Below are 134322 nucleotides of genomic sequence, written 5' to 3'. Positions count from 1 at the left end.
TGACACATTATGCATAATGTAAAATCTTAAATTGTCATACTCCAGTACACATTTTTGTATATAGTTAATAAATTGGATTATAATATCTGTATTTTAAATTCAGAAATCATCAAATAATTCTCTAACAAAATTTCAAGCACACTCAATCGTCAGGAAAATAAAACGTTAAAATCAACCTAACTCTTCTTAATATTTTAGAGAAATTTTAGTCTGTTTCCCAAATATATTTTTCTGGGTTCAAATAAGAAAAAAATTCCAATATAAGAAAACTGTTGCCCCAAGCTACCATAGAATTAATCTAATTTCATTTATGAATATCTACCTCAAGATTCTCTTCAACAATGATTCTGGAGTTCCCTGTTATACCAAGGCTTTCTATAGTTGAATCCTCTCTTACCAGTAGCTGACCACAATACACAAGCTTTGCCAAAACAACATCTGTACATGCCTCTACATACAGGTGAAGAGTCTGAAGAGTTGAGAAAATAAACTTATAAGTAATTCACAGACCCAGCAACAGCATTAAAGCATAAATTCATTATTTCAGATTTAGAAGTAAGGATTTAATACAATTTTTTTTCCATTTTTACGCTAGAACATATTGTGTAATTGTCAATCTTTTATCCTCTCTTTCTGATACGATGTAAAAATATGGTTGCTAATTATTTATGGCTTGAAGCCGTAATTTGCCGATTGTCACCTTATAGAGAACAATCAACAAAGAATCATGGATATAAAGCAGACGTATAACACGTACAATCAGATAAAAATTTATTGCGATCACCCAATTTTTACAAGAAGGGTCATGCTAAGGTTACTTGTCTTATTTTGCATGCCAAAAAATATGTCGGCAAAATGCTTCCTGGAAGCACGTAATTATAAAAAAAAATCTTCTAAATGTGGACAAATTAATTTAAAGCAATTTTTCTTCAGAAAATTTTATGTGTACATCAGTTTCAAAATGAAAACTATCCATTAAGTTATAAAAACATGTGCATATTTGTTTTTTAATTTGAAGTTTCATATGACTCTAAGGTCAATACTTATATCGTAATTTATGTCACTTGGTCTCTTGTAGAGAGTTGTCTCATTGGCAATCATACCACTTTTTTTATATTACTTATCATTAGCAACCCAATCATCAATACAATCAGAAACTAGTTTCATTTTAATAAGTACAATATTTTAAAACGTGTTTATGAACATTATTATCAATAACTTTAGAGAAATAAATGTTTACAGTAATTTATAACATTCATTAGAGAAAAAAAACTAATATTTAACCAACAACTTCTAGAAATTGGGAATTCATTAAATTTATTTAATCATACAGAACTGACAAAGTAATTGTAATGTAATCAATTATATTGAAGGTAATTGGACCCATCTCTGAATATATGTACTGTATCCCCAGAGTAAACAATAACTAAATAGTTACCTCAGAAGATGTTTTCTTAGAAACAGTCTTTTCTAAAACTGTCTGATCTGGTAACACAAATACTAGAGAGACGTGATCCTCAGCTAGAGATGTTATGAATAAGATGTGGAGATCTCCAACAGCCTTTATTTGTAGCTGAAAACAAAAGGAATATATTATGCTCCACCCTCGTAATATTACTAAGTGTCATTTCTTTCTTAAGCAAAAACATATGGATTTCACTGCTTATTTATGTAAAGCATGATATGCATGTCTCTTTTCAAAGGATAAAGTTCAATCAAGTCTCAATTTTATATCAGAAATTCATGAATAATAATTACAAGGGTATTATCTATAGGTATAAACTAGTGACCCAAGTTTTATGAAAAGCTTAAAGCTGGGAAATTTCCCCTTTTTATGAATTACATTGTCTTACTCAGAAAAATTAAATCTAAATATATAAAAATTTAAAGATAGAAAAAAAAAAGTTTTGGAAAATAAAACACAAAATTTGTACATAAAAACCTGAAAGGAACCTCATATATTCATAAATGTAAACAAATCACCTAAGTTTCAGGCAAATATGCTATTATATGTAAATGGTTTTTGATTTAGTGTACGACATTATGAAGACTGAGTGGCAGACAGACTGAGGTATAGACAGACGGACAGACATCAGTATTCCATAAATAGGCATATAAAAATATATTAGAGTAAATTGTCACCATTTCTTTATTGACAACTTTATTTTACTAGTGTATGTGGTATAGAAATTATGAAAAGTTCAGCCTATATAAAACAGCACAAACAATAATCAAATGAATATTCTGTATAACATGATATCTCTTCAATTACAGATTCTTTTATCCTGTGACCAAGCATAATACAGGTATCAAATGAGAATATTCTATTTCAAATACTAGTTGACGGCAAGAACATTGAAATGTTTTTAAAGCTGATAGTTTATGAATTTGTGCTGTTTCAAAGAGCTGTAACAATTTCTTGTATGATTCCTGAGTTTGAGCTGTTTATCAAACCAAAAAAAAATTTATTTTTTCTTCCCAATTTCTTAGTTTTTCAAAAGTTTTATCACATATATCCATTTTCTTGATTGTTTACCAGTAATATTTCTTTTTCTTTAAAATAAAAATTGTAATGTGATAATTACAAACCTGTTCTATTGCCTCTTTTCTTTGTTCTCTTTGCCTAGTCCTTTCGGTACGCTCCAATGTTCTGCGAGCTCTTGCTGCCTGTCTAGACTCCTCCTGTAATTCAGAAAACATTATTTATAAGCATGTAATATTGTAAAGAAAAGTTTCAATGTAAACGACTCTAAAACAAGATAATAAAAGAATATTCTCTAAAAAACATTCAAACTAGCTACAAACGTTTAACAGAATAAATCTGTATAAGAATGTCACTGTTTTCTTTTCCAAGTGTCCCAAAGTACAAATTGTGAATCTTAATAAACTTTAGTAAGATGTTTTCTTTCTTCAATAACATGACCTTTATATACTGTTTTTTACAAACTTTATGTTCATGTGTAGCACATATTTGTAAATGAGACGTAATTTTTTTTTTCTTAATTATTTGATAATTTTTGCAAATAGAAAACTACATATTATTCTAAATTTAATATGAAACTTTTAAACTAAAAATAAATAACTAAATTGAATAAAACACAACCTAGTGTGTCTTACAAAATCAATAATAAAACTTTTTGAATTCAACCTGATATATTGATCAGGATACATTAAAATATTTTTTTATACATAGCAAAGGAAATTATACATTTCTTCAGTTAGTACCTAACCCTGTGGCTAATATTTTGTTTTAGAATGAAATGTCAAATTGAAGAAACAACTATATGGAACTCAGATGAATTAAATGTCATATTTCCTTAATTTGAAATCAAATTTTTAATCTTGTATTACAAACCTTTTCCCTGTCTGCTGCTAGGGAACTTGCAAAGTCAATATCTTGTTCATTTACTAGGTGCTGCCTTGGATTGAAGGTCACCTGGAAAGAATGAACAAAAACTTAAGACTGATATAAAGACATTTTGTGAAAAAACAATTTTCAGAACTTATATAACCATAATAACTATAAGGGTAGAAATGCCCTTTAACAGTAATTTTCAGTTTAAGTTTTATTCAAATTGGTTTAAAGATGCTGTGATTCGTCCAAATAACCTTATCGTGAATCGTAAGAGGTCTAAAATAATTTTCGTTAAAAAAATTTATGGAAGAAATTAGAAGTTATAGGTAAAAAATAGTCATTTGTTAAGAATTTTCACCGTTGTTTGCCATAAAGGTATCCCTTTTGCAACCCTCATGACTATATTCAACAAAAATATTTGGTTGCTCCTTAAATAAGCTTGTTTAGAGATTAGGTGTCAACCTATAAACTATTTTGTCTGGAAAATTGGTTCTAAACAAGACCTGTAGTAATATGTTACAAAAATCTTTATATTTTTTCAATGGAATTGATATTTAAGAAAATGTATTCCTATATTTAACTAAAAATCATATCAATGCCTTTTAAATCAGAATTAACTAGAACTCTTGTAGTCATTATGGAAACGTTTTGTACAAGCCAATCAATTTAAAAAATAATAATAATAAATTACCACTGGAGTTCCCGATGAGATCCAGGTCTGATGATTAGGTGTAGCTTGAGTAAGTTCATGTTCTGTAGTAGTAGGAGAAGGTGCTAGTACTGGTGTGGCTGGAGTAGATACGGGTACTGGCCTGGCTGGAGTAGATACTGGTACTGGCCTGGCTGGAGTAGATACAGGTACTGGCCTGGCTGGAGTAGATACTGGTACTGGCCTGGCTGGAGTAGATACTGGTACTGGCCTGGCTGGAGTAGATATGGGTACAGGTCTGGCTGGAGTAGATACTGATACTGGCCTGGAAGTTGAAGGCTGGGTCGATGTTGCAAGTGCTGCAGTTGAAGTAGGAACTGTTAAGCTGTTTGTAGGATTCTAAAATAAAATTTCATTATTTTTTAAATTTTACCAAAAATAAGGAATATTTATATATTAATGAATGGCTTAAAAATGCCATTTAAATTTTCATTGTATCTGTCATATTATGTTTCAAAAGCAAATAAATGCATTTGACCCATATGTTCCATTTAAGTCATTGTGTCTAAAAAAATTATTTCTTGACGTATATAGAAATAAAATACAAAATTAGGTCCAGTAAGGGTAAGGTTCATCTGATGAAAGATTTGACATTTTTTTATCACTTATGTGTCTATTTCAGTTGATTCATTTAGTCTAGGTGAAAGATTTTACTGATTTACTCATTCAAAATGCTCCTATTCAAGCTTAGGGAGCTACCATTTGATTTTTCTGGGGGGGCTAGGATGAAATTTGAAAAAAATAGGCAGGACAAGAGTTTTGAGTAAAAGAAAAAGGCAGGATGAGACACTTGCAAAAAAAAAAAGTCAGGACGACAATTTAGGTAAAAAAAAGTCAGGATAAACTTTTAAAAAAAAGGCAGGACCGAACAGAGTGAAAAATAAAAAGGCAAGACAGAGATTACATCAAAAAAAAAATGCAGGACAAAATTTTTCATCCTAGCCCCCCCCATAAAAATCAAATGGTAGCTCCCTTAAATATGAAAAATCTATCAATCATGCCAAAAAATGTCACTTTACAGATGTTTTTTTGACAAAAATGAAAATGGCTGCAGCGTCTTCATCCTCAACCTTCATATATGGTTGTATAATCATCAAATACAACTTTTATTTCAATATAAAGATTGAACGCAAATGCAGCCACTTTTATTTGAGACGGAATCAGTTTCTAAAATTTAACTAAAATGCTAAAATTGTGAAGATTTCAGTTAATTAGCATGTCTTAATGATACTAGTACCTGATATATGTGCATTCTATTGTTAAAAACAGCCCAATTTAAGTAACAGAAGCATATTTCTTTCCAATAATTAAATTAAACTTTACGTTTTAACAATTTTGTAAAACTGCTAAATTTTGGGGCCAAAAATGGGTCTTACTGCACCTACTCCTTTATACTAGATTCATTTGACAAGATTTTAAAATTAAAAAACATAAACAACTTGTGTAAAATTGTCCTTAAATGGCAATAACCCCTTAAGGGATCAATTGACATTTAGGTCATATAACTTTTTTTTTGTAGATCTTACTTTGCTGAACATTTCTGCTGTTTATATAGTTTATCTTTACCTTATATAATATTCAAGATAATACCAAAACTGCAACAAAATTTGCAAAATTAACCAGTTTAGTGGCAGCAACCCAACATTGGGTATTTTGGTGTTTTTTTTTAAATTTCAGAGCTGATAGAAATTAACCTATTGATAATTTTATCCTACGTCAGACTTGCGCTAAAAGCTTTAATTTTTTATATGTAACCAAAAACTGCTTTTTACCCCTTATGTTCTATTTTGAGCAATGGCTGCCATGTTTGTCAATGGATAAAAAGTTTGGAAACAATTTATAACCTTGATATCTTAAGGAACATTTATTTAAAGTTTGATGGTATTTGGCCCAGTAGTTTCAGAGGTGAAGATTTTTTAAATAGTTTACGACAACAACAGACACCAAGTGATGGCAAGTGATTACTGAAAGACAGACCAACAGACATTATAAAATAGTGATGAGGGGTTGTAATAAGTATACTATAAATAGTAACTTACCACTAAATTTCCTGTAGCATCCTGAAAAAGAAAGAAAAAATTAAGATTGTGTGATTTTGTGTGAAATTGAAACATTATATACACTACCTAGTAATATTTAAGTGGTAATATATTTCTCACTATTAGTTTGATTCTATTCTAATTATTTTCCTACTGGATGTAGAAATCAACGTTTTAGAATAAAACTATGACAGAAATTGTTCTATACAACTTTGTCATGTCTTTAAGTCAACTTAAAACATTTCTTATCTTGTAGCAAATATGACCCTTATCGACTTTACTCCTGCATTTTTCAAAAGATTGTGATGGAAATCTTTGGAAGGAGGATAAAAAGATGGTAAAACCGACATACAAGCAGATGCATGATTAGCCCCACCCCTACAGTGAGGGCATAACATGTGCCATAATTTATAACCAGAAACTATTACTTTTTTCAATTAAATGCTAATACTAACAATGACCACTGCCCTTTCCTCGGTCTTGATATCTATATCACTAACGGAAATCTTAATACTAAAATTTATGATAAACGAGATGATTTTTCATTTCCTTTCGTTAATTATCCATTTTTAGATGGTGGCGTTCCCTTGATTTGATTTTATTATGACTTGTCATCCTGCCTTTTCTTTTACTCAAGACTTATGTCATGTTTCCCCCCATAAAACTCAAATAGTAAGCTCCCTCAGTAAAAAGTTATAAAAAAATGAATCTAAAATAAAGTACATACTTGGATTTTTATTATGACAACTCCTTGGTACTTCAGGTCCTTGAAGTGTTGAGGGTGAAATGGTGCCTCAGTCAACTTTCTTCTTTGATTCTGGGTGTAAAGGTTGAATGTCTTGTTCATTAGCTTTGGGAAAAGGCTTTGCAACATTTCTTTTAATTCATCTTCACTTAGGTGGAGTGCCACAGGATGGTTTTTACCCTTGAAATTGCTGTAATACATCACTGGAAATCCTATGAAAAAAAAAACACACTATTTAACAATAATTTAACCCTAGACCTGAACTAATATAATACCAATTTAAAGAACAATTGCTTACAAATTAAATCAAGGTTTACCATGAACCAATCACATTAAATCACTGTATATATTAATTTCCACGAAAATCAAAAAAATTAACCTTTAACCTCAGTCTTTAAACCTTGAGCATCTCCATTTAAAAATCCATTAGGAAGGTGTCCTTAAAAACCCACAGAAGATTTAAAAATTGATTTTTTGTTTAAATAAGAATTTGTTAACTATACCCCTAATGCAATAAAAATTTCAAATTTTCATAATAGAATTTGAATCAGAAAAAAAAAGATGTTCCTTCATGCTACACATACATGATTTAAACATTGCACTTATACAAACTCACAAGTACAAAAAATCTAAAAAACCTATATAAAAAAAACCTTTGCATTATAAATTAATTTCATTTAAAGGGGCACGTACTAGCTGTCAAATTCATGTTCACCGATTATTATCAAATTCTCAAATTGGATCTATAATAATGTTAAACATTTATTCAAAACAGTTAACAGGACATAGCCATGAAAATATGTAGCTTTGTTTCGTGTATTTCAGTCTAGATGCCATCAAATAATTACTCAGTTGACCTCTAAAGTCATCTGATGACCATATAAGCGATGTTAACATAAATATAGATATAAATAGATTTCTCTAATTCTTCGTCAATTTATCCCTTTCTGAACCCATTGTATAAAAAAAATTAATCAACGTGTAGTTCGTTTGATATCAGTTCTTCATTGGTTAAAATCCGATTATGACGTCGAATTTTCTTGATTGTTTCTGAATTTCTTATTGTGATGGCGCGAAAAAAGGCAACCATGCCTGATGACGTCACATAGAAAGAACACATCTTTTTGCAGATCAGTCGTAAAGAAGGTAAAAGTTTGCCTGTTTAGTTTAGTCATTAACAGTTTATCATTGTTATTCTCACTTTTAGGGTACCAGCTCAAGCAAGAAAAATCTTATTTTTTTAGATGTCTAAAGATAATCCATAATAATATAAGGTTAATATACAAGACTTTTTGTACCAGCAAAATATCATATCTCTCATGAAGTCATTTTTTATATGTTAACAATTCATCGATAATTACATGAATTATTCAAGGGACATTCTGAACAATATTGATAAAAAATTAAAGAGGCAATGTGTCCCTAAGGACACACGATGATGCCTGATCTATAGTAAATACCTTAAGTGATGCTACAAAAATTTGAACTAAACCTGACTTTTGTGGTAATGAGCATTATATACACATTTCATAACGTTTAATTACAGACTTAATAAATTAAGACAATGGAAACAAACAATAAAAAGGGGCATAACCCTAGAATGGTGAAATGACAACCAAAAGTCATACTTGACGGGTGTTTTGTGGTGATGGACATTATCTTATTGATAGATTCTTTTATATATTTTGGAGTTTGGTATTATGTCTGTTATCATTGAACTGGTGTACATTTTAGGGCTAGCTGAAGCACATCTCCAGTGTGTGGTTTTCTCCCATTGTGACCTTTGGCTGTTTTCTTCTCTTTAGTTGGGTTTTGTCTCTTTGACACATTCCCCATTTTCATTCTAAATTTTATTGTGTAAAAGTTTCATAACATTTAGTAGATTTAGTAGAAGCAAAATAAGTACATGTAAGAAAACAGGAACGGAAAACTCAGCACTTTTTCCTTTTGGTAAAGGGGCATAACTCTTTAACCGTAAAAGTGACACCAACAAAATTCAAACTTAATCCATGTTGTGTGGTAAAGACATTGTGTATAAATTTCATATCATTTGGTTAAGACAAACTTAATTAATTAGCTGAGAATGGAAATGAAAAAAATCAATTTGTCAATATGTAAAGGGCATAACTATAAAATGGTATAAGTGACCCCATCAAAAATCAAACCCAACCTGTGTTCTGTGGTAATAAGCATTGTGTATAAGTTTCATAACATTTGGTTGAAAGAACTTAACCAGGTTTGGACAAACAGATGTATGTAAAGACTGACAAGGGTGAAACTTAAACGATAATGCCCCCTCCACTACGACAGGGGCATAAAAAAATGTAGCTCAGACAATATCAATTACTCTGGTATTATGATGTATAGAATTTTTTTTAAATATTTAGTTGATGCTTTACATACCATATCCTAAATTTTGATGCCTCTCAATAAGTGGGTCTGGTTTTGTGAACTTGGGAAGGTCACTGCCATCTGGAAGCAGATAAAATCTTAACCGGACTACTTTTGCTTTTGGACCTGGTTTCTGTTTGGCTGTCCTTGACCTCTTTGCTGGTCTAGAGTAATTTCTGAGTAAACCAATATCTGCAATTGCTGATTCAAGGCGTTCCTCATAGGTCTGGTTGGGTTGGAAATCATCATCAGAGTTGTGATCTGTAATTGTAAAAAACAAATGACAAATTAATGGTTGTAGGAACAATTAATTGAAAGATTAAAGGTCTTTCAACAATATCACATGGTATTCATGATAATAGGAAGTGCAAGAGTTTTGTGAGAAAACATTAACTCTTTGCATATTAGCACTGGATCATACAAAATTCAGAAAGTTCTAGTCATTGACATTAATTTGTGTTCAAGCCAAAGAAAGTTAAATATTTGAGTTCAAGGTCCCCCCTTTAAAAGTGAAAAAATAATCGTTGATTATATAGGAAATCACTGAAGCAGGATTGGAAAGGGCCCCCTCTTAGAGCAGTCAGACTAGGTGCTTCAAATAGACAACTACTTGGCATGAGTTAGAGTATATGTTTTATCCTGTTCTGTTTTATAGACAAATTTTACACAACATTTCATACCATATTTTAAGAAAGTAAATTTCCACCCTTAGCCTTCTTGTGTCTAGTGTACAAGCTTTAGTAACCATGTTATGTCAAGTTTCAAATATATTCTATAGAAACATATAAAAAAGAATTGTTTTACTGCTATGAAATATAGGGTTAATTTCTGTTCAACCTTTTTTTTTAACTCATTAATATATATGCACCTGGAGGTGACATATTAATATGTTTAAGAGGCATAATGCCTTTTCATGGAACTAAAACTGTATTTGGTTTATATATATTAGTTCAAATCCTAGCAAGAGAAGAAAAAAAAACAGATGCTCCGCAGGGCGCAGCTTTATACGACCGCAGAGGACAAACCCTGAACAGTTGGGACAAATATGGACACAACATTTAAGCTTGATACAGCTCTGAATTTGGATTGTGATTAAATAGTTGACACGACAGAGGTTTCTGACACAGAATGAATGTGGTCTAAGAACTTAAACTTAATTAAAAACTTAAAATTTTTAAATCAGACATAATAAAAGACATTTACTATTATGGTCCAATATCCTAAATCTAAATACATGGTTCGATTCAGCATATCATAGAACCCAAATTTTTAATGAAATCAAATTATGTTCAATTTTAGACCCTTTAGACCTCAATGTAGACCAGTTTGGTAACCTGGCCCAAATATTGAAGACATGGTTAGATTCAGCATATTGAAGAACCCCATATATTCAATTTTTGTTGAATACAAAGAAAGTTTAGTTTTGACCCTTTGGGCCTTAATGTAGACCAATTGGAAAACGGGACAATAATGTGCAATTGAATATTTCTTGCTATTTCGCAAAACTATGCAATTGAAAATTTCTTGATATTGCGAAATATTGTGAAATTGAAGATTTCTTGCTATTGCACAATACTGTGCAATTGAAAATTTCTTGCTATTGCACAATACTGTGCAATTGAAAATTTTTTGCTAATGCACAATACTTAATATAATAATTTTGGACCCTGATTTGGACCAACTTGAAAACTTAGACCATAATCAAAAATCTAAGTACATGTTTAGATTCAGCATATCAAAGAACCCTAAGAATTCAATTTTTGTTGAAAACCAGCTAGTTTAATTTTGGACCCTTTGGACCTTAATGTAGACTAATTTGAAAACAGGACCAAAAATTAAGAATCTGAATACACAGTGAGATTTGGCATATCAAAGAACCCCAATAATTAATTTTTTGATGAAATCAAACAAGTTTAATTCTGACCCCTAATTCGTTGGGACCAAAACTCCCAAAATCATTCCAAACCTTCCTTTTGTGGGCATAAGCCTTGTGTTAAAATTTCATAGATTTCTATTACCTTATACTAAAGTAATTGTGCGAAAACCAAGAAAAATGCTTATTTGGGTCCTTTTTGGCCCCTAATTCCTAAACTGTTGGGACCAAAACACCCAAAATCAATCCCAACCTTTCTTTTATGGTAATAAACCTTGTGTTTAAATTTCATATATTTCTATTTACTTTTACTAGAGTGCAAAAACCGAAGTCTTCAGACAATGACGACGAAGTGATACCAATATACAACAAAAAAAAATTCAATTTTTGCGGTCGTATAAAAATTGTGAAAGCAAAGGAGTAAGTTGGTAAGGGCCATATTTGGCCCCAATTATAAAGTTCATAATTCTAAAACGTTGAATTTTACATCCAAAAAGGTCAAGATAAGGGATTTTGGTGAAATTTGACAAAATCTGCTAGATTCCAACCAAATAAAGGACCAAGAAACATACAGCGCAGGCGTCGACAAGCTTAAGATTCAAATAAGACATGTGAAATGTCTTCACAAACATTATTTTAAAAGATCTTTGTTGTTGACGTATGCGCTCTATGTTTCCTGTCCAACAATCTATGGAAATTTACCCATTTTCATTGATTTTTTCGTGAAAATCAATATGAGTACATCTTGTGACGTCATAATGAAATAAATAAATTTGGTGAATTTACTGTCTTCTGATTGGTTAAAATAATTAGCTTTATTTTCAATGTTATCAATTTTTATGGCGACACGCCCACTCTAACATTGTGTATTCATACGCAAAAATCTGTGTACGTTGTTATTCGTATTAATATATATCTTTGAGCCTTATTTTTGATAGAAATTTATTTATAATGAATGGCAATAATTTATTTTGAATTTATTGAACCATAAAATTAATTTTTGACTCTTCACATTTAACATAATCCGCTTTGCGGATTATTCAATGTGAAGAGTCAAAAAATAATTTTATGGTTCAATAAATTCAGAATAAATAACAGCCATTCATTAAACGCAGAATTGTAAAATTTTCAACAAAATGGTTTTTATCCTAGCTAGTCAATGTGTTAGCTATAATTTATCGTCATATTGGTCGATAAATCCGAATTTGAAATTTATGCTATAAAAGGGGGCCATTTTAGGATCTTATCGAACATACTCCTTTATAGGATAACATTGTTGGGCTTATGTTTAGAGGAGTTATATATATAAATCTATATCAGTCTGTAATTGCCAACTGTTTGAGGGTTTGTCTTACTGAAAAAGAACTCTTTATGTTCCACTAAAAAGAATAAATTTTCTGTCTGACATACATTTGGTCGGTCAGACACAGTTTGGGAAACACATATTACAGTAAATAGGTGAAATTAGGATTTATTAAACAATTCAGTATTTACTTATTTTTTGGTCATTTTTACAGCTATTTACTAACTTGATATTTTGTTTCAAATTTGAGACATAATTGAAGACACCAAAAAAGAAAGTAAGATTGTAGGGATTACTTTAAGATAACTGAGGACTGTATAAATTTTTGTTCGATAGATTTCGTTTTATGAATTGAAAGTGGAACATGGTTGTTTTATTATTTTTGGAACTCGCTAAAAATCATTGAAATTGCAAGACAATGATATAATCAACATAATTAACAGGCTATTATTTGAACTTTGAATTATTTTGAATTATGGAATTTGCATAATTTCTTGTGTTTAAATTTTTTTAATAAATTCCATGTTTATTTGGTATTATGATCTTTTGAGCAGTTAATAACACTTTCCATACAATGTATTTTGGTTAGATAGTGTTGTGCGCGGCACAGTACATTCTATTGAAAATATACTATTTTCTTTGTAATAGAAAGTGTTGTGCGCAGCACAGAACTTTTCAGTACAGAATAAACGTTGAATTTATAAAAAAATTCAAAAACAAGAAATCAAGCAAATTCCATAATTAAAAATAATTCCAAGTTCAAATAATAGCCTGTTATATGAGAAATACATTTGTGAGAAGTTAATAGACAACTTTGCCAGTTTTTTTTGTTGGTAGACAATTTATTATGCCAAATTCGGTTAAAAGATCTTGATAATTCATAATGAAAAATTAAAATATGTATTATGCATACTTTGCCGATCAATCACACCAACTGTATATATGAAATGATAAAATTCCTCTGAAAAATTAGGTTTAACTAATTAAAGAGGTCATATAGCTGTTACCCCCACCTTTTTTGTAGCAAAACTGAATACCAATTCATAATTAAAATACATGAATACGTTTATCGATGTTGAGTGGCTATTGACATTCAATTTGTTAGTGTCACATGAGAAGCCCTAATACAGCCCTGAATTTGGTTTGTGATTAAATATCTGACGCAGAATCGGTCTCTGACACAGAATAAATGTGGTCTTAGAACTTTTTTTATTTTTACCTCTTATGGTCCAATAAAAAAAAATGGTTACATTCAGTATATCAAAGAATCCCAAGAATTCAATTTTTGATGAAATCAAATAACCTTTAATCTTTTACCATTCAGACCTCAGTGTGAACTCATTTAATAATGGAGTCCAAAAATCAAAATACATGGTTAGCTTCAGCATATCAAAGAACCCCAAGAATTCTATTTTTTTTCGACAAAAATGTGGACCAATTGATAAAGGGGGTCCAAAAATCAAAATACATGGTTTGATTCAATATATATCGGAGAACCCCTCATAGTCAATTTTTGTTGAAATCAAACGAACTTTTATTTTGGACCAACTTAAAAACTGGGCGCAAAATCAAAATTCTAAATACATGTTTTAGATTCAGCATATCAAAGCCCCCCCCCCCCCCCCAACTGATTCAAGTCTGGTAAAAAATAAAATTAACCTTAATTTAGACCTATTTGAAAACAAGACCAAAATAAAAAATCAAGGTTATAGATTCTGCATATTATGAAGTATTCCCAGGTGACCCTGTTAAGGGTTTCATCATCCTCTGTGGATGGAATCTCCTATATATTCAACATGGCCCCATCTTTTTGTTTTTAATATTATCATGACCTTCTTAAGACAATAGTTACATATTATCATGATGTACAACCATATAAGTTCACGAGGATGCAAAGGATTTCACCATCACTTTTGAGAGTTATATCCCCTTGAAGCATTTTTTTTTATTTGGATTTTTCTTAACAAGTAATAGAGATGGAATCGATTTGAAACCAGCAACATTTACAAGAACTGATGGCAATATTTATAAATATATACACTTAGTTTGTTATCAATCCTTATAATGAGTTATTTTCCTTAAAACAGAAACATTTGGATTTCTAGAACTGGAAGTTGTAGAGACTAGGCACCTCCACCAAAATCTTACATTCATGCGATCTTCAATAAGCACTCAAAGTCAAAGGTCTTTAGCAAAAAAAAATGACGCTGCTATTTCAAGCTTGTTTATTAAAAAATGATAAAAATACACACAGTCTGTCAAAGATCCATTCCTCCCTAAGAACCTCAACATTAACATATTAAGCCCAAAACTCTCCGTTCAAAAGTTACAACAAGATCATTCTAAAAAGTATATTTTTTAGTATTTCTTTGAAAAGGTAACAGATATGAACCTACTATCAATTGCAAAATTAATCAGTATACTAATACCTGCAATTTGAGGTCAACGTCAACTCAGGATCAAATTTACCCTAATCTTCAAAGTGTACTATAACCTTGACCTTGTGACATGTGAAAGCTCAAGTAGTCATGATTTAAACCGTGGTTGTCCAATGTCTCTATAACTTCCAGTTCTCAAGTTTGATATTGCATCATGTATTTTAATCATTGTGACCTTGATGAACCTTAAAATTATTTCCCCTAAAATGTTGTCCTTTCACAGTAAATTATCATGATCATTTTTCTATTAACAGATTTGAGAAATCTATTGTTGTTTTTAATGAGATAGTGCAGTTTGAAATTTTGCGAGTGGAGGCATGTTTTTCTAAATCATCAACAGTTTACCACCTAAACTTTTTAGAAATTGAAAAGTTTTACATGGATATAAGTTTGACCAAATGCCAAAAACATTCTATGAAAAATACCCCGAAAAATCAATTTGAAATTTTTATGTTTTGCATCGACTTTGTAAGTTTCATAAGTTCTATGTATATAATTGATATTGCATCATTTTTGGCACTTTGATATATCAAATTAATGTCGTAATGAGCTTATATTCATAAATGAAAATTTTAAACTCCTTTTTTTCCAGTGGAAATGGTTAGGATATTAAGTGCAAAATATTCAAACTTGTATTTTGTCATTGTGTATACAATTCAAATATGAAATTCCTCTCCTAAAAAATGAGCAAGATGGGATCATCAAATGCAAAACATTAAACCTTTCAGATCTTGTTTTTGCATAGCAAATGAAAGATCATAAAGTCTTAATGTCAAATATCGTAATAACATTTGGAAATTGGTTGGAGTCATTAAGTGTAAACAATTCTGATCAAAGCGACCCAGTCCAGAAACTTCAAATGAGAGTTATTTCCCCTTCTGCATTAAAATTATTGGTAAACCATAACAGATATCTATCTAGGGTCTTTTGGTATTAGATCATTGTTCAAAAAATATAAATGCTCAAGTTGAAGGGTAAAGGTCATTTTTAAATTTGAATTTAGGATTATTTTAAATTCTGTCCAAACAGTAACTAGTACAGACCTCAATTTAACTAATTGAAAGATTATATCTTCATCGAATGAATATCAAGCACAATCCCTCTTGTTAAAGGCTTAGTATTATACCATCATAAAAATATCCTAAAACACCATATTTTATTAGATAAGGCATGCATGTAAGGACAGCATATTTACACTTAATTGTTATTTGCTAAAATTTAAGAATATGCTAATTAGAGTTTCCTCTCCTCTTTTTAAGAATACATGTATGGTGATAAAACTCACTAACCAAATTTAATTAAATTAGGGTGATTTGATTTGAGATCCCTGACGTTCTAGATTTCGACCTTGGATTTTACCTCGTATATATATATACATAATACAGCCTTGGGATTTTTTGCATTAGATTGCAAGCCATTTAAGGGGGATCGCGGGTATAAATCTTGGTTGGTTGACCGTTACCAGACACATTTTTAAAACTTACTAGATACCCTAATGATGATGGTGTTTGGTTTAATTTGGGCCAGTAGTTTCAGAGGAGAAGATTTTAGTAAAAGTTTACAGACGACGGAAGAAGGACACCAAGTGATGAGAAAAGCTCACTTGGTCTTTTGGGCCAGGTGAGCTAAAAAGGGAACCATTAAAGGTAATTATCTATAAATAAAGTATAGTTTTGATGTAAAATGAATAATTTCAACCTACTTCATGTACTTTGAATAAACTATTACAGTATTACAATCTGGAAATCTGTACAATAAAACAGGTTAGACTAACCTCATACATGTCATAGCTGAGACACTTGTATAATTGTCAAATTTTTAAACAAGTATTTTTTTCTAAAGGTTAAGATTGATAAAGAATTTAATATTGGTATATCTTTAAGTTTCAAAGAGTGAAAAAAGGCAAGAGCTGAAAAGCAACAGGGGCCAAAGCTAGTATGTACAATATTTCATTATTCAAATATTGCATATTGGATTTATTCTACAGATTTGTAATCATCATGATCATGGTAATGTTGATACTTTTGTATGGATTTGAAGTCTGTAAATTTGGTTTAAAGCTTTTGAAATGAAAACTTGTGACACTAATCTCTGATACTAAAACCCAACTTCTTGATATATATATATATGTGAAACTTGGTCAAAATACACTTGTATATTTCAACAAATAAAAAATATTAATTTTTGGCAAAGTTGTTACCAGAAATGAAATTCAACTCCCTGTTATTTTATTTAGAATGTAGGACAGACAAACAGAAAGTCACAGGACAAAAGCCACAATTCAGTTTATAGATTATTTTTTTTTGGACAAGAAAAAAATAATTATGGAAATATAGCTTTACTGTTTTCTTGAACTATTATATATAAAGCAACTTTGTATTTAAAATTTATTCAATAAATATCAATAATGATTGAAAAATTGTTATGAAAACAAAATGTCAATGTAGCTTGGTACTTAAATGGCTTCATGGTGCTAAGAAATATAACCTTTGCATGATTTAAATTTAATAAATGTTCCTTTTATCAAAGCTTAAGATAAAAATGAATGTATGTTATAAAATGAAAATATTTCAAGATCTTTCTCTTATTTGTTCAAACGATTGTCAATAAATTATTTGTGACTTCTTGTCCTGTGACTTTTTGTACTATCAAATTTGTGACTTCTTTATGTCCTGTGCATATTTGTCCTGTGACTTAATTTCAGTCCGTTTACCATTTTATCTAATATATATTAATACAAGATAAAGGTTGGATTACATTGGTTAAATCAGTGTTTGATATATCACGTTGAATAATGGTTATACGTTTGTTTATAAATATGTAAATGTAGTATTGTGCTTATGTTTCAGAAATAAAGATATATATTTATGTAATCTATAATAAAAGTTTACTGATTGCTTAAAAGGTGCATATAACCTTAAAGAAAGGAAGGAGGATACATTACTAAAATAAGAGACTGGGAATGATTTAAACAGACTTTTCCTCATCATGCTCACTAATATGAATAGTGGTATAAACAAGAGAAATTCATATTAGATTCTATGAGAAAGAAATCCATAATTCTTAGTGTATCTTGGTTATTAGCCAAACATAATAATAATATAAGGTACACATTCTTCTTTCTTGCAAGTGAGGTGAGTGCTCAGAGTCAAGACCTTGGACCAAAATTTAAAATCATGAGTTTTTGCAACTTAAACTTAAAGTATCTCCAAGAAAACAGTTAAAATGGAAAGCATACCTGTACTTGTATCAGACTATAAAAATATAGTGTTAAATAAATTTGAACAAGGAATCTATATACACATTCAAATGGTAAAGAAATTTTTAAAAAACTCACCACTATTCATCTTGCTTTTTTCTGTTTAATGATTGTATGGAATAACAGGGATTTTATATAGGTAATGAAGCCATACACCTGTAATGACTTGTTTATTGGCCTTTTGACTCAAAATAACCAGTGTCAATTAAAACAATGGAAGAGGATGTTCAAAGGTGCTATAATTGCCAATTAGTATCCTTAATGACAATATTATCAAGTCGGCAGAGGACCCTTTACAATGCCCTTTACAATAAATTAATTAATGACAGGTGCATAGGTACACACAATATTATTAACTGTGTGTGTTTTTTTTGTGTTTGAAATTGAATAATAGAATATGCAATCATTTCATTAATCAATTGTCAACTGTTTTGACAAGGACTTGTCACCTGCAATCCCTGTTAATCCATATAATAATTTATTTATGAAATTGTTACATCTTTTATTAAATAAAAAATGATTCTTACCTTTTCTATCGTACAATCATAAACAGTGTTGTCGGTTTCAAAACGAAAGTAAAACGTCGAAAAATTGCCGTCCAATTAAAACAGTTGTTACATCGTCCTTTGGTATATTTAGAATCCGAAATAAACATAGATTATCTGGGAAATGAGATAATGAATTATCTGAAATTCAGATAATTAATTATCTGGAGATAAATTAGGATTATCTGAAAATCAGTCAAATAAACCTAGATTTTCTTAATATTTTTAAATAAACCGGGATTTTCTCCAGATAATGAATTTTCTGTATTATCTGAGATAAACTAGGATTTTCTCGAATTTGAATTAAGCTGAGATAATCTTAGTTTATCTGAGATAAACCGGGTTTATCTGAGATAATCCTAGTTTATCTGAGATAATCTAAGATTAATTAATAAAAGTGGTTCAGGCGTGCCATAGCTATACCTGAAACTGAGATTTATGTACAGAGATATATTGTTTTCTGAGACAAGTTCGTGAGTGTATGATGAAAAAAATGGCCTTATCAAATATATAAACATATACCAGAGACATATATGTGTATATATGTCTCTGCATATACTGATATAATCATCAAAATTAAAATGCTATAGTATTTTCATAAGACCTACTTTATTACATGACCCGAAACTATTGACATCTATCTATAAGTCCTAGCATACATTATTTATTATAATATGTATATGTTTCTTGTTTTAATAATCACATATGATGATATGTAAGAGTCACCATTTATCAGAACAGGAATTGGGTCTACGTAGTAAAAAAATAGACAAGGGGCGGGACCAAACCTATAGATAACATAATAAAGAAATGGTAAAATATACAGAATAAAAATTAAGTTGATTGAATATTGATTGCCTTATGTTCAGTGGCAAATATGTCACGCATGTTTAGGACAAATATAACAGAGATCAAAGGATAAAGAATAGAGTGAAATGGTGAAAACTAAAAGATATAGAAGTATAGAAACGATCTTTGATCTGAAACACTCCCCTCACACACATACCCATAACCATTACTGACAATACTCGCATATATACATCTCTATACAAATATCTAAATTTGAACCCCCCCCCCCCCCCCCCCCCACCCTCTAGACACCGAGGTTTTTTGTCCGCCCCTGTTATATGTGTCTAATTATATACATGCATACTTACCTAAGCAATGACATATAGTAATTATTGAACTACTGTGGGGCTTGAATAAAATCTATTTAAGGGATTTGGAGATGAGAACAGTAAAAAAAAGCTCAGCAACGAATGTATTTTTTTCTTTCAATGTGTAGACTGTAGGGGATTTTTTTAAGAAAGGGTTTTTATTGGAGGTGTTTGCAATGCACGCAGGCATCTGTTTCTATCCATGAACAAGTTGTGTGTCAAATTAATTATTATAACTTGTCACTCGCATTTTTTGCTCGACCTGGCATTAATAGCCAGTGCACGACCTCGCACGAACGCCAAATTTATTTAGTGGGGACATTAGGGGACCAAGTTTATTGATGTGGAGTAAAATTTACTTGTGCAACAGGATCTGCGTACCTATGTCGAGGATAATAGAGACAATCACATTACGCGGGATTCATACATGTACTTATACGCGTTACCGCTCTCTATATGTAACGTCATGGTTGCTATGTATTAACGTCATTGTATTCCAGCATTAAATCATCCATTTGTATAGACGTCTTTTTTCTCTATTCAAAACACAACGCAAACTACAATTATACGATCACGAGATTGGTGCCGTGACCAGGATAAAAGATGGATTCGTCGAGAATCAAGTCTATTCGAGCTGGAAATAGAGCCGCTGTCACGAAATTCTTCAAGAAACTAGATGAGCTGAACACCGATTCGGAGATGGATATAGACATTGCAGGTCCAATTATTGACGCTATAGTGAAAAAACAAAGTGTAATTCTTAAACTGGATGAACAGATTTTGGAAAATACATCGGATGAAGATATAGAAGTTGAAATCACAGATGCAGATGAGTATAATTTAGATCTTGAAACACATTTACGCCGTTATAAGAAATTAGCACAAACAGTTACACGTACATGTACAGAATTATCTCACGAAAGTATTCCAAACACACGCCCCGTCATGAACATGCATGAAGTCAATTCCGAAACCCGTCCTGTAATGAACACAGAATTCATCCCAAGATTTTCTTCACAAACTAGTTCCCTGTCTAGTCAAAATCACCGCTTGCCGAAGCTAACCCTACCTACTTTTTCTGGAGATATTCTTGAGTGGCAATACTTTTGGGAGTCGTTTGAAAACACAATTCACAGCAATCATACACTTACTGATGTCCAGAAATTCACGTACCTTCAGTCACTTCTTGATGCAGACGCTATGAATGTCATAAATGGTTTAAACTTGTCCAGCGCAAACTATCACAAAGCCGTGGAGTTATTAGTAAATCGCTTTGGGAAAACACACAAAATTGTGAACGCTTATATGAAAGCTCTTTTAGATTTGCCACCACCCTCATACACATTAGATAGTATCCGTAATTTTTCGGATAAGTCAGAGGTTTATATCCGTGGACTAGAATCTTTAGGACAGTGCCAAGATACATATGGTTCCCTGTTAATCCCAGTTATGCTTGGTAAGCTCCCTGTTACCGTAAAAAGTAATATAACAAGAGAAAACGGAAACGACGACTGGACCCTTGGAAATCTAAGAAAGGCAATACAACGGGAAATATCTATTCAAGAAGCCAGCACTAATGGGAGTGAGTCTTATGATATACCTACCGCAAGTTTCCATGCCGGAATTGGTAAGAAAAATGGGAATTACGTAAATAAATCAAAATCTAAAAGCTATTCTCAAGGTAAAACGTGCATTTATTGCAATGATCAACATTTCCCTGCAGACTGTAAAAAATTCACCGACAGCAAATCAAGAATGGAGATTGTTAAGAAGAGAAACCTATGTTTCAATTGTTTGGGAAACCATAAAATATCAGAATGTAGGTCGAAAAACACATGCCGTAAATGTCAACGTAAGCATCACACAAGTTTATGCCATGAATCTACAATTCAAAAATCACAGAGTCAGAATATTACAAGTAATACAGAAAATGGCACGCCAATCATGCATACATCTGCTAAACAGGAAAATTCAACCGTCTTCTTGAAAACGGCAATCGCTCCAATATGGTCACATAATCAGTGCGCCGACGCTCAAATCCTTTTCGACGAAGGAGCGCAACGATCATTTATGACGCAGGAAATAGCCGACAAGTTGAACGTCAAGCCAGACGGAAAGGAAACCCTCAATATCTCCGCCTTCGGAAATTCTGACAAGAATGTTCGTCACATGAATAAAGCCACCGTGTATTTAGAAGCAGACTCAGGAGAGAAAATACCTTTACAGGTATTGATTGTACCTACCATAGCAGCGCCGATTCAGAATAATCGCAGGTACATTTCGCAGCAACTACATTATTTGAAAGGACTAAAACTAGCCCACCCGTTATCAGAAGATAATAGCTTTGAAATTTCTTTACTCATTGGAGCAGACCACTACTGGGATGTAATCAAGGATGATATCGTTCGAGGCAACGGACCGACAGCGATGAGCTCCAAAATAGGATATTTGTTATCTGGACCACTTACATGTACAAGAGGACAACGCAATTCACATATGATGCACATATTATCTAGTCACACAAAAGAGGACTATGATATTGAGAGATTTTGGAAATTGGAGTCCCTTAGTATACAAGAAAACGACAAACTTAACACGGAAAAACAGAACATCAAAGAATTTTCATCAACACCGATAACATATGAGGATGGAAAGTACGTTGCAAAACTTCCATGGATTGAAGAATGTCCTGAATTACCGACCATCGAGATGATTGCAAGAGCAAGGACCCATAGAGTCGTTAACCGCTTAAACCAGGAACCAAACTTATTCAAAATATATGGCGACATAATTAAAGAACAGGAAAAACGTGGTTTCATCGAAAAGATAAAGGAGAATGAGGACGAGCCACAGCGCATACACTACATACCGCATCACCCCGTCAAGAAAGATTCTACAACTACTCCGATTAGAATTGTGTATGATTGCAGTTGTAAAGAGAACGCAAAAAGTCCGAGTTTGAATGACTGTCTTCATTCATATCCGCCAATTTCAAATGACATAACAGAGCTACTGACCAGATTTCGTACTCAGAAGTTTGCAGTGACAACAGATATCGAAAAGGCATTTCTGCAAGTTGGACTTCATAAATCTGACCGTGATGTAACTCGCTTTTTTTTGGTTAAGTGACCCAACAGATTCAACCAGTCCGTTTACAACATATCGTTTCAAGTCAGTCTTATTCGGAGCTACATGCTCACCATTTATACTGAATGCAACTTTATTAAAACACTTTGAAGAGAATCCTAGTCCAACAGCTTCAAGAATTACACAAGACTTGTATGTAGATAATGTTTTAACTAGTTTTACTGCCGAAGACGACTTAATGCAATTTTACCGTGATTCCAGGTGTTTATTACAGAAAGGAGGCTTTAACCTCAGATCATGGAACTCTAATTCTAACAGACTACGAGAACTTGCTGAAACAGAAAACGTACTAGATTCCAGTAACGAGGTCAACATACTTGGAATGCGCTGGAATGTTGCGGACGACAAACTTTTATTTGCCGAAGTAGACATAGATTCAACCATGGTAGATGTAACCAAAAGAGACATAATACGACAGTCGTCTAAAATCTTTGATCCGCTTGGCATACTTAGTCCCGTGACAGTGAAAGCAAAGATACTAATGCAGTCACTATGGAAACGTAATTTTGGGTGGGACGAACGCTTACCTGAAGATGTAACTACGCAATGGACTACTTTATCTACAGATCTTAAAGATACAAAATCAGTTGAACTTTCCAGACTACTTAACAACGATGGATTATCGCCACAAACAACAAGATTTACTACAACACTTTCGGACGAGATGGAAGAAGGAGTACCTTACATCACTACGGGAATTCCACAGAGCCAGTGGCAATAATCTACAGAGGATAAAGACCGGGGACATAATACAGATTCATGATGACTCGCCTAGAACTGTATGGAACATTGGTATCATCGAGGACCTTGTGCGTGGTGGAGATGGTTTGGTGAGATCAGCCTTAGTGCGTACAAAATTTGGACTTACGAATAGACCAATCGTCAAACTCTACCCACTAGAGATAAATTCAAATGACAATGATGAATCAGAAATACTTAGAAGAAGTGTTTGTTTACAAAACCGCAATCAGAGACTGTAATTATAATTGAGAAAATTTTTCAATCGCAACATTGATTCAGAGATAGTTTTAAATGTGATTTATAGACTTTAAAGTTTCAAATATTTCATTTCTTTTCATTTTATAGATAAATTTCGTAATTTAGATAAATTGCTCATTGAGACTTTAATTGCACAACTCGCGGCCCCGAGTATGTCGAGGATAATAGAGACAATCACATTACGCGGGATTCATACATGTACTTATACGCGTTACCGCTCTCTATATGTAACGTCATGGTTGCTATGTATTAACGTCATTGTATTCCAGCATTAAATCATCCATTTGTATAGACGTCTTTTTTCTCTATTCAAAACACAACGCAAACTACAATTATACGATCACGAGACCCTTCTGGAGTACCCGAAACCCATCCCCGATTTATGTGGGTTCGTTTTTCTCAGTCTTTGCTGTGTTTTGCATACTTAAATTTTTCTTTGGTTTGTGTTTTTTTACCATAGAACTGAGACTACTATAACACAAGTGTTATAGTAGTCTCAGCATAGAATTGTCAGTTTTTTTTGTCGATTTATGAGTATTGTTATCCCAGGAACATATTATTAGTTACACAGTGTGTTAGAGCGAGCTCGAACCCCATATGGAATTTACTGGCCCCATATATATCGTTTTAGGTCACTAGCACACTATGTAACGAATTTATCTTACCGACTATCTTCATTTGTTGAATTAAGACGAGTTGTCTCATTTGCAATCATACCACATTTTCTTTTATTTTTATTAATGTGTTCAAGTGTTCAATTTTAAGAACCTACTTCCATTGGTCTGCACAAAAAGACTAATGTCAATAATAACAATTTAATATCAACAACAATGAATGACCATGAATGTTAAACAGAACTCTCCATGAATAATCAAATAGTGCCAAAGTGGTTTCTTCACTACTAACTGTGTATTGAAATAAGCCCCGCCTGCCTACTGATCGAATATACATGGTCTCCACGCGGACGCTTTTAACCAATCATATTCCTAGAAATGTATAGGAGGTAAGATAGATAATCATATCTAATATCTTCCGCCTCTCCTTTTCTGTTAGGGGGACGTTTTGGAAAAACATCATTACATGATGGTTAATCGAGTTTAGGCTTGGAATGAAAATTATACAGATGGGAGATATGGGAAAACGGTTTTTGAGGATAGCGATGATGATTTTTTTTTCGATTTTACCTAGCTTGTTTAGCACGGAACTTGTACAGATAGAAAATATAGGAAAACAGAAGGAGCCTTGCGATTTTGGGATCAATGTCAAAGGTCAAGGTGACTTACTGAACATAAATTTTTAATTAGGGGTCAATGTCACAAAATAGATTGTCATGAGTGGAGAAAATTAGTTTTACTAGAATTTTCCTTGCTTGTTTGAAATGAAAGTAATATCAATGGCAGATACTGGAAAGGTGAAAAAGAATAATTTTTGGGTCAACAGGTCAATGTCACTGCTATGGTTTTGGAATGGTATTCCACAATTAATTATAACATTTAATACAGATAATAATAGCAATAACAGTACACTACATGTTTTTTTTCTCTCTCCAATTATTTTTGTATTGTTAAGTTGTTAACCCATCAAAAATTAAAATTTTCTCCCTTAATAAATGTGCAGTTCCATAAACCTCAGTTGGAAGTGCCAGCTTTTCACTTCTTGAAATCTGCTATAAACAATAACAGTATCAATTTGAAGGCACAAAAAGTGCATTTCAACAATTGACATCTCTTCAGCATTTATACAGGCTAAAATATTTCAACACCCAAAACTGAATAATATACGTTTAAAGTAAAACCCCATAAGGACAAAAAGCAGAACAAAATGCCCAAAATGTTGGTATAAATTTTGATATGCCAATTTGACTTTTATAAAATCTAAAATGCTATGGTTCTTTTTCTGTTATAAGTTTCTTTCAATTAATTTATAATTGCCACTGTATTTCTTAGTCATTTGTAATGACAAAGTATTGCTGTTCTTGTGCTTATTGTCCATCACTCTAGGTAAACTTTGACTTTGTATTGCATAGCATCGTATATCTAGCTATGTGATTTTTTGGGGCTTTTAAAATACATATGAGACAATATCTGAAAAAGTCTAATTTTTGGAAATAAGAAAAAACAAATTTTTTTTTTTTAGACCCAGTATTTTAATAGCACAAATCGAAGAACACACATTGGGGATCTAGGAACTGTTGTCAGTAATTCGAAAAATTGTTTAATAAGGAAACAATGGCAATTTTAAAAATGGTACAAAAAAAATCCAGTTCTTTCCTGTTACCAAAGTGAATCAATTTTAAAAAGTTTATAATGGGAATAAGGAATAAGTTTAAGACACTATTTGTGGTTTACTAGTATATCCTGCAATAGTTTATCAAATGCCAATTATTGATTTTAGCATTTCCAATACAAAAGGTTTAGAAATATACTTAAATATAGTCAGATATGTCGGTAACATGAAAGAATCTTGAGTAACAGCACAACGGTAACAGGACAGAGTTTGTAACAGAAAGGATTTCTCTGCTTTATTTTAAAGCTTAAGAAAAATACATCATTTTAAATTGATCACAATTGGAAGATAACAGCAAACAATGTCATTTATCCTTTGAAACTGTATTTGCAAGATGAAAAATCTGCCTAGGTAATGAAAAATTCTAAAATAAATTCCTTTGTTACTATCTACTATACTAGAATTGCACAATGTTCTCTGCTGTTTTCAAAAGCAAAAAACCTATTTTGTTATTCAATATACTGTATATCATTTTGAAATTTATTTGATATGGTGGTGATAACTTATATTAAACGAAATGGTTTGCATATAGTAGATTAACTTTTCGATTTATCAGTGCAATTGTCTTTAACATCCTTCCTGTTACTGATGATGGTTATGCTGTTACTTTTTATCAGGTAACATGACAGAACGTAACAGAAAGGAATTACGCGATAGTTTTTGTACTTTTTATCACATTAAATGTAAGTGTATTTCCTGTGACATATAACTTTTAAAAAGATGATATAAAAACACACTTAATGCTGTGGTGCACACTTAAAAATATTTTCAGAAAGTGTAAGAAAAGGCTGTAACAGGATAGAACACCAATAAGTATTTTTCTATAAATTCTAACCTTGGATGGGCTTGAATTTTCAAACCTGGCTGCCTTTCCAACTATTTCTTTGTACTAATGCATTCAGGAAATGATGCTCTTCACAATACATAATGGGAAAATAACTCTTGGTCTTGTTAACGTTTCCACAGGTAAAAAAAAAAACAGTGGTAACAGGAGGGAAATCACCCCTGGGGACACATTTTTTTTCTCTTAAAATTTGCAAAATTTTATTACATGCTATAGTTATAATATAAAAAGACAAATTAGGGGCAAGTTTATTATATAATTTATCATATATGTGAGAATCGGACGCCTGTTAATTAATTTGGATATTATTTGAATGATTTAGTTTTCAAAAAAACACAGGGGACAACATGATTTTAGGGGGGGGGGGTTGAACATTAAAATTACAATGTTTTATTGGAAGAAATATAAGAATGAGTGTTTAATTGACAGGCCATGGTGCATTATATAATTTAGTTTATACTGAAACTTAAAATTTTCAAAAAAGATGGTTGAATAAAAAAATAATTGCTGGTGAAGTGCGGGACATGGAAATTAGACTTTTTCAGATATTGTCTCATATAATTGAACTAATTTCTTTAATGTAGCCAGTCATTGACTTGTTTTACTGTTCTCCCAGCTAAAAGGGTTGACTAGGGTATAAAAAAAAACATGTTGTCCAACAGTTAAACCCATGCTGAATGGGTGACCTAGTGTCTGTGTGGGAAATATAAAATCTCAGTCACACTTTATTCATGGCTTGTTCAGGGAGAACTTCTTGCTCATGGCCTATTAACCTTTGCTACAGCAAATGGTATTCTTAATTTGCATTTTCACTTAGCAAAATGTCCTCTCCTATTGAACATATCTTTCTTTTGCAATGTCAATTCAAGATTCAATCTTTTTATCATAGTTTACCCATTTAGCAGAGTATACTAATTAAATTGATTTTTAATTTGTTCTACTCCTGAACATGCATGAAATATTACAGTTTTAACCAAGCAAAATGTGTTAGCCATTTCCAATTCAGAAATACTGTCACTGGTTGTCAAAGTGCATATGTTGACATTTCTCTTTCATTTCTAGCTTTGATAGATTGCTGTCTCACAGATGTTCACCCTACACCATGAGTATAAAAAAAAACATTGATTAAATCACATAATAAATAACATGTATTATCTATCTCAGAAATAAACCTTTTTATATAGACTAGACCGTTGGTTTTCCTGTCTGAATGGCTTTACACTAGTAAGTTTTGGAGCCCTTTATAGCTTGCTGTTCAGTGTGAGCCAAGGCTCTGTGTTGAAGGCCATCCATACCTTGACCTATAATGGTTTACTTTTATAAATTGTTATTTGGATGGAGAGTTGTCTCATTGGCACTCATACCACATCTTCCTATATCTATCTTCAATATGATTTTTAAAAGTAAAAACAAAATAAAGATCTGAATTTTATTTTGGACTTTTCCCATTGCACACAAACAGGTTTGTTGAATGACAAAACATAAATTAACATATGGAACAATATAATACATAATAAGTTTGTGTGCCAAGTTCATCAGAAAGTCTAGATTATATCTAATTCTTGTTCATACATTTCAAACGTGTACAATTCCTCCAATTAAATACACAATGAAAGTATGAAACTTACGTGTACAAAATTCGATTTTGACTTTACATTCAATCACTCAGCTTTTAGAAAAGATAGTTTATTTTTATCTAACATCTTTTTTTTCGTTGATTCCTATTTTAAAATTAGGTCTTTCTTTTCTGCTGTATTATTTCATCAAGTAGAATAATACATCCTGTTTGTTGCATTTTGTTCAGGCAATGAGTTGATGAACAATGATAAGTGTCCACATATATTAGTTTCTGAAACTAAGTGATCGAGTTGAATGGCCACATATATTAGTTTCTGAAACTAAGTGGTTGAGTTGTTTATGTTCCTGAACGTAAAAATCTTCCCTTAAAAGATCCACAAGTTTTATGACAATGGTATCTCATCAAATGCTTTCTTTGAGCTAATTTATGTTAAAAGCAATCATAATGGAAAAAAATATAAACAATAATAACATCATAAATTCCTTTTAATACATTCATTCATGTCAATTAATTTTCAAGTTAATATATTTTTCTTTCATAAGTTTAGAATATCTTTTCAATTGCCCTCAATTCACCACCGATCACATTGTGTGTAGTAGATGCAGGACACACATGTAGTCTATCAAATGACTCACTGCGAGTACAGCACAAAACAACTTTATTTTTTTTTTGTTTTGTTTAAAAGAAGCATGTGTAATTTTTTTTTTTATTGTTTTTGAAGCTTTAAGAGAACAAAAGGAAGCACACATAAATATGCAAATTATAGATGAAGACATATAGCACTATACCTTATTCATCTAGGCATACAAATATTTTTTGAAGAATTCTTTAACAGTGTTTTACAGTAGGAATATCATGGTATATGATAACCAATAGTCATTAACAATCAATGATTAACTATCAGAGAGTTGGGAAATTTTCAGTTCTGCAAGAAAATAATCCATTAAATTAAGTAATATCCAAAAGCCTGTAATTATTAACATTTTTGGCAAGTATTAAGTTCAGGGAGATTTTCTATTTTGTTTGAGGAATGTTGGAAGTTGAGAGTCCTGGTGTGTTGAGAGAAATATTTACCATGTCCATATATTTCATCAAAAGAATCTTGGAATATAAGCTTTTCCAATCTCTCTTCACTGTTGTGAACAGTGCTATCAGCAAGGTATATAATTTGCATTAAGGTGGTACCTAACACTACAGTGAGATAATTCTGTATAATCAACTGAACGTATAATGGAATATTAAGCTTCTCAGTGATCAAAATAAGTGTTTGTGAAACTGCTATATAACCAGTGTATTTTTTCTGATAAAACGGTTGGTTCAAAATTTTTGAAATTTTTATATTTTTGTTAAAGGATCAAAGTAAATACTTTGACAAAACTTTAAGAAAATTAAACGAGCCAAATTAATTTTAGCGAAAGTGTTGGGTACCACCTTAAATAATATTTTTTTTAGTCTAATTTAGTTTTTCAGAAAATGCAAATATAAATGAATTTCAATAAGGATCTGTTCTGTTTATGCATGATAAATGTACACATTTTGACTATCAACATTTTCACATAATATTTACATGTTATACAGGGTGGGTTAATGATCACAGCCTCGTAAAGATCAAACGTCTTAAACATATTGCCTATGTTATAATAAGGCAAATAGACCTTATAACTAAACTACGCTGGGCTGGCAGTGGCAGTAAACTTTTTAAAGAAACTTCAAATGAGTAAATTAAGAATGTTATCAGTATAGAACCAGCTCATTGTTTTCTTTCTCTCTCGATGTTGACTGATGAAATAAAATAATATTTCATTAAGAAGAATCAGAACATTATAAAATATCCTGGTACCAATGTTGCACGTAACCTTCAATCAGTTTTCATCACAAACAATTTTGTTGAATTAAACATAAAACTGTATACAAATATTTACATTCAGCAATTTTTATGGTTTCACGTTGATGTGAAATAAGTTTATATGTTTGTAATTTTTTTTACAATTTTATGGTACATCACATGGTATATGTAATTTTATTTGCACCAAAAGAAAAAGCACTAATAAATAATGGTGGCTGATTGTTATCAGTGATGATGTCGACCTTGAACTTGAGATTTTAGAAATTCTTCATAAGCTGCCTCCATTTCATCATCCATACCTGAATAGCCATCATCATAATGTTCTATCCTATAATAAAGAAAATAACAACTTTATAAGAATTAGAAAGTACCTGTTTAGCCATTGTAATAATGTTCTATCCTATATAAATAAAGAAATTACAAATAAAAATATGAATGTTAAAATGACAAAACCATGATCTAGTTACCACATATACCCTAACTTGCAGAAAAAACTCTTTAACTTAATGCCAAAACCAAACTTTAAATTTGATGTGACCTGTTTTTCATAATTTTATTATCAACTAGAAACAAAAATAATTTCTAAAATAATTTGTTTAAGGTAGGTAAGGGGCATAACTCTTGAATGGTAAATGTCATAACTATCAATATCAAACTTGACCTGTATGTTATGGTCCATGACAGTGTGTGTAAATTTCAAGATTTGGTCTAAAGGTATTAATAATTGAATTGATGAGTTTAACTTCCACTATTTTATTAATTTCATTCAAGGGAATAGTCCACATGAAAAGTAAGCAGTAGATGACTAAAATTGTGTTTCGGCAAAACATTGACACATTTATGGGTTTTATAATATGCCTTTAATTCAAATTTCTATCCTATTTTAGAAAAAATTTGTAAGGGTTCCGCGGAACCCAGTGTCTCGCCTATTTTTGCTGTAAATTGCAGACTCAACAACAATGAGGGAAAAAATCAATAAAAATATTCCTCTTGTTACATGTACTATTTTATGATTGCAAGAAAATCTAAGTCCATTTAAAAGTAAATTACAGAAAAAACTGAGTAATCTTTTTACAAACTTTACTTCTGGATACAATATTATGATCATAAATAAGCTTCTGTCCAAGTTTGGTACAAACCCAGGATAGTTTAAGAAAGTTATTAAAATTTTTAAAACTTTAACCACAGAGTGAATGTAATGGTTCCCTGGAGAAAAACTAAGTCCATTTAAAAGTAAAATATGGAAAAAATGGATTTATTTATTTACAAAATTTACTTCTGGATACTATCTTATGATCATAAACAAGCTTCTGTCCAAATTTGGTACAAACCCAGGATAGTTTAAGAAAGTTCTAAAAACTTTAACCACAGAGTGAATGTAATGTTTCTCCGCAGAAAAAACTAAGTCCATTTATAAGTAAAATATGGAAAAAATGGAATTTTATTTTTTCAAAATTTACTTCTAGATATTATCTTATGATCATAAACAAGCTTCTGTGCAAGTTTAGTACAAACCCAGGATAGTTTGAGAAAGTTATTAAAATTCTAAAAACTTTAACTACAGAGTGAATGTTTTGTTTCCTCGCAGAAAAAACTAAGTCCATTTATAGTAAAATACGGAAAAAATGGAATTTTATTTTTACAAAATTTACTTTTGGATACTACCTTATGATCATAAACAAGCTTCTGTCAAAGTTTGGTAGAAATCCAGTATAGTTTAAGAAAGTTATTAAAATTTCAAAAACTTTAACCACAGAGTGAATATTTGTTGACGCCGCCGACGACGCCGCCGACGACGGAATGTAGGATCGCTTAGTCTCGCTTTTTCGACTAAAGTCGAAGGCTCGACAACCAGAGAAATAAAATAAAGACAGCATTGAGTGGCTTACAGCAAAATTATTTGATTGTGTAGGTAAAGGTTATATCTTTGGTATGCTTGCTTGCTAGCTGATTCATGGAAGTCATCATTAAGTTTGATATACTGTCCCCTTTCAGAGTAGACTAGTTTGAGAGATAACCAATATATCTATATGTAGAACTAGACTACTCCGAAAGGAGGGTAGTATATTGATTCATGGAAGTCATCATTAAGTTTGGTATACTGTCCCCTTTAAGAGTAGACTAGTTTGACAGATAACCAATCTATCTGTATGTAGAACTAGACTACTCCGAAAGGAGGGTAGTATACCTTACATAATAATGATGTCACGGTTCAGCTAGCAAGCAAGCTAACCAAAGATATTACCTTTATCTACAGACTCAAGTTGTTTTGCTGTTAACCAAAGCATTCATCCCACAATTAACTTACTGTTGATAATCATAATTTTCAGGATATGCTGACCAGGATGGATAAAATTGACCATCATCTAATTCTCCGGCCTCCCATCTGGCGTACTCTTCAGCTGCCTCTTCCTCTGCCATCAGATAACTGTTATAGTCATTAAAACCTGCCTCTTCTCTTGTGATGGGCTGACCTTTACTGTTATAAAATATTGGCTCATTCTACAAAAATATGTCATTAAAGATTGTTATGATATTGTAATTATTATGTTTATTTATGTTGGCCTAATTTGTGTTGTATGGCCTGATAGTTGTTTACCAAATAATCTTATAACTGCAGTTGAGGAATGATTGGAACTTTCTAGAATGATCCTTATAAAAGATGCGTAATTTAAACTTCTACGTTATTCCAGAAACTTCCGTTGTAACTTTCCAGGATTTTCCACAATGTTCCATTATAGAGTGTTCTAGAATTTTCCATGACAACACTATATATACAGACACTAAAGTTAAACTCTCATAATTAAACTTGGACATAGACATTGATAGACATTAGTATTCACAGCATTTGGATTGACACTTTTATTCTACAAACAACATCATACTGGATTGTGACCTTAGTAGTGAACATAATATTCAGATTGGATTCCGAAAGATTTCCGGATACAGATAAAGATAAAAGAGTGGACTCATATTTTGACAGTTAAGTTATCAGTAATATTTGTAAAATACTTCTTGTAAACTTTTGTATAATAAATATTGTTAAATTTTAGTATTGATTTGTGTCTTTTGTTGGCTACAATTTAAAGGCGATTTCTGGCCGTAACAAGATCAATTCTATATTATTACTTAAATATTATAAAACACAGAGATATGTTTATCTGATTTAAATTTTTCTTTGAGATATTTTTTTTAAACCTATAATATTTACTTGTCCACTATGCTTTTTTGTTATGTATATATAAAATTTAGTTAATAATATTGAGGTTTCTTATATAGTTTTACCCCCATTTTTTTCTATTATCCCAAATAAGACAATATCTAAGTTAAGTGGTAATTCAATTTGGATATATCCATCTATCAAGTTCTTCCCAAACATCAAATACTTTTTGCCCTGTGATTTCAAACAAGTGCATAGTATAAAACTAAAGACTAATCAACATTAACCCCACCATGGGGGTTATTCATGTGCTCTAGAACTTACCAGATCATATTCCTGTTGGTTCTGAAAAGACATGTTTGGCTGAGAGGATGCTGAATCTCTTCGACCCCAGTTACTGGACTTCAGACTTAAAACTGATGCTATCAAACATTGACTTGTCCTAAAAGTCAAAATATCCTTCATTAACAACCAAGTATCAGTTCCATTTTATACCAGATGCAAAATATAATCAAAGCATTGTAGATGTTATAAGCCAAAAAATCTGACTTAATCATAAAGCAGCATTATGAGAAAAGGTAAACTTAATTATTACATTTCAACATTTCTTAGCAAATGTTTTATTTTAAGATATTGTTCTGAACATGCATGAAAATATTTGACATTAAGCAAACAACAATCAATCACTCATTTTTTCAAAGCACTTGTTTTCTAGCATATCAAAGAACCACAAAAAATTAGTGTTTTGATGAAATCAAAAAAAGTTTAATTATGAATTCTATGTGGACTAATTTCAAAACCCGGCTCGAAATCTGAATACAGTTAGGTACAGCATATCATAAAACCCCATATTATCATTTTTTGTTGAAATTAAACAAAGTTAAATAGAACACCACTGTGGACCAATTAAAAGACAGGGCCCATAAAAAACAACATATTAAAGTATCATGTAACCATATACTATTTTATTTTTATATTTTATATTTATATATTTTATATTATGTGTATTGGTATATACTATATTTTTATGCTTTTACATTTTTCTCACTGATACACATAGTTAATATGGCTTCTACTAACGAAAGCTCCATGGAGCTAATGTGTTTAGAGACTACTTATGTCAGTACACCTTTCCTATATTGCCTATTGATTTTTCACTGGCATAGGAGCTCTAAGCGTAAGCCTAGCGATTACCTGAAATTGATGTATATATGTAATACCTACATTACAAACTTAAGGTGTTGAAAACTTTTTAACACTGAGGATTAATATTCATCTACCTTTGATCTTGAAAGGAGTACTAAAGGCTGCTTAAATGAAGCATTCTCAATAAGAACCCCCCCCCCCCCCTAAACCAAATTTTGTTTGGTTAGGGGGGGGTAATAGTTTTGACTTGATGTTTTGGTGTATCACAAGCTAAAACGTCAAGACTGCATGACTACCATGAAATACTATTATTAGACTTGATATTTAGGTGTATCATAAGCCAAAGATCAAGACTGCATGACTACCATGAATTACTATTTCAAGACTTGATATACAGGTGTATCATAAGCCTGAGGTCAAGACTGCATGACTACTAGGAAGTACTATTTCAAGACTTGATATTTAGGTGTATCATAAGCCAAATATTAAGATCACATAACTACCATGAAATACTATTCCAAGACTTGATATTTAGGTGGATCATAAGCCAAAGATCAAGACTAAATGATTACTATGTACTTCTTAAATTATTAAAACACCCTTTATCCAATGCTAAAGCCCAAATATGGTTATATCATCAGATCACATGTTTACCATATAGTGTAAAAATGTTTACCGTAACATGTCAAAAAGTTTACTGTAACATGAACATTAGCTAAATATAGATAATTGTAACCATGGCAAATCCCACTGGGATTTTTCACCGGTTAACTCAACCGCCGGTAAACTCAACCGCCGGTTAACTCAACCGCCGCCTAACTCAACCGCCGGTTAACTCAACCGCCGGTCAACTCAACCGCCGGTTGACTCAACTGCCGGTTAACTCAACCGCCGGTTAACCCAACCGCCGGTTAACTCAACCGCTGGTTAACTCAACCGCCGGTTACCATATCTATATAAATAGGGTGCAAACATTAATCCACCATTCTGCCTCTGATGAAGGTCCTTTATGGACCGAAACCGGTCAGGCTATCAAACATCACCAGGCGCTGTTAATTATGTGTATTGGTATATACTATATTTTTATGCTTTTACATTTTTCTCACTGATACACATAGTTAATATGGCTTCTACTAACGAAAGCTCCATGGAGCTAATGTGTTTAGAGACTACTTATGTCAGTACACCTTTCCTATATTGCCTATTTTATTTTTACTTACTTATTTAAATGCTGATTTGACTGTAACTGACCAAGACGTGCAAATATTTCACTATAGTTGCCTTCTTCAGGTTTATTTAAATGTCCTGTATCCTCAATTGCAGCTCCTGCCATCTATGAAAATTTAAATTAATTTGAAAACAATAATTCAGAGATATTAAAAACACCAAAATTATTAGTACTCATACCATGAGTAATTATTAATGGAACTTTACACTAACACTCCTTTGGCATTTTGTTTATTCACCTTTTTCAATATGATCAGTATAGGTTGAAAATAAATAATGCCACTTTCATACACTAAGCTTTAAAGATTATTCTGTAAACATTTAATTTTCACCCCTTTTTTCTCTAATCTTCAAAAAATTAGACCACACATTTCTCTAATCTTCATTTTTTTGGCTTGTTATTCTCTAATCTTCATTTTTTAAGGGCATTATTCTTTAATCATTTAACCCCATCCAAACCCTAACAACTGCATACCATATATAATTGACTTTATCATACATGGTTCCCTTTAAACGGACACAATCACAAACTATACATGTATATCCAAAGTTTTTGAAGTCAATAAACCAGGACTCGGAAAGCAGGGTCAAATAATCTCCTTAGAAATCAAATGTGCCAATACTATTGCAACAGCATAACAAGTATCTTTGACCTATCTTTTTTCACATGATAACAGTTGAAATATAGTTATAATCATTCCTAAGAGAAAACATCCAATATTATTCTCAATAGTATGTTACTTACTTTTAATAATTGTGTGGCAGATTTGACTGTTTGTTACCTACTTTTTATAATTGTGTGGCAGATTTGACTGTTTCTACTTTTAATAATTGTGTGGCAGATTTGACTGTTTGTTACCTACTTTTAATAATTGTGTGGCAGATTTGACTGTTTCTACCTACTTTTAATAATTGTAAAGCAGATTGACTGTTTGTTACTTACTTTTAATAATTGTGTGCCAGATTTGACTGTTTCTACCTACTTTTAATAATTGTGTGGCAGATTTGACTGTTTGTTACTTACTTTTAATAATTGTGTGGCAGATTTTACTGTTTGTTACCTACTTTTTATAATTGTGTGGCAGATTTGACTGTTTCTACTTTTAATAATTGTGTGGCAGATTTGACTGTTTCTACCTACTTTTAATAATTGTGTGGCAGATTTGACTGTTTGTTACCTACTTTTGTGGCAGACTTGACTGTTTCTACTTACTTTTAATAATTGTGTGGCAGATTTGACTGTTTGTTACTTACTTTTAATAATTGTGTGGCAGTGGCAGATTTGACTGTTTGTTACTTACTTTTAATAGTTGTGTGGCAGATTTGACTGTTTCATCTGTTGAATGTTCCAGTAATACCAGCAGTAAGTCTCTAATAACAAATCTAATTACAGATATCTTTTGTTTAACACCTTGTGGATTTTCTACCTACAATACATCAGTCAAATGTAAGTTATTTATATATATATTTTAAACAAGTTAAAGTCATATAAAACAAGTGGCTGGTAAAAAATAATGTCAATCCAATTCTTGAACCAATGCATGCATAAATTTTGTTCATTTTTGTACATATCCATATCATATTATCATTTTTTTTTCTTGCTTGACCAGTAATTTTGTGATCAAAGTTTACTGATTTTCATCTCTGTAAAAATGAATATTCAGGTAAGCACATGTGTGACATGTATACAGTTTATTCGGATGATTATGATTGCTGAATCTCTCTGACAATTTGGGTTTCCCTTCGCACTTGCGCATGCTCTCCAGATTTTTACGAGGTAGGTCAGGATTATACAGAGAAGTTACAATCGTTTATCTCTGGAACAAGTCTAGCAATATAATGTTAGACAAGTGTGAAAAGTGATAAGCCTTTTAAAAGAAAATCTAGGTTTCTCATGCATCCTTGACAGATGCTGGCCTAACTAGATGTGCACCACTAGATCACCACTCTAGCTCTTTCAATATTAACCCTTAAACATGCTTTTCATCAATATTTGCAATGGAAATAGACAAGTTGATATTGGCTCTTAACTTTTTTAATTTGAGCCCCACTGGTGATACTTATTTAGATGAAATATGTTTCTGTTGCATTGAATTAAACACTCCTATCATCGATGAGTTTTTAAATAAACATGGCTTGGAATAGATTTCTTACTTCTACATTCAAAAATAGTTCTCCCATAAACATTGTAAATCTTACTTCTACATTAAAAAATAGTTCTCCCATAAACATTGTAAATCTTACTTCTACATTCAAAAATAGTTCTCCAATAAACATTGTAAAACTTACTTCTACATTCAAAAATAGTTCTCCCATAAACATTGTAAATCCACATAACCTGGAAACTGATTCTGGATGTGATATTAATTCTTCCTTTTTTAAATATTCTTCTTTGCATCTGTAAAAACAAACACTTTTTTTTATTTTTCAAAGTAGATTGTATTTACCTAAATATAAGACATTTTCCTTGTTGCCATATCCCCCCATGTATACAATTAGTCTACTAACTAACTATAACTGTTCATAAAGATGAAAACATGAAATGCAGATCACAGTCAGCTACTTTTAGAGTAAAACTATCATTCTCCAGAATGCATCTGCATAACCATTTTTATGTAGGATATTGGAATGCAATAATGAAAATTACTAAAACTTTAGTTTTTAAATATTGCTGAACAAGAATGTGTCCATAGTACACTGATGCCCCACTCGCACTATAATTTTCCATGTTCAGTGAACTGGGACAACATCCCTAATGCGCCTTGAAATGAGGAACTCAAAAGTCACGTGTAAACAAAAATTCTCTGTGTAGTGATATTTGACATTTTTCTATGATAAACAAGTGACTGAGCTTAACCATTTGAGTTAATTTAGAAAGTAGGAGAACACAGAATAAATGTGTAAAATATATGGAGCTATTAAATGTGTTCAAAGTATTAAATTTTCAAAGAACTTATTGTGTTAAAAATGGGATTATTTACCATGAGGAGTCGCATCACAAAAGGATACTCGCGGTTTGCTAATTTACGGAAAAAGTAATCTCACTTCGTACCCCGAAAATTTAACCACATATGTCAAAATGTATCAGCTTCGAAACGAGCCATCACACATATCCAAGTTAACGATATGGACTGAGCAACAGAAGAAAACGTTACCATTACCCAGAGATGGGTCCGATTACTTTCAATGTAATTGATTAAATTACAATTACTTCGTCATTTGTACGATTAAATTAAATTAATGATTACATCATTTCTGAAAGTATCTGATTAAATTAATGATTACATTAGCAAAGTAATCATGATTACATCTGATTACAATGAATTTAAAAACAAAACATTTTGAATGATGTGAATGAATAAACGTTCAATATAACTATAGCATTTTTGAGGAAGTATTTCATTTGGTTCAATTATAAAATGATAACTTCAAATTAAACTTTATCTATTTAAATAAACACCAAATTTCACTACATATATATATATATATATATATATACATTACAATTTATCACCAATGATCTCTGAATTATTTTGAATTAAATTTAATAAAGATATATCATAATCAAGAGTTTTTTTGTTTGTCTTCTGACCTCTTTCATAATTTATATGTATTCCAAGTTGCAGTTTATGGAAGTTTAAATATGGATTAAATAAAGTTACCAGTTAAAACTATGTTAAATTTTAATAGAAATGTTTAATTAAATTGTAAACACTATGTTAGTACTAAACATGCTAAAAATCATTACATTTTACATGACCAGGCCAAATACAAAAAAATTTAAACAACATATTTGTCCAACTTTTAATTTAGTTTGTGCTAATTAGATAAATTTTCATGTCTGATTTATCTTTTATCATATATATTTCCCTACAGCTATACTCAGTTGGTAATTGCAATAAAAACAAACCTTAATTAGTCTCCTACCTGTCAATTCAAAGTTGACAAAAATCACAAAAATTAACAAAAGATTATAATTCAGGGTTAAAGAAAAGTATTACTTGAATATATAACAGTTATTATCAAATATTAATATGAAGATCATTATAAAACAATGAATATACCTGTATGTACAATATCTCTTACCAAGATTGAAGGGAAATAATTGTATTATATGTCTCTGCTAAGGCTAATGGTGACTTTTCAATACTGTAACAGTTTATTTTTTTACTGAAGTAGACATGTTTAAAGTAACCAAACCATTTTTATCATGTTTAAAATTTATCAAATATGAATAACAAAGAGGTTCATTTATAAATGACAAAAAACACAATTTTAGATTTTTTTCATTGTAATCAGAATGTAATAAAAAAGTAATCATGATTACAGGGTATTTTGAAAAGTAATTGATTAAATTAAATTACATGTAATCAGATTTTTGGCTGATTAATGATTACACTGATTACTTGAAAAATTGTAATCAATTACAGCTGATTAACGATTACAATTACAATTACCCCAAGTCTGCCATTACCGCCTATGGAGAAACTAATTTGCATCTATACCCAACTGTGAAATTAGGGTCAAAACTTTAATTTGGAAAGTTAGAAAGATAATAACATAGGGAAGGGAACATGTGTACTAAGTTTCAAGTTGATGTGACTTTAACTTCATCTAAAACTACCCTGACCAAAAACTTTAACCTGAACTTCACACTATCATTTTCTATGTTCAGTGGACCCTGAAATTGGGGTCAAAACTTTAATTTGGAAATAAAATTAGAAAGATCATATCATAGGGATCATGTGTACTAAGTTTCAAGTTGATGTGACTTTAACTTCATCAAAAACTACCTGGACCAAAAACTTTAACCAAAACTTTAACCTGAACTTTGCATTATCATTTTCTATGTTCAGTGGACCATGAAATAGGGGTCAAAACTATAATTTGGCATTAAAATTAAAAAGATCATATCATGGGGAACATGTGTACTAAGTTTCAAGTTGATTTGACTTCAACTTCATCAAAAACTACCTTGACCAAAAACTTTAACCTAAAGTAGGACGGACGGACGAACAAACGAAAGGAGGCACAGACCAGAAAACATAATGCCCCTCTACTATCGTAGGTAGGCATAAAAAAAGTAATAATAATTGATTTACATATTAACTGATTTAATAGTTCAGGCAAATATCAACAAAAACAAAACACAACGGATTAACTTACCGTGTAAGGAAAAGGTTTCTAAAGTTGGAAAAGGCTGCATTTCCTTTTAGTTGATTAGATAAATACTGTACTACCTTCGCACCAGTATATCGAAAATTTGGTTCTATTATACTCTGAAAACATAATCAAAATTGAAAAACAAATCTAGAGTAGTTAAACCTACATTTAGTTGATTTCATAATTCTTAGTTTTCTCCACTATAATTTATAGAATGTTACTCAGTATGTAAGGCCATAGTTTCACTAGTATTATGAAGAATGTTATGGAAATATACTTTGATTACATTATTTTAAACAATGCTTTTTTTTTCAATACTCACATCGAACACCAACAAAGGAGATTTTTCCTGTGTGTTTGCCTACTTTTATACTTTATCACATAACTGTTCAAAATTAACAAGCAATATATACATTTTTTACTAAAGCAGTTTCATATAAGCCTGAATCTGAACATTGTGTAAATGTGTGTGTTATATGCAAATGTAATCTGCTGAATTTTGAATCTCAGATTCATGAATCTGTACTTTTAAAGAATTCTAACATTCATTGATTTACTATATGGTTTGTCAATTAGGAGACCTAATTGAATAATGAAGTCCAATCCAAAGTACAAATGCATACTATATATGCAATTCTATTTTTAAATAAATATATATATATGTTGAATGTTTTAATCTACTTAATCGTTGAAATATTCTTAATAGTAGTGTATGTTTTGTCTTGAAGTAATGATCTTAATGTAATTATTATGCTCTCATGAGGACACTTTGATAAGTCAATATTTTTTTTATTATCATTTGCAAATCAGGCCATTTCTTTGGCCCTTGAAATTTAAAAGCAAATTGTCCATGTCAATCAAGGTTATAGTTAAATATAAACAGACATATTACATAGTATAGCCAAATACTTGAAGAGGTTGTTAGTTAATTACCAGTGTTATCCTGTGTCTCAAATAGCATTAGATGGACAATGTATAACTTTCATATAAAATTATAAAGGGACATAACTAGAGAACCGTATAAGTTCAATTTTGATCTGTGTTTTAGGATAATAAGCATTGAGTATAAGTTTCATAGCATTTGATTGAGGCAAACTTAAGTTAGAGAACAGCAACTTTTTTTGGGATGAATGTACTGAAAAACAAGGGAACACTTAATTAATGCCCTCTCAGCTGCAGCTAGGACATAAAAAAAGTACCTGTTCAAACAAGCTTTCTACAATACCATTAATAGCTTGGTCGTCAGAGCAGTTCTGCAGCAAATCTACAAAAGGTTTTAATGAATCTTCAACACTACCAGGTTGTATTGTCATTTCATATAGAATACTTTGAAAGGCATCAATGATGTTTTCTACTGATGGAGAGGGTCCAGACTGATTGATATCCTGTGGACCAATATTCACTAAGCGTTGAAAATCTTCAAATAAATTATTCTGAAAATTATAAGCAAAATACAAATATTATTAAGAGTAACACTATACTATGAAATATTAGAATAATTAAATAACACATTACACAAGATCATACATTCTATTGTTGGTGTGTATAACATTATATATGGTACCAAATTTTCTGCACTAAATGCACATTTTGACAATCAATTTCTCTTCTTCAATGTTCTTGTGTATCTGTCAATTGGCTTACTTATCATCTCAAAACAAAACAGAAATGTATTAGTTAAAATGTACATTTTACCTAGTAAGCATTTTCATTTTAAATGATAAATCAGAACGTTTGTTTAAGAAGTAGCAACATGTTTAAGCAAATTCAAAGCCTATTAGGTTATACATAACAAGAATGTGTCCAAAGTACACGGATGCCCCACTCAATCATTTTCCATGTTCCATGGACCGTGAAATAGGGTAAAAATCTAATTTGGCATTAAAATTAGAAAGATCATATCATAGGGCACATGTATACTAAGTTTCAAGTTGATTTGACTTCAACTTCATCAAAAACTACCTTGACCAAAAACTTCAACCTGAAGCCAAAAACTTTAACCTGAAATTTGCACTATCATTTTCAATGTTCAGTGAACCGTAAAATTGGGGTCAAAACTCTAATTTGGCATTTAAATTAGAAAGATCATATCATAGGGCACATGTATACTAAGTTTCAAGTTGATTGGACTTCAACTTCATCAAAAACTACCTTGATCAAAAACTTTAACCTGAAGCCAAAAACTTTAACCTGAAATTTGCACTATCATTTTCTATGTTCAGTGAACCGTAAAATTGGGGTCAAAACTCTAATTTGGCATTTAAATTAGAAAGATCATATCATAGGGCACATGTATACTAAGTTTCAAGTTGATTGGACTTCAACTTCATCAAAAACTACCTTGACCAAAAACTTTAACCTGAAGCCAAAAACTTTAACCTGAAATTTGCACTATCATTTTCTATGTTCAGTGAACCGTAAAATTGGGGTCAAAACTCTAATTTGGCATTTAAATTAGAAAGATCATATCATAGGGCACATGTATACTAAGTTTCAAGATGATTGGACTTCAACTTCATCAAAAACTACCTTGACCAAAAACTTTAACCTGAAGCGGGACAGACGGACGAACGGACGAACGAACGGACGGACGAACGGACGCACAGACCAGAAAACATAATGCCCCTCTACTATCGTAGGTGGGGCATAAAAACATATATGTGCAAGGGTTTGTTTAAACACACTATGCTTTATACTGTCACAAGTGTAACATTATGCTGTTATTACCTCTCGTTGTACGATAATTAGGACAATCACTTACGGAAGATATTGTTGTCACTACAAAGTTACAAACATTCATTTATCTTTGCACAGAAAAACACTACTTTACGTTCCTGCAGGCAAACATTTATTTCCATAGAGAATGGATGCAAACGGATGAGATTAAAAATAACTAAAACTAGTCCTTAGCCCTTGGAGCTAGGTGTGGTTATTACAGTACTAGTATATAATAAAAAGTGTATGTGCTACCTGATTAGCATAAGCTGGAAATGGTGACTGTCTGGGTACAAACTCAGCAGCAGCTACAGAAAGATTGGAAGCCTAGAATAGAAAGCATTAAAAGTAAAGAAAGAACTCTAAGCTTTTACTGTTAGAAAGGTAAATGGATGCAATTCTAAGAAGGAAAGACCTTACCGGTAAGCGTGTTAAGTTTAGTCACTTAAATTAAATTTGGTTATGATCATTATTGCCTATTGGGATTCAAGAGAAGATTTATTGTTCCCAAAAAATCTCTTCAATATTCATATTATCCATTTCAAAACACTATTTAAAATATTTCTGAAATATGTATACATGTATGTAGTACTATTTTTGCACTGACATAAAATTAGGGTAGGAAGGAAAATTTTGAGCAATTTTGTTCATAGAATTTTTCTGTTAAGACCATGTTCAATTGAGGAACCAATATTGAATTTCAAATCATGATCAATGAAATGAGAAAAAGACCATTTTATTAGTACAAATGCACTCTGGTGTACATCTAATGGCAATTAGCCTTGATTCTGTCACATGTAACAGCCATGTTCAATGTTAAACTATGGATGTAATTAAGATTTTTTAATTGACATATCAAGTTATGATTTATACATCCCTTAGAAATTGTTATTACTACTTATCTTCATTTTATTTTGATAGAATAAAACAAAAGTTGAAATTAGAATGCAAAATTTTGGCATGGTATCTTATCCATCACAACTTTCAAAGTGGCCTTTCGGCAGTTTTACTCTTTGGTTGGGTTGTTGTCTCTTTGGCACATTCCTCATTTCCTTTCTTTATTTTATCTCAAAGTCAATGAATTCTAACCATACTTGAGTTTAGTATGACGTCCATTATCACTGAACTAGTATACATATTTTTAAGGGGTAAGCTGAAGGACGCCTCTGGGTGCGGGAGTTTCTCGCTACATTGAAGACCCATTTGTGGCCTTCTGCTGTTGTCTGCTTTATGGTCGAGTTGTTGTCGCTTTGACACATTCCCCATTTCCTTTCTCAATTTTATTGAGAGGGTGGGTATACGTACAATTAATTATAATGGAAATGAGATTTACAAATGCTTATACAATTGCATAACAAATATCTACAGTCTAAATATCTTTGACTTAATCAGTAGTTCCCCTAAAACTGACTTAGTGACAAACTTCTGCATACATATAAAACAGATACTAATTATTAGTAATCTTGCTTTTCTTGTACCAGATTTATCAGTAATAAGCATTCACAAAAGCATTATGTAATATCATATATATATATAAATGATGGGATGTGCATGGCAAGTCATTTTACTATTCATTTTAACTTTAAGATTTAATGTATAAAATATCTCATATTTATTTTATATATCATATATAATCTATCTTATATAATTTATCATATCTAATATATATAATATATAAGATATCTTATATAATCTATTTTTTGTATCTAAATGTTATAAGATATCTTACAAGTTAATTAGATATGTCAACGTATATTTGTTCCACCAAACAGAAGATCCACTGGAAATATCTTATAAATATCTTGAATTTAGAATAACTGGTAAAATGACATCGGTTCAGTATGCCTATGATAGCCAATGAGAAAACTATCGGTGTATGCATTAAATGTCAAATGAAGTGGATGTAAGCAATAAAGGCATTATATGTACAATTCTACAGTCTAAAAGTCGGTCTTCAGTACAAATTTGTACTTACTGCTTTAGGTACAAATTCTTTAGCTGTTGCTGATAAGGTTGTCTTCTTTGCAGGACTTAATGATGCATCTCTGGAACCTAAAATGTCAGATATAAACAAATTTACAAATGGAGGATTTCTTAAGAAACACAGAGAACAGAACAAATAATTTAACTCTTAATTTGGAAGTTACAGGATTAAAATCTCATGTATATAATATGCATATATGTAATCCCTTTTTAAACAGGTCTTAAGTTAACTGTAACATTCTAAATTATAATACAAGTTGGTATCCACTTTTCTAATCTTGTCTGTGTGAATAATTTACATTTTGTAGCTCTATCTAACAAGCACATTAGCTAGATGTGAGTTACAAGATATAAAAGCCAATTACCAAAGAAACAGCAATCCAACAACACAAACTCACCACAAAAAATACCTAAGGGTCACACCGTCACAATACATTCTTGCAAAAGAAAATCTGAAATTTCTTCTTAATATTATAATACATTTGTACTTGAATCTAGTTTCACATATACTGTATATTCAGTAAGCTCCTGAAGTTTATTTTCACAATTTGAAGATAGACGGAGTCTAACAAGATTTCGCATATATCTGCTCACCAATTACTTATAGAGAAAGGTAGATATAGTAATACTCCCTGACACAATAGAATATGTAAGAGATGTTGTAGAACTCACATTCAAAAATCCCTAGCAAGACCCTGTTTGGATTATATAGAGTTCTTATCAAATTTTTAATTTCAGTCTGTTTATTTTAAACTAGATATATACATTTTAGAAGAGTGTTGCATCATCGACACATGCAGGAAACAATTGGCAAAAATACTTTAATTTAAAGTATCCATTATATTAATATTTTATAATCATTGACAGGGTTAGTTTGAATTTGAATGGATTCACTTGGACAAGTACCACTGTAATACTGATACTGATATATATTTTAAGGAAACTGAAACATGTGTCCAAACTTAATTCTGCATCAACCAGAAGAAAGAATGAACTCCTGCGTCACATAAACATATACTTCTATGAAATGAAACCTCATAGAGACAATAGCAGTAAAGACAGTATAGAAACACAACAAACCTGGACCATATGATAACCTTGCTTGTGTTGATTCGTGTGGTTTTCTCAATTCTTTCTTGGGGCTCGTTCGATTATCTGAAGAACGATCGGGATTAGACATAATGTTCATATCACCGTTAATGTTGTTAGACATGTCTTTTCTGTGTCTATCTAAAATATAGGGATGTTACACTCTAATCTAAGGTGAGTTTTACGAAATCATTGCGAAACTTCATGTAAACAGATGCTCGAAATCATAATTAGGTGCGGGATTAACTAGCTGATGTTTCCAGTATAAACAAAAATTCTGTTTTGATAATTTAAAGTTTATATACTACTATATATTTTTTTATCAATCAGTATGTTCATAAATCAATATTTGTTATTCAGATATATTATTTATTAAACAAACAAACAAACATTATACGGATACATCATAAATTAAAAGCTTATATTTGATATTTTGAAGATAAAGTTATATTTATCGAATTAATTATTGTCAAAATATATAAAATAATGTTTAATTAAAGGAAATGGATCACTTAATAATAAATTATTAACATATTTTAAAAAATATTAGAGCACTGTTACGGAGCAAATCACAAATGTAAACATGGCGAAGAAAAAGCGAACACGTGCTGATGTTGAAAAGGAAGAAAAGGCTTCTCAAAAAGAAAATGATGTGCACTTACCCACCACAATATCTTCAGACGAGCCGCTGAAAAAAATTGTAATTTATTAGAAATTTAAAGTGTATTTGTCTTGATTACAAAAACATGATAGACAATATTTTGAAACCATGAAAATAGTATTTACGACTTCATGAGGGACAACCATTCAAATCAAGATTGTCCAATTCTGTATCTGTATTTCCCACTTCTAATTATTAGGATGGGTACATCAGATATTTCTTTTGGCTATTGTGTGACGGGTTCAAGTGGTTTGCGTACAAGTTAGTAGCGCTTACTGGGGACTTCTGATTTAAACACATCAGTTTTAGTGATGTACATGTACACTATTGAGTCTGAATCTTCGTCCATTTGCGCCCATTCAAGTTGGCTCCCATTCATGTTCGACCCCTTTCACTGTCACACTACACCTTTTATTGGTTTGTGTTTAAAAATTTGTAATGGTTTTGGTAAGTGTATTGCTAGATATATATTAGGTACGGAAAGTGATTTTTTTTAAATCAACTGATGTAAGAAAACTTTACCTCATTTTAAAGGCATTGTGAAGACATTTTCAAAACAGTTTCACTTTTATCAATACACATAATAACGAAGAAATAGCAAATTTTCAAAATGGTATTTTTTTACTATTCTGGAAAAACTGTTTCCTCTCTCTAAAAAATAATGAAATATTTTTTATTAATCATTTGGGTTATAGTTTTGTTTATATTGCTTCTTTTACATCTTGTTAGTCAATTTCAATCCTCCATATTAAGTTTTTTGGTCAAAATAGAAGCATAAACATGATAAAGCATGAAAATGTCAACCACCCTCATGACATTCTATCGTCCAAAGTCACATAACATGACAATACCTTTATATATTCCTTTTTTTCAGAGCATCAGTTGGTATATTGAAAATGTAAAGTAAAACTTTATAAACATTTGAATGTAAAGAAACAAAATATAAATATGAATATTACTCTTTATATACAAATGTATATATGTTTGTGTATAAAAAAGAATATGAGGTATGATTGCCAATGAGACAACTCTCCACAAGAGACCAAATGACACAGAAATTAACAACTATAGGTCACCGTAAGGCCTTCAGCAATGAGCAAAGCCCATACCGCATAGTCAGCTATAAAAGGCCCCAAAATGACAAATGTAAAACAATTCAAACGAGAACACTAACGGCCTAATTTATGTACAAAAAATGAATGAGAAACAAATATTTAACACATCAACAAACGACAACCCCTAAATTACAGGCTCCTGACTTTGGACAGGCACGTACATACAGAATGTGGCTGGGTTAAACATGTTAGCGGGTGCCCAATCCTCCCCCTGACCTGTGACAGTACAACATAAGAACAAACTATAAAAATCAGTTGTACCTTGAGAGACAAGAAAAGTTTTGAAAAATGTCATCTGTCTTTGTATGGTGATGATAGTTTTAGAATTTTCCCTTTTCATTAACATTCTATTTAATGAAATATTCTTATTCTTATATAAAATTGAGAATGGAAATGGGGAATGTGTCAAAGAGACAACAACCCGACCAAATAAAAAACAACAGCAGAGGGTCACCAACAGGTCTTCAATGTAGCGAGAAATTCCCGCACCCGGAGGCGTCCTTCAGCTGGCCCCTAAACAAATATATACATGTACTAGTCCAGTGATAATGAACGCCATACTAATTTCCAAATTGTACACAAGAAACTAAAATTAAAATAATACAAGACTAACAAAGGCCAGAGGCTCCTGACTTGGGACAGGCGCAAAAATGCGGCGGGGTTAAACATGTTTGTGAGATTTCAACCCTCCCCCTATACCTCTAACCAATGTAGTAAAGTAAAAGCATAACAATACGCACATTAAAATTCATGTAGCATGTACAATGTATAGTGAATGCTTATAAATAAAAATAAACAACAACCTTCTAACAATTATTCTACAGGACTAAAATACCTGTTGCACTGAAAAACATTTCAAATAATACAACATTATATTTATTCGAGAAATTTCAAACAAAATAATAATGTCAGATCACTGTAAATACTTGTATACATGTATAAATGTAAGGCTTAAATTAATATATTGTTTGTTTGCAGTTTACCGACCGACCCTTGAAAATCCTCCCGACTGTGAAAATTTTATTGCTTTAAATTTGAAGAAATTTTTTTTAATACTTCTATTGACGCGATCCGGAACTTTGGGTCCTTTCTGGAAATGATTTAAAGTCTGGGTCAATTACGCATTTCAAGTTCGGTTTTTCTTAGCTTCCTGTCAAGCGTTCATGTGACCATTTAATGATAAAGCACATGGAAATTGTTTACAGGCATCCATGAAGTCACGGAGGAGTACTTTACGCTGTCGTCTCGTGTCAATTTTAAGACAAATAACAAGCAAAAAAGTTTATTAGTAAACTGTTAATACAGATTCAGGCACATGTAATGATGTGTGATGATATCATTGACGATGATGCAGCGGATATTCATAACTGACACGATAACCATTCTGTCTCAAACAAATCGGGTACAGAATCTGTGGAGCCTGACTTTATGGAACCAATTTCAGTGGTTAAATAATTCGACAGCAGCTTGAAGTATGGCATATTTTCTACAAATCGTTGTGAAGACGACAAAGATGAAACCACTCCTCTGTGACTTAAATCTTCATGGATATCTGTAAACACGCCTGTACGGAGGAAGGGCTCATTTGAAATGTTAGATCATGCCAAATCAATAAGAAGCAACCCTAACTACACAAAGATGTAGAGAAAATGAATGGTTAGCTTGAAACATAAATATAATCTCTCTATATTAAATCTATCTTCGATTGCAATGAGTATGCTCCTTTAGGATAAGGGGGGCTGCCCCACTCATTGCAATTATTCTCTTTCTTACAATATTAAATATACCCAAACTGTGTGGCCTGTGTAAATTCAATTAAAAAATGTCCTAGGAGCTATTCTGCCAATTTTTTTTATGCATTTAAAACATTTCAGTACAGACCATTTACTTTAATGGGGTGCTATGGATTTCACCCCAAACTTTAGATTTCTTTGGTTTTCATTAAAGCCTGGCAAAAATATAACCTTATCACATATAATTAAATATTGTTAGAAATATGAAAACAGTCGAATGTATATCCTTTTTTTTTCAAGTTGCCTTTTTTTCAATTGAGGAAGATTTCAATGATTATTTTTTTTTTATTAAAAATACACTCTTTAATACATTGTCTTATAAATCTTCAATATCTACATTTTTCTGATGAAAATACTCTACTCATGAAAACATTCTAGTCAAGAAGCATACATGTCTGAATATATTTCTTTAAAACAGTTCTAGTCATAATGACATTCCTTGTTTATAAGTATTCCAGTATTTAATAATTATACCATATTTTATGTCATAAATTGGATAATGACACTAAGTTTCAGTTTTGGTTAAAAAGTTTTTTTATCTGAAAATGCCTGTTCATTTGATGTTGGTTTTCAGCATGTCCAGTGTTTGTTGTTTTAAAATGTGTTTTTTTTTCTTCACAAGAAACTTGGTTTAGTGTAACTGCTTGTTTAAACTGTATTTTGGCTGATAAAATAGAATATTTTTCCTACCTTCCGACCCTTCAGTCTGAAGGTACAGTTGGAAAACTGCAAACAAACATATTTTTAAGGTTGGCCTAAAGTTTTTTTATCTGAAATATCTGTATATCAGTTACAATATTTATACAGTGAAATCTGTAAACCAATCGATCTCATTCAGGACTGAAGTTCAAAATGCATTGAATGTGAATAGCATTCTAAATGAACTGCTGCTACTGCATGGATTCCTATGTATGTTTTTAGTTGAACTTGTTGAAAATACATATATTGATTGTTGTTAAACCACATTATGCAGTAACCTTACTATCTGGTGTGCAATGGCAAGTGGTTGAACTATCTTTAAATCGCAATAAACTGGCTGTATAATGCAAAAAAAACTATCACCGCTGATTTCCAATCAAAACTAAACCAAAAGTTGTCCATGCAAGGGAAATAACTCTGTATACACAAAAAGGAGGGTTATTTATAAAAAATAATTTTGATATGAAATAGATTTATGTATTGGACCTAATTATTTAATTAATATATTAAACTTAATAAAAAAGTACATTTTATGGCTGTATAACATTCCCTTGTATTTTTTTTTAAATGAATGTAACTTTCAAACCCTTGTTTGTACCTCAAATATTTCATTGTATTCCCAAAAATTATAATATACAGAATCATGAATATTCATATAATATCTATCAAAAGCAATTAGAACCTTCTGAGACTTAACAAGTTAATAGAAGACCGTAATTGGAGGTCACCCAAAGATTTTATTTTTACACACATCTGGGAACAATTATTTAGGGTAATTTGGAGTTATCTCCCATTGGTTTGCCATACCTATATATATTTTTGTCATGGTTTCTAAATAAAGTGAGATTCTGACAAGTTTTTTTGGGGGTCATTGTAAGTGTATTGCTATAAACATTTTTGGTATATAGATTTAAAAAATATCATATAATTCAACTGAAATTTGAATAAAAATTTGGTGTGAATGTGTACAAATGGTTTAGGGTGCTAACAGACTTCGGGGGAGAACATGTAGGGTGCAAACGTGTAGGGTGCATAAGTGTGTTGGGCGTGTACAAACCTGATACTATTGAGTCCTCCAGATTTTTCCAATCTGCTGCAATTCACAGAAAAATAGAGTTTTTGAACTGATCGGTGTTAGAACTATGAATGCTAAAAAAAAAAATATTCTGAGATGTTTCTGGACATTGAGTATCCAAAAAACAATCAATCAATCATAGACATTACACTGATATGTCACTTAAGATTAGTAAATATAAAAATATGAAGATGTGGCATGATTTCCAATGAGATAACTCTGATTTACCTTCAAGCAGTTTAAATAAATCTATCTCTTTATACACTAGTTTTGAAATTCATGTCAATTTTATCAACATGAAGGTGTTTTTTTTTTATAATAGCCATGATAACAGAATCACCATATTCTGGAGCTGACAATTGCAGATTTCTGTTTTTTTTCTTGTTCAGTTTCAGAAAACCATAAACATACTGATGTTTACTTTACCTCAACATTTAACAATCATTTAAGTCTGAAACAATAATGTTACCATATCAGAACAAAATATCTATATTGACCCTTTGACAATTAGTAGATTACAACTTTTCGTTTTTTGTAGAAAAAATGGATCAACAAAGAGAGGGTTCTTGTATTTTCTTCTAGAGGTGTATCTTACAGAGCAAGACATTTGATGAAGGATTTGAGAACTTTAATGCCACACTCAAAAGCAGGTATTATACACTTGTCTGTTATATTAATACCTTTATCATTGATGAACTTCTTATGCTATACTGTTTTGTTCTGTATCCATCTATCCTGAACATGTTGTGCTCTAACATGTCTAACACATTTTGTGAGCTTTGCTCGCAGTACCTTTAGATTTGAAGAATTTTGAAAAAATTTATTATTTTGGGTGACCAGCAAATCACCATTTTAGGTTTCCATTCATAGAGAATGTACAACATGTACAGATTATATATCATTGATCATGTGATATTTTTCTTAATTTAACATTTTTAAAGGAAAGAATACAAATACACAAACTAGTATTTGCCATTTCACAGCACCCAGAGTAAACGTAATACATTTTCAATTACAATCATTGTTTTCAAACATAAAATGAAAAGAAGTAAAAAATTGTTGAAATCAAGTATAAAATGATTTAATAATTCACATTTGATATTGAAGTCAATGAAATATGATGATGATATTAAGAATATATGTTATGACCCATTGTGTATTACTAACTGGACATGCAGATCTTCTGGACACTGTTTGCACAAAATACCTATCAAGAGTTAAGACCACATTGCAGCCTATTGCTTTGTAATTTGTATTATAATTTACATTTGTTTACTTTGTAGAAAGTAAAATGGACAAGAAAGACCAGTTGTTTGTTGTGAATGAGGTTTGTTTATTTAATTGAAATAATGTCCCCTGTGTAATAAGGTCCACTTTTCTAGTCTTTACAGACAGTCCACCACCACATTTGCATTAGCTGCAATCTTTTGAAATCCGCAAATCTCCGATGCAATAGTATTATAACTTTTATATATTATACGGTTAAACTGTCTATTTGAGTGTCTTTGACTATTGAATTTATCTGGGGTTGCAAGCTAAATCTTATTTTCTAGTTAGAACTGGGAGTTATAAAAATATAAGGGTTGGTGAGATGCAGGATATAATGAAATGCAGTGGTCTCATTGGCACTCATACCATATCTTCTTATGTCTATCTTTATCTGGTAAACCATTTTGAATCAAGAATTCTTGTAAAGCTTTGGTAACATGTGTTTTATACGTTTGTTAGATTCTGAATATAAAGAAAATTCATGGAAATTTTTTAATTTATTGATCTGACAAAGAAAAGAATTTTCCGAAACATTTAGATATGAAAATAAGTTGTGAAATTTTGATCTATAGAGATAAATGTCAGTTTTGTCAATTCCTACAAGAATTTGACACATTAACTGTCCCTTGTGTTGGACCAATGCACAAGCAATAAATTACCTCTTTTTCTGCCAATATAAAAGATGGGAAAAAATTCCTCTCATTATTTTTTTTCAGATCTGTGAAATGAAAAACTGCAATAAATGTATATTCTTTGAAGCAAAGAAAAGGAAAGATTTGTATATGTGGTATGTGTTTTATTGATAGTTTGACATTTTGTTCAGTTTTATAATATACTTTCAGAGTGAGTCCAATCAAATCAATTTGATTGCTGTATAATGGTTATGGTAAAAAAATAAAATCAGAATTGCCTTTAAAATGCACCCGTTGCAATAATTAAATAAGTAGGCACAATGAATCCCATCTTTTGCTTTTGTACAGTTATAAGTTATCATACTTGATCTTAAATTTTCCCTGAAATGATTAAGATAAAGAAAATCAGAAAATAAAAACAAATTTTGCCTTCAACAAGATACCATTACAGTAAACTATTATGAAGTTAGAATAACTTAATTTTCTTGGTTTCCTTTTTGAGTATAGTTTGGATTGAAAAGTATGCCCACATCAAAAAACCAAATTTATATCTAAGATATCAGAGGAGTGAAAATGCAGGATTTATTTCACATATGAAATTGTGGGGTTTTTTTTGCCAAAAAAAAATCAGGATATATATTGCAAAAAATGTAATATCTGCCAAATCTTCATATGAATGACTTTCAAATCTTTAAAGTTGCATAAAACTGTCATTTTTTATATAAATTGAGTTTTTACCATATCTGTATTTATCAAGTTGATTCCCTGATCAAAATATATTTTAGTATCGAAATTCAAGCTTAGATCATATTTTCTCCAATGTCTCTATTCCAGGATAGCCAATGCTCCCAGAGGACCCTCTGTAAAATTTTTAGTAGAAAATGGTTTGTATATATATCAAAATTTAATTGGAAATGTTACATTTTGTTGTTTTTGTTTTTTGAATATTAACAATAAGAAACATATATAATGGGTTTTCACAATAAGAATAAGTATATTTATTGTTCCAATTATTAACTACTATATAATTTGACACAGGAAATACATTCAAAAAGACTTTTCTTTGTAAGAATGTTTTTAGGGTTGTTTAAATAATTTATTTAAACATTGTTTTCTGCAGAATACTTTGTTTGGATAATTTCATGCAATTTAATATTCATGAATGAGACGAGACAAGACAAGACAATTTATTACAACTTAGGCACACGCATGGTGCTACAAGAGGATAACAATTATACATTAACAATTACATATATACTTATACATTTACAAGCAAGACACACAATAAATAGATAAGTGATATCATACAATAAAACTGAAATATATTTGGTTGATTTGTTTGCAAAATTCTTAATTACAACGTGGTTAGAAGTTATTGTAACATGCTATGAATTATGAAAATATTTGTTCAATATGTCTTAGAAACATGCACACTTTTGTTAGCACTGGCACGTTACAGTGTGATAATAGCCCAATAAATTTCAATTGGGAAGGATTTTTTGTGTTATATGTAGGTATATACCTTTCTCTTAAAGACATGCATTCAAAAAAGGTGCAAATGATTTTTTTTTTTGAATATTTCATGGGTCACAACACAGTGTGGTTATAGATGCTTATTTCTTCTAGGTAATTTAAATCGACTATTGATGTTTTAAGATTCTTATATTTGTATTACTTTGCCTGTTTGTGAGATTAAACTAGACTTTTTCTTTTACAGTACACACTATGTTAGAACTGAAAATGACTGGTAATTGTCTTAAAGGATCCAGACCACTTTTGTCCTTTGATAAGGTAAGAGATAATAACATTTGATTTAGGTTTAATCTGATGTTTTGTCTAGTCATATCATTTTATTTTTTAAATTGAGTGTTAGTCAGATTTGTGGGACTTATCACATGAAATTCAAGTTTTATAAAAAGGAAAAGCTTTCTTATCATATTTTTGATAGGATAGCCGAACGGAAAAACCAATACATCAATCAATCAATCATATTTTTGATTATTTCAAAAAAGTTACTTTTTAAGTAATTGAAAGTTAACAATGAAAATAAGTAGTACAGTTGTCTCATTTAAATGCAACTTTTTATTTACATTGCTACACATAAGATTTTTAGCAAGCCTACTTTCTTTTTAAGAAATGCTATGTTTTTGTTTAAAACAAATTATAAATTGTTTGAAATAAATCTGTGTTTTATCTTTTCAGACTTTTGATTCAGAACCACACTGGACTTTAATGAAAGAATTATTTACACAGGTATTATACATACAAATAAGCTATTCATTTCCAAGATTTTAAGGAATGAACTAAATGTCTCTCTCACTTTTCACCCTATACATAATAAGTTCTCTCCCATAGGGATCTATTTAAGTTATCTTTTGACTGTTATTCATGGGGGAAATGCACTTCTATTTTATTGACAGCTAGTGAAGTCTTTTGCCGACTAAATTTTCTTATGCAGTGTCTTGTCAGTTTTCAAGTGACGTCAGAATATGTTTATAGTGAAAATTGCATTATTGCAAAAGAAATGAAAGTTTTACACAGAATCATTTGCAGTTTACCTGTAAATTAAAACAAAAAAATCAGTTCCCTTGTCCCATTGAATCAATAGCTATTGTTCTCTGTCTAGTTTATTCATATTGACCTGTAAATTTCTTTTAAGAGAAATCCATCACCCATTGATTAATTTACCTGAAGAAAAAACTCATCTTCTAAATTAATCAAAATGCATGTATCATCTCACAAAACTGATTGTGACATTGTATTTATTCAATACCAATAATATATTTCCAATCTGTTCAATATAAACACTGATTTAAACACTACCTAAAATTTCATTTCTGACAAAATCTTTTGCATTGTTGCTATTGCAATTTGTTTTTCTGTGTCTAATATGTTCTCCTGTTTGTTTGTGTTGTGGTCCTGTGGTGTTGTGTTGTCGTTTCGGTGTTGTATTTAACTTTGCCATTAAAGTGCGAGGTTTGGCATGCCTTAAAACCAGGTTCAACCCACCACTTTTATTCCCCTTTAAAAGTGTCCTGTACCAAGTCAGGAAGATGGTCATTGTTATAATATTGTTCGTTTCTCTTTGTGTTGCATTTTAACGTTGAGTCGTTTGTGTTTTCTCTTATTTTTGAGATATTGAGATAAGATGTGGCACGGTACTTGTCTATCCCAAATTCATGTATTTGGTTTTCATGTTACATTTGTTATTCTCGTGGTGTTTTGTCTGATGATTGGTCTGTTTCTGTGTGTGTTGCGTTTCGGTGTTGTGTCGTTGTTCTCCTCTTATATTTAATGCGTTTCGCTCGGTTTTGGTTTGTTACCCCGATTTTGTTTTTTGTCCATGGATTTATGAGTTTTGAACAGCGGTATACTACTGTTGCCTTTATTTGACAAATAAAACTGGAAAATGACAAAGTTTAAATTTAGGCCTTTTTAACTGAATTCTATAACTAGACATACATAAGAAAAAAAGCAATCTGTCCTTGACCACATTTCCATGGTTCATTGGTTAATGTTTAATAAGTAGAGGTTGTGAGTTCAAACCACAGATGTACAGATGCACTCGACTCTAATCTTAATTGACTAGAATTGTCAGTTTCCCTACCGAAGGTCGCTAGATTTTTTCAGGCACTCCAGCTGCCTCCACCATTAAAAACTGGTCGCCAAGATATAGCCCAAAAGTGGCGCTTCAAACGTGAACAATCGATAAATGTTTAGTTTTTAACCGGATTTTTGTGACAAAAATGTCGGTTATTGATTTGGGGATGTATGGTGGGTGGCCGGGTGGTCGGGCGGGTGGCAACCAAATGTTGTCCATGCATTTACTCATGAACCGTTCAACCAAAGCTTTTCAAATTTTAATATGTTGTTACAGCCAACAAAATGAAGGTCAAGTTCAATAATGACGATTTTGACTTTTACCGTTCAGGAGTTATGGTTCTTGAAAGATTGAAAAATGGCATTTCAAGTTGTGTCCATGCATTTACGCATGAACTGTTCAACCAAAGCTTCCCAAATTTTAATATGTTGTTACTGATGACAAAATGGAGGTCAAGTTCAACAATGACGATTTTGACTTTTACTGTTCAGGAGTAATGGTTCTTGAAAGATTAAAAAATGGCATTTCCAGTCGTGTCCGTGCATTTACGCATGAACTGTTCAACCAAAGCTTCCTAAATTTTAATATGTTGTTACTGATGACAAAATGGAGGTCAAGTTCAATAATGACGATTTTGACTTTTACCGTTCAGGAGTTTAATGGTTCTTGAAAGATTGAAAAATAGCTTTTCCGGTCGTGTCCGTGCATTTACTCATGAACCATTCAACCTAAGCTTTTCAAATTGTAATATGTTGATACTAATGACAAAATGGAGGTCAAATTTGATATTGACGATTTTTACTTTCACTGTTCATCAGTTATGGTTCTTGTGATATTGGCAGGACACAAATAAATGTTAATAAATCCGGTTTGCTGTCGTTGTGACAGCCTCTTGTTGTGTTTTGGTCTGTTTTTCAATTACAATAGGTCAACTATGTTTGGTGTATGGAGTTCTTGTAAGGTGTACATGTGTGTCTGACAGGATTTATCTGACCTTGACATCATTGTCATGGATCATTATGTTAAGTTCATGTGAAACTTATAGTAGAACAAAAGTTTAAAGGGTTTTGTAAGAAATTATGCATTCTTGAAAATAATTACTTTCAATGATAAACTATGCTAGCTATGATGTGATTTTAAAGTGTCAAACTCTGAACTCAAGAAAAGGAATAGAAGTGCAAATCTTTATTTAGAATTTGTTTATTGTCTCTTAAAAAAACTCAATAGAAAAATTCAATGAAAATTTTCTTTCAGATCTTTTCAACGCCAAACTATCATCCTAAGAGTCAGCCATTTTATGACAATGTTTATACATTCTCCATACATGATAACAGGATATGGTTCAGAAACTATCAAATTTTAGAGGAAGATGGATCTTTGGCAGAAATAGGTAAGAAAATATTTTACTGTACATATCTGAATGACATTTTTTATCTCTCAGGATAATTGATAATGGCATTCAAAATCCATAATTTTTCTCCTTTTAAACTATATTTTAGTTTTAAGTGGTTCAGATATTGGTGTACCTGTTGATATTACCATATGAAAGTTATGTTATACAGAATTTTATTTTAAATCCTCTTTTATTCTACATGATCATTACTAAGTATTATCAGAGCTAAACACGGTTAATCATATTTTTCTGTAACTTTTTCTGTTTACCTATTCATCTAATAAAAAAAATAATAATGTACCTTAAAAATAATTATGTTTGATTTTCACACTTATTTTCAAATTTCAGGGCCTAGATTTGTTTTGAACCCCATAAGAATGTTTAGTGGAAGTTTTGGTGGTCCAACTCTGTATCAGAATCCTACATTTGTATCACCAAATGAGGTTTGTATATTTATTATATTATTTCCCCTCAATGAGGTGTGGGTATTTAGTGAGCCACATGTATTTGCATCTGTTTATATCACTGTTTCCATGTAATTTTAAATTGTGTACCCCTTTACCAACTATACATTGTTACCTAATATCATTTGTTTTAGAATCTTAACCTTGTACTGATTTTGAATGCTTCTATGAAATTCATGCATTCAACCACATCTTTGTAATAGAAGAGAAATTTGCACTACCATTCATAGTTCATATCATTGGGGGGATAAATGTTTTTTTGTAATGAAAAAACAGCATACATACAACACTAAAAAAAAACCACCATGTTGTTAAATTTACCTAGTATTTTTATGGCCCTGTAACTCCATATCCAGGCAGTAATTTGATTTATATAAATATATATTGGAACTTGTTCGCAAGATGTATTACTATATTATTACTATTTCTTTTTACAGTATAGAAGATCTTTGAAGCAGAAAGTTGCTATGAAATATATTGACAAACTGCATTCCAAACAAGCAAGAAAAGATAGATATTTACCCGACTCATATAAAATGGACCCTACTGATGAAGTGTTTGTAACAATAAGACCAGAGGATGCAAAAGGAGCAGACAAAAATACATTTTATAGGGTCACTTGAATAAAAATTCTCAAATGATTACATTGTTTTTGTGTCTGAACATTGAACTAAAGCACAATTGCCATGACTTTTGTAACTTTTTATCATCAAAGATGTGCATCTTCTTTGTAATTTAAGCTGAGGATAACAAGATATGTCTTGTATGTTATCTAAATAGGAATAAATCTGTCCAATTTTCAAACAGAATTATATCATATGAAAAAAAAATAAAAACAACAAACAATTTTGCTAGTTTTCAATCCAGATCCCTGGAACTTCACAAAATATTACTCACAAGTTAGAGCTGTGCACCTGGTACAATAGAGTTTGAGGAATTTAGGGAATTTAGTCATTTTTTATCAAAGTAAAACAAGAGTGTGTCCCCTGTACACAGATGCCCCACTCGCACTATCATTTTCTATGTTCAGTGGACCGTGAAATTGGGGTTTAACTCTAATTTGGCATTAAAATTAGAAAGATCATATTATAAGGAACATGTGTAATAAGTTTCAAGTTGATTGGACTTCAACTTCATCAAAAACTACCTTGACAAAAACTTTAACCTGAAACGGGACAGAGATGGACGAACAAACGGACGGATGAACAGATGCACAGACCAGAAAACATAAACAGTATGTCAACTTTAAAAACATGTCAGGTCCACTGGAAGACTACTTGAAATGTTTATGGTGATACACAGATTGAGTTCTTGTTTCTCAAACTCTTTTTATGTACTGATGCATTATGTTCAGAAAGGAGGAATTTACTAAGAGAAGAATAAGAAATCTAATGATTAAACTCATTTCAAGATTGTTATATTTCTTTATGTTTTTTGAGTGGTGCAAGTTTGGTAAAATGATGCAAATTATAATAATTAGTGAGTATTTGAGTGGTGAGATTTTGAAGTCGAGTTGTTATAAATGCAAGACAAATTGAATACAAAACCATTTCTGCCTGCCTTCAAAACTTAAGACGGTAAGGAACCAGCTACAAAACTTTATTTTTGGATTATTTTATTAAATTACAATTTGATAGTAATTTAATAGTATTGATATGCAGGCCAACTGTATTTGGTTAATTGAATGAACTACATGTAGTGTTCATCTGACCTTATTTCCATGATTCATTGGTTAACTTTTAAGTTTATTTGGCAACACCCTTTTCTCAGATATTTGATGCAAGAGATCAACTAATTGATGAATTAGGGTGTACAGATCTATTAAGCAGGGTTCATATAACATTTACCTTATTTTTGCAACCGTTTAAGTCTTTGATTCATTTTGTTATCAGCAAACAAGACAAACTTTGGAAATATGATGTTCTATAGCACCTTCATAATTAGTCATGCCAACAAAACAAAGTTTCATGATAAACAACAGTACACATGTTTAAATGTCTAGCCTACTTCACGGTATTGATTTTATGTTGACAGTTCTAATATGAATATAAAGCTTCATTACAAGTATCAAATTAACGTTGAAAATCCAGGAAATACATGTGAACCTTATAATCATTCCATACACCAAATATAGTTGACCTTTTGCTATTAGTCTCTTATAAACAAACTTAACCAAGAAAACTTGCCATAAACCTCATGAAAATGAGGTCAAGGTCAGATGAACCATGCCAGATATACATGTACACCATACAATCAATCTATGCAATAAATAGTTGACCTCTAGCTTAGAGTATGTAATTAACAAACTTAACCTTTACCAATAAAAAATGAAAATGAGGTCAAGGTCATATGATACCTGCATGACGCATATACACCTTATAATCATTCCATACACCAAATATAGTTGCCCTATTGCATAAAAGTGTGAGAAAAACATACCAAAACATTAGATTTATCACTGAGCCATGAAGAGTGAAAATGAGGTCAAGGCCAAATATAACTTGCCAGACTGACATGTACATGATAAAATATTTTCCTACACCAAATATAGATGACCTTTTGCATATAGTGTAAGAAATAAAGACCAAAACACAAAAGCTGAACTCTTAACCACCACTTTCCAACTCAGCTGTCTCATTCCGTATTTTTCCCCCAAGCATGTTTAGCATGGATAAACGTCATGTCCTTTTTTCACTTCTTTGGATGATGCCGTTGTCTCAAAAACGCCCTATATAGAAGCCTTTTCAAAAATAAAATTTCATAATTTCATGTCTTTGGCATTTCCGGTAAAATTGTTACCCGATTGTGTAACATTATAATTAACTGACAATGGGATAAATATTAAATACCTTGCCTTTGGCAGTTTTATCACCTCTGCCCATGTGTACTCAGTGTTGTTTGTATATGATTAATTGTAAATGTCTTTGCTTTGTTATATACTCTCCAATAGGGGCAAATAAATTATATATTCCATACACCAAATATAGTAGACCTATTGCTTATAGAATCTGAGATATGGAATTGACCACAAAAAACTTAACCTTGTTCACTGATCCATGAAATGAGGTCAAGGTCAGATTAAAACTGTCTGACAGACATGAGGATCTTAAAGGTTACACACATACTGAATATAGTTATCCTATTACTCATAATAAAAGAGAAATTATCATTACGAAATATCTTAACTTTTTTCCAAGTAGTCATTGAACCCCATGAAAATGAGTTCAAGGCCAATGACCATATGACAGACTGAAACTTTATAACATGAGGCATCTATATACAAAGAATGCAGCATTAAGGTCTTCCATTAGCATAAAAATCAGACACTAAAAGTCAAATATTTGGTTTTCATTTTAATTGCACAAAAGACATGGTAACACATACTAAATATGGCATAATGAACAATGGCATGCCATTGAAGTCTGATTAATGACAAATGTAAATAATTGTTTTATAGAGATTTTCTATAGAGATGGCATACATGTATTTAAATCTTAAATGCTAAATGTCTGTTATTTCAAAAATTTCTAACATTTGAAACTTTTCTTACAAAAAAATCAATAACATATTGTGATGAATCTATGGACTATATGTGAACCAATAACATAGGTACTATATCTAATTATACAAGTGAGATTACAGGTGACAAGAGAATTTGTCACTGAAAGGGGGAAGACCTAGTTTAAGGGAGATAACTCTATAATTTAGCAATAGGTCTGCAAGCATTCAAGTACAACAAAATTATAAATTATTGATGGTTCTTCAAACAAGATGGAGCTTCACAGCTACAATCTCACCGAAGAAAGAGCCTTGCAGTGAAACATCCTGGAGACCATTGATAATCTGTTATCACTATTTTGGTAGGCACTTTCAATGATGTAGGCATCTGACATTCAACATTCTCTTTCTATTGACTGAGAAGAAAATATATCAATCAAGAAGCTTGATATAAAAAAGTATCACAAAAAATTCTAAAGAGTTATATCCCTTATCCTAGGTCTACCTTCCTCAATATAAAGTTGGAACTATATTTTGATAAAAGTACTAACACATATATACAATAAACCAATCAAATGTTCAATAGGCAAAAAAAGTAGTTCAATTCATTCTTAATGTAAGTTTTACACATCACAAACTACTAAATTAAGGCCAAGAGAATTTACCTACAATGTGAATAGAGAGACTACAGTAAGAAAATATTTATACTAATAAGAATACAAAATGAAACAACAGTTGATGATAACAAACGTAACAGTTTTATTTCTTCACTTCTTCTTGCCACTTGTTCCGGGAGAATTCCTCGGTGAAGTCTTGGAGGTCTGGAGTGGTTGATCATCATCACTACTATCAGAGTCCTAGGTACAATGTACAATTAGTCATAATACTGAAAATATACCATGCATATACCATCATTAGTATCGTGCATATAAGCCAAGCAGATAAATAATAGCACTCTAAAATTTTGTTATTATGGGTACTCAGTACTACTGTAATAAATATAATGATTATAATGGTGCATGTATAAAGCAGTATTATATATAACCCTTCCACAGATACCTCGTCCATTTATGTAGAAGTCATTCCTTGGCATACTATGTTCATATATACAGAATGGATAACACCGCTTAGGTATTGTATTAGAAGCGGTAACAATAAACAATATTACTACTTGAACTTCTACATAGCATTGTTAACAAGTCAGGATTCATGTTTTCTTGAAAATGAGATAAATAGCATTCCAAATATCAAAGATCTTTTATTAAAAAGAATATCTGAACAAAATAAAAATTCCAGTCACTGATGGATCGCAGAAGGGACAACCCTACTATACTGGTTGAAGTTGTACAGATACTGATAACAAATGTAAACACTACTCTAAAGGGGCTCAATCCTCCATGAACAAATTTCTCAAAGGTTCCCCGGAACCCAGTGTCTTGCCTACACCTGCTGTTAATTGCAGTCTCAACAAAAAGGAGGGGAAAAAAATATTCCTTCCGATACTATCTTTTGATTGTAAGAAGCTTATTTAAATCTGTCCATTTATAAGTTAAATAAGAAAAAATTAATCATTTTTTTTTACAAATTTACATCTGGATACTATTTTATGATCATAAACAAGCTTCTGTCAAAGTTTGGTACAAATCCAGGATAGTTTAAGAAAGTTATTAAATTTCTAAAAACATGACAGAGTGAATATAATGTTTCCTGGCAGAAAAACTAAGTCCATTTATAAGTAAAATAAGAAAAAAATAATATGATTTTTTTAAAATTTACTATTGGATACAATCTTAGGATCATAAACAAGCTTCTGTCCAAGTTTGGTACAAATCAAGGATAGTTTAAGAAAGTTTTTAAAATTTAAAAAACTTTAACCACAGAGTGAATATTTGTGGACGCCTCGCCTCCGCTGCCGTCGGAATATAGGATCACTATGTCTCGCTTTTTTCGACAAAAGTCAAAGGCTTGACAATAAAACTAATGAAAAAAATAATTTATATGTAAAACTTTAAACTAAAAGTGAAACAGGTCCTCGAACTAATATGGCATATATTTTGGTTAAGTATAATACAGTTACACCCTATAGTTTATCTTGTTAATTCAAGTCATGTTCTTTTTTTTTTTAATTATAAATTTCTAGCATTCATCACCAATCCAAGGAGTACTTTTAAAATCTTTATTGTTTGTGACTAGTGAACATTATATGTTTAACATTTCATGCACATTGAAAGCAGAAAACATTTTTAAAGAAACTAAACAATTCATAAGAACGAAAAATAAAATCGGTTAGTATTGTACATGTAATGTATGTAAGTAAAATGTGTGCTTTCATGCTTGACTAGCTTTATATATACTAATATGCCAGTGTTAATATATTTGTTAATGCATAAATTTTTATAAACTGGCCATTTTATATTCAGAACTTGACATATCTGATATTGCTGTTATCTAGTTTTTATCAGATACTTCAGAATACGAAAAGATAATAAAATGTTCCACACATGTTTTAAATGTCCAAGGGCAATAACTCCACTTTTTTAGGGGGGGGGGGGGGGGGGTATTTTTTTCATACAACAAGTGTGGTTGTGAGGTTGCTTCATAGCCATTTCTATAACATTTTGATTTGCTGTGCATCACTTGTGTAAAATAGTTGATTAGTGTAGATAATTGAACTCTTCCAAGATCTTGTCATTAACCAAGTGGATATAACTTTCATAAAAACTGACTTAAAATGCTGGCATTTCATTTCAAAAGGACATAATTTACATCAAATAGTTGATCAATGATTGTATAAATTATCCTCATCATAGAAAGAACATTAAACAAAATAACTAATGTTTATACCTCCTCTTCTTCGTCATCATCATCACTTATCATTGGTTTCTGAATCCTCGTTTTCCTTTTCCTTGTACTTGTACGTTCTTTTTCTGGGGCCTACAATAACATTCACCTTTTTATTTAGACATAATGAACACAAGAATATTTTTAGAGGAAAATCAGATGTTTTTTTTATAATTTAACTATATTTTTTTCTCAACAAATGCATAAAATTGTATATAATTCTTTCGTAGTATTTGTTAGAGTAAACATCAGTTAAAGAAGTCATTCATACATAAAATTAATCAGTGACTTCATCAAAGTTGTATAATTAACTTAATATCATAAATTTAAAATTATTGAGATGTTTTATTACTGCAAAAAAATACAACAGTATAATGTTTGCAATAATAAAAACTTGTATTTATAATTTCAATGGGAATGTTTCTTCATAAAAATTTTGAAATCCCACGAGTTAAGATATCCCAATGAGGTTAAGGATTTCAGTTCACTATAATACATACATTAATTTCTGACTGTACAATATTAGACATAATCAGCTGTTGAATAGGAATACTAACATAATCAAAATGTTGTAACTATCACCACAGCAGACAACTAAACAGCTGCGTCATGAGCGCCAGTCGTCTTGTGTGTAAGTTTTATGCAATAATCATCAATAGTTTCAGAGATACAGCGTGACATGTGAAAAATGTGAAAAAAACTCAATAACTCTAAAATAAAATTTTGAATCAAAACCAAACAGTATACAGATCTTTAGATTAATATAACAAAGAAGTGTGTAAAGTTTTTAGCAATAATCATAAATCGTTTTTGAGATACAGCGCGACATGTGAAAGTCCCATAATTCAAAAAGTTTTAATTTTATTTTCACCAAAAAGTATACAGATTGTTTGATCATCATAAGAAACAACTATGTTAAGTTTCATGAATTTTGGATAAGACGTTCTCAAGTTACGGTGCGACATGTTTACGCCGGACAGACACCGGATATTTGTATACCATAATACGTCCCGTCAAAATTTTACCTGTCAAAACCTTACCTTTTTACTTGGTGTTTTTGATTTTGAGGCTGTAATTAAAAAAAAACACATAAAATAAATATATAAATATATATTTTTGTTATACTTTGTATTTCAATATTGTAATAATGACTTTATAAAGGTTTTACTTACTATTCACTGTAAGAATTATAATTTATTGTAAATACAAAATCATGTTTCTTTTCTTAACAAGATTAGTTATTCTCTTTCTTACAACACTTAAAACTAGCTCAAATGATTATTGACCCTGTTTTGTACTAAGATAGACATGCTGAGCCAGATTTTAAACATAATAGTTCATAAGTCCGGGAGAAGAGATGTCACCCTACCAGAACATATTTTTCAGCAGACTCTGAGCAGACCAATGGCTATTTGTCTCATTGGCACTCATAGATGGATATTATCTCATTGGCACTCATAGATGGCTATTTGTCTCATTAACACTCATAGATGGATGTTTGTTTCATACCACATCTTCTTTATTTAAAAACACAATTTTGTACCTTTATCTTCATCATCTTCTTCCTCTCCATCTTCATTCTCTGTTTCTTCATCACTACTACTACCATCTGAGTCTCCTAATCCATTACCCATCTCTTTCTCTACTCTCTGTCGTGCATTAGTAAACACAGACTGTAGTACTATAGAATCTTCATGGATCTACAAGTTATACACAAATATATGTAAAATACTTTAAATATATGCATCAACCAAAAAATACAATCAATGCTTGGAGATGAACAATAATTTATATATGTCAGACCATAAACAACCTGTATACATAATATGTCTTTCCTAGCTCTTGCACCAATAGAAATGGTTCCTGTATACATAATATGTCTTTCCTAGCCCTTGCACCAATAGAAATGGTTCCTGTGTACATAATATGTCTATCCTAGCCCTTGCACCAATAGAAATGGTTCCTGTGTACATAATATGTCTTTCCTAGCCCTTGCACCAATAGAAATGGTTCCTGTAGACATAATATGTCTTTCCTAGCCCTTGCACCAATAGAAATGGTTCCTGTGTACATAATATGTCTTTCCTAGCTCTTGCACAAATTGAAATGGTTCCTGTATACATAATATGTCTTTCCTAGCTCTTGCACCAATAGAAGTGGTACCGTTATAAAATAGTAAACACTGTCACATAATCATTACCTATGAATACCTTGTATCCTATTCTACAACATTCTTCAGGGGCAAGACATATTGATTTTTTTTTTGTTTAAAAATCTTCAAAAAAATAAAATAAGCAAACATTTGAAATATGGTCCCAGTTGATACTTAGCTGGATGCTCATTAACCAATCAAATGGTCTTAAATACTATGAAATTTAAACTTAAGACAACACAATCAGTTTTGATGACTTACTGCAGATCCTTCAATATTGTAAGACTGGGCATTCTCACACAGTAACATTACATCTTCCTCTAGGGCCTCTAGACTCCTGTATTTATGGTCTTTAATCTTGTTCTACAAAATAAAATAAACATAATAATACATTGATGGAGTAACTTCTTTTTATTTAAAACACACAAATGCACATTTTTTCTTCAACTTTGCATTACACAAGTTGAATACCGTAAATGATTTTAAGGAGAAGTCGGGTGTGTGTAAATGAGACAGCAACCCAATATCACACAAAGATTGCTTCAGAGTAGTCAGTTCTCTGCTACTATACTTTTTAAATTGTTTTTCCATTGTTTTGCACTTCATGTATACCATGTCACAGACCACAGATATAATATCAATGATTAGTTTACATCAGTACATGTATACCATGTCACAGACCACAGATATAATATCAATGATTAGTTTACATCAGTACATGTATACCATGTCACAGACCACAGATATAATATCAATTATTAGTTTACATCAGCACATGTATACCATGTCACAGACCACAGATATAATATCAATTATTAGTTTACATCAGTACATGTATACCATGTCACAGACCACAGATATAATATCAATTATTAGTTTACATCAGCACATGTATACCATGTCACAGACCACAGATACAATATCAATGATTAGTTTACATCAGCACATGTATACCATGTCACAGACCACAGATATAATATCAATTATTAGTTTACATCAGCACATGTATACCATGTCACAGACCACAGATATAATATCAATTATTAGTTTACATCAGCACATGTATACCATGTCACAGACCACAGATACAATATCAATGATTAGTTTACATCAGCACATGTATACCATGTCACAGACCACAGATATAATATCAATGATTAGTTTACATCAGCACATGTATACCATGTCACAGACCACAGATATAATATCACTTACTAGTCTACATCAGCACACATTAGAATCTATTAACACTTTTCATAGTATTTATAATATTTAGTTTTTACTGACAATTGTAACAATTCCTTACCTTGACCTTTTTAAAATCAATTGGTCTGTCAATCAACTCATAATACTCTGGATAAAGTTTCTTGGAAGGTACATTTATAAACTCTGTACTTAGAACTCTGTTGTCACTGTTTAAAAAAAAACATAATAATAAGAAATATTGAAAAACTTCTCGAAACCGCCGAGCCTTTGGACCACATAAAACGGCCGGTTACTGTAAAGTTCTTCTGTTATGTTAAAATATGAAGAATACTTCAATAACTTGTTTCCCAATCCATTATAAATAAATATGTTTCAACTAAAACTTCATTTATGGTCATTATTTCAAATTTCAGGAAGCTCTGATTTGTATTTCCCTGACAAAATGTTGTTGAAATTTCATGGGAATGAAAAACAGACATGGGTAAACAGTTTATCCCCCTTTCACAGCAGAAGTATAATAAATATGATTAAAAGATAAAATTTACCTGTCATTATAACTAAGGACAATAGACATGATTTTCTTCATGATTTTAGTAAGTTTAGGTGGGTTTGTTTACCTGTCTTTATATCTAAGGACAATAGACATGATTTTCTTCATGATTTTAGTAAGTTTAGGTGGGTTTGGTGGCTGTTTCTCTACAGGAGGTCTTCCTCTACGTTTCTTTGGTTTGTCTGAACCACCCTTTGGTTCTTTCTCCTTGTGTTCTTTCTCTGCCTTCCTCTTCTTTGGGGGTTTCTTAATCACCTTTTGTTGTTCTTCAACTTCATCCAAATTACCATCCTCAATGGCCTAAATTTAAAATTAAAACTTTTATAACAGTAAGGAGAGATGCTATAATGGAAATGTAGTTATGATTATCTAATGCAAGTAATTTCATCTGACAGTAAACATACTCAGGGATGGTTTTGTTAATATTTAATGAAAATCATGCATTTTTTTCTGAAAACAATTTCACCACCTTTCAAAAATGTTATTTTCTACCATCTTACACTCATTCTCACTACTTATGAAGAAAAAAATAAAGAAAAATAACTGAAATCATCTAAAAACTGATAAAACTCCTTATAATGAAAAAAATAAATTTGAATGCATAAATTGAGTTAGAATTAGATTTATAAATGTACCTTTATCAACTGTTTTTCTGTGAGAGAATTAGATTTATAAATGTACCTTTATCCACTGTTTTTCTGTGAGAGAATTAGATTTATAAATGTACCTTTATCCACTGTTTTTCTGTGAGAGAATCTGTATAATCGACTTCCTTCCTCTGTCTGGATCCTTTACCATAAATCTCATTCTCATCCTCAAATGTTAGTCTGTCAACCTATAATACACAAACATACATAAATATTCTTCTCTCTCTAATAATTAACATATACAAATATACAGGTTTAATCATTATTATGTTCATTCATATGTCTTCAAGTTTGCAATAGGTTTTATATTTTCAAGATATTACTATTTAGGCCTCGAGCATCACTGAAGAAACAATATTTGTCGAAATGTGCACCAGGTGCTGAAAATTTGTACCGTCAATGCTATCATCTGAAATACACCTCAATAAAATTTCAAAAAGAAGCATTCAATTCTTCAATGAAAACCAAAAATGATGCTTCTGATTCATAAACTAGAGGCTCTAAAGAGCCTGTGTCGCTCACCTTGGTCAACAAAGGACACAGATGGATTCATGACAAAATTGTGTTTTGGTAATAGTGATGTGTTTTTAGAATTTACTTTACTTAACATTCTTGCTGCTTACAATTATCTCTATCTATAATGAACTTGGCCCAGTAGTTTCAGTGGAAAATGTTAGTGAAAAGATACAAATTTTATGAAAATTGTTAAAAATTGACTATGAAGAGCAATAACTCCTTAGGGGGGTCAATTGACCATTTTGGTCGTGTTGACTTATTTTTAGGTCTTACTTTGCTGAACATTATTGCTGTTTACAGTTTATCTCAATCTATTATAGTATTCAAGGTAATAACCAAAAACAGCAAAATTTCAGGGCTGATCGATTTTGACCTGATAAACAATTTAAACCATGTCAGATTTGATCTAAATGCTTTGGTTTTTGAGTTATAAGCCAAAAACTGCATTGTACCCCTATGTTCTATTTTTAGCCATGGCGGCCATCTTGGTTGGTTTGCCGGGTCACCGGACACATTTTTTTAACTAGATACCCCAATGATGATTGTAGCAAAGTTTGGTAATATTCGGCCTAGTAGTTTTGGAGGAGAAGATTTTTGTAAAAGTTAACGACGACGACGGACGCCAAGTAATGAGAAAAGCTCACTTGGCCCTTTGGTCAGGTGAGCTAAAAAAAAGTTTAATGAATACCTCATTTTCATCTTTCAGAATCCAGTCTGGAAGTTCGTCGTCCTCCATTAGCCTTGGTTTCCTGTTAGGATTCTTTGCTTCCTCTCTCCTTCGGTCTATATCCATTTGCTAAAACAAAAAACAATTGAACCCTCTTAGGATTTTTCCACATCATTAAATACATTCATATTTCATATGGTCTAAATTTCAATGAATGTGTATATTTGTCTCCACCTTTTTAATTTTAGTATCAAATATTTTTGAAATGATCATGTTCGACCAATATTATTTTTAAAATTGTATTTTTTTTAAGAATATTTTTTATATAACTTCTAGCCACCATTTAAGTTTATATATTTCATTCACTTGTACATATCTTCTTTATCATTCATATCTATTATGAAAACTTTATTTTTATTCACTTCTAGCTTTCATATACAGTGTAACCTGTTTAATCAGACATCTGAGTATTCCAACATCCTGCTTTAACCGACACATTTTCATGATCCTAAAATATGCCTATCCTTGCAGAAAAAACCTGTGTATTCCGACATTTTTTCTGGTCCGCCAGTGTGTCGGATTACAAAGGTTACACTGTAAATGTACTCACTTGAAACATCTCAAATTCCTCTTCACTTCTGGCCATCATCTGGTTGACTGTTTCATCATCAGGAACTTCATCCTCTTCCTGTAAAACAGTTGGTAAATTGTACATTTATCTAAATATCTCTCAAAACTGTGAATTCATTATTAATCATTTGATACCAATATCAGTAGCTTTTGTAGATACAGGCGAAAAATGAAATAAAATGTTGGACGAATAACAAATTTTCAATAGGCTGGTATGCAGACTTCTACTAATCCACGAACATGAAGGTTTTCCTAAATCCATGAAAATTAGTTCACACAAAAATAAATTGATCCACAGTATATTCTAAAGTTTAATTGGTCTGGGTTGAAAGGGAGTTGATTACACAAAATTGGTAGTTCTGTTTTTGTAAATTTTTGCTGACTATGTTTATAAGTTAAGAAAATAGGGAAGAAATTCCTCAAACAATTCCATAATAGCAGGTGCTCAATTTTAATATGTTATGTTAGTCTAAAGTTTCAGGGATTTTGGATTGAAACTGTAGGAGAAGAAGCTATTTACACAAAACTGGTACCATAATCTGAACATTTTATGAAAAAATTACTTACTCCAAGGTCAGGAAAAACTTCCTCAATCAATTTTATAATAGCACCTGCACATATTTTACATATGTTCAACCATTCAGTAAAAATTCAAGGACTGGTTGAAAACTGTAAGAGGAGTAAATCACACAAAGTAGGTACCCACTGTTCCCAACTCACTGGCCCCACATTTCGCCACAAGTTGGTTTTGGACTTGTGTAAATCTCACTAAGTAATTTTAGTGTGTAGTTTTTACATATAGAAAGCCTACCTCTCCATCTTCTTGATCTTGTAACAGTAGCTGTTGTAACATCTGTCTTCTCTCTATCCCTGTAGATTTCTGATCAAACATACCAGCCTGGATAACTTTCTCATCCACGTTCAGTTTGTATCTAGCAGCAGCCAGAATCTTCTCCTCAACACTGTTTACGGTCATTAACCTTAAAACTCTTACTTCATTCCTCTGTCCTATTCTATGAGCTCTGTCCTGAGCTTGCAAGTCCTATAAATAGTCAAATATGATACACTGTATAAAACCTATAAATAGTCAAATATGATACACAAGTCATATAAATAGTCAAATATGATACACAAGTCCTATAAATAGTCAAAAAGGATACACAAGTCCTATAAATAGTCAAATATGATACACTGTATAAAACTTTTAGTTATGCCCTGAGCTTGCAAGTCCTATAAAAAGTCAAATATGATACACTGTATAAAACTTTTACTTGTGTACACAATTAAGTATGATATGGGAAAATGTAAATTCTTTCTTTGGGTAACAATACTGGAACTGAAGTACAATTAAAAAAGAATGTGTCCATAGTACACGGATGTCCAATTCGCACTATCATTTTCTAAGTTCAGTGGAACGTGAAATTGGAGTCAAAATCTAATTTGGCATTTAAATTAGAAAGATCATATCATAGGGAACATGTGTCCTAAGATTTAATTTGATTGGACTTCAACTTCATCAAAAATTACCTTGACCAAAAACTTTAACCTGAAGCAGGACAGACGCACGGACGAACGAACCGACAAACAAAGGGACACACAGACTAGAAAACATAATTCCCCTCTACTATTGTAAGTGGGCATAAAAAGTTAGATAAACCTGGTTAATTAGTATTACTTCAGTTACCATACAAATTTTAAAGCATGTATTTCTCAGTAATGATATGAATTGATAGATTGAATAACAGCACGTTACCTGATGAGGATTCCAGTCAGAATCAAATATAACAACAGTATCAGCAGCCTGGAGATTGAGACCTAGACCACCAGCTCTGGTACTCAATAAGAAGACAAAGTAAGGCGATTCAGGATCGTTAAACAAAGCTAATAGTTGTCCTCTGTCTTCACATTTAGTTGTTCCATCTAACCTCAAGTATCTGTAACCTGCATAAAAAAGGTATATATTGCTCAAGTTCTTCAGCCTTTTAATTCAATCATGTTCAATCTTTTACATAAAAGTGACAATGTTCCAATGCTGCACAGAAGAGAAAATATATGCCCTGTTGTTAAAATAGTAGTGGTGACTTCAATGATTTTCAACTACATTCTTGGCGTTCATAGATTTTCAGTCTTTTGAGAAATCCTGATGAAGGTGTGCTCAAAGAAAGCATTTCTAATGCATCATATTTGTTAAATGTTTTTCTTTTCTTTTATATGTAGTACTGTAAATTCAGAAATTATTGCATGCATTTATTATGTCACTTTAGACTAAAATACAATTTTAATTTGCGACATTGAGAAAAATCATGTTTAATTCATATAAAAAATTTCAAAATGAGAGTTATTGCTAATATAACCCTGTCACATTTTTTGGCAATAATAAAAACATCACAATAATTTCTGTATTTACAGAATCTATATGGAATTGCCTGACATGTCTGACTCTCCCTGTTTATTGCTTACCTCTGTAGACAAAGTAATCCTCCATTACACTCATCAATGTTGTCATCTGACAAAACAATAAAACTCTGTGATTTGTAATCTTTAGTTTGGGTAGTATTCTGTCCAGCAATTCAAACTTTCCTCCTGCTCTGTACAAATCTGGGCTGCAAAAACATAATAAATATATAACAAGTACTAATGTTTGATCAATGAGATTAAAATACTCACAACATCTGCTACTCAGAAATTAACAAAAATTTTGCTTTGAAGTCACATTGTTGGACTGACATGGTACTCTTCTTTTCATTGTCAAATAACAATCAAGGCATATTGAAAGAATTTCCAGTATAAAATTTAGCTTCAATATGGAAACTTGATAGACTCCTCTGTACTTCCCTATAAAAATTTCTAGCACAAGCCAAGAACTTACCCAGTAACTTCGGTTTTACCAAGTCCTTGGTGTTCAGCAAAAGCTTGCTCTAAATGTGGGAAGATAAATGGATGATTGCAAATCTTTCTAAGCTGCATTATGGTATTCATCATAGCTCTAGCTCCACCTTTACCACCCTGTAAAACAACAGATATATAAATTCATACAGAGAAAGCATATTATACCTATATATCAGTTTCCAATGTTGTGACCTTTAAACAATAAGCCCCCCCCCCCCCCCCCCCTATTCCACAATGCGAATCATTTAGTAATAGATTTGTAAACCTATAGTTTTTGTTGCAAACTTGCATAAAAAGAAAATAATCACAGTTATTGATTAGTTTGTCCAAATTTCACACAAACCCTTGTATAGGTTTTAACATTTCAACACTACTCAAAAATATTATGCAGTGATTTTGCTAGCGCTCGTGACTTTCGTAATTTCGTATTGATTTTTGCATTGACGAAAGTATTTCAAAACAATTTCTTCACTTAAATTTTGAAAAGTGTAAAAATAATTTTGCATTACAATACTGTAAATTTAGCGGTCTTTATGTTTTTGACAAGTTTATGATCCTCCAGGTAATTAACATTTGCAACAGGTGTTACAAGTTGTGATTACAACTTATCCGCTCATCGCCATCCGATGGGTCACTAATCCGTTAATTATTAATAAACCTCATAATTGACCATCATAATTATTTTCCCCAGGAAATCAGTCAGTCTGCATTTTAACATCCAGGAGTATAGTTTCGTCATTTGTCTTGATCAAAATTGTTTCCCCTCGGACAGTTCGCATTTGAATTTGAATATTGAATCACAAATTGAAGTTCGTTTATCATAGATTCGTCATTCGAACGCTTTTCATCATATTTGATATAAATTTTCATCAAACACTTTTGACATTTTCCATTTAAGATCATTTAAAATATAGAACTTTATTCATAACGTTCAATGTTTTCACGAGTCAAACAGGTGCTTCTTGTACTGTATGCTACACATGCATGAAAATATTCCTATGACTATTTATAGACACCAAAAACGATAAATATGAAATCATTCAGTATCAATTAAACCAAAGAGACAAATAAATACCTCTTACAAAAGGAATTTAAATTGGAAAAATTATACTTTCCTGATGAATGCGGACTTGTTTTGAATTTATTATCCATGTGTCATTTCCCGTTTTCAATTTATTTTAAAACCAAAAGTAGAAAACGTATTTTATTGACTATTCTTGATTTGTTTACAACCTCCATAAAGTCATTAAAATCGTTCCAAAAGGGAATTTATACAGTTCCAACTTCATAGAAATGTTATCCAAATATCGACTTAGACGTTTAACAAGGATAATGATTATGCAGTGAGATAATCATTGCAAGTTAATTTCTGCTGTGATTCCTTGTTTAAAAACTAGAGGCTCTAAAGAGCCTGTGTCACTCACCTTGGTCTATGTGAATATTAAACAAATGACACAGATGGATTCATGACAAAATTGTGTTTTGGTGATGGTGATGTGTTTGTAGATCTAACTTTACTAAACATTCTTGCTGCTTACAATTATCTCTATCTATAATGAACTTGGCCCAGTAGTTTCAGTGGAAAATGTTAGTGAAAAGATACAAATTTTATGAAAATTGTTAAAAATTGACTATGAAGGGCAATAACTCCTTAGGGTGTCAATTGACCATTTTGGTCTTGTTGACTTATTTTTAGGTCTTTACTTTGCTGTACATTATTGCTGTTTACAGTTTATCTCTATCTATAATAATATTCAAGATAATAACAAAAAAACAGCTAAATTTCCTTAAAATTACCAATTCAGGGCAGCAACCTAACAACCTGTTATCTGATTCATCTGAAAATTCCAGGGCAGATACATCTTCACCTGATCAACAATTTCACTTCCTGTCAGATTTGCTCTAAATGCTCTGGTTTTTGAGTTATAAGCCAAAAACTGTATTTTACCCCTATGTTCTATTTTTAGCCATGCATGATGGCGGCCTTCTTGGTTGGTTGGCCGGGTCACTGGACACATTTTTTAAACTAGATACCCCAATGATGATTGTGGCCAAGTTTGGTTAAATTTGGCCCAGTAATTTCAGAGGAGAAGATTTTTGTAAAAGTTAACGACAACAGACGATGACAGACGACGACGGACAACGGACGCCAAGTGATGAGAAAAGCTCACTTGGCCCTTCGAGCCAGGTGAGCTAAAAATGGAATCCAACTTTGTTGATCCGGAATGTCCCCTCGAACAAACTGAAGAGAAATTGTGACATAAATTTCCAGATCCCATGTCAGAATCTTTCATAATAAGGGCCAATACAATCAAATCATACAATAACTGCCAATCATGCCTAAGTACAAAGTCAAAGATGAAGCTAGTAATATACATCCTTGGTCCCTAGCTGTCACACAAAAATAGATTGAATTAAATAGCGCGCAAAAGTGAGTAAAGCCCACAAAATCCTAGCTTAAATATAAAAAAGAAGATGTGGTATGATTGCCAATGAGACAACTATCCACAAAAGACCAAAATGACACAGACATTAACAACTATAGGTCACCGTACGGTCTTCAACAATGAGCAAAGCCCATACCGCATAGTCAGCTATAAAAGGCCCCGATAAGACAATGTAAAACAATTCAAACGAGAAAACTAACGGCCTTATTTATGTAAAAAAATGAACGAAAAACAAATATGTAACACATAAACAAACGACAACCACTGAATACACAGGCTCCTGACTTGGGACAGGCACATACATAAATAATGTGGCGGGGTTAAACATGTTAGCGGGATCCCAACCCTCCCCCTAACCTGGGACAGTGGTATAACAGTACAACATAAGAACGAACTATAAAAATCAGTTGAAAAAGGCTTAACTCATCAGATGGACAAAAATATAAGTGGACGTGGCCGGGTACTTATACATCCCGACACAAAAAGACACAATGAACAGACCTGAGAGTACTCAAAGTTATCTGACAGCTAGTTCAAAGCCACTAACAACTAATAAAAAAATCATGCATCTAAGACTAAACTATCAATCCGTACACATCCAACATTCAATGGATTTAGTGTAAAGACATCATAAACAGCCAGAGAAAAACATGACCTTGTGCAATGCCAAGTTACAGGTATCGACAGATTGTAGATCCATGAATATGTATATATATATAACATACTAGTAAAATTTAGTTAGCTTTTAATCTACTGTTATGGATATCAGTTAAGGTAATGTTGACTTAACATACACTAGTATGACTGATTATTATCTTGGACCTCCAACATATCAATAGAGGTTTAATCAAACTGTTCATCTTAGCTCTAACTTCACCTTTACCACCCTGCAGGAAAAACCCAGACAGGTTGAAAATATAAAGTGAAAGTAGAAAACATTGTTGAAATATTCATACCTTTCTATCACTTCCATCAGTAAGCATCACACCCTTAGACTTCATGTGACGATAAACATATCTCTGCAAGGCTGACATTTCACACTTGACAACATATTCAACCTAAAAATACGATTTCACAAACTAAAAAAACAGAAAAATAATATTCCATCAGAACTACATGTTCTGCATGTATGGTTCATACATTTGTATCTTTGACCAATGATTAAAGTGCAAAAACTTTATTCTACTCAATAAATTGATATGACAACTTCCTTATGTACTTTATTATGCATTATTCATTAAAATTTCTTATAGTATTTTGTTGAAGCATTAAATGTTAAAGATCATATACATTAAGTCAAAAAATTGCACTGCACTATCAAAATAAGATCATTTATTACCCCAAAACAATATGACAATATATGAAATATTGAGTAAGCAAATCATTGAAATTATAGGTGCAAAATAATTTTGTTTTTATTTTTGTTCAAATATTCACTGAAAAAAAAATGCTTTCCCGAAACTTTAGGAACACACATTTGCATGTTATGAATAGGCATTTCTACAAGATAGAACCTACCTTGTCTGGTTACTGAGATAATGGCTACAAGATAGAACCTACCTTGTCTGGTTACTGAGATAATGGTTACAAGATAGAACATACCTTGTCTGGTAACTGAGATAATGGCTTCAAGATAGAACATACCTTGTCTGGTAACTGAGATAATGGTTACAAGATAGAACATACCTTGTCTGGTTACTGAGATAATGGTTACAAGATAGAACATACCTTGTCTGGTTACTGAGATAATGGCTACAAGATAGAACATACCTTGTCTGGTTACTGAGATAATGGCTACAAGATAGAACATACCTTGTCTGGTAACTGAGATAATGGTTACAAGATAGAACATACCTTGTCTGGTAACTGAGATAATGGCTACAAGATAGAACCTACCTTGTCTGGTTACTGAGATAATGGCTACAAGATAGAACATACCTTGTCTGGTTACTGAGATAATGGCTACAAGATAGAACCTACCTTGTCTGGTAACTGAGATAATGGCTACAAGATAGAACATACCTTGTCTGGTAACTGAGATTCTACTTCTTTCTTCAGTCTTCTCAACAAGAATGGACGTAGTACTTTGTGAAGACGTCTGATGATCAATAACGTTTCTTCAGAGTTCAATTCAACCTAAAAAAATAATAATATTATGCTCATACTGGTAACTTCTGTACTAACATCCTAACCTTTCTAAAATTGTTCATCTATAGCTTTACAAATCATTAGCCTTATAAGATTTTACTCCCTAAATTTGACTGGTGGATTTTTTGCTTTTATTCTTATGTCCTCTTTTGTCATGCAACCCTTTGACTGTTTCGGTTTTTAAACATCCACAGCTTTCAAATATTAGGATTTGAGCAGTATGATGAAGGTAAATTAATAATAGCACTTTAAATGCATGAAACTTATAAAGTGTTGTTTTAAATTTTTTTTTTAAACAAAACAAAATTTCACAACACATAAAGGTCAAATTATACATTTGACATGTCTATTATTTTATGATTTATTTATTTACCTTTTCTCCTGTCATGGCAAATGGTGCATTGAACCACTGTTCAAATGTAGCACAGCATTTGAAAATGCTTGGCAACAAGAAATTCAACAAAGCCCATAACTCTGGCAATTTATTCTGAAATTATATTTTATTAAAATTAATTTGAAAATCAACACATGTATGTATTAAAACAATTATTTACTTTTTTGTAAATTTTGGCTTGATTCCCAATGAATTCTTCACAATACATTTAGTTTTGATATAACCAAGCACAATGATTTTTTTAAATGCTCTTTTTCATCCATTTCAAAAGTAGTGGCAGACCAATAATTTTCGAAACTGTGAATCATGAATAACATATTATACCTGTATATCAATCAAATATTTTTAAAATTTGTGATTTCTTAACAAAAACTACATTTTACCAATTGTTTATACAGGGAATTAAGATTGAACCATATTTTAAACCTAAATACCTATATATCAATATTTATGAAATTCAGCACATACAAAAAAGTAATTGTTTGAGGCTTTATATAGAAGTGGACCCCTCAACAGGGCACTAACAATAAAACAAATATAACTTTGTTGTCAATAAAATACTAACCTGTAATGGTGTTCCTGTTAATAACAATCTGTGTGGAGCTAAGTAATGTGTATTTAACACTTGGGTCAATTTACAATGATGATTCTTCATTCTATGTCCTTCATCAATTATCATATACTTCCAGCGTATCTATAAGTTTAAAATTAATTTTAACAATTACATCATTGATATATATTCCTCTTTTTCTATTTGTAAAGGAGTATAACTCTAGAACAGTTGAAGTGACACCACCAAAATTCAAACTTGATCTGTATTTTGTGGTTATAAGCAGCGTATAAGTTTCATAACATTTGGTCGAGGCAAAGTAAAGTTAGAGAATGAAAACTAACTTTGGGATGTATGGACGTACGTTCAGACAGACAACGGTAAAGCCTCTTTAATAATAAATAAAAAAGCTAGTGTTGAAACAAATATTGATTTATTAGAAAAGAAAAAAAAATAGATGTGTCAAAGCGAAACGAATGGCCCCGTCTCAAAAAGTTGAAAAATCTGCAATTTCAATAACACACGTGGACACAAACATGATGGTAGTCTCACATATCAAAAATCAGCTCAAAATCTGGAGGGGTATAGAAAAAAAATCCACATAACTATGATTTTCAATAATTTATCAAAGTCCAAAGCCTGTAATTTCAGCAAAAATTAGCGAAGCGGAACAAAACTTATACTTAATCTGTAACTCATCATGGTTAACTCACATATCAAAAATCAGCCCAATATCTGAAGGCGTTAAGAAAAAAAGTCTGTATAACTGTGCTTTTCAACAATTTCTCAAAGTCCAGTCTGTAATTTCGGCAAAAATTAGTGGTGCGGAACGAACTTTAAAACTTGATCTGTAACTCATCATGGTTAACTCACATACCAAAAATCAGCCCAATATCTGAAGGCGTTTAGAAAAAAGCTCCGTTTATTGGTTTGTTGCGGAATGACAGAATTAAGGAATTTCAGAATTTTGGACAAGGGTAAAACTATATGGCACCGACAACTTCGTTGCGGGGCAATAAAAATTCTTTAATAGTCCTTTACTCTTTCTTAATTTTGAATCAATGTGTGCAAAGATGATACATTTAGTAGTTCCTTTTTGCTCTTGAACATTTCATCATCGCTGATGAATTTAGTTGTGTAAATATGTGTGTTAAATAATTTATTTTGAACCATAACTTTTATTTGAGTGTTTTGTTTTTTTAATGAAATGCAAGTTTTAACAGTTCTGAAGTGTAACAGAAAATCAACATTTGTTTTTGAATGCCAATAGAAATTTAATCTAAATGGTAAAAGGGTAAAACTGAATGCCCCTTCTGCTACGGCGGGGGCATAAAAATTTTAACATATATAATCATTATTACTCTTTGTTCAAATTCTTAGAAATAAATATCTAATAAAATACAAATTTTTAACAGTTTTATTAACCCATGATAAATGAACGATCTAAGGAAGATATAATTTAAAAACATTCTGTAAATTTTTGTTATCAGCATTTTCCCATATAGAATTGCTTAACCAGTATCTGGTACAAGAGTACTTTACAGTTTGCCTATTTTCAGTTTTTATATAATTTGTCAGTTATCTTATATAATCATACAATATCTAGCATGTTACTTCCCTTTCATTTGATTGGAATCAGATACACAATTGTATACATGTATTAATTAACATAATTCAAATATCATGTGATTCTATGAACAGTATATATTCAAAAATGCAATATACAAATGAACCTGGTTATACCTTGCACAAGGCAGCTTTGTCTTTGATGATATACTCATATGTGGTAAGAAGTACATTAAATTTGGCAGCTTTCAGGATAGGTAACAACAGCCTCCTTGAATTAGGAGAACCTTTGTAGGCAATTATTACAACAGATGGTGCCCACTTCTCAAACTCAATCACCCAGTTAGATAATGTACTGTAATAGAGATAATAGTTATATAGTCAATTAATTTTAACTGAGTTTCATTTACTGCAAACCAATTTTTTTTCACAAGAAATTTATATTTGTGATTTCCGCGAAAAGAAAAATAACACAAATATAAATTGTCGCTAATATGAAAATAAGTTATCTTCTCTTATATAAATGCATCAAGAAAATCAGAAATCATGAAAACACAACGCTACAAAGTCAGCTAGAAAGGACTAATATAAAATAAAATAACAACAAAAATAAGTTAGATAACAGTTACATGTATTTAAATGGTCTTTTATACTAGATACTGATGTGAGATCGAATTTCACATTAATACTTGTCTTCTAACTTTAAATTGCAATCTTATTTTTTTAGATTGATTTCAGTCCTCTGGTAACAGCAACTATGAAAATTCATATTTTTTAATATGAGTCCTCAAAAGGCAAAATTCAATAGCCATACTTTGACTTAGCAGGTTGTTAATAAGGATAACTTTAAGTAACACTGTTGTACATGATTCTTTTTTTGCTGCTTATTATTTATTCAATATTAAAATACAGTCGAACCTCGTTGTGTCGAACTCGGTTGTGTCGAAAACTCGGATGAGTCGAAGTAATTTCTTGGTCCCGGCATAATTCCCGTTTGATCAATGTTTTTTAACCTCTGATTAGTCAAACTCGGATGATTCAAATTCTCGGTTAAGTCGAGGTAATTCTTAAGTCCCGTCGATGTAAAATTGATGTAAATTGACCCCGATGTCTTGAAGTTCAAAATTTAAAAGAAAATCGAAAGAAATAAAAACTTTAAAAATAAAATTCATAACGGATGTTTTTCTTGTTTAACCTATTCATTTCCATAAGTGATTAAAACTGTGTAAATTCCATAAGTGATTAAAGCTGTGTAAACATACTTGTTTGTAAAACAGTTAAAATGACATGTTTATGATGACCGCTAATCAACACCTTTGTTGATTGTCCAAGCAGAACTTGAATGTGCTGAACCTATTTCACTTGGTATAAAAACGAAACAAATTTTAATGACCTAAGCTGAGATTAAATTAACCATTAGAATAAGAACACTAATTAAAAGGATTAAAATATTTTATTAATTATTATGAGTCAGTCTTTTTAATCTATGAACACTGTTCACATTCTTCAAAGATTAGTTATGAAAATATTTTCGCGAGTGATTCCATAATTTATAGTGACTGACCTTTGTAAATATTTGTGTATTGATTTTATTTGTGAATGTTGTGTGCTGAATCTTAAAAAATACGGAACATAAATACACAATAATATATTATCATATCGAAAAAAGCACAATGATCAATAAACATGCATCTAGTTTACAGAAATCATATATTGGTATTTCATAAATTTCAAATATATGACGTCACACTTGACCTCGGATGAGTCGAACCTCAGATGAGTCGAATACTTTCGTCTGGTTCCTTCGACTTCGACACAACGAGGTTCGACTGTAAATGAAAATCTAAAAGTGTTTACCCACTAATTATTACCTCATAAAGTTTATCTGATGTTTATCAATTCATTTTACTTTATAAGATTGAAATTGAGAATGGAAATGTGTCAAAGAGACAACAACCCGACCATAGAGCAGACAACAGCACCAGGCCACCATGGGTCTTCAATGCAGAGAGAAACTTGCGCACCTAGCATGTTTCAGCTGGCCCCTAAACAAACATTGCATGGTTGTTTTAGTATTAAACATATCAAGTATACTTACGACAATGGAACAATGATAAGGAATGGACCATTCACTCTCTTCCTCTCTATTAGATATGTGATCAGTCCAATGGTCTGTATAGTTTTACCTAGACCCATTTCATCAGCCAAGATTCCATTCAGGTTATTATTGTACAATGATACAAGCCATTCCAATCCATTCAGCTGTTAAATCAATATAAAACCATGTTAGTACTACTGTGGATCACACTATACAAATGAGGAGCAATGGTAGAGGTCATTATTTGGCCACGGAAAGTTAAGTATATCAATATCCTTTTGAGGAAAACAAGTCTGTTTAAATCAACATGGCAGTATATATCATACCCCTCCTTCTAAATAAACAGAATAGTTTTGTTGTGCTGATGATTTAACTTAATACATGAAGCAGTAGTGAACAAAAATATTTTCCAACGAAAATTGTCATGGGGGGTCAAAGATTTCTCTATACAAGGATTATTAACAATTTTTAAGTCTGGCCATTATTCAGTACATTTCCTTTGTTACAATTAAACAAGATATCCCAATGTTTATAACTTCTTTACCTGATATTCTTTTAATAATCCATTGACCATCATAGAAGCTTGTTCCACTTCTTCCTTGACAGTATGTGCCAAGCTATAGTAATTCTGGGCTTCTTTAACCTTTAAGTTCTCATACTCATCATCCTCGTGTGTCGCACTACTGCAAACAACAAGAACATATTTATAGGTAACTATCAAACTATAAGATTGCATCAACTGTATGTAAGAATCAAATTTTTTAAATGAGTATGACACAAATGCCTTTCATCTTCACAAAACTGATCAATGGCATTCTTTGTGATATATAGTTCAGCTCCTTCTCCGCATTGTTTTTTTCTTCCTTGAGGATTACATTTTTGTTCATAAATGTTTTATAAAACAAATGCATTTCAACTGACTTTGGATTTTACATGTAAAACAACAACAACAAGAATGTGTCCATAGTACATGGATGCCCCACTCGCATTATCATTTTCTATGTTCAGTAGACCGTTAAAAATTGGGGTAAAAACTCTAATTTGGCAATTAAATTAGAAAGATCATATCATAGGGAACATGTGTACTAAGTTTGAAGTTGATTGGACTTCAACTTCATCAAAAACTACCTTGACCAAAAACTTTAACCTGAACGAACGGACGGAAGGACGGACGGACGCACAGACCAGAAAACATAATGCCCCTCTACTATTGTAGGTGGGGCATAAAAACCTCATCAAAGATACCTGGCTGACAAATTTGTACTACAGACAGGAGTTTCTTCTACAAACTAGATGTGTCAAAGCAACACGAATGGCCCGTCTCAAAAAGTTGAAAAATCTGCAATTTCAATAACACATGTGGACACAAATATGGTGGTAGTGTCACATATCAAAAATCAGCTCAAAAACTGGAGGCGTATAGGAAAACAGTCCATATAACTGTGATTTTCAACAATTTTCAAAGTTGTAAACCCTTAATTTTGGCACAAGTTAGCGGAGCGGAACAAAACTTAAACTTGATCTGTATCTCTTCATGGTTAGCTCACATACCAAAAATCAGCCCCATATCTGAAAGCATTTAGAAAAAAGATCTGTATAACTGTGATTTCCAAAATTTATCAAAGTCCAAAGCCTGTAATTTCTGCAAAAATCAGCCGAGCGGAACGAAACTTAAACTTGATCTGTAACTCATCATGGTGAACTCACACACCAAAAATCAGCCCAATATCTGAAGGCGTTTAGAAAAAAACTCTGTATAATGGTTTGTTGCAGAATGATGGAATGATGGAATTACAGAATTACGAAACTATGGACAAGGGTTAAACTATATGGCTCCGACAACTTCGTTGCAGGGCCATAAAAACTCATCACTGATGCTTTTATCAAAAGAAAAAACAGGCCAAATGAAGTACAGAACTGAAGAGCAAGTTAAACATAAAAATAAATACAAAACTATGTATATAACTGATCAATATGCTGCTTACCTGAGAATTTTCTTAGCTTCCTCCTCATCGAGATCGTCTGATGACTTGATGATCTGAAAATGATTTTCATGCTTAAATAAGTATGTCAGATCAAAATAATTTCACATAATACTAGTAAGCAGCAAATCTATTATATAAGGGGAAAAAAACATTGCAATAAGAGATCAATTATCATTCTTTAAGGTATAAGTGAAATAAATCTGAATGTATGAAAATTATTCTGCTTCACGAAATTTTCAACTCACAAAGAGGGATTCATATGTTAAGTGAAGTAAAATCAATTCAATATAATACTTTAACTTCTGATCTATTTTCCTTTGACATATTTGATAAGAACATTTATTTAATATCATCACAGCAGTGATACCGATGATTAAAATGACTAACCTTCTTTGGTGTCACCTCTTGTATAAATACCAATGATTAAAATGACTAACCTTCTTTGGTGTCACCTCTTGTATAAATACCAATGATTAAAATGACTAACCTTCTTTGGTGTCACCTCTTGTATAAATACCAATGATTAAAATGACTAACCTTCTTTGGTATCACCTCTTGTATAAATACCAATGATTAAAATGACTAACCTTCTTTGGTATCACCTCTTGTATAAACACCGATGATTAAAATGACTAACCTTCTTTGGTGTCACCTCTTGTATAAATACCAATGATTAAAATGACTAACCTTCTTTGGCGTCACCTCTTGTATAAATACCAATGATTAAAATGACTAACCTTCTTTGGTGTCACCTCTTGTATAAACACCGATGATTAAAATGACTAACCTTCTTTGGTGTCACCTCTTGTATAAATACCAATGATTAAAATGACTAACCTTCTTTGGCGTCACCTCTTGTATAAATACCAATGATTAAAATGACTAACCTTCTTTGGCGTCACCTCTTGTATAACTGGTACTGGAATCTCCTCATGTTTCTCCTGTAATAACAAGCATTTGACCATTTTGTCTTTCTTTTATTCCCCAAATTGGGTCCAGGACCCTTTAAGAGGTTATTAGTTAAATGGAACCTAAAGTGTACTTAAAGTAAAAAATTTGAAATAAAAAAAAAATGAAACTTTTGACAAATGAAACTTCATCTTAATGTTACTTATATGGTGATTTGCTGATTCCCCATCTTAATGAGATATATCTATATAAAGGATAGAGCTGATTTGGCAAAAAAATAGAACCCACTTGGCTAAAAAATAAAACTGGCTAAAAAAAAAAACTGACTTTCCTAAGAAATAGATCTTTATTTGCATATCCTATCTTAAGAGGAAAATTTGATACGTTTTGTGAATATAAAGTATAAAGAAGAATGAATTGATTGGGATTACCTCCTCTTCCTCTCCACTTTCCTCGTCCTCCTCACCATCAACTCTTGGTGCTACCTCATATCTGAAATATCAACATGATATGTCAATTGGCTTTTCATATTCATATATTTAATTCACTATCCAGACAAAAAGGAAAATTATTTTTCATCTTGATTCAATTCTAACTGAGTATATAATTGACTGGCTATACTTGAAGGGAAATAAGATTTTACTCACCCTGGATTTAATTCTAACCATGTATCTAATTGACTAGCTAAAGGAGCCGCTTCACCAGACAGAATCTTTCGTGTTGCTGTCTCTACTACAGAAACTCTCATATCACTGGCATTAGAGCTTTCATCCAATACCTAAAGTCAATAACAAAACTAAATACAATATCACTTTTCAATCATTTATTACAGAAATATTTTGGCCTTGACCTAAGATTAAATGAAGTTTTAAAGTGGTTGTATATGTCATAAATGGTTTTGTAGTTGTCTTGTTTCTAAAATCTAAACTATAATGATGCAACTGATGTAAACAATGTTACGTATCAAGCCTATTCTGTCGGAGAGTAGTCTCATAGGCAATCGTACCACATCTACATATTTATATATTTACAATTCTATTACAAATTGATTTACATGGTGAGTTGAAATATACATAAAGAGTTGGTTTTAGGTCTGAAAAAAATAGAGAACAAGTGAAACTGCGAGCTACTGCTCACTGATGATACCCCCGCCGCAAGTGGATAATATTAATAGTGTAAAAATATGCAAGTGTTCGGTAAACAGGAAGTTGTCGAGTGATGAATCTGAAAACGCATCACACAGTATAGCTGACTTAAAAAAATCCTGAAACCAAATTTCAGAAATCCTTGTATTGTAGTTCCTGAGAAAAATGTGACGAAAATTTTTAAATTGGTTATCATGTGTAAAATCATACAAGTGTTCGGGAAACAGGAAGTTGTCGAGTGATGAATCTGAAAACGCATCACACGGTATAGCTGACTTATATAAATCCTGAAACCAAATTTCAGAAATCCTTGTATTGTAGTTCCTGAGAAAAATGTGACGAAAATTTTCAACTTGGCTATCATGTGTAAAATCAGACAAGTGTTCGGTAAACAGGAAGTTGTCGAGTGATGAATCTGAAAACGCATCACGGTATAGCTGACTTATATAAATCCTGAAACCAAATTTCAGAAATCCTTGTATTAACTTGGCTATCATGTGTAAAATCATACAAGTGTTCGGTAAACAGGAAGTTGTCGAGTGATGAATCTGAAAACGCATCACACGGTATAGCTGACTTATATAAATCCTGAAACCAAATTTCAGAAATCCTTGTATTGTAGTTCCTGAGAAAAATGTGACGAAAATTTTCAACTTGGCTATCATGTGTAAAATCAGACAAGTGTTCGGTAAACAGGAAGTTGTCAAGTGATGAATCTGAAAACGCATCACACGGTATGGCTGACATATATAAATGTTGATACCAAATTACAGAAAGGGTGGATGTGTAGTTCCTGAGAAAAATGTGACGAAAGTTTCATGGGACGGACTGACTGACGGACTGATGGACGGACGGACTGATGGACGGACTGACGGACAGACAGAGGTAAAACAGTATACCTCCCTTTTTTAAAGCGGGGGTATAATTACAGGGCAAGGAAAACACAAAATTACCTCTGGGTTAACTGCTTCAACCCCCTTCTTCTTTTTCTTTCTTTCCATTTTCTTCTTTCTTATGTCTTCTTTATGCTCTGCTAAGAGGGACATCATATTTGTAATGTACTCATCTGTCTGAGATAGAAGGTAGGCCAGACGTTTGTCCTTCTTCTGATCAATCAACTTTCTATAACCTTCTTCATCTTCAGCCTACAAATATAAACGATCAAATATAGGAAATAAAACATACTAGACACTATGTTGTAGAGACCATGAAGAATTCAAAACTGATTTTGTTCAAGTTTTCTGAGACAATTAACGTTTTTGATTGTTTAAGAAGGAACTAAATGAATGATGAACATATCCCACTTCTAGCAGTGAGAGTGTATAGACTATAGATCATTGATGATGTGTGAATTTTACTGTCTTTAACTGATCTATTATTAATAGGTTATAAATTAAACTGAAAAAGAGTGAGCAAAGTTGAAATTTAGCTTTAGAGAGAGTTAATACCTAAATAAACACATAGCTATGTATCACTTTTATGATCTGATCACCAACTTTAACAAATGTTGATGCCCTCAAAAGCCAGAAACATCACTCCTTAGCCTGACACTTGCTATTTCAATGTCAAGTACACACAATAATCTTACCATAAGTCTCCTCATTCTTTCTTTCTCTAGTCTCTCTTGTTCTTTCTTTTGTTCTCTTTCTGTGTTAGCATGGTGCATCATGATGGCCTTGTTAATCTTGTTGACCTTAGTCTGTATAATACGGTGATAATCTCTGAAGTCCTTGGCATGTTGTAGAACAGCATTCAGATACTCCTACAAATCAGTTATAATTGAACAATGATTATATGTTAAGCAAGTCCAATATCATTTATAGAAATAAAAGTAAATCATGACCACATTGATTTAAATATCCTTTCCAGGTAATTCTAGACCTGTTTAATTCAGTGTACTTGGATAGGGTTTCATATTTATCAGTTTTTTTCGAAAAAATTGACAGTGCAACCTTTGTCTAGAATTATAAAAAGATAGACTGTTAAACATAAAGTACCTGGTGTTTTTGTCTTTTCTTCCTTTCTTGGTCCATTTTTTGTTGTTTTTCCAGTTTCTCAGTAACTCTTGCCTCTCTGAGAGTTTGTCTTTTATTACGTTTATATGCCTTGGTGTTAAGTGCTGTCTCCAATGTTGTATCTTTTCTCATACAAGCAACTACTTCAGTTCTCAGCTATAAACATAATAAATACAATAAAGTAGGATTTATGTTAATCACATTAAAAGTAGAATAGGTCCTAAACAAATCTCTAGTGTATACTAAATAACTTTGTCAGAGTTAAATTTATTTTCACATGAGCAACACATCATTTTACAAAATCCTCAACTTTAAAAAGGACAAGATGACAGTGGTTTTTATCAATTTAATCAATATGTTTTCTCTTACCTGTCTTTGAAAATTGAGTAATCTGAGGGCCCTTAATTCTATCATAGCTTTACATTTCATGTCCTCAGGCATTACAGCAGGTAGATTATGTAATTCCTTGATTCTGTGACCAATTCTGGCTGCAATTCTGTAACATACATTTTATTACTATTAACAAGATACATACAAAGCCATAACCTGCATCATATCTCATTAATTGGGTTCTAATGTTGTTCCAATAATCTATAGTTATTAAGACCCAAAACAAAGCTCATGTCCATCCTAAAAGCATTTAAATGTGGTTGAAAATTGTACACTACCTACATTTTCTTCTATCTTGGAAACAGAACTGATACAGGATTTGTATTTATTTAAGGAAAAACTAATGGGAATACAAATATTACAATGTCAGTTTCAGTGTTTAAGAAATGTCAGCTTACTCTTTATTACTTTTAACTTGAATAATCTATGTTGTAATATTTCATAAAAAGTTTTAAAAAAAAAGAAAAAAGAGAAGAACTGTGTTTGATTTATGCCATTGAACATGTTGAATAAGAAACTTTTGAGTGAGTGATGCTAAATTAAAACAAGAATGTGTCCAAAGTACACGGATGCCCCACTCAATCATTTTCCATGTTCCATGGACCGTGAAATAGGGTAAAAATCTAATTTGGCATTAAAATTAGAAAGATCATATCATAGGGCACATGTATACTAAGTTTCAAGTTGATTGGACTTCAACTTCATCAAAAACTACCTTGACCAAAAACTTTAACCTGAAGCCAAAAACTTTAACCTGAAATTTGCACTATCATTTTCTATGTTCAGTGAACCGTAAAATTGGGGTCAAAACTCTAATTTGGCATTTAAATTAGAAAGATCATATCATAGGGCACATGTATACTAAGTTTCAAGTTGATTGGACTTCAACTTCATCAAAAACTACCTTGACCAAAAACTTTAACCTGAAGCCAAAAACTTTAACCTGAAATTTGCACTATCATTTTCTATGTTCAGTGAACCGTAAAATTGGGGTCAAAACTCTAATTTGGCATTTAAATTAGAAAGATCATATCATAGGGCACATGTATACTAAGTTTCAAGTTGATTGGACTTCAACTTCATCAAAAACTACCTTGACCAAAAACTTTAACCTGAAGCCAAAAACTTTAACCTGAAATTTGCACTATCATTTTCTATGTTCAGTGAACCGTAAAATTGGGGTCAAAACTCTAATTTGGCATTTAAATTAGAAAGATCATATCATAGGGCACATGTATACTAAGTTTCAAGTTGATTGGACTTCAACTTCATCAAAAACTACCTTGACCAAAAACTTTAACCTGAAGCCAAAAACTTTAACCTGAAATTTGCACTATCATTTTCTATGTTCAGTGAACCGTAAAATTGGGGTCAAAACTCTAATTTGGCATTTAAATTAGAAAGATCATATCATAGGGCACATGTATACTAAGTTTCAAGTTGATTGGACTTCAACTTTATCAAAAACTACCTTGACCAAAAACTTTAACCTGAAGCCAAAAACTTTAACCTGAAATTTGCACTATCATTTTCTATGTTCAGTGAACCGTAAAATTGGGGTCAAAACTCTAATTTGGCATTTAAATTAGAAAGATCATATCATAGGGCACATGTATACTAAGTTTCAAGTTGATTGGACTTCAACTTCATCAAAAACTACCTTGACCAAAAACTTTAACCTGAAGCGGGACAGACGGACGAACGAACGAACGAACAGACGGACGGACGAACGAACGAACGGACGCACAGACCAGAAAACATAATGCCCCTCTACTATCGTAGGTGGGGCATAAAAAATCCATATCATTTAACTAGAAAATGAAATTCTATAAATAACTATAATCATTAAAACCATTTTGAAAGCAATGGCGTCTTGTCAAGATCAATTATTTATCAAGCTTTTGTCTAACATTTTGAGTGTGAGTAAACAGAAAAGTGAAGGTTTTGTTAGTCTGAACTCTATTTTTACTAAATACCTATTTTCCCTCTCATTAAGAATATCAATCGGATTAAGTCCTTGAGGTTTCTGAACTGGTGCTATTTTACTTTGTTTCTGCATGGTCATCATAGCCTGTAAAGAGGAAGGAGGAGGGGTCTGTTGATTGGGTTTTGGTTGTTGTTGTTGTTGTTGAGTTGGTGGCACTCCTGGTGTGGCTCCACTTTGAAAGTTTGGCTGTGGACCTTGTTGAGGCTGGGACTGACTTTGAGGTGGAATTCTTTGTGGCTGATTTGGATGAGAATCTGAAATTTTTAAGTTAAAACATGGATGAAGATATAGATATTGTAAGTACCCGTACAAAAAGAGGCATCTGTTCTCATCTAAAGATTAGCATGGTTTCTGATTTGTATAGGCTGGATTATATAAAGATTAGCATGGTTTCTGATTTGTATCAAGTTTCTTTGCTCATTGTTGAAGGCCGTACGGTGACCTATAGTTGTTAATGTCTGTGTCATTTTGGTATTTTGTGGATAGTTGTCTCATTGGCAATCATACCACATCTTCTTTTTTATATTGTATAGGCTGAATTATATAAAAGCAGATTCTTTTTACCATTTCTAGTTTGAATGACTTCAAAATTATTTTCCTAAGACTTGTAATAGATTATTTAAAGGTCAAAATGGAATTGTTACATCTTTTACAACAAGTGAAACTGCGAGCTACTGCTCACTGATGATACCCCCGCTGCAAGTGGATAATAATAAATTGTGTAAAAATATGCAAGTGTTCGGTAAACAGGAAGTTGTCGAGTGATGAATCTGAAAACGCATCACACGGTATAGCTGACTTATATTAACCCTTAAACCAAATTTCAGAAATCCTTGCATTGTAGTTCCTGAGAAAAATGTGACAAAAAATTTTCAACTTGGCTATCATGTGTAAAATCAAACAAGTGTTCGGTAAACAGGAAGTTGTTGAGTGATGAATCTGAAAACGCATCACACGGTATAGCTGACATATATCAAGCCTGAAACCAAATTTCAGAAATCCTGGTAGTGTAGTTCCTGAGAAAAATGTGACGAAAAATATTCATGGGACGGACGGACTGTCAGACTGACGGAAGGACAGACAGAGGTAAAACAGTATACCCCCTTTTTTTCAAAGCGGGGGTATAATAAACAAATTTAATTAATTTCAAATGTTCAACATTATTTATGATTTATTTGATCTTCCATGTATAATACTCCCCTATTAGGACGAAATATACATGTACATGTAAATTATAAAATTAGATGTATTTGAGAGAATCACTTGAAGTCTATCATCACTCCTATAGATATATAAGTATCAATCTCAAACCTTGAGGTCTTGGTATTCCAGTAAAAGGTGGTCTCTTGCCTTCCACAGCTGCCCTTAGATTTTCAGGTATGGACTGGTTTCTAGCAAGGAATTTATAAGCCATTATTTGTGCACGGAGTTGTGATAGCTGAGGTTGATTGAAGGCAGTCATCTTATTTCCAGGCTGCTGCATTCCTTGGTGACCTGCAATAATGGAAACAATACAAATATTTTTTTTGTTATAAACTAAATAGTACATGCCCACTTGTAATTCTTGTAGTTGTATGCAATGCTTTAAAATGAGGATAAGACAAGTTCAACTTATCATGTGGTTGAGCAGAACTTAAGACCAATAGTTGTTAATTTCTGTCATTTTGGTCTCTTGTGGAGAGTTGTCTCATTGGCAATCATTCCACATCTTCTTTTTTTATATATAGGAGCATATGTAGAGTCACTTATTAAATATCTGAAAGCTTCAACAAAACAAGTATCGTGCTTGATGTATTGAGCAAAATATCCAGGAAAAGCATTAAGTATATTTCAAGACATTCATATAATATATTACCTTGTTGAGGTTGATCCCCTTCCATCCCTGGATTTGTAGGTGCCATATTTGGTTGAGATGCACCTCTATTCATCATTGGGTTCATCCCTGGCTGTGGTCCTGGGTGCCCCATTCCACTCTGACCACTAGGGTGTCCTGGCATCACATTACCACCTCCACCAGCAATGTTTGGATTCATTGGTCCAGACCCAGTAGGGTTGGGTACATTCTGGACATTCATGGAATAACCAGGACCACCACTGGAAACATTAGGCATATTAGGTGGACCAGACATATTTGGAGCTCCCATACTTTGTACAGGTCCAGGCATTCCACTTGGGGTATTAGGCATACCTTGATGCATACTGCCCATTCTGTGTGGTGTTCCCATTCCTTGGTTTGTAGGGATACCCTGTTGTTGGACACCATGCATACCTTGAGGAGTACCAGGAGGCATTCCCTGGGGCCCACTTTGCATTGGGTGTTGTCCACTAGGCATGCCCTGTGGACCCATGCCACCAGGCCCCATTCTATTATATGGATTCTGCATACCATGGTGTTGTGGTGGCATGCCTTGTGGTCCACCACTACCTTGCATTCCTTGTGGATGCATGCCACCAGATCTTGCACGTTCAGCCATAGCCATGAGTTGAGCATACCTTGGATCTCCTTGCATACCTTTGTCTTCCATTTGACTAATTGCCTTAAAAATATAAATATTTAAAATTAATATAGGTTAAAAGATGGGTAATATTGAAACAAAATCTTGTGAGGAAAAAATTGGTCAGCAAAGAATTCAATTAACTTTTGACACATTAAAGATTCTTTCATTTTTCTAATAATTACCATATTTTTTGTAAGAGTAATTTTAAGAACAAATATCAAGCAGAAGAACATTCAGAGAATAACACTTTTCATACACATACATGTATTATAAAAGTTTCTCAACAATATTTTTAAGACGCAAGCAATTACTGTTGCTCAGCGTGGTGATCCATTGTATGTAAATATTTAAGTATCGATATTCATTCATGAATTAATACATGAAATATGAACTGTTTAATTAGAACAATCTTCATGACAACGTTTATTACCTTCTGTATCATCTGAACATTGTCTTGAGGTTGCTGCTGCTGGTAAGAAGGGTTCATTGGTGGACCAGCCATCGGAGGACCAGCCATCATGTTGCCTTCTTCTCCAGTAGCCATTATGGCTAGGAGATTTAAAGCTCAATATATCACTTCTGAAAGAAAAAATATATACTTGAACATAACATAAATACAACATCACATGCTGCTTTTTGAGTTGAAACATGTTTTCATCTATTCAAAAGATAATTTTTTGCTCAGGTAAATTAATCAAAGAATGACAGATTTCTCTTACAAGAAATTAAATGAATAAACTACACAGAGAGTAAGTTACGCAATACATATAAAATAATAATAATAATAAATTATTTTATTAAAGTGCCACATACAGACATATTGATTTATAGGTGAACAGTATACGTAGGGCACAGGACATTTGTGTTTTTTCACCTGTAACATGCATACGATAGGACATTTGTGCTTCAAACACTGGACATTTGCGCTTTAAATTTTGATATTATACCCGTCTTAAATTGATCTGACATTTGCACTTTTTCTCTAGATTTATTATCTCAGTCTGTAACCTAAGATATAAATATTTCTTTGAAATACATGCAAAATACCAGTCAGGACAGATAACAACAGAAATTTGTTTAATCCATGAGCTTCATATATTAAGTTAAAACTGATCTGTGGTGACTATACATGTCTGTATATCTTCAGAATGTTTTCTATTAGCTATACAGGCCTAGGACAAGTACATACCAAAACTTACTTGGGCGAATAAAATTGTAACTTGTCCAAAACAAATGATCTTCATAATAACCTTGTTTGCATTTTAAATTCATTCAAGGAACAAAATGAATTAAAACAATAGAAAAGAATTTGATTTATATTTTTTGAAATCTTTTTCAAAAATATGAGTTGAGAAGACAACAAATGAATCTAGTCATGTCACAGGACTATGGTTCGAGTTTTCATCAAAGCTAAAGTCTCGTCAGACTCTGCACATGAGGCAACGTCTGATCGGCCTGTCAATGTACACTCATCGAATTAGCATCCTGTTTTTTTTTAAGTTGAAAAAAGTTTATCCAAATCATGCAATCAATAAAAAAAACTAGAGGCTCTAAAGAGCCTGTGTCTTTCACCTTGGTCTATGTGACTATTAAACAAAGAAAGCAGATGGATTCATGACAAAATTGTATTTTGGTGATGGTGATGTGTTTGTACATCTTACTTTACTGAACATCCTTGCTGCTTACAATTATCTCTATCTATAATGAACTTGGCCCAGTAGTTTCAGTGGAAAATGTTAGTAAAAATTTACAAATTTTATAAAAATTGTTGAAAATTTACTATAAAGGACAATAACTCCTTAGGGGGTCAATTGACCATTTCGGTCATGTTGACTTATTTGTAAATCTTACTTTGCTGAACATTATTGCTGTTTACAGTTTATCTCTATCTATAATAATATTCAAGATAATAACCCAAATCTGCAAAATTTCCTTAAAATTACTAATTTGGGGGCAGCAACCCAACAACAGGTTGTCTGATTTGTCTGAAAATTTCAGGTCAGATAGATCTTGACCTGATAAACAATTAGTCAGATTTGCTCTAAATGCTTTGGTGTCAGAGATATAAGCCAAAATCTACATTTCCCCTCTATGTTCTATTTTTAGCCATGGCAGCCATCTTGGTTGGTTGGACGGGTCACGCCACACAATTTTTAAACTAAATACCCCAATATTGATTGTGGCCAAGTTTGGTTAAATTTGGCCCAGGAGTTTCAGAGGAGAAGATTTTTGTAAAAGATTACAAAAATTTACGAAAAATTGGTCAAAATGGACTATAAAGGGCAATACCTCCTTAAGGGGTCAACTGATAATTTTGGTCATGTTGACTTATTTGTAGATCTTACTTTGCTGAACATTATTGCTGTTTACAGCTTATCTCTTTCTATAATAATATTCAAGATAATAACCAAAATCTGCAAAATTTCCTTCAAATTACTTTTTTCGGGGCAGCAACCCAATAACCGGTTGTCCTATTCATTTGAAAGTTTCAGGGCTGATAGATTTTCACTTGATGAACAATTTTACCCCATGTCAGATTTGCTCTAAATGCTTTGGTTTCAGAGTTATAAGCCAAAATCTACATTTCACCCCTATGTTCTATTTTTAGCCATGGCAGCCATCTTGGTTGGTTGGCCAGGTCACACCACACATTTTTTAAACTAGATACCCCAAAGATAATTGTGGCCAAGTTTGGATTAATTTGGCCATGTAGTTTCAGAGGAGAAGATTTTTGTAATAGATTACTAAGATTTACAAAATGGTTAAAAATTGACTATAAAGGGCAATAACTCCTAAAGGGGTCAACTGACCATTTCGGTCATGTTGACTTATTTGTAAATCTTACTTTGCTGAACATTATTGCTGCTTACAGTTTATCTCTTTCTATAATAATATTCAAGATAATAACCAAAATCTGCAAAATTTCCTTCAAATTACTTTTTCGGGGCAGCAACCCAATAACCGGTTGTCCTATTCATTTGAAAGTTTCAGGGCTGATAGATTTTCACTCGATGAACAATTTTACCCCATGTCAGATTTGCTCTAAATGCTTTGGTTTCAGAGTTATAAGCCAAAATCTACATTTCACCCCTATGTTCTATTTTTAGCCATGGCAGCCATCTTGGTTGGTTGGCCAGGTCACACCACACATTTTTTAAACTAGATACTCCAAAGATAATTGTGGCCAAGTTTGGATTAATTTGGCCATGTAGTTTCAGAGGAGAAGATTTTTGTAATAGATTACTAAGATTTACGAAAAATGGTTAAAAATTGACTATAAAGGGCAATAACTCCTAAAGGGGTCAACTGACCATTTCGGTCATGTTGACTTATTTGTAAATCTTACTTTGCTGAACATTATTGCTGTTTACAGCTTATCTTTATCTATAATAATATTCAAGATAATAACCAAAAACAGCAAAATTTCCTTCAAATTACTTTTTTCGGGGCAGCAACCCAATAACCGGTTGTCCTATTCATTTGAAAGTTTCAGGGCTGATAGATTTTCAATTGATGAACAATTATACCCCATGTCAGATTTGCTCTAAATGCTTTGGTTTCAGAGTTATAAGCCAAAATCTACATTTCACCCCTATGTTCGATTTTTAGCCATGGCAGCCATCTTGGTTGGTTGGCCAGGTCACACCACACATTTTTTAAACTAGATACCCCAAAGATAATTGTGGCCAAGTTTGGATTAATTTGGCCATGTAGTTTCAGAGGAGAAGATTTTTGTAATAGATTACTAAGATTTACGAAAAATGGTTAAAAATTGACTATAAAGGGCAATAACTCCTAAAGGGGTCAACTGACCATTTCGGTCATGTTGACTTATTTGTAAATCTTACTTTGCTGAACATTATTGCTGTTTACAGTTTATCTTTATCTATAATAATATTCAAGATAATAACCAAAAACAGCAAAATTTCCTTAAAATTACATATTCAGGGGCAGCAACCCAACAACGAGTTGTCTGATTCATCTGAAAATTTCAGGGCAGATAGATCTTGACCTGATAAACAATTTTACCCATGTCAGATTTGCTCTAAATGCTTTGGTTTTTGAGTTATAAGCCAAAAACTGCATTTTACCCCTATGTTCTATTTTTAGCCATAGCGGTCATCTTGGTTCGTTGGCGGGGTCACGCCACACATTTTTTAAACTATATACCCCAATGATGATTGTGGCCAAGTTTGGTTTAATTTGGCCCAGCAGTTTCAGAGGGGAAGATTTTTGTAAAAGTTAACGACGACGGACGACGGCAGACGCAAAGTGATGGGAAAAGCTCAGCCAGGTGAGCTAAAAATAAGATGAGGTATGATTGCCCAATGAGACAACTCTCTGCAAGAGACCAAATGACACAGAAATTAACAACTATAATAGGTTACTGTATTGCAAGTATTTTTTTTTTAACATATGATTTAAAATGATTTTATGAATTTTATGGTGAATATTTTCTTTATTTTCTCTAAAAAATATTTTTTTTTAAAAACAGTACCGGTATTGTATGGTATTTATTCTAAAACAACAGACATGACAGAATAAGGTAGGAAAAGGAGGTAATGATTTGTATTGGTCCCACAATGTCTCATGGGTTGCCAAACTGTCTATTAATCATGTCTATCAAATGTGCCAAACTGTCTATTAAACTTTGAGCGGAATGTTTCCATCTGGTGACAACTGCCTTGTAAACTTCATTTATCTACAAATGACTGGTTTTCGAGAAAAGTATGCCTTTTACCAGTAAAAAAGTACCTGACAATGAATCAGTTTTAAATTATCGATGGCAAATACATGGGTCTTGAGAAATAAAAAGTTTCAGTTTCAAGTAAACAAGTCAAATTATTAACTTGTTTTTATCTTCTTTTCTTGGTTTTTCTTTATAATAACTTTGCTCATCAAAGTTGGATTAATTTTACTTTCTGCAGAATAGTTATACTTGTCCAATCGGACAAGCTTGATATAGCTTTTACTTGTCTGACTTTTTTTTCCTCTGGTACCGGACAATCTGACAAGCGTTAATGTTGAGCCTTGCTATAATAACTATATTTATGTGCTATGAAATTACTTTTAAACACGCATGCTCTATGAAATGACTTTCAACCATAATGAAAAAACTCTGCCAGGTCAAAACAGCTGATCCAAAGACCAGATAAAATAGTAGGGAAGACATGAGAAGTAAATATTGTAAAAACTCTATCTATGAATTGAAGCACAAATGTCCATTTAAACCAGATGCTCCACAGGGTGCAGCTTTATACGACTGCAGAGCTCAAACCCTGAATGCTTGGGGCTAGTATGGACACAATATTCAAACTGGATACAGCTCTGAATTTGGATTGTGATTAAATAGTTGACACAGCATAGGTTTCTGACACAGAATGAATGCGATCTAAAGAACTTAAATTTTTTTTTTGCTTTTGAGCAATTCACTATCATGACTATGCTGTTGAATATAAAACCTCTCCAAAAAAAATATTTGAAGAAATTTTCTTTTTATTTTCTGAAATGAGAAAAATTGACCCCCTCCCTAATTTTTTTTTTTACCTCCCCCTTTCCCTTATTCCAAAAGTGATCTCAATTCAAATTTCTAATGGAGTTTGCAACAATAACTACTCATTTTATTTATATTTATATATAAAATATTAAAATATAAAATGTCATAGTCATGGTTAAAATTAATATTAATTAAGGGGGCTTGCGGGTCTAAATCATTTTTTTTTTATCTAATATAGGATTTCGCTATATTTTTCAATAAATGAACTTTATCTTATACCTAATAGAAAAATGAAATAAAAAAGGGGTCACCGTTCATTTACACTCACAATCTGTCTTCGAAAGAAGCATACATTTTTGTTAATGTCCTTTTTTCTTGTTGAATTAATAGGAGAAATAGCGGCAATATCGAAATAAAAAAAAAAGAATTAAATTACAGAAATTGCTTAAATTTTACAATTATTTAGTTTATGTACAGCTTATTCGAAAACAACAATAAAAGATATAGGTCACCCATGAGTTAAAAAAAGATATTTCAATTTAAATGCCAAAAAATGGCATTTTTGCACCAAGGAGAGATAATTTGGAGCTTTTTCAATGATATCTACATTTGAAAAGTCACCTGGGGCAAACACGTATTGATTTTTTTGGAACAATTTTTGTACCATATGATAAAGTAACAACTACTTAAGGTAATTAATAAAATTTGTAATGAAAAATAAATGTTCAATTTTTTTCTGAAAATCTTATACCCGCGAGCCAAATAAAAAATGGGGAATGTGTCCAAAGGGACACAGATGATGCCCCCGCTAGCATATAACGATATAAAGGGACATAACTCAAGAACTGTTAAAGTGAAGCTGCTAAAAATTGAACTTAAACTGAGTTTAGAGGTAATAAGCATTTCATGAAATTAAGTTGAGACAAACTTAAGTTATGAACGGAAACGAAAAAATTCTTCAATTTTTCCACTTGTAAAGGGGCATTACCTTGGAATAGTAATCAAAATACTTGTAATCACTGTATGGTAAAGATTGCTTTAATTTATCAGTTGGTAGTAAAAGTGAATATTGCATTGTATATACAGCATTGATTTAAGTTGATTCAACTGCTATTCTGGACAAAGAAAGATAACTCAAATTTTCAAAGAAGATTTCATGAGGCATTGGTTTAAGGTGATTCAACAACCATTCTGGACAAAGAAAGATAACTCCAATTTATTGTCTGTAAACTAGAAAAATGCTTCTTTTTAGCCCTTAATTCCTAGACTGTTTGCCCAATAACCCTTAAAATAAATCCCAACCTTCTACTTATGGTATTAAACATTGTGGTACAATATCAGAACAATTGAAAAACTAACTTCTTGTCCTGAAACTAGATAAATGCAGTTTTTGGCCCCTTTGGACCTCTAATTCCTAAACCTTTGGGACCATAACCCCCAAAATCAATCCCAAGCTTCCTTTTGTGGTTATAAACATTGTGTTAAAATTTTATTGATTTCTTTTTACTTATACAAAAGTTAGTATCAGGAAACAATCCGTCTTCGGAAGACGCTGACTATGACACCAATATACAACCAACAAATTTTTTTTAATTTTTGCGGTCGTATAAATAAAGCTAGCAAAATTGACCACGACATCATACCAATATACGACCTCAAAAATTTTTGCGGACGTATCAAAATGCAAACGTATGTAAAAGCACAAACATCCTGCGTCGTATACTCAGTGGTCATACATGTACATGTCATATTTGGGTTGGGGCATTACAAATGTATATTTTACCTTTGATCCTTCAAATCTTAAATTGCTTAATTGTTTTTTGTATGGATCACATTTGTTTTTTAACAGTTATACATTTCAGTTGAGAATAAGTGTAAAGGTGAACAAGGTTAACTAAAAATTTTCCGCTTGACAAATTTACTGCGTTACTGCAATAAAGTTTATTGACAGGTACTAGGAATTACTGTGGGCATCAACTGTGTCCCTTTAATAGCAAGCATGTTCCTGAACTGTTATGAATCACAGTTTCCTGCTGAACTTAGGCCTAAAATAAAATTTCATTTGTTTGGCATTGCCGCCCGACCCACTGAAAAACTTGCCGCCCAAATAATTTTATTTGCGTTTCAGAAATTTATTTTTTTTTTATTTAAAAAAAAATCGAAATTGTGCCGGAATTTGATCGTATCCGCCGAGTTTGTTCCTGGCTTTACTTATTTCAAATCACGATCTTAAAAGCGCTTGCCTTACACAGTATTGGGAGCAAACATTTAAATGACATGGAATAGAAAAAGTTTGCCAAAAGTAATGTCAAAGAGGCCGGCAGGGGAAAGCATCAATGCATTGGTTTAATAAGGGAGATGGATTTTATCAAAAATCAAATGTTCAGCTATTCTTTGAAAGAAACGTTCTGAGAGACCTTGTAGAGGACTCAAGTTTTATCTTTTGTAAAGGATAAAAGCAGAAACAGATGATTTCTGCTCGACTTTGTCGCTTCATGAGATAGAAGTTTTTCACCGGGACATCACAAAACAAATATGCGTGGCTCTTACATTTGTTGAACTTATTAAATATTTGAAATGTATCATTGACAAATTTTCCCTTGAACCAGAGAACAAAGTATCTACTATAGTCAGAACCACAATGATGCATTCAAGATAATTATGGCTGTAAGCACTAAAGCCCATAGACCAAAACGGTCCCAGATTTACAGGTTTATAGTAGTTTTGTACCAGTAGATGCTAGCCTGGTACAAAACATACATATTTTAAAGACTAGCATCTTGTGTCAATTGAAGTACTTCCCCCTTTTCTTGCCTTTCTTCTTAACATGAATAAAATAATTCTTAAAACATAAAAGATACTGACAGAAACATATTTATAAATGTATCTAGTGTACTAGTGATGAATAAAATCCCTTCCTTTTCCACAATTCTAAGGGCTCATTAATTTATCTGTATTCATGTAATGCATGTCCAGATTTCTGTTAATCAAACAAGCATTACAACCCATAATTTATTTATCTGCAAAAATTGTCTGTCCTGCTGCATATTTCCATTTTGAATTTATCATACGTTTTAAACCTATAGCCCTGAAAAACCTTGCACTAATGGATAATATTAGTATAAACACCATGTCTATTTGTGCCAACCTTCCAAATTTTTAATATTTTGCTATCCTTATTTGGTACAGATCCTATATCCTCAAAACTTATCAGGGGCAGTAGGCGTGTTTGTATGGTAGTTCGTCACACCTTTCATGTATGATTACTAGCCTCTAGGTATTGGTTTGAGCCCTAGTTGGGCAGTTGCAAAATTAAGGTTTGATTTTCATGTCATATGTGATAAGGTTAGTCAGTTTCTTCCCGCAGGTTGCCGCCGTTTTCCTTCAAGTACTACGGTTTAATAGTATGCCAACAAAACTGACTGCCATGAAATTACATACGGTGTAGAAAGTGATGTTTATAAAACCAAAGCAAACAATAAAAGTTTTAAATCTTTGTCCATTTGTACAAGGAGCCGTAGTGGTTGAACCATTTAACTTATGGTAATTTTACCAAACTGTGACCACAAGATGTGACATCAGGCCTCTGTTCAATTGGCAGTCCCACAATAAAAGTTCAATTTTCACGTCATACATTGTACATTTTATATGGTTAATTTGTCAGTTTCCTGCCTCAGTTCTGTGTTTTTTTCTGGGTCCTTTGGTTAACTCTGCCAACAAAACTGACTGTCTTACATGAAATTATCCATATGATGTAGAATGTGACATTGACGGTTGACCCCGTTCAAAGAAACCACCAGCATGTACACACAACAATGCTGCAATGCTTTAGACAACATTGGTCTAGAGACTTCATGATTTACATGTATAAAGCTTTTAAATGTAAAAAAAAAAAAAAAATCCCTACCTACATGTACCTACCCACCTGCTGATAGTGTGGGTCGGCAATGCCAAACAAACAATTTTTTAAGGGTGGCCTTAGTCACAGATATCTCTGAATCTTTTTCCCCCTGAGAGTCCTTGAAGAAAATCTGGTAATCCTCACTATAATTTCTATTACTACATGTAATACCAAAATTGTGTGACTGTCTGTGGTTCACAAAATTTGGTGGTCAAAACCATGGTACCACTAGATATGCTCCAAAGCCTCACAATCATACTTAACATGCTCAATGTATGCAATTGAAAGATACTCATAGATAATGACATTTTCAAAAGGCCCTATTTTTTCCCTTACTTTCTTACATTTTCCAACTCTATTTAAAGTTCCACTAAAGTCAAAATCTAGGATACTTAAAAACAAGAATGTGTCCATAGTACACGGATGCCCCACTCGCACTATCATTTTCTATGTTCAGTGGACTGTGAAATTGGGGTCAACATTATAATTTGGTTTTATAATTAGAAAGATCATATCATAGGGAACATGTGTACTAAGTTTCAAGTTGATGTAACTTTAACTTCATCAAAAACTACCTTGACCAAAAACTTTAACCTGAACTTCGCACATCATTTTCTATGTTCAGTGGACCATGAAATTGGGGTCAAAACTATAATTTGGCATTAAAATTAGAAAGATCATATCATGGGGAACATGTGTACTAAGTTTCAAGTTGATTGGACTTCAACTTCTTCAAAAACTACCTTGACCAAAAACTTTAACCTGAAGCGAACGGACGCACAGACGAAAGGAGGCACAGACCAGAAAACATAATGCCCCTCTACTATCGTAGGTGGGGCATAAAAATCTGAACTTCGCCTGTATTGTATTTTTCAACCGATAATGAATAAAGTCCTAAACTATGGGAACATATAATCATTTAAACATACTTAACATATACAGTGTACATACTGTGTAAATTGTAAATAAACTCGAAAGTGTTATGTTGTGGCCAAACCGGTTGAAACATATTTATGTGACAAAACAACATTAGCTTGTATTGCATTGCATGTAACAGTACCATCCATACCAATTTTTATCAAATAGTCTTCTCGCAGGCCTCCAGATATTTTTGAAAAATTTAGTGTTCACCCCAAGAACCAGTTTGGATGTTTGTGAAGTGTCCTATATTTTGACTTTAGTGGAACCTTAAAAATAAATGGGGAAGGTGTCCATGAGGCACAGATGATGCCCCCACTTGCAAATCATATACAGTTGTAAAGGGACAAAACTAAAGTGACGCTACCCAAATTTGTACTAGATTTAAGTATTGTGTATAAATTCAACAAAAAAATTATAATAATATGTCTGTTTAAAGTTACATCATCAAAATAAATAGGGTACATGTAGGTAGGTAGTTCCATTTAAGGCATTTTATTATTTTTCTTCATTTTATTATTTGTATTTTCAGTTGTGTGGTCCTTCTTACCGTGGTCCGAGTTGTTCATGGGCCGAGTTTACCCGAATTTTTAATGATTGGATTATTTCCCTTGGTTATTGGTTGGAAAAAAATGGCGGCGAAGTTTTTATTTCAATACACCAGTTGCCAGTTTCCCTAAGTTAATCAATTGTTTGTTTTGCATGCTTTAAAAGAAGAACTGTAAAACGGCTGTCATATTCACAATTGTGAACAGGCAATTGATTAAATTTATTGGCAACCCTTACTTCGCTTTTGAGACAAGTTTTATTAATTTTTCACTTTACGACTGAAATAAAATGGCTTAGGGTCGGTCAGGTAACCGTAAACAGACATATATTTTTTTTTGGCCTAAAGAGGCATTACTCTAGAATTACATGTATATTATCCGCTACGGCAAGGGCATTAAAACACTTTGATGCACGTTTCTATATCTATTTATTTGAAATAAATAATCTGAATTTCTTAAGGCTTAGTTAGTTTTCTTGTCCCTAAATTAGTCTTCTTGTGCTAAATGAATCTTCTTGATCATGTTGATGTTTCTTGTCGTTTCTGATAGCTTATTAATAAAACCCCAGAAGGCAGCACATATAAATTTATAATATGAACCTTTCTATATTACACAAAATGTATGATCACAAGTTAAGTAGGGTAAAAGAATATAAAATTATAACAATGAATAAAATTCAACAAATCATTTATACAAATTTGTATTCTATATGATTTGATATGAATATTTTTGAATATTGCTGAAAAATATTTCTGAATTTGATGGTATGACTTCATAATCATATACTGTACACATTATTATAACTACGATGGAATAGAATGATGTCTATAAACATAGATGGCTAAATCACAATGGTAGTTTCAATGGAAATATTTCCACCAAGAAGAGAATCGACACCACAGACACGAACAAAGAACCGACTTTACAACACACATAAATCATTAAATTGTGTTTAACGATCATAAATAATTAGAAACCGCGCCAAAGACTAATCCAATACACAAGTAAACTTACCGGTGTCTGTAAATAAAGGTAAATTCTATAATTAGGTCAACAATAATCAAAGCATTTGTTGAGTTGTCGATGGCTTTATTTTCTATGCGCATTGATCTGACGCAAGTCACTTCAACCTTGACCTCAAAAAAAGGTTAAATTTAAAAGTTGTCTCCCATTGAAACTTCCGGCGTCCATAGAAGCGGTTCATTACAAATATTGCTGCATTAATTTGCCTAAAAGGTAACATTTAGATTAATATATAACTGTTAGGATTTGAAAATTTTATCAAAATTCAACAGTTTATCGCCGTTTATTCACGTTAAGCACAAACACTTTGCAAATAGATTTTAAACTTTATTTGATTTTTGTTGGGTCTGCATGTTGTAACTTGCACGATTTTTCATTGGCATCTCCTCTTTACCGACTTCACACACAAGCAGATTCGTCCCCTAGCGTCTCCAAATGAGTATTCAATTCGACCATCTATTTCTCCCCCCAAAGTAACACTTTAACAGGATCTCCTGTAGTTGGTGATCGCAATACTGGTATAAAAATTTTGTACCAGTATTGTAACTTTTTATTAAAAAAAAACAGCAATACTGGTACATTACTCAAAAAGATTATAGAGGATAATAATTAATTGTGAAATCAATTAACAACCAGTTAAAAGTCATTACTATACTTGCACAAATAAACAATTGCTAATAATTTCATCATATTTCTATATTTTATATAATTTAATATAGATAAAATAAAAGCTTATTATCATCTGAGTAATAATTCAAGCAAATCATTAGACTCGAACACTGTAAATTCAGCATTTACATGTATGCCATCACATATTTGACAGATATTTTAATACATGTATACATTTTTTGTCTACTAAGATCATATGCATTTGCTTTTCTTTATTTTCTTATTAATTTTTCACAACAAAAGATAACAATATTATTCAGTAATTGTAAAAAGTTGCTTTATAGGGGAACCTTGTTATAATCAGATTTACTAGTTTGTCTACATGAATGTTAAGGGTTGAAGCAGTTGATTCAGAACCACGGACAATACAAATAGTAGCAGATACATGTATATCTACTGGTACAAATACTAGACCAGCATTTTGACAGTAAGAGAGCTGTACAAATGCTATCTGAAATAGCTTGTAATCTAGTAAGCGTTACAGAAAGTCCACAGAGAGTGAATACCTAAATACCAATATAGGAAGGGGGAGGGGTTACAGAAATCACATCTGAAGAAGAAATAGACAATACCAATGCTAATGATACAGAAGCTATAACAGCATTAATGTCAATATAAAATTCACTAAAATATACTACATGAATCTTGGAAAGAGAGAGATGAAAGAAAAAATAGAAGAAAGTACAGAGTTTGTTAAAATGCTGAGACAGAATGGTTAAGAAAAAAACATCAGAAGATTTAAAACTTTATTCGGTACCACGATTTCCTGAGAAATACGAAAAAAACATTATATCCCGAGAACAAACTAATGTATCCCGAGAAAAAGATTAGTTATGGTGTTATGCTACTTTTTATACATGTTATAGTGTTAAGTTGCAGGCATGATTTCTTGGTAGATTCTGACAAATAATAAAGTATAAATTTGCATTTTTATTTGGTCCTGTCATTTTCACGTTTTCTAAAGATTCTTGAAAAAAATCTATTTTTTTTCTTAAATTTACATATCAAATGATTTGAGATTAATCCTTTGAGAAATGAAAAAGTTATTAGCATTTTTAATTTGGTCCTGTCTTTTGGTCATTTCATTCGGTCCAGTCATAATAAGTGTAACCCATTTTGCAAACAAGACATAAATGTACATAGAATAGAATAGAATAGAATATTTTTATTTACCAAATTAGGGCCCCAGGAGGGCATATGATACAGACAATATTATTATAAACAATAACATATGCAATACACACACAGTAAAAGATATGTAACAAGTGTTATAAAAACAATAAAATAAAATAATATAACACAGAAAATACACTCAACAAAATAGTAGCAATGTATTATTATTCAATGAATACTATGTTGAAAATGACTCAAGTGCACCCGGTAAGTGTATCTTCACAAACATAAGGCATTAATAGTTTGTGCGGAGAAATGTCAATATACAAAAAGAACCCAATAAAAAACAAAGCAATTAAGCACTCCCACATTTGACTATGAGGTATACTGCAAATAACAAAGTTTATTTAATAAAGGATATTTAATATGACTTATCTGCAGAAAGCACCAAGCATCGGTGCTTAAAGGGGAGTCCCTACTTGTACTTAATGCAGATGAGTCAAGCTCCTTAATTATTGAAAATATATTTTAAAAACATATTTTTAAGATTATAGATTTACATGTACATATATATAAAAATCGATTTTCTGAAGATTGCGTGTATTTTTTTAATTATGAACGCCTTAAACCTTATTATTGTATACTGTAACACTAATCTATAACACCATTAAAAAATTTTTTCTCTGGATATATCAGTTTGTTTTTGGGATATTACGTTTTTCTCGTAAATCTCGGGAAATCGTGGTACCCAACTTTATTTGATGACAATCACAGTGTACCATCTATGGCATCATCAGTTAAACACAATCATTCCTAATAAAATTGTCATGTCATACAAAATGTATGTTAATATCATTATGCATATATGTGACACCTTTAATAAAAGATTAATTACCTATATTGTTTATTTAAAAAAAAGCACAATACTGGAATGCAATACTGGTACAAAATTTTTATACCAGTATTGTGGACAATACTGGTATACCAGTATTGCGATTACCAACTACAGGAGATCCCTTTAACACAACATACCTTTTAATAGAATAATAATAACAAATTAACATACATGTATGTTCTTTTCTCATGGGTTTTCATGGTATTAACTTAAGAATGCATTGTGATGACACAATTTCCATTGAAAAAGCATGCATAGTTGGAATTTGTATTTACATTCTAATATTCGACTAGACATTCTGCAACTAATTATTAATCCATTCCACTATGATAATTGTTTTAAAGTGTTAAAATTAATCAATATAGATAAATACATGCAGATAACATTGTCTCCAGTTGTTTCGAATAATATACCGTGTATTCCTTGTTTAGATCTAAAGACGAAGTATTTTTTTGGTAGCAGTGAATTATCAATAAAATTTTCAACAAACTTTAACATTCTCTTTTCAAATAATAAGCATTTAACAACAAGACAACAAAATAAAATAATGAAAGTAATTAAAATTATTTTCATTGGGCTAGCAGCAGCTATTTTTGGGCAATTATACTCAATTGCATGAGTTTTGTAGCATGAAAAAGACTTTGACATTAACAGGACTATGTCTATGAGCAGCCAGACTTGACATTTGAATTGAATTGACAATTAAAAACATAATAAAAGAAAATAATGCTTATTCTAAAATGAAATTAATGGAATAAACAATTTATCACTCAACACTGCATTTTATTGTAATATCAACTTTATTTCAGAATATGTCTTTTGTAAGATTAAGAAAGACCAATCCATCTGGATGTATTCCCAGGAAAAAGAAAACCATTAAAAAACTGCCAGAATGGGATGTAAGTACATAAATCATCAAATAAATGTAAAAGGTATGAACAAAAGAAGGGCAAATAAATGTAAAAGGTATAAATAAAAGAAGGGCAAATAAACTAAAGGCTTCTATTTATGGATGTTTACTTCTCTGGTATAAGAATAAAAAGCTTTTTAAAAGACTGTTATAAAATGAAAGTATGTAAATTTAGGAACTGAAAAAGCAGAAAAAAATTAAGGGTTTGTGTGTTTGTTTTTCAAGATATAAGCCATTGAAAATTTGGCCAGAAATGATTCTCTAGACTTCTTACATTAAACATTGGCACCTTTTTTCTTTAAAATATTATGAAAATATAACGGATTTTATCATATTTAAATTGGCTTTTTACTTTATATGTAATAAAATTATGAAAATGTTAGAAGGGAAATTGTTTTATGGAGCTACACAGATAAAACCAGAGGATTCCGAGTATCTTGCAAAATTTCAAAAACAAGAGAAGCGATATCCTTAAACTGATAAGTTGAAAATAAACAAACATGACAAAAAAATTTTTTTACGATGACTGACATTCTGAAATAATAATTAAGTTTAATATAATATTTTACCGCCAATAAATGGTTTATTTGTTATGGTGTCTGCCATGAAAGTACAACATAGGGCATGTAGGGATGCTAATTGGATGACAACAGGGTAAACGAATTTGTAAAGATTATAATAGTTAAGAAGTCAAAAGACCTGGATGCTTTATGCCTTTTATTAAGTTTTATAAAGATACCTTCTTCTTTCAGTACAGAGTCAGACTCTTCTTGAGTGTATATAAACCTTATTTTATAAAGTTTTTGTTTCACTCTGCCATGTGTCCATTGTCCTTGACCTCCTTTCCATGGTTCAATGACTGGTTTAAAACACTCAATATTTATTTTGTTACATGGAGTTCTGACTTATTTTTAGTAACATGATAATTTAATATGATGTACATGTTATCTGAAAGGGTTCATCAATGGGTTAGGGACAGACTTATTTTAATGTGCATTTTTGTCAAGCCTGCAACTTTTGTTGCAGAATGCTCGACATAGGGATAGTGATCCGGCGGCGGCGTTAGCTAACTTCTTAAAAGGTTTATATTTTAGAAGGTGAAAGACCTGCATGCTTCATACTTTGTATATAGATGCCTCATGTTACGAAGTTTCCGTCAGTCACATGTCCAATGTCCTTGACCTCATTTTCATGGTTCAGTGAACACTTGAAAAAAAAGTTCAGAATTTTAGTAATGTTGACTTCTCTCTTATTATAAGTAATAGTATAACTATATTTGATATGTGCGTACCTTGCAAGGTCCTCATGCCCGTCCAACAGTTTTCACTTGACCTCGACCTCATTTCATGGATCAGTGAACAAGGTTAATTTTTGGTGGTCAAGTCCATATCTCAGATACTAGCAGCAATAGTGCTAGTATATTTGGTGTATGGAAGGACTGGAAGGTGTACATGTCCAACTGACAGGTGTCATCTGACCTTGACCTCATTTTCATGGTTCAGTGGTTATAGTTAAGTTTTTGTGTTTTGGTCTGTTTTTCTCATACTTTATGCAATAGGTCTACTATATTTGTTGTATGAAATGATTGTAAGGTGTACATTTCTAGCGGGCAGATGTCATCTGACGACCTCATTTTCATGGTTCAAAGTTTAGTTTTTAAGTTTTGGTCTTTTTATTTAATATTATATGCCAAAGGTCAACTATATTTGGTGTATGGAAATATATTATGATCTATATGTCAGTCCCGCAGGTTTTATTTGACCATGACCTCAATTGCACGGTTCATTGCACAGTGTTCAGTTTTTGTGTTTTGGTCTATTTTTCTTAAACTATAAGTAATAGGTCAACTATATTTGTTGTATGGAAGCTTTGTTAGCTGTACATGTCTGCCTGGCATGGTTCATCTGACCTTGACCTAATTTTCATGGTTCATTGGTCTTTGTTTAGCTATCTTGGTTAATGTTAAGTTTATGTGACAGTTGTAATAAAGCTTTATACTTAGGACAATCAACATAATATCAATGATTAGTAAAGAAGGCGAGACATTTCAGTTTGTGCACTCTTGTTAAATGTATATGTATTTAGTTTATTTGACGATTCAATTTGGGTGAAATTACTTACATTTATTTTCCATGTTTTTTTTTTTATTGTTTCAGGATAATTTACATGATATGAATGAATTCAAAGCTACTCCTGAAGAAATTGTAAGTTTAATTGTCTTTTAGAACTAGGTTTAATTGTTATTGCACATGATGGAAAACATATTTTTAATGAATTCACCTACCATTTAACAGTAACACAAACCATGGTCTTATATTCTGCTAGGTCTGATAGGACTGATTGTTACTGAAATGGTTTTATCAATATTCTCTCTCAGAATTATGGCACTACAGCATTATTTCTGTGAACAATTATCTTTAAGAGTTGTGCATTGAATTAAGGTGAGCAAAACTGACTTTTAATTTATAGCATATATATATATATATATATATATAAATAACAAGATATGACATGATATCCAATAAGATAACTATCCACCATTAACCAATGAGACATATATTTAAGCAACTATAGATCCCTGAACAGCCTTTAACAATGAGCAAAATCAAAAACATATACATGTGCTATTACAGCTTTAAAAGGCTCTGATATAACAATGTAAAACAATTCAAACAATTAATGATAACTTACCCCAGACTTCTTATACCAAAATCTCAATCAGTACATATCCAATGTAGTGTAACAACTTCATAAACTGTCAGAGAAAAAATATGTTGTACAATGCAAATCTAGTTTCTTTGTTCTGTGAATCTTTGACCATTTCTTTTGATGTTTACTTGCAGGCAAGACGAAAGGAAGTACATAAGTCCAAGCATGCTTTAGCTGCAAAACTTCAAAAACAAAGACAGATGAAAGGTGAGAAAAAACAAACAGTTTATTTCTGGAAATGCATATATATTTCTATATATATATATTTCCCCCCCCCCCCCCTGAGTTTGTGTTTCAAATTTGTTAAGCATCAGAGTTGCAATAAAAAGTTTACCTGTGTAGTAATTTGAGTCAGAGTTATTTGCCTTAGCCACAATGTTTCAAAGACACTGTTTTGAAATTTTAATTCGACTAACCAAATTTAAATTGATGATTGATCCTAATTAGATAAAAGTGATAAACTAAACACAGCTTAATTATGAATTGAAAATTGTCCAGAATATAAAGTCTGTCTAAAGTTGATCAAGACTGGTTAAAGTCACTATTTTCCTTCTTGTCAGTGGCGGATCCAGTAGCCATTTTCACAAAAAATCTTAAGTGTAAAATTAATCTTACGATAAAAATATTTAGTTGAATTGTTAAGGAATATTTTAGACTTAAGATAAATTTTACACTTAAGATTTTTTGTGAAAAGGGCTACAGAACTTTTTGTAATGGAGGCCAGCTCCAGTCATGCTTCAATGATTCCTCTATAATCAACCAATTTTTTCCTACCAAAAGGAGGGGGGGCGTAAAGAAAGAAACCAAAAATCTAATTATTTATTTTGGACCAATTCAAAATTTTAAATTTTAACTTCTAGGAGCTATAACTCTAATAATATTTATACATAGAGATAAATGTAGATTTGAACTGTTACACATTTGGTGATATATTTTGTAACTTGTTATGGACTACAATATATAAGTTATAAACTTTACAAGGAATATATCATAAATTGAGACAAAATGATTTTTTTTCATTTTCTTCTTTTTCAATTAACAGATTTAGATTACTGTCAATGTAAAGGTCAGGAATTGAAAAATGCATGTACAAGTTATTATCTGCACCAGCTATTATATATTGTTATTAAGTATCACTATTCATTTGACTCTTTACAGCAAGGAAAGCTGATTTGAGCATTTCTAATACAGAAGCAAGGAAGCTTGCTATAATGAAAGAAGTTTTGTATGATCAACAAGAGGTAAAATTCATTCATGTTTTCAAATTTGACCTATTGCAGGAAAAAATGCTGCTTTATATTTGAACTTACTTTTATTGGAAGTCAGTATTTAGATTTTAAAATGTGTACCTCTTTTTCTGTGATTGTTCTGTGATTGTTCTGACACTCTTAAATAATGTTGTATGACTATATATACCGTATTTATTCTAATAAACGCCCCGGGGGTGAAGACAATTTCCGAAAGGGGGGCGTCAATTAGAGAAACGAATTTCGTACCTTTACCTGAATTTTGTTGAAACAGACTATAGTAATAATATACACGTGTTTCTTATTGTCTCCATAATCTATAAATAGCATTTATCGGTAATGTGACCTCATCAAATAATTTGTTAAAATTTTCGAATGAACAAGTGCACATCAATGGAACATAATTTCAACAGCGTACTGTGTAACTGACAGATCTATTTTTGGAACTTGTACACACTGTGTTGGATTATCGGAGTGGATTAAAACATAGGCATCATTGATTTTTCGTTTCATGTTTCTGAGTGACTGGGTCGATGTCTTTGCAATATTGTAATGGTTAAGTTTCAATTTTATTTTTTTAACTACAAAATGGGGGCGTTTATTAGAAGTCAAAAGTTCTGAACGCACGATTTTCGGTAGGGGGGCTTTAAATAGAATAAATACGGTATACTTCAACAAAAGTAGAGTTGCATTTTTTTTCTTCAGTCTTTAATCATTGATCAAAATACTAGACCATGTTCGATAAAGTTGGAAATATTTGTCAGGGTTTTATCTCTTATTATTATAATATCACAAAAATACCATGCATACATTTGATCAGGAAGGAAGATCAAAATGAGGGATAATGAAACAGAAATCACAAATTTATACCATGTGAAAATAAATCAACAACGGTATGAATTATTTATTTGGCTTTAAAATTGATGAAATAACATTATAGTTTCAGAGTGTTCTAGCCAAATCAGATAAGATGATGGCTGTTGTTAAAGACCTGTTTGGTGATGCACCCAATGTAAGTAATGCCAGAAAAATGTTATAAACAGGGTTCATTACAACTCTCTTAGAGGAGTCCTTGAATCATTAGTTTCATATTTCGACTCACCATAAGTGTCAATAGCAAGGATCCGGAAATTTTTTTACCTAATTTCGGTCATTTTCATATAACTTAAAAGTTGGTGCCCCTTTTTAAAAACAGATTGTTAAAATCTCATTACTGCATGAGTATGCTACTACTCGTAGCATCAACGAACTTGTTTAACTGTTGCATCGCGTTTACTTCATGATTTATCCTACCATTTTCCTAAAATCGATCAAGAGCAATTAAGGGAAGGCAACAGTTTAAGAATAAAATGATTTTAATGACTCAAAATCGTAATTTTCTCAGTCATCGCTTACGTTTCTTTCGATTCTGAAGTGGAAATTCAAACCGGATGTAATGCGACAATACTAAAACGAAGAATTCCAGACTTATTCCAGGGATTAGTTTTGTTTATCAAATTCACAGGAAAACATCGTTTTTTAATATTTTACCTTTAATAGTGTAAGAATATTAATGAAAATAGTTGCACTTGCTTTATTTAGCAAAAAATCATTTTAAATTTACGATTTAGTGTCAAATCTGTTGAAGAGAATTTTAGGCATGCGTATCATAGTAAACAAAGCACGTGTGTTAGTAGTGAAAAAAATCTTTTTTCTACGTAAATTAAATCAAGTTTTAATTTAATTTTAAATCATAATTGACAATTGTCTTAGCTGAAAAGTAATTAAATAATGAAGACAGTTGGTATTGAATTTTAATTTCTTTATAATATTAGTTCGGAGCTTGTGATTAATAGCCAGGTGTGAATTAAAAACACAGGTAAAGAGATTAGCGATCATTAGCCAATAGCTACCCCAGGCATTAACATAGCTATTAGGAGGGCCCTCAGGATTATAACACTTTACTGGAGTGGCAGTTTAATTACATAAAATCGATAACAAAACAAAAATATGTTTAAAATGGCGATTTGAAACTCAATCTCAACGAAATGAATGAAATTATTTCTGTTGAAAAATAAAATTTGACCTAAATCCCAATAAATGATTTAGGACTTTTGAGTTTCCAAATCGGTCATGTCTGGCATATATGACCGTTTCCGGACCCTTGGTCAATAGTAACCTTTGTGATATTTGTAATGGGGGCATATAGAATTTTAACTAATATAAATATTAAATCCTATACATTTCCCAAGTGAAATGAATTGGGATGTTTGATTTTTCTTTTGAATTGTTTCAGATTATATCAAGTGTGTTTTTATTTTCTGAACTTGTTTTAACTGTACAGTCTATGAAGTACATACTGTTAATCTATTGATATGTGTCATGATGCAACTTCTTTCTTGATTACTGAATCCATTCTTACTCCATGCATATCAATAAACTGTGGAACTAAAAAGACTGTACAAACTTTGGACAGGCACACATGTGGCTTGGTTAAATATGTTTGTGAGCACTCAACCATCCTCTAATCTATAATAGTGTTGTAACAGCACAACATAAGAACAAACTGTTAAAATCAGTAGCATTTGGCTTATCTCAAAAGATTGATACAAGGAACAAAAACAACAAACATAAAACAATAGCCACAAAGCATCCATATTGGAGTACTCATGTTTACTGAAAACTATTGCAAAGCCAATTATAAATTATAAATGAATTGTGCTCCCCAGACTAAAAATGAGTTTATTATAAGGGTATTTTTGACTTTATAACTGCTTAGTGAAGTATTATCTATATATTGTCAGTAGTATATGTAAAGATCATTTGGATACCAGTATATTTACTAATGTAATCTATAATGTATTATTTTTAGAGAATGCCGGGTGTTCCAAATGTAACTTCAGCACCTAATGGTGATGGAAATCACAGGTAAATATGTTTTTATTTCTCCAGGGTTGGATTGTTTTTAGAAATTACACATCTCACCTTATAACCAAATACATCATTTATAACTACAAACTGTTGTGCTTATTCTAGTAAATATTTTATCTTAAAAAAATCAGCTCTACGATATCAGAAGTGAAACAATTGAAAACTAACAGCCTGATTTCAGCTAATAACATTTTGTGAAAAACAGCAATCAACAAAAACCATTGGACTAAAGGGTCTTGCTTTGAAACAGAAACATTAAAAATTTGAAAACAGTAACATGTTTTTGGGCACTCTGCTGAAACTTCCCCCTAACATAGGCTAGCAGTTTTATAAAAATTAGTTAAGGCCAATTTCAAAACATGAACTAATGATGTATCTTTGTTATTTTGTGTATAGTAGTATCAGCATCGATGTATCTCAATCCTACACAGTATATGAGACACTGTCACCCTCTGACATGTGTGATTATGACTGAATATATATGATGTAACATTTTGTATTGCAGGAATATAGTTGTCCCTCTCCATGAAATCAGAACTAAATCAGACACTCTGAGTGAGTCCATGGTAGACAGGTCAGCATTGAATGACCTAGAAACAGATAGTGGTATGTTACTTATATTAATGTATCTAAAAAATTAGAAATTTTTGTACCTGGTCATTTATAAAGAAAACTTACTAACATTTTTAAATAGGAAATCTCCAGCATTCGTAAGCTCAATCTTCGAGTACTTTCTTTAATTTTTAATATGGTTCCCAATGTTAAAGAATGTTATCTTTTCCTTTATGAAGTTACGGTACATAAAGTTTATTCTTTATTATTTGATAGAGTAAGTGGTGTACATGTTTTCTTAAGACTTTTTGTTTTTTATTTGTTTATTTGTATGGATCTGTGAACTAGTATTAATACAGCAAATTAGGAATAGAGATTTTCCTTTCATTTATTGATCAGATATTGAGATTATTTACAAACTAATTTATTTCTATTATCAGACGATGAGGACGACGAAGATCCAAGCTTCTATCAACCAAAATTTAATTTAGACAGATTTCAAAAATTTTTGGCTAACGAAGAAAAGAATCATACCATCAGCACAATCAGTGGTCAAGCACAAATGAGCCATCTTGACCAAGGTCCAATACAAAGTACACAGATACAGCTAGACAGCATGCAAAATACTAGAGGTATGGCCTAAAGTTGTTGAGATACTTGGTATACCTAGATTTACTCCTTGACTGTTAATTCAGTGTTATTCTTGAGGTATTAATTTTTGCGGATTTCATGAGTATTGCCGTACAACAAAATTAAATGTTCAATTAGGAGTGAACTTTCTATGGACTTATATTTGAAACTTGGACAAAATTATGATTTCAAACATCCATGTAAAATACTTTCCTCAACCCACAAATTTAATTAAAAAAAAATTATAGTAAAAAGAGTTCAAAAGTTTTTTCTTTAAAGTCCACTTGAATAGAGTTTTCTCTTTTGTTTACTTCACAATAAAAAATCAGAATAAATGTTCCTGATAGAAAACATATTCACTCAAATGTATTATTTTAACTCCAGATTTTGAAACACCAAAGAAACAAGTGAATGGTTCAATTTTGAAGGCACCAAATTCTGCTATGAATGACACAAACAAAATAAAGAAGTCAAAGAAAAGAGTTGCACCTAGTCCACAGCAGCAACACAACACTACTTCTAACATGAATCTAACAGATCTTAGGAAGGTGAACAATCACAAACATTATTGTTAACCATTCAGCTTTCATTGGTCTACATATAAGTATATCTTAAAAAGTGACAACTCTAGGACAGATCCATCCATTGGATCACCAGTGAAGGTGATACACAGCAAAATCACATAATATAATAAAAATTATTTTTCCTATAGTTGATCTCATTTGACAGGGACTAGAGGATTAAAGTAGGCCATTGATAACTTTTCCATCAGCTTTGCAAGGACAGAAACCTTCAGTGTAAACTTTTTTCTATCTTAAATCAACTCTGAAAATGATAAAAAAAAAATTATTGCAGAAATGTTGAAATTAATTCCTTAAGAATGGCTGTCATCTAAGATTTCCGATAGAATTTACATATAATATTGATGTTATGTTATAATTGATTAACATTTGAAATACTTATTTGGTAGTTTTTGCAAATGTTACATAACATGTATTATCAATATTTAAGGTATTGGAAGGTTTGGAAGATGAAATAGCAGAATATGAAAGAAGTACTGGACGAAGAGCCCCTGCTGAGAGACACAGACAGGAGAATTTCTCTGGTTATACATTGTCTATTGTTGACTCTGTTACAAAACTATGTAGATATCTCAAGGAGGTATGGAACATGTAAAATTATATCACATTCATCATCATAAACTATGTAGATATCTCAAGTAGGTATGGAACATAAAATTATATCACATTCATCATCATAAAAATTAGGTAGAAAAAGAATTGTATACTGTGTGCCTTGAAATGAACAGACCTATACATTGTAGACAAAATACCTATTTAATGCATTATACTTTTTTGAACTCTTTTTTTTCATCACTTGACTTTATAAATAGGTTGTATTTATCAATCAATTAAAAAAAAAACACACATATTTTAGGCCAGGATAATTGGCAATTTGTTTTACTGAAATTAAGTTATATGTTAAGTGTCAATTTCTGATTGGTTTTTATTAGGGTCGCTCAGGTAATACATCCATAATTATAACGCTTTGTATTCAATGATGGGCTTTTTAAAATATTTATAAAAAAGCTATAATTCCATTTTCTGTCACAGAATGAATTGAGACTGAAAGCTGAAACAACAGTAAGAGAACAGCTAACAGAAGATGTTACACAGTTAGCACAGCTTATTGATGCTCTCACCTCTGTAAGTTTGTATTTTTATGACTCCCCATTTTAGGTTTTTATTATTGTTGTCAATGGTTAACCATTGAAATGACCACTTTATTTTTATAATGCTCTATAAATACCTATGCATTTTGAATCTCTTTTTCTTTTTTAAAACAACATTATATATTTATTTATCAGATATGCTTGTTACATTGTTACACCAAGAAGCTTTTATTGATGCCTCCTGTTATATTCCACTGATTGCCCAGGTTAGCAATCAGCTGCTTGTATATATGTATATATTATGATAATATGTATAAATTTCTGGAAATACAATTGTACAACATTTTAATACATTATGTTTTATTCTATCAATCGTCTAAACTTTTTTTAGTGACTTTATTAATGGATTAAGTTTAATTGTTCTGTTTTCGTTGTACAGTACATTCCGGTTATTTGCATAGCCTATTTGTCAGACGAAATTATGCAATAAAGCGGAGTATGCTTATATCCGAAATGCCAAAATACGGAGTCAAATAACATCGATAGTGCATATCAGTAAAAGGAAATCCTGAAGAAAGATGAACCTCCATAATCCTCTTACAACATATTGAATGATTATTTATTCTAATAAAAGTTATTTGTCTAGTGTCATGCATTTTATTTCATTGTTTATTCTTTCAATAAAGTTTATAAACACATTTAGTTTTAGTTTATTTATGTACCGACTTTTCCTTTACCTGAGATACGAAAATAAAATTGTTCTAAAAATAGATTTGTTTCTATGACCCGGATGTACAAATTATATTGTTACGCTTTGATTAAAACAAACTGTTGAACAATACTACAAAGTTTATAATCATTTGATACAACAAATGTGTAATGAACTGCCTTTAATATGCAGTATTTACCGATTGCACAGTGATGAAACACTGTTACTTTAACCTCGTTAGTTTCGTATATGCAAAGCACATGTAATGGGGCCCTGCACGGGTTATTTGCTGGACACGAGTGTTGAAAGTGAGAAAATATAATAATTTTAAGTTAATGTTCTTTTCAAAAAATATTAAAAATGAAAGATTGATGTATGAAATGTATGAAATTTCAACCATATATAAATGCCCTGTAATATTTAACATAAATGTAGATCACCCCTAGCCAAATTACGAGATTGCACATTGGATAGCAGGCGTTATTGTTTTAAAAATACACCCAAAATGTAATCTATGAACAATGTTTGAATGCAATCAATAATTAACACCTTTTGAGATAGAAGATCATAGAATGGTTGTGTTTTTACAACAATCAGCTGATTGACATTTTTATGACCTCGAGGCTTAAAATAGAATATGGGAAACTTTACCTGTGTACACATCGAGGCCTTTTTTATAATCATATAAACACGAAAGAAACTGTTTTAAAACTTTATTTAAATAACACAGAAGTAAATGTGAAATAATATCAAAAATAATGATGCATTCAAAAAAAAAGTATACTTACCAAATCGCTGTTTCCGGTCAAAACATCTCGTCAGTTTTAACTAAGCATATCTAGCTGGCGATTATTTTCTATGCAATTAACCGAAATGCCACTTGTGGGGCTATGCATATAACCGTACAATTTAACATTAGATGAATGGGAAATGGTTTTGTGCAGGAGAAAAGTATGCAATTAACCGAATTATGCTATTAAGCGGTATGCAATTAAGTGGAATCGACTGTATCTTTTTATGTATTCTCGAACAAAATATTGATAAACATTTATCTTTGTCAATTTCTGATTAGATACTTTGTATATGGAAAAACCATTGTTAGGAAATAATTCAGACCAAAATAATTTTTGTCAAAAATTTTATATCTAAAGACTTATTGCTTTAATTATACTACAAAATTTAAATTTGATTTTATCATTAACTCATAAATACTTTTCCAAAAATTTTCTAAAAATCGACAAGAAATAAAAAAGTGGTTATAATCTTCTTCTTCGTTACATACATTATATAGACTGTCATTCTTCTGTTTCCATTTATAAACAATAATTGTTTTGTTGGTAATATGAATTTTAAAAGTTTCCATCTATATATTTTTAACTTATTTTCTTCTAAATAATGAAACATGAAAACATATAGTTGGTTAATACTAAGGTTCTCATTAATTTGTAAAATATGCATCCAGTTGCTAACACCAATTGATGGTTCAGTTTTATCTTTACAATTGACTTATAAATATAATATATTTGTTGAATAGCTTGAAGCCTCAATGTAATTACCTTTCCAGATTAGTTTCTGTCTAGGAATATTTACAATATACTTTTTATAGAACTTTCAGACTACAACATCTGAAGCCAGTCTTTTGGAATGGCTTTTTTTTAAATATTTATTTCTGCAATCCAATTATTCTTGCATTCTAATTTTTCCAGAATAAAATGTTGAACTCTTAATTCGATTTTCAAAAATACAGTTTTATTTTCAAAATTAATCTGTTTGTTCCCCCAAATTACCTGTTTCCTGTTTCCAACTTCAAGTTGGTAGGTTTTTTTGTTTGTCCACCACCTGATATTACCCAACATTTAAATACTTCTCTATAAAATTCAGGGATATGTTTGATATATTCTAGAATTTTCTTCTTTTTCAAAATTCATCTTAAAATTAACCAATTAATACCAACCACGTTGAGATATTTTAATGGACATTTTGAATCTCAATTCAAGGATCACCTCTCTGATTATCCAGGAGGTTTTTTTATTTTTCATACTGAGAGTAATCTTAATTTATAGCAAGTTTGATCGTTAAAATCTTAAAACTTTATTATTGAATATGAATCCTTATGCATAATGTATTGTTTTTTATTATGAAGGATATTATTCTTACGCAAGAAGAGTATGCCAAATTGAATAGTAATTTTACCAGATACAGGGAAGAAACACACAGTGAAATACTTTATCTTAAGGTAAGTTCTAATACTTAATCTTTAGCCACTTAACATATGATTGTTGCTTTTATATAAAAAAAAAATATTTTGATGAAACAAGTAAAAAAAAAAAATCTATGAAGACTTAAAATTTATCTTCTTTAGTTTATTCCCCATTATTAGCTCACCTTTCCAAAAGGAAATGTGAGCTTTTGCCATCACTTGGCGTCAGTCGTCGTCCGTCCGTCGTCATCGTCCGTCCGTCGTAAACTATTTCAAAGATCTTCTCCTCTGAAACTACTGAACCAATTCAAACCAAACTTCATCTGATTGATTCCTAGGGTATCTAGAATAAAGTTTGTGTTTTAATTCCCATTTCATCAAAAAACATGGCCGTCATGGCTAAAAATAGAACATAGGGGTAAAATGCAGTTTTTAGCTTATAACTCAAAAACCAAAGCATTTAGAGCAAATCTGACGGGGTAAAATTGTTTATCAGGTCAAGATCTATCTGCCCTGAAATTTTCAGATGAATAGGACAACCTGTTGTTAGGTTGCTGCCCCTGAATTGGTAATTTTAAGGAAATTTTGCTGTTTTTGGTTATTATCATGAATATTATTATAGATAGAGATAAACTGTAAACAGCAAAAATGTTCAGCAAAGTAAGATTTACAAATAAGTCAACATGACCGAAATGGTCAGTTGACCCCTTTAGGAGTTATGGCACTTTATAGTCAATTTTTAACCATTTTCCGTAAATCTTAGTTATCTTTTACAAAAATCTTCTCCTCTGAAACTACTGGGCCAAATTGAACCAAACTTGGCAACAATCATCATTGGGGTAACTAGTTTAAAAATTGTGTCCGGTGACCCGGCCAACCAACCAAGATGGCCACCATGGCTAAAAATAGAACATAGGGGTAAAATCAGTTTTTGGCTTATAACTCAAAAACCAAAGCATTTAGAGCAAATCTGACAGACGTTAAATGGTTTATCAGGTCAAGATCTATCTGCCCTGAAATTTTCAGATGAATCAGACAACCGATTGTTAGGTTGCTGCCTCGGAATTGGTTATTTTAAGGAAATTTTGCTGTTTTTGGTTATTATCATGAATATTATTATAGATAGAGATAAACTGTAAACAGCAAAAATGTTCAGCAAAGTAAGATTTACAAATAAGTCAACATGACCGAAATGGTCAGTTGACCCCTTTAAGAATTATGGCCCTTTATAGTCAATTTTTAACCATTTTCCGTAAATCTTAGATATCTTTTACAAAAATCTTCTCCTCTGAAACTACTGGGCCAAATTTAACCAAACATGGCCAAAATCATTATTAGGGTATCTAGTTTAAAAATTGTGTCTGGTGACCCGACTAACCAACCAAGATGGCCGCCATGGCTAAAAATAGAACATAGGGGTAAAATGCAGTTTTTAGCTTATAACTCAAAAACCAAAGCATTTAGAGCAAATCTGACATGGGGTAAAATTGTTTATCAGGTCAAGATCTATCTGCCCTGAAATTTTCAGATGAATAGGACAACCTGTTGTTGGGTTGCCGCCCCTGAATTGGTAATTTTAAGGAAATTTTGCTGTTTTTGGTTATTATTTTGAATATTATTATAGATGTAGATAAACTGTAAACAGCAATAATGTAATGCTTGGGGTATACAATGTTTTTTTATACTTTCATCATAAATTATATTATGAACACGAGACAAATGAGACATTTCAGTGTGTCCACTCTTGTTTTTGCTTTTGAAGAAGATATGACAGAATTGAAGAACCATTTATATAAATTGAAAACCCAAAATAATCATTGATGGAAGATTTAAGCAAAAAATTTAAGGTGAGCGATTCAGGCTCTTGAGAGCCTCTTGTTTTGATAATGACCAGTTTTTCTGGATATGAAGGTATACAGCAAACACAATTAATTCTGTACCTATATAATGCTGGATTAAATATAAATGAAATGAGAATGATTGCAAAATTTTATTTAATTTATTTAACTTGTACTTTTTTTGGGGTATAAAATATTTTTGAAATAAAAAGATAGAATTTTAAAATAATTTCAAGAAAAGGATCATAGAAAAAAAATGATTTGGGTATAATTGTTTTGCGTCTTGAATCTAAAATTGTTTTTTATGTAATGTTTTTTTTGTATTAAACAAACCAGCTTTTCAACACTTAAATTATAAATGTTTCCTATATTCACAGACAGCTGTACAGAATCTTAGTCGTCCTCCTTCTCAGACTGTGCCTCTAATGGAAGATATAACTCCACCAAGACATAAATCTCCACCACAGATCACAGGTTAGGCTGTCGACATATGATTATATTGTGTAGAAAACAAATTAAAAGTTCTGAAAACTCTTTGGGAAAATGTTCAGCTAGATAGTACATAAGCAATAAATTAGATATACATGATGTTCCCAATCTGTATGATAGTTCATTCATATGACATTGCATGAATACAGTATATTTTAACAATGTTTAACAGGTAAGGGAATTGTAGCAGCAGAATTAGATAAAGTTTATAATATGGGTTTACAAAAACTTTTCCATCTTCAATAATTTTCCAGCATTTTCTACAAAGTTTTTAGAAAATTTATTGATTTATATAAAATGTGTAACAGAAAAAAGAATGACATTTGTTTACATACTGTGGACATCAAAACGCAATAAGTACAAAAGTTATTGCAGTGAAAATTTATTGATGATGATGATGATGAATTGATGTAAAACACCCAGTGGCAAATATTACATGCATATTGGGACGAGAATATGTTAATAAAATGTATGCATAGGGATGAAAGACCCCCAAGTGATGACTGTTTGTAAATGGTATGGATTTAAATGTTTCTGTAAGATAATACATATATGTATCAGTGTTCCGCTCAGGCCGTTTTAGCGTCGCGGTACCGCGACGCTATATTTTTTCACCGTGATGCTATAATAATTCCCGCGATGGTATAATTATTCCCGCGACGCTATGATTATTTTGAAGATGCTATTTTACTTGTCCTCAATTTTGAACTTTCATCTACTATCGATTATGATCATAAAAATTATATCACCTTTAATTGTAATCCCTTTAAGTCGGACACTAAAGGCAATTCAGAGATTAAATAGCTAGGTGTTAATTGCCCTCAGGGTGATAACTGTTTTGATGCGAATATCCCAAGCTGACGCTTGTGACATGACTAATACCACGTGTCTGCTATCACCAATTTCGACATGGAAAAATGCAATCACAAAACAATTCGAAATCTACGTTTTGTATTACGAAATTTCAAAGATTGAAACGATTTTTATTTTATTTTAAAAAAGGTCGTTTATTTGTGCATCTCTCCAAAAATTACTTTCTTTCTCTTCCGGTAATACGAGAGCGAGAATTTTGGTTTAGAGCTAAACTAAGTTTAATACTTCTTTAAAAAGTTATCATAATTGGCTTAAGTTTATGTTTAATCCATTTAATGCATTAAAAGCATCTTATTCATGCACAATCTTTTGTCAAACAATGTTTATTCTCGGACTCATTTTCGTAAATTTTTCTACGGCTGCCATTGCACATTTTTGTGTAAACTGCGGATCGGAACTGGACCAGATATGACAAAAATCCGCATTTTCACGATAATGACAACAGATGGACAGTAGACAGAAAAAATATACCAAGAGAGAAAACTACGCATTAACAGACTATTTGTTAGATAACTTTGTTAAAAATACATATCATTTTGATGTAAAGATAAGAAACAACTGGGACTAATTCATTGAGTGCCATGAAACAATGAATTTCATAAACATGATAAAAAAAGTTTTTAAATTGATTTTTTTTGCTACTTTTGCTACTTTATCTTTACTTGATATAATATAAAAAATAGTTAATTTTGTGTACTAGATATTTAGTTTTGTATATAAACAGGTTGATCTATAATGAACCATTCATTCATTTGACTTATTGTTGGGTAACTGAAACCACATATTTATTTTTATTTGGCACAAGAGGAAAAAAATAATTCTGTAACTATAAATGAATAAAGAAAACATAAACTGAAACAACTGTTTTTGTGGTTATAGTTTAATTGTATTCTCAGTTATGAATTAAACAATCTAAACTAAAACATATAAAGGAAATAGAGTATCAACGCGACGCAACAAACGACATTAAAAAAAATACAGTTATTTTTTTTACGCAAAATGTGATGCTATCCAAAATTTCTGGGGAGAACACTGTATGTATGTAACACATGTAAAAGAAAATACCATCAAATACACACACAACTATTTAGAAAGAAGAGTTGTTGTTTGCTGTGGTATTTTTTATGGTCCATGATACTGAAGTTATGAATAGAAAATACTTATTTTTGTTATAACAATAGGAATAAACTTATTTGATTTCAGATGAAGTGCCTCGGCTTGAAAGGGAGGTAAATGGGATACCAGATTATTTACAGGCAGATTCTGCAGCTGTTCTATTATCACCCCCTGTGAGAAAATCAAGAATTCAAAGGGAACAAGAAATGTTAGAACAAATGGGTAAGATATTTCCATAGTAACAATCTGCAAAACATTGTGTGTTATCATGAAGATGTAGAAGAATAATGTATGTAGATTCTGAAAACAATATGTACATTATTTGATATTCTTGAAAGTCCCTATCTTATCTTTTAAATATTACATTACCAAAACATGTTCTTGTGAATGAAAATCCTTAAATCAAGTCATAAGGTTTATTGCTGTTTAAAACTTAACCTGGAATTTTTGTACATATATGAATCTGATACAATTTTTTATTAATTTAATTTGAACTTTAATAGGAAGACAGTCATCATTGGTAGATATAACAACTGCTGTACAGAATGACTCACAACCAGATAGTGGTTTACCTACACCATATTTTAACCATCCTAATGTACCATCTTCACATTTTCAATCATCACAACAATATCCTTGTTCAATTTCATCACAATCTGGTTACCAGCAGTCTGGTACAGGGCAAGTTCCAGTCAATGTACATACTGGTTACCATCAGGGTGGACAGGTACCAGCCACATCACTCCATCAAGTATCACAAGTATCAGTTCAGAATGGCATGTCAATTCCTCAAAGCAGACCACAAGGTCACACTCAAGGTCCAACTAGAATGGCTGCACCGAACAGGCCATATTCAGTGAGTACTGTTCATCCAGCTGGTGCTAATGCCCATGTGCGTGTTCCTAGACCAAGTCTTCTTGTTCAAAGTAATGTGGGTGTTTCATTACCAGGTGCTAGACAAGTAGTGCCATCTGTACAAGGACAGTTACCTAGCCAACAGTCTGGACAACAGCAAAATAACAAAACCCAGTTAGCAAATCAAATATCAGAATTAAACAAACAACATGAGGAAGCACAGAAACGACTACAGAGTCTAATGCAGCAACAATCTAATCAGATGGCAGGAAATACAAATGATAACTACCCTATTCAGGTCAGTCATATAAGGGGCTAGAGATTAGAAAGAAGGGATAATTTTAACCATCATATCAAAACATAGACATAGCTATATATCTACAATTGCCATCAAACCACTTACTTAATTTTAATGAGTTGCTCACACAAAGTAAAGGTTCATTTTGCAAAACTTAGAACTGACTATTTATATGCAGAAGATAGAGAAGAGGGTTATAATACTGACCGTCCAATGGCTGTATAGCCAGTCAAGGTCGTTAAAAACTTCCATTTGTTTGAGGGTTATCAATTTGTGAAAACTGCTGAGTTTATCTTAATTTGCTACTAGATATTGAAAATCAAGTTGAAAAAAACATCACAATTAAAATGCTTTAAAAAAAATAAAAATATCTATTTTGTCATTTCAGCATGGGTTACCAGCATACCCAGTTTCACCACCAATATCACCAATATCACAAAAGTCTGAAGGATATCTTAGTCTCCAAGGCATTGTTGATCAGGTATCACAATTCTTTAGTTTAGTAAAATGCATTATTATATGAGGTTTTATTATTTAACTTCAATGATATTAGCGGGGCTGTTGGAGTGAGCTGCCACCTATGTTGGAGGTTTTATTATTTTACTTCAATGATATTAACGGGGCTGTTGGAGTGTGCTGCCACCTATGTTGGAGGTTTTATTATTTTACTTCAATGATATTAGCGGGGCAATTGGAGTGTGTTGTCACCTATGTTGGCAGTTGTACTTAGTTACAGTAAGCTCTTAGAAACTGTAAGATAATGTTTTTATATGCATCATGCCCTCACGTCAACCGTTTTATTCTAAACATCAAGGAACATATCAGATTCTTATGATTGTCTTGCTTTAAAAGGTAAAAACAAACAAAAGGATTGAACTTAAACAACTTTCCTATAATGTTCTTCTCATAATCTTCATGTTTGATATTTCCCTTGACTTATATGCGTGTTTTGAACAACACGGAAAATCAGAATTAAGCAGTATTTATATTTAGTGTATTCATAAAATTAGAAACACGTCAGAGGGAATTCCCCAGTTTTGATAAAATGGGAGAGCTCTCTGAATTCCGATAAATCTATTTCTGTCATATAAGAACTGAAGTGGAGTTTTTCTTACATGTCATCGTTATGAAACTGATATTTGATATTGTGCTCTCATAGAAAAATGGAGAACCATCTAGGTTGTTTAATTAACATTTAATATACATTCTTGCTCCAAATCACAAGTCTAGGGTTTGTTTAGGTAATTATGCGCATGCATATAGTTTTCTTGACTTCAAGGGGTATCAAATTGAATGGTTGCTCTGGATTCCCCACTCCATTGATTAATTTGAAACTCACGGGATCCTTTCTATGTCTGTCTGTTATTGAGGTTTATTGTTGTTGCATGATTTTAAATCATAGTGTAGTCCACATCGTAAAGGTGTAACTACAACACTCCTTCAGCCGAAATGGAGTCTTCCATATTATCGTTTCGAGTTGTCTCCCTTCCGTAACGTAGGAAAATAGGTGATAAGATACGAAGTGAAATACCTCCTCGCATTCTCAGTGACTGCTGTGGAAAGTAAACTTGGAATTGATAGTACAAAAATAAAACACAATAAGTACATTGTTCATGAATACACTTGTATCTAGGATTGGCTATTTTTAAAGTTGAGTAACTATTCAGATTAAGTAAATTACATTTTACATGTGCAGTTGAATTAGTTTTCAAAATAATACTATCCAGTTATACATGTGTCAATGAAAACAATGGCAATCGTATCCCTCAGAGCAATATGCTCTTTGATTTGACAATAGGACTTATTTTTGATGGTTCTGACAATGGTATCAATCAAGTTTAAAACAACCATGCAAACTTTTGTAAGTCTTACACATCTATCTTATGTTCTTAGATAATAAGTGATGTACAGTCTTATTAAATGTGTTTAATGATTCTTCCAGGGGAGCATGTTACTTTACCTAGATAATAAGTGAGGTACAGTCTTATTAAATGTGTTTAATGATTCTTCCAGGGGAGCATGTTACTTTACCTAGATAATAAGTGAGGTACAGTCTTATTAAATGTGTTTAATGATTCCTCCAGGGGAGCATGTTACTTTACCTAGATAATAAGTGATGTACAGTCTTATTAAATGTGTTTAATGATTCTTCCAGGGGAGCATGTTACTTTACCTAGATAATAAGTGAGGTACAGTCTTATTAAATGTGTTTAATGATTCTTCCAGGGGAGCATGTTACTTTACCTAGATAATAAGTGATGTACAGTCTTATTAAATGTGTTTAATGATTCCTCCAGGGGAGCATGTTACTTTACCTAGATAATAAGTGATGTACAGTCTTATTAAATGTGTTTAATGATTCTTCCAGGGGAGCAGATTACTTTACCTACCATTCAATGCCAACTAAAGTGAAATGTACCTAAAGTAGCTCAAAGTATATATTTTTAAGAGTTGTAGATTTTTATTTTTTTTTATTGTCTTTGATTTAATAATCCTAAATGCAACTTTGTTACTTTCAGAGATTGCAAAATGGTGAAGGACCCAAGCGAGGGATTACTGTATCAATACCTACTGTTGACTTTGAAGCTTCTCCCCAATGAAATAAAATACTAGTCTGAGTGATATCATAGTAACATCTAGTGCTCTATTGTCATATCTATATCTTATAAAACTTTACTGTGTACATGTGTACAACTGTTATAGCTGTTATAGTCATTATACTCCATGCTATAAAGTACCTACATATAGTGTTTGACCCTTCAGTCATTCAGACTTTGTAATGGTCTATTATCTGTTTTCTGTAAGTAGTTGTTTGTCTATTTGTTTCCTAGTTCCTTTTAAAGTTAGGTGATGATTTGAAGGATTGATGTATTATTCACAGCATTTTATTTCTTTTATTACAGACCCTTTTTGCAGAAGATGACTTTTTTATTGTCTAATTTGTTCTCATCTTAAAATTAATTAAATATTTTCCACTAGACATTAATTAACAGCAATCTATCCATCAATTCACTTTTTGAATTTTACCTATATCGCTATAACAGATTTTTAAGTCCAGTAATTTTTTCTTAAGATATATCTCTTCAACGCTTTGCATTTATAAAATATATATAGATCTGAACATTTTTTTGGTTCATGTGCTCAAGGTGTGAAAATCATATTAAGTCATTTGCATAAATTGGTTTAGTATTCTGGAGGTCTAACATTTGTGTTTCATGATCCTATTACTTGGTAGAAGTAAGATTATTTTTCCATGAAAGTGTTCTCTAAAAAGATGCATTTTGTTAATACTGTTGGTCTTCACCAAATGATAAATAATGGCTGCCATGTGCATTTAAAATATGACAAAATATGTGACAGTAAGGTACAAGTATTCATAACTTGCAGATGGATTGCATACATTTTTTGGTTGTAGGGCCAGTTTTCATTTTAGCAGCTCATGAAATGTAGCTCACAGTCAAGTGAAATTAAACTTTAATATTGTAGATTCTTAAAAAGCATTTATATGTGCCTTCTAACATGATTTATACCTTCAATTGGGTACTTCAATCACAATTTTCCATAAATATATTTTGGTAAAAATGGATGATTTTTTTTAATGAATAATTCGATTTTTAAAATGTTATAAAAGTGCTGTTACTATGTGGTGATTTCAAACAATTGACACACAATGACAGTGAATAGTGTCAAGATGGCATGTTTTTTATTTTATATTGTTGTCCAAACTGTGATAATTTTATGTTATGTATTTACAAATGTTTGTGTACATAATAAACTAGCATACCATAACAATAAATGTCAAATTTATTTCCAATAGACACTATAACCAATTAGTCTTACGGAGAATCATTATTGACAGCTCACTGTTGGCAGGTCTCTTGTCAATCCACAGCTTGTGTAGCTGAAACCAAGCTCACTGTTAGCAGGTCTCTTGTCAATCCACAGCTTGTGTAGCTGAAACCAAGCTCACTGTTAGCAGGTCTCTTGTCAATCCACAGCTTGTGTAGCTGAAACCAAGCTCACTGTTAGCAGGTCTCTTGTCAATCCACAGCTTGTGTAGCTGGAACCAAGCTCATTGTTGGTAGGTCTCTTGTCAATCCACAGCATGTGTAGCTGAAACCAAGATCACTGTTAGCAGGTCTCTTGTCAATCCACAGCTTGTGTAGCTGGAACCAAGCTCATTGTTGGCAGGTCTCTTGTCAATCCACAGCTTGTGTAGCTGAAACCAAGCTCACTGTTAGCAGGTCTCTTGTCAATCCACAGCTTGTGTAGCTGGAACCAAGCTCATTGTTGGCAGGTCTCTTGTCAATCAAGTTCAAATGAAAACTACCAGGCAGAAATATACACTTTACTATCAGTAGTGAACTGTGACAGACAGACATGTATGACTACAAACACCAAATAGTCAAACTTATGCCGCTAGTATATGTGCAATGAATTCCAACCATAGAATCTTAATGTTGACCAGTTAACCTTACTTATAATATCAGAGAAATAGACCTCAAAACCTAGATATTATTCACATAAACATGAAAATGAGGTTAGACAGATGAACCCTGTTAGAGTCAAATTATTTTGTTTTTATAGCATATGGCATCCAAGCAATGGACCCAACCAGGATAACTAATCATTGATCACTGAACCATGACAATGAGGTCCAAGTAAGATGAACAGGGTGCCATTTTCACCCTAGAGATTCCATACACCTTTATTATCTGATCTTTTGCTTAGAGTATCGGTCACAACAAACTTAACCTTGATCACTGATCCATGTAATAAGTCGAGGTCAGGCAATGATTCCATACACGATATAAAGTATCTTATAATTCACATAATTAAATCAGGTCATAACGGAAAAAAAAAGCTATAAATCTACTCCTCTGAATTAAATTTACAAATGTTGTTTCCTGTGAAACTACAATGCCAAATGCTACTAGACTTATAGTTAATAATTTCTACCTCATTTTAGTCTCTTGTGAGAGTTGTTTCATTACTTATGATTAGCAATTTTCTTTTATAAATAATAGAATTACAATTGGGGACAACCACTAAAATGATTCCTTTTTGGTGTAGAGGTCATATTGGTTCTATTTTCCTCCACTGAAATAAGGGCAAATAAAGACCTAATTTATAAGGAACAAAATATATTCAGTCCTTTATAAAATTTGTTTTCTTCATTCAGATAACAAGAATGTGTCCATAGTACACAGATGCCTCACTCTCACTTTCTGTGTTCAGTGTTCTGTGAAATTGGGGTCAGAATTCAAATAAGGCATTTAATTTAGAAAGATCATATTATAGGGAACATGTGTTCTAAGCTTC

At 31.7% G+C, this 134322-nt stretch overlaps 4 protein-coding genes across 8 annotated transcripts; 2 read left to right on the top strand and 2 right to left on the bottom strand.

Moving 5' to 3' along the window:
- Window positions 1-28505: 28505 nt before the first annotated feature.
- Window positions 28506-47245, bottom strand: LOC143064185 (polyadenylate-binding protein-interacting protein 1-like). 2 transcript variants are annotated; one of them, XM_076236841.1, is made up of 11 exons: window positions 46990-47245; window positions 45902-45978; window positions 44182-44253; window positions 42411-42644; window positions 41215-41327; window positions 38338-38446; window positions 37350-37475; window positions 36042-36154; window positions 34000-34117; window positions 32824-33017; window positions 28506-30843 (listed from the first exon to the last, which is right to left on the bottom strand). In XM_076236841.1, the coding sequence occupies exons 1-11, from the start codon at window positions 47120-47122 to the stop codon at window positions 30741-30743; spliced, it is 1392 nt and encodes a 463-aa protein (XP_076092956.1). In that variant the 5' UTR covers window positions 47123-47245; the 3' UTR covers window positions 28506-30740. The 2 variants fall into 2 exon arrangements, with proteins under 2 accessions (XP_076092956.1, XP_076092962.1); XM_076236847.1 differs by lacking the exon at window positions 44182-44253.
- Window positions 47246-47547: 302 nt separating this feature from the next.
- Window positions 47548-60342, top strand: LOC143064180 (ribosome biogenesis protein BRX1 homolog). The gene is made up of 10 exons (XM_076236829.1): window positions 47548-47698; window positions 52880-52991; window positions 53625-53668; window positions 54327-54397; window positions 55077-55126; window positions 55960-56033; window positions 56445-56495; window positions 59098-59233; window positions 59585-59679; window positions 60138-60342. Exons 1-10 carry the CDS (start codon window positions 47582-47584, stop codon window positions 60321-60323), a joined length of 936 nt encoding a protein of 311 aa, XP_076092944.1. The 5' UTR covers window positions 47548-47581; the 3' UTR covers window positions 60324-60342.
- A 2698-nt stretch (window positions 60343-63040) lies between these two features.
- Window positions 63041-107434, bottom strand: LOC143064153 (SWI/SNF-related matrix-associated actin-dependent regulator of chromatin subfamily A member 2-like). Of its 4 annotated transcripts, none has more exons than XM_076236794.1 (34): window positions 107307-107434; window positions 95859-96007; window positions 94786-95467; window positions 94242-94424; window positions 92920-93184; window positions 90923-91049; window positions 90536-90709; window positions 90127-90300; window positions 89492-89683; window positions 88041-88171; window positions 87825-87885; window positions 87372-87425; window positions 86485-86537; window positions 85044-85182; window positions 84500-84663; window positions 82579-82756; window positions 80851-80979; window positions 80265-80378; window positions 79766-79879; window positions 78700-78801; window positions 75277-75413; window positions 74868-75010; window positions 74161-74348; window positions 73219-73449; window positions 72388-72465; window positions 71799-71906; window positions 70675-70782; window positions 70015-70247; window positions 69498-69603; window positions 68453-68554; window positions 67583-67739; window positions 67080-67108; window positions 66043-66132; window positions 63041-64084 (listed from the first exon to the last, which is right to left on the bottom strand). In XM_076236794.1, the coding sequence occupies exons 2-34, from the start codon at window positions 95970-95972 to the stop codon at window positions 64073-64075; spliced, it is 4872 nt and encodes a 1623-aa protein (XP_076092909.1). In that variant the 5' UTR covers window positions 95973-96007; window positions 107307-107434; the 3' UTR covers window positions 63041-64072. The 4 variants fall into 4 exon arrangements, with proteins under 4 accessions (XP_076092909.1, XP_076092892.1, XP_076092900.1 ...); XM_076236777.1 differs by having other exon boundaries at window positions 63041-64055; XM_076236785.1 differs by lacking the exon at window positions 87372-87425 and having other exon boundaries at window positions 63041-64055.
- Window positions 107435-107446: 12 nt separating this feature from the next.
- Window positions 107447-132796, top strand: LOC143064171 (spindle and centriole-associated protein 1-like). Its single transcript, XM_076236817.1, has 18 exons — window positions 107447-107528; window positions 110802-110891; window positions 113059-113106; window positions 113746-113818; window positions 114770-114852; window positions 115799-115870; window positions 117710-117765; window positions 118274-118374; window positions 118761-118952; window positions 119335-119498; window positions 119962-120111; window positions 120564-120656; window positions 123475-123567; window positions 125747-125843; window positions 127935-128069; window positions 128351-129000; window positions 129389-129481; window positions 131520-132796. The coding sequence occupies exons 2-18, from the start codon at window positions 110805-110807 to the stop codon at window positions 131598-131600; spliced, it is 2268 nt and encodes a 755-aa protein (XP_076092932.1). The 5' UTR covers window positions 107447-107528; window positions 110802-110804; the 3' UTR covers window positions 131601-132796.
- Window positions 132797-134322: the final 1526 nt, after the last annotated feature.

The sequence above is a fragment of the Mytilus galloprovincialis genome, chromosome 1 (genome assembly GCF_965363235.1).
Source record: "Mytilus galloprovincialis chromosome 1, xbMytGall1.hap1.1, whole genome shotgun sequence".
Classification (NCBI taxonomy): Eukaryota; Metazoa; Mollusca; class Bivalvia; order Mytilida; family Mytilidae; genus Mytilus; species Mytilus galloprovincialis.
This window is presented reverse-complemented; position numbering and strand designations above follow the sequence as displayed.

Coding starts and splice junctions, on each gene's coding strand:
- LOC143064171 (XM_076236817.1), top strand. CDS start 110,805: ATGTCTTTTGTAAGATTAAGAAAGACCAATCCATCTGGATGTATTCCC. Junction 114,853..115,798: donor TTTTGTATGATCAACAAGAG/GTAAAATTCATT, acceptor ATAACATTATAG/TTTCAGAGTGTTCTAGCCAA. Junction 120,112..120,563: donor TATGTAGATATCTCAAGGAG/GTATGGAACATG, acceptor TTTCTGTCACAG/AATGAATTGAGACTGAAAGC.
- LOC143064153 (XM_076236777.1), bottom strand. CDS start 95,972: ATGGCTACTGGAGAAGAAGGCAACATGATGGCTGGTCCTCCGATGGCT. Junction 85,183..86,484: donor GAAGCTAAGAAAATTCTCAG/GTAAGCAGCATA, acceptor TGTTGTTTGCAG/TAGTGCGACACACGAGGATG. Junction 80,379..80,850: donor TAACAGGAACACCATTACAG/GTTAGTATTTTA, acceptor ATATAATTTCAG/AATAAATTGCCAGAGTTATG.
- LOC143064185 (XM_076236841.1), bottom strand. CDS start 47,122: ATGTCTAACAACATTAACGGTGATATGAACATTATGTCTAATCCCGAT. Junction 34,118..36,041: donor TCAAATCAGCATTTAAATAA/GTAAGTAAAAAT, acceptor TTTGACTTTTAG/GACAAGTCAATGTTTGATAG. Junction 30,844..32,823: donor GAAAATTATGATTATCAACA/GTAAGTTAATTG, acceptor TCTTTATTATAG/GATAGAACATTATGATGATG.
- LOC143064180 (XM_076236829.1), top strand. CDS start 47,582: ATGGCGAAGAAAAAGCGAACACGTGCTGATGTTGAAAAGGAAGAAAAG. Junction 59,234..59,584: donor TGGATCTTTGGCAGAAATAG/GTAAGAAAATAT, acceptor TTCAAATTTCAG/GGCCTAGATTTGTTTTGAAC. Junction 59,680..60,137: donor CATTTGTATCACCAAATGAG/GTTTGTATATTT, acceptor TTCTTTTTACAG/TATAGAAGATCTTTGAAGCA.